We start from the raw sequence: 112,576 nt of genomic DNA on the forward strand, positions 1-112,576 counted from the left end.
AAAGGTTGGACAGCTTTGGTGCAAGTCCTTGTATATTGTCAGTCCATTACTGGTATTATTTGTTTACAGCACAGCAGTGCCAAGAGGCTTTGTCAGGATCAGGGCCCTGTGGCGCTAGGATCTCTTCAGAGAAAGAGCACAGACCGGTCCCTACCCATGAGCGCTCAGTCTGACCAGACAGGTGTATCACGAAGTGGGAATGTTCTGTATTATTTACATGACCCCTAAATGTTGCATTGATTCCAGTGGGAGACAGAGGACTGCTTGCTCTCAGGGCAGGCTAAGAGACATGGGTGTGATGGTGTCCCTAATGAAATTTTATGGGGAGATGCTTATAAATGTATATATGATGTAACTGGAATATGTTTTGTGCTACATGTACCATGTAACATATCTCTGTAAAAGTTATGATCTACTGAATCTATTCCTCCTGTTTGTATGCATATATCATTGTTGTAGTTGAAGTTATGAATATTGGTTTTATATTTGCTGGGTTTATACATAGCCTTGGTAAGAGCATGGGATCATGTCTGGAGAAAAGAATGTGCAAGTTAAGTGCAAGAACTTAACAGACAATAGGAGGTGCAGAGCCCAATCCACATCGGAGCTTGGCCAGGAATGCGAATGGCTGGACTGGTTAGGGTCCATGGAGATGTGACTTGCCCATGTGATCCCAAAACTCCAGGGTAACATGATGCTACACAGGGAATGGGAAGGAGTAACCATCCAGGGGAGAAAGTCTATTTAAATCCTTGGAAGACCCCTCCGTTTTGTCTTCAGTTGGCTAAAGAGAGAGGCTCTCCACCCCCCAAGGACATACCTGAGAGAGACTGAACAAAGGACAAAGACAATAGGGGGTGTGAGCGATTGCTGGACCCAGGCTAGGAGTTCTACAGCCTGTAAAAGAAAGACTGGCACTACTGAGGTTTTTATATCTGTGTTGAGTTTGATTAGACATAGACGTGCGTGTTTTATTTTATTTTGCTTAGTAATTCACTTTGTTCTGTCTGTAACTACTTAGAATCACTTAAATCCTACTTTCGGTACTTATTAAAATCACTTTTTACTTATTAAGTTACCTGGAGTACGTGTTAGTACCTGGGGCGGGGGGGGGGGGGGCGGAAGGGGGGCAAACAGCTGTGCATCTATCTCTATCTCTGACATAGAGGGCGAACTATTTCTGAGTTTACCCTGTATAAGCTTTACACAGGGTAAAACGGATTTATTCAGGGTTTGAACCCCATTGGGAGTTGGGCACCTGGGTGTCGTAGACAAGAGCACTTCCTGAGCTGCTTCCAGGATGCCTATGGCTGTTAGTGGACGTGGCTCAGACCAGGGTCTGAGTTTGCAGCCGATCAGCGGGTCTGACTCAAAGCAGACAGGATTCGGGAGTCCCAGGCTGGAAAAGGCAGGAAAGCAGGGGCAGAAGTAGCCTTGGCACACCAGGTGGCAGCACCAAGGGGGTTTCTGTAATCCCAACCCGTCATAATGGGTGTGACTGCTACCTAGTTGAGATTAAATGGGTCATTGGGAAAAGACTGGCTGAGACAAGCCCCAATGTGAAGACAACGGCAAAACCCATCACCAAGACATTGTTGCCAAGCATCCAAAGACCCAGAGGGAGGTGAGGTGGGGAAATCCATAACAGGGAAAATGAGCAACATCCCCCAGCTCAAGAACAAAGATGGGGGAGGTGTGAGGTGGGGGATCAAAGCTGGTTGCTGGAAGGAGTCGGGCTCTCCCCTGGAGTCTGACCAAGGAGCTCAGACTGAGAGAGAGACAGAACTTGAGCAAGGGGGTTCGCTACAGCTTGGCTGGGCTCTGGGCTGACCAGAATGGACTTGAACTGTGCTTTAACCTTCAGTTCTCTGTGCCAACCTAAGGACGTTCTATGCTGTGTCCAGTTGATTAGTAAACCCGACTGTTTTGACAACACGGTGTGTGTGTCACTGCAAATGCTTGCTGAGGTGCATTAATCCCTGAAGAGCGGACAAGTCTCTACCAGGACTCAGAGACTATCACGGTAGGACTTGCTGAACAGAGCTCCTGCTGTGACCCAGCAGTGCTAAAGGTCCAATCTAAGGAGGCAGTGAAGCAGAGTTGCTTATCCTGAAGGACGAGAGGGACCCCTGGAGGGTCTGGTAGATTGAAGGGGTTCCTCCTAGAGCCTCTTCCAAAGCTGGGGTTGTAGCACCGATCCTCTGGATACATGACAATTGGTGGCAGTGATGGGATGCTGAATGCACCAGTAGTATTTTGCAATAAGTGACTTGCAGCAGTAAAACGAGGGTCGTCAACGGAAACAACAAGAACATGGCATATAACATGGGCCTTGGTTAGGCCACCTCCCTAAGAAGGGCATCACAAACTCTGTGCAGGGAGAGGCTAAGCCCTCTGGAGACAGCTGGAGACAGATGGAAGGACCAAGTAACAGGTTCCAGACTCAGGTTGGTTTTCCAATGAAGCCTGAGAGCAACAGAGGCAACAGCAGGATGTCCCCAAGAGGCAGTTCCCCATCCAGCAGGGTGCCCTCATGATCCGGGTCCTCTTTGATAGATTAGAAGCAGTGGGAGCTGCATCTGAAGGTGAGGGAGCTAGCAGAGCATGAGAAGCAGGAAAATCATTAGGCAGAACAGCGGAAGAACCAGGAGAAGCAGCAAAAGCATGAACTACAGATAGAGAAGTGGGGGGGCAAGAGGACCCACAATGGGGACAGTGGGTGTGACGTTGCACTCCATATGATGTTATGGAAATATGCTAATGAGTGTGAATCTAATGTAACTAGAATATGCTTCATGCAAAAGGTCTCTTGTAAGGTATCGTTACAAAGTTCATAATCCGCTGAGGGTGGTCATACTATTTGTATGAATGTATCATTCTTGTATCTGAAACTAGAAATATGAAATATAACTCTGAGGTCCTATTGTAATTATGCAAAGTGTGGGCTATTAATGGTGGCTTGGAATCTTGATGGCTCCCATTTACCAGGACGATTGTTTGTAAAGGGCTCCGTTTACTTGTACGTCCTCTTGTATACCTGTGTGCTGGCAAGTGGATAATGAAGTCTTGCAGTGACATGTGATCATGTCACCTGAACTGGAATCCATCTTTAACCTGGTGCTGGTCCATTTAGAAGGAGGGATGGGTCCTAAAGCTATATAAGGGGTGGAACAGAACAAAGGGTGCTGCAGTCATGAGAAATCCCCTAGCTACCACCGGGGCTGGAACAAAGACTGTACCAGGGGAAAGGATTGGGCCTAAACTAGAAGGTGTCTAGTCTGTCAAAGAAGCTTATTGGAACATCTCTGAGGGTGAGATTTACTTGCATTTAGCTTCCTACTGTATTAGGCTTAGACTTGCATGTTTTTGTTTTATTTTGCTTGGTAATTTACTTTGTTCTGTCTGTTATTACTTGGAACCACTTAAATCCTATTTTTTATAATTAATAAAATCACTTTTTACTTATTAACCCAGAGTATGTATTAATACCTGGGGGAGCAAACAGCTGTGTATATCTCTCTATGAGTGTTATCAAGGGGGAACAATTTATGAGTTTACCCCGTATAAGCTTTATACAGGGTAAAACGGATTTATTTGGGGTTTGGACCCCATTGGGAGCTGGGCATCTGAGTGCTGGAGACAGGAGCACTTCTTAAGCTCTTTTCAGTTAAGCCTGCAGCTTGTGGGGGACATGGTTCAGACCTGGGTCTGTGTTTGCAGCAGGCTAGCATGTCTAGCTCAAACAAGTCAGGGTACTGAAGTCCCAAGCTGGCAGGGAAAATGGGCTCAGAGGTAGTCCCAGCACATCATGTGGCAGTCCCAAAGGGGTTTCTGTGACTCAACCCATCACAGTGGGGAAAGACCCTGGAATGCCAAGTCTGCAGGGAGACTAGACCCTAAATGGTTGCTCCAGATTGAGATTTCATGGATTGAGATCTGGTTAAAAGACAGGGAACAAAGGGTAGGAATAAATGGTAAATTTTCAGAATGGAGAGGGGTAACTAGTGGTGTTCTCCGAGGGTCAGTCCTAGGATCAATCCTATTCAATTTATTCATAAATGATTTGGAAGAAGGGGTAAGCAGTGAGGTGGCAAAATTTGCAGATGATACTAAGCTGCTCAAGATAGTTAAGACCAAAGCAGATTGTGAAGAACTTCAAAAAGATCTCACAAAACTAAATGATTGGGCAACAAAATGGCAAATGAAATTTAATGTGGTGTGACAGACCCAGACCAGTGGGGTACAGGAGTCTGGTAGAGGGCAAATATACTGGTCACTGGATGAGTAGTTTTCTGTTCCCTGAGTGACCAGAGCAGGGGCTGCACTAGAGTAATCAGGAACCTGCTAGAACCGGTTAAGGCAGGCAGGCTAATTAGGACACCTAGAGCCAATTAAGAAGAAGCTGCTAGAATCAATTAAGGCAGGCTAATCAGGGCACCTGGGTTTTAAAAGGAGCTCACTTCAGTTTGTGGTGCGAGTGTGAGGAGCTGGGAGCAAGAGGCGCAAGCAGCTGAGAGTGAGAGGGTGTGCTGCTGGAGGACTGAGGAGCACAAGCATTATCAGACACCAGGAGGAAGGTCCTGTGGTGAGAATAAGGAAGGTGTTTGGAGGAGGCCATGGGGAAGTAGCCCAGGGAGTTGTAGCTGTCATGCAGCTGTTACAGGAGGCACTATAGACAGCTGCAGTCCACAGGGCCCTGGGCTGGAACCCGAAGTAGAGGGCGGGCCCGGGTTCCCCCCAAACCTCCCAATTGACCTGGACTGTGGGTTCTCCCAGAGGGGAAGGTCTCTGGACTGTTCCTCAATCCACATGGTGAATCTCTGAGGCAAGAAAATCCTCCAATAAGCGCAGGACCCACCAAGATAGAGGAGGAACTTTGTCACAGTCATTTAACCCTAACTGAATTTCCTGGGTTTAGAAGGCTCAGTTTTGAGAATTATTGCAACAGCCCGGCAATGTCGTTTACCCTGAATCACTGATCTGTTCTCCCAGCCTTAGCTCCATTTTATCATCATTTGCTTGGATCAGTACATGGGGGTGTGAGCGTTTCCATTCTCAGGTAACGTATAGGACAAAATACCAACACACTGGACACTAAGGATGGCACGTTCCAGGAGCTAAAACTGTCACCTCAGGGAAATTGATCCCTGGATTTGATTTTAAACTAGCACCAGGTGCCTCCACTTGGAAATACTCTAGGGGAACTTGAAGACTAATGACAGGTTTCAGAGTAACAGCCGTGTTAGTCTGTATCCGCAAAAAGAAGAACAGGAATACTTGTGGCACCTTAGAGACTAACAAATTTATTAGAGCATATGCTTTATCCGAAGAAGTGGGCTGTAGTCCACGAAAGCATATGCTCTAATAAATTTGTTAGTCTCTAAGGTGCCACAAGTATTCCTGTTCTTTTTGAAGACTAATGTAAACTTTGGTAGGCGGGGTATTATTCAAACAAGCTGAAACAGGTATTAGAAAAAAGGTGGAGAGTAAAAAGAAATTGGAATTAGTGTAATGCGGTTGAACCACATATGGTCCTGCCTCTGAACCAGTGTCCCCTTTCCGACACCAATGTCACCCCTTTACTGGGCATTGACAGATTCCAGGGCCTTGCAGGTTGGCTTCCCATTGGAGCAGAAATCAGTGACATAGTCTGGCTATTTTCTTATTGTAACTTGTTTATTTACATTATAAACGACCCCAAGGGAAGCAGGCATGGGAGGGGCTTGGAGCGTCCTTTAAAGGTCAGGGACAAGCTGGGAAGGGGCCAGGCTGAGCACTAAGGACCAGGCCCTAGGAGGGAAAGACAGGGCAGTTTAGGAGATGGGGCAGATAGTCCAGTTGGTTTCGGCTCCCAGGACCAGACACCCAGAGGTGAAGGTGATTGTCGGGGCTTCTGTCCTTCTTCCCCAGTGTAGATTTGATAGTGGAGAAGACTGATGCCGTAAGGGGGAAGTGAGTTACCCCAAGGTCACCCAGTGAGTTTATATCACAAATGCATACTCGGAAGGATCCAATAGAAACATGGATTTTCCAGTCTCTTCTTTCTAGGAGTCCCCAGGGCTAAGGTAAAACCCCTGCGGCCCCTCCCCATTCTGCTCACCTCCAAGATGTGCTGGAGTTTGTCTGTGCTGGGGGGTGCTGTCAGCAGGATCGAGAGCTCGTCATCCATGTTCTCTGGGCAGGCCTTGCTCAGAGCCTGCCAGCGGAGGGTGACCAGGGGTCAGGAGCCTCTATTAGCACCGGTGTGCCGTTGACCAGGAGCTGGATGAGGTAAGCGCCGCCTGGCCGGAGCTCGCACCCAGAAACCCTGCCCCAGGTCGGAACCCCCTCCCACACCCAAATTCCCTCCCAGACCTCACACCCGGCACCCCAACCCTCTGCCCCAGGTCGGAACCCCCTCCTGTACCCTAATCCCTCCCAGACCCCACACCCCCACCCGCACCCCAATCCCCTACCCCAGCCCTGAGCCTCCTCCCGCACCCAAACTCCCTCCCAGAGTCCGCACCCCAACCCTCTGCCCCAGCCTGGATCCCCCTCTGGCACCCTAAACCCCTAATCTCCAGCCCAATCCCAGAGCCCGCATCCCCACCGGAGCCCTCACCCCTCCCTGCACTCCAACCCCCAGCCCAGTGAAAGTGAGTGAGGGTGTGAGAGCGAGCGACTGAGGGAGGTGGGCTGGGCTGGAGTGAGTGGGAGTGGGGCCTTGGGGAAGGGCATGAAAGGGGTTGGGTCAAGGGCATTTGGTTTTGTGCAAGTAGAAAGTTGACAACCCTACCTAAGGACCTTTGAAAAGCAGCCTCCTTAGCACCGCTCCTGATACCAGGGGCCAAGGCGCCCCCGGACATGAGAACCACAATAGGCCAGAGCAAAACGCTGCGTTAGAAATCGGAGCTCAGGCTGCCAAGCGAATGATAGCTGACAGACAGGAGATGCGGGAATTAAGGTTGTGCCTTCAGCCAGCAACTGGTGTTCATCCGTTGGCACCATACACACACCTGTAGGCAGGGCCACTATTTCCTTGTCTGTCTGCCTGTTTAGCGTCTCTCGGTCCTTACTGTGCCCATCACCGTGGTGTCTGAGTGGCAAACCAAGGGTTTGACGTGTGCATATGAAACTGCCTGACTGGAAGGACGTGGTTTGGTGTGGATCAGTGACTGCTGGGGCGATTGGTGGCAGAAGGCTCTGAGGGCCTGGCTCATTCCGACCTGGCTCATTCCAATGGCTTCTACAGCTGAGAGCAGCCCAGTCTCCTGCCTGGGTCCGACGCAAACCAGGAAGTACAGGACCACGGTCAATAAGAGCAGCTCAAAAGATCATTTTCGCTGAGCCCAGCCCTGCACAGATTTCCAGCTTAGGTTTGCATTTTCAGCAAAAGTTCTTGTTGATTATTTTTTCCCAACCCCCTTCTGCCTCCATAATAGCCAGCCACCCCGTCAGTCGCATCCTGGGGCGCTCCAGGGACAGCGTATGTGCGTGTATGTGTACATCTGTATATATCTGTATGTGTACATGTGTGTACGTGTATGTACACATGAGTGTGTGCACATGTGAGTGTGCGTGTGTATGTGTGTACATGTGCCCCAGTCAGATGTATACATCTGGATTTCCTTGGAAAGAATTTTCAAATTGAGCTGATCAAGTGCAATGGCAAAGCACCCAATTCCTCTGCCCCGCAACTGCCTTCGCTGCTTTAACGTACAACCTGCTCCGCTGACACCTCTGACTCCTGAAAGCCCTAACGCTCCAGGGGAGCAGGCCGTGCCCTGCCCTGGCTGCCCCGGGTGTTACCTCGGAGGGAATCGTTCCAGATTCCAATGGGTGGCAGGTCCAGGGAAGAGCCTTATCTGGGGGGAGGCTGTACCAGACCCGCCCGACCCAGGGAGGCTCCCAGGTACTCTCTGCTCGGGGCTGATAAGGCTCCTTAGCAGTTTCTCTCCAAACAAATTCCAGTTCAAGACACCTGAGAGCTCCACAGCAGGGCAGCATCCCCAGAGCGCAGCAGGGCGGGGTTAGGGGGAGCAGTCGGTAGCAGCACCTGCCCCTCGTACGGCAGGAGCGAGAAGTGCCAGCCTCTCTGCACAGAGCAGCAGCGTTCAGTCTGGGCCAGACGTGCTGCGGTAATTGGTAAGAGCGGGCTCGGAGAGCCAGAGGGTCTGTGGGGCAGCGCTGGGCCCTTCTGCTCTGCACTAGGGCTGGGTGGGCGAGTTCAGCTGGGATTGGAACCCACCAGCACTTGTGGGTGCAAATGTGGGGCTGGAACGCAATGTGGGGCGCTCCCACCTCGCCTGCGGGCGACTAGGGGGAAGGGCAGAGAGACACCTGGGCTGAGACCCCAGCTCCAGGGAGACAGTCCCCCCGGCCCAGCCGGGTTAAATTGCCCAGCTGTGTGACAGCCCCCCCATCCCCGAGGGGTTCCCCCCCCCGGTATGGCACAGCAGGGTAATGTGCGTATTGAACGGCAGGGGTTGCCAGGGACTGGCTGGGAGAGGCCTTTGGGGATGGAGGAAGCAGCACTAAGGTACATGCCAACCTCCCTACAGAGGAGGGGCCGTGCCCCGCAGGTGTGGGGCAGGGAGCTGGGACACTGCGCGGTGGGTCATTGTCTGGCCCAGGCCCTTCCCAGCCGGAGGCCGAGGCCTAGACATTTCCTTCAGGTCACCTTCTGCTGCAGCTTGGCCATGGGCCCCCATAGCCACGAGCCCAGCCAGGGATCCCAAGTGGGGATTGTCACGGCTGGCTCCTCCCTGCCGCCAGCAGCTCTTCACTGCCAGGGAATTCCTGAAATCCTGTGTGCCCCTCCCCCACCCACCTCCTGGGGCTGTGAGTGCCCCCCCCCCGGACACCCCCCCACCCCGAGATCGGAGTGCCCCTGGCCAGTCCGTCCCCTCAGTCCCCCCCACTTCCTGGGGCTCTGAGTGCCCTCAGCCAGTCCCCCTCCCACACCCAGGGGCTGAGTGACCTTGGCCAACCCCCGTCCCTTCAGGAGGAACTCCCAGTACCCACCCAGCCCCCACACCTCAGGGTTCCCCTCTCTGCGGCTCTGTGGCCATACCCCCACCAGGCCAATTCAACCAATTCCCCTGAATCGGGCCCCGGGACCAAGCCCCGGTACGGTGTACCGGCAAGAGCCTGTGCGCTGTACCAGAGTGGCCCGGCTTCCCCAGGGGGCAATTTAAAGGACCTAGGGCTCCCAGCAGGGGCCGGAGCCCCAGGCCCTTTAAATTGCCACCAGACCCCCACTGCTGGAGCCCTGGGGTAGGGCTGCGGGGCTCTGGGGGCTATTTAAAAAGTCCGGGGCTCCTGCTGCCTCTACCGCCCCGGCCCTTTAAATAGCCGCTGGAGCCCCGCTGCGTCCCCAGGGCTCCCGCGGCTATTTAAAGGGCCGGGGCGGTAGAAGCAGGGGAGCCCTGGGCCCTTTAAATAGCCCCCAGAGCCCTGGGATAGCGGGGGGCTCGGGGGCTATTTAAAGGGCCGGGGCTCCAGCTGCCTCTGCTGCACCCCGTCCCCGCACCAGCCCCGCACCCCCTGCCCTGCCCGCAGCCAGCCCCGTCTCCAGCCAGCCCTGCACCCCCTGTCCGCAGCCAGCCCCTGCTGTACCCCTGCCCTACCTCCAGCCCCGCCCCCCCGTTCTGCCCGCACCAGCCCCGCCCCCCTGCCCTGCCTGCAGCCAGCCCTGCACCCCCTGCCCACAGCCAGCCTCTGCCGCACCCCCTGCCCTGTCTCCAGGCAACCCCTGCCGCACCCCCCTGTGGCCCTGCCCAAAGCCAGCCAGCCCCACACACCCCTCTCTCCAGCCAGCCCCGCACCCCTTGCCGTGTCTGCAGCCAGACCCTACCTCCAGTGAGCCCCTGCCCTGCCTCCAGCCAGCCCCATGTCCACTGGTGCCCTGCAGTTCCCAGGGCAATAACCCTGCACACCTGCTTCAATGAGGGGGGCAGGGAGCAGCTGGGACCCACACATGTGCACACCACTAGGGTGACCAGACAGCAAGTGTGAAAAATCGGGACAGGGGGTGGGGGATAATAGGATCCTATAAGAAAAAGACCCCAAAATCGGGGCTGTCCCTATAAAATCAGGACATCTGGTCACCCTAGCACACCCCCAGGAAGTGGCGGGGACCCACACACGTGAAACGGAGCTCATTAATAACAGATCAACAGCATATATGATGCAATGTACATAATATATAATTTTATTATTTATATAGTTATGGAAAGTAAATAATACATGGAAGAAATGAAAGGCTTTTTTTACATTATTTTTTTTGTTAGTCATCCCTGCCGGGGCCCCGCCAAAAATGTTCGAATTGGGCCCCGCCCTTCCTAAAGCCGGCCCTGCTGGAGAGAACAGGAGGATTCAGTCAGCAGGGGCTGCCGATCCGTCCCATTCACCAGGGCTGCCATCCTGCGGCTTCAGCATTAGTGGCTGGGGTGACTTGGGGAAAGGTCTCAACCTCCCCACATCCCACTTCACTGCTGCCAGAATCCCTCCTGTCTCCCCCGCTACAGTCCCCTCCCTACCCAACCTGGGTGGGGCTGGAGGAGAGGGGTCTGAGAACTTGAGCTGTGGATTGGAGGTGGAACAGCTGTCAGGGGCACTGAGGGGGAGGTGGCAGGAGCTCCCCGTACAAGGAGGAGGGTTGCCACTGGAGGTCACTAGGAAGGACAACAAGACTCCATCCTGGGGGTCAGGAGTGGGAATCCATCCCTCAGAGGTGGGCAGGGGCTGGGTGGAAATGCTGCTGGTTCCAGGGGTCGTTAATCCCCCCTGATTCCTCAGAGGCGTCTGAGTCTCAGACAGGTTCTCGTTCCCTTGCAGCAGGAGGACGTCACGGCCAATGTGATGCGCCAGCTCCGTATCATGCCGCACTTGCGCCAGGTGCCCGAGGCGCTGCAGGGCCTGTGCCTCTGAGGCCACCAGCAACTCCCGCTCCCTGCTGCAGGTACTGCTCTGGCTCTCTGTAAATGGGGAGCTAGTGGAAGGGGAAATGGAGCCCCCTGGCACTCACAGAAACCCTCTCCCCTCTCTGTGGAGCAGGGTCCTTTCCGCTGCCCCCAAATTCCTTCATCTGGGACAGGAGCTCTTTCCCTCACACCCATTCCCCTCCCCACTTTCCTTGATCTACCCCCATCCCATTCCCCCTGCACCCAGGCAGAGCTCTGCCTGCCCCATATGGTGCAGAAAGGCCGTTGTGTGAGGGCCCCACCCCTAGCCTCACTGAAGCTCGGAAATCTCCACTTTTGAGGAGGTGGGGGTGGGACAGAGGCTCAGGGCTAGCTTCACCTCCTGCCCTTTATTCTCCCCTTGGCCCTTCTATGGGGTCTCTGGGTGTGAATCGGAGCCTCATTCCCAGCTGTCTTCCAGGCCCTGGGATCTGGCACAGCCTCCCAGACGGGCACAGCCTGCAGCTGAGCCACGTCAGGGAGCAGTGGGGACAGGTCACCTCGTCCCATCCAAGCAAGCAATGCTGGGTGTCAGAGAGGCTTAGATGGGAGACCCTGCTCTCTCATGGAGGTAAGAGCCATTTACTCCTTGGGGCGTGTGGGTCTCTTGGGGGAGAAATGGGATCCTCGATGCACAGCCTGGCTGGGAGCTTCCCCTGAGATGAGATGAGGAGGGATGAAGCTTGGAGAAGAATAGAACTTGCCCCCGCGTGGGCCAGGTTCTAAGGAGGAGGGTATATAACTGGAGGCTTGGCCTGTGGGCTATAAAGCCTGGAGCTAGGCCAAATGGATTAGAGTGAGCTCCAGCTGAGGGGAAACCAGGGGAAACCGCAACAAAGGTACAGGAGCAGGCTTAGCTGTTCGGTACAGGGCCTTGGGGCAGAACCTAGAATCCAGGGTAGGACTGGTTCTCCCACGGTCTCTAAGGAAGGGAATGTACCGGGCCATAGAAAGGGCTACCACGGCCAGCAAGGGCAGGCTGAGCCAAAGTCAGGCTGAGGAAAAGCCCCCAAGGGACAGAGGATCTTGTTTCAGTTAAAGACATTTTTTGACTTTTCGTTTGGGATGAGCGCGACCCAGGAAGGAGTGGACTAAAAGATGGTCGCCTGGCCGAAGGGCTGAGTTCCCAGCCCAAAACCTGCTGGCGGGCGTGCTAGTCCAAGAAATCTGTGACCCCAGGCCTTGAAGGAAGGGGCACCTATCGGTGAGTGAACTCTGTTACAAGCCTGCTTCCATTGTGGAAACAGCCTGGTATTGGAGAGTGGTGGGGATGGCCTGTGGGCGAGGATGGCTGGAGGGGTCATACAGGAGGGGCAGCAGCGTCCAGTGAGGAGATCAGGGAACGGGTTGTCTGCAGTCCTGCCACTGAGCGGTAACGTGATCCTGGCCAGGTCACTCTCCCACCTGGTGCCTCACTTTCTCTGTCTTTGAAATGGGGATCATCCCGACCCACATTAAGAAAGGGTTTGATCCTCTGCTCTTGCTTCCCAAATCCCTGCCCTCCTTGCCCCACACAGGCCTCTGCCCTGTTGCTCAAACTCCCATGCACATGTTAGTGCCTGTGTCACCCCCGCAACTGCAAGGTCTCATGTACAGTCTCCTGCCAGCAAACTGAAGCTGCCACTAGATCCAGAATAGGAATCACAGTTCCTGTGCGCTGCCCTGAATGGAGTCTAGACCCTGGGTATGGGGAAGGCCAACGCTCACATCCAGGTAGATCATCAACCTACTCCTCTGTCCCAGGAGCAGGAAGGCCTCTGGTTCGTGCTCCCTTCGGTAGCTGGAGCTGCTGAGTTGGGAGTGTGGTGGGCAGAGATGGGAACAGGCCATAGGATGAATCAAGTGTCAGGGGGAGACTCCCTGTGTGTGGGAGATGATGTTGCCCCTCTGTGGGGAATCCCTTCCTTGCAGATGCTGGGCTTTAGGTGCTGGACTCTGCCAGGAAGCCTAGCTCCCATCCCTAGCAGCTTGGCTGTTCCCTACACTGCTGTGCACTAGGCCCTCTGCAGAAATGTGCTCTGGGCAAGGACTACAGAGCCTGCTGTCATCCTGGCAGGTGTCACCCCAGGTTCCATAATCCTGACCCCTGGTCTCCCTCCGCTGGCAGGCTCTGAGCAAGGCCTGCCCAGAGAACATGGATGACGAGCTCTCGATCCTGCTGACAGCACCCCCCAGCACAGACAAACTCCAGCACATCTTGGAGGTGAGCAGAATGGGGAGGGGCCGCAGGGGGTTTACCTTAGCCCTGGGGACTCCTAGAAAGAAGAGACTGGAAAATCCATGTTTCTATTGGATCCTTCCGAGTATGCATTCGTGATATAAACTCACTGGGTGACCTTGGGGTAACTCACTTCCCCCTTACGGCATCAGTCTTCTCCACTATCAAATCTACACTGGGGAAGAAGGACAGAAGCCCCGACAACCACCTTCACCTCTGGGTGTCTGGTCCTGGGAGCCGAAACCAACTGGACTATCTGCCCCATCTCTTAAACTGCCCTGTCTTTCCCTCCTAGGGCCTTGTCCTTAGTGCTCAGCCTGGCCCCTTCCCAGCTTGTCCCTGACCTTTAAAGGACTCTCCAAGCCCCTCCCATGCCTGCTTCCCTTGGGGTCTCTCTCCTGGCTGAGCACAGGCTGCCCTTCTATCTCTCAGCAGGCCTGGGTCCTAGTCACAGGCTGCGTCTTGTCATGTGACCCCCACACTTATTCCCTTCACCCTATGGAGCTGCATCACCTGGGCCAGGTGCAGTTGAGCTCCAACCCCTTTCCTGGCCATCTCACCCTGGGACAGGTTGAAACTGGTAACCTGTGGGTAACAGTAACTGGTTGCTCCCAAAGGTGCTGAAGACACAATGGAAGAGGAAATCCTTTGGCCTGGATTGAAATTATTCCGACTGAAAGTGAATGAGAGAAAATAGGTCCAGAGTTCTCTTCCTAGCAGCAGAAAATGTAGCGATTGATAGAAGTTCAGGTCAGAAAGGACCATTATGTGCATCTAGTCGCCCCTCCTGTATAACTCAGGGCCTAGAATGTAACCAAGTGGTTCCTTCAGCCAACCATAGCATGGGACTGAGCCAGAGCACGTCTTTCGGAACGACATCCGCATGCAGGAGAGCCAGCTGGCTACCAGAAAATCTCTCTTCTGCAGTGACGTGGGGTTAAGGGACATGGCGGAAAAGACATGGCGGCTGTGACTAAACTTAGAGCAGGGTGGGAAACGGAGACGCAGTTGGGACCTGTCTACACTACAGGTCTGTCGTGCGTTTGTAATCTGCTGACCGCCACATGTTGTTCAGAGCCTATGGACAACACAGCTCCTGAAGTGTGTTTGTTCTGTGCTTATCCCCTATGTACCAGCAGGGCTGGACGGCATTTCTCCCAATGCAAGGTCCTATACGTGGCAACAAGGCACGCCGGCCACACCTCCAGAATGGGGACGTGTATCCAGGAAAGCAGTGACTCTGAAAAGGATTTAGGGGCCAGAGTGGAGAAGCCACTCAACATGAGCTCCCAGTGTGATGCTGTGGTGAACAGGGCTAAAGCGATCATTAGACGAAGGAGAAGAGCCGTGAGTAGGATAGGGAGGTGACACAGCAGCAGTGAGACTGCTATTGGAATACTGCCTCCAGTCTTGGTGTCCTCCTTTGAAAAAGATGGTCCTAGAAATTGGAGCTGGGGCAGCAAAGAGCCACCAAATGTTCTGAGGGCTGGAGAAAAATGCCTTCTAGTGAACTATTGAAAGAGCTCAACCTGTTTAGCTTATCAAAAGAAGATTGAAAGGTGACTTCACTGAAGTGTTGAAATGCCTTAATGGAGAGAAAATATTGGGTATTAAAGGGCTCTTTAATCGAGCAGAGAAAGGCAGAACAAGACCCAATGGCTGGAAGGTGAAAAGAAACAAATTCCTTTGACAAATAAGGCACAAATATTCAACAGCGAGGACGATTGAACCCAGGAAGAAGCTACCATGGAAAGTGGTGGATTCTCCATCTCTTGATGTCATTTAATAAAGACTAGATGCCTTTCCGGAATGTGTTTGCCCCAAAAGTAGCTATTGTGGTAGACAGGAGGCCTGTGATATGCAGGGGGTCAGATTAGATGCTCTAACGGTCTCTGCTGCCCATAAAGTCTACTCATTTCTGAGAAACCGAGTGTAGCATTGGGAGCAGCCTCTGTTTTTTAAACAATCAGTTTGTCAGCACCTGCAGGACAATTTGGTTCTTAGGACTAGTGAGCATGGACTTGTCAAGAACAAATCATTCCAGACCAATCCTAGCTCCTTCTTTGGCAGGGTTAGGGGCCTAGTGGAGGTGGGTAAACAGTAGATGTGATCTATCTTGGTGTTAATAAGGCTTTTGACACAGTCCCATAGGACATTCTCACAAGCAAACAGATGCTGCTTAGCACTGTCAGAGCAGCTTTTGCTGGGGGATTCTCCCAGCACTTTCCAATAGTGGGAAAGTATGAAATCCCCATTTGACTGCTGGGGACAGAGCCTAGAGGGGGCAGCAACTTACCTCAAGTCCCACAGGTCAATAGGAAACCAGCAATGGAACCCAGGAGTCCTGACTCCCAGTTCCCTGCTCCAATCACTCCAGCGGAGCACACTCCCTCTCAAAGCAGGGGGACCGGACACGAGGGCCTGGTTGTAATTGCCAGCTGTGGGAGGGAGTGTGCAGCAGTGGTTAGTGAAGGGGCCTGGAAATAAGGACTGCTGGGTCTATTGGAGAGTGTCACTAGGAGCAGTGCATAAGATGAGGTGTCCTATCATGTTTACTCAGATCAGATTAGGACATAATAGAATGGCTGAAATAGTTTATTTTATTTGTATTGTATTATTTTGCAATTGTTAAGAGCAGCAACTACTTAGCTCAGACTGAAGCATCTTATCTAATTTTTGAGATCTAAGTGTCTCCTCTTTGAGTGCCACGAGACAATTTAACACATTGTGAGAAAGAATTTTCATTGCCACTTGTTATGATTTCAAGAAACAAACTGGTTTAGTTTGAATAGGATTTTCGGTCAGAAACGGTTTCAATGAAATTTCCCCACCATCTCGATTCCTGGGCTCTATCTCTGCCTTTCGGGGTCGGGGGTGGGGGGGGGGTTGCTGTCTGTTAGAACAGGAGTCTGATTTGGATAGGGATAGAGACCTCTTCAATGTTTTTAATGAAGTAAATACTAATGGGAATTGTGTGATCATGGGAGACTTTAACTTCCCAGATATAGACTGGAGGACAAGTGCTAGTAATATAATAGGGCTCAGATTTTCCTAGATGTGATAGCTGATGGATTCCTTCACCAAGTAGTTGCTGAACCAACAAGAGGGGATGCCATTTTAGATTTGGTTTTGGTGAGTAGTGAGGATCTCTTAGAAGAAATGGTTGTAGGGGACAGCCTTGGTTTGAGCGATCATGAGCTAATTCAGTTTAAACTAAATGGAAGGGTAAACAAAAATAGATCTGTGACTAGGGTTTTTTTTTTCAAAAGGGCTAACTTTAAAAAGTTAAGGAAATTAGTTAGGGAAGTGGATTGGACTGAAGGACTTGTGGAACAGATGGATCAGACTGAACAGGTTCCAAACATCTCGGAGGCTCCTACCTTCTAAACAGGGACGTCTGTTTTCTAGTGAAAACAGGAAAAAGAAAGGAGAAAACTCAAAAGAGGTTCCTCCTGGCGCTCACGTACGTGACCCCTAATACTCTCTCAGTCCTCAAAGAGAGACCTCGAGAAGGAGACTTGCTGAAGGAAAGCTACAGGGGACTCAGAGGTTTCCCTGGCCCTGCGCCCCTGTCCTGCCTGGCTGATGTCAGCATCTCTCTGTGAGGTCACCACCTCCCCAGCACCTTTGGCCAATAGGCTGAGGTCCTGCAAAAGGCCTTTGTGATGTCACTGCCACACCCACCCCTCCCCTGCAGTGTTAATGTCCTGCCACAGGCCAGACCCTTTGGAGGTTTGAGCTACTCCCTGTGGATCACCCCGCTCAATGAGTGTTCATTCTAGGAAGCAAGCCGGCTAGACAGTAAAACAGCAGAGGCTGCTCCCAATGCTACACTCGGTTTCTCAGAAATGAGTAGACTTTATGGGCAGAAGAGACAGTTAGAGCATCTAATCTGACCCCCTGCATATCACAGGCCTTTCTGCACCATATGGGGCAGGCAGAGCTCTGCCTGGGCGCAGGGGGAATGGGATGGGGGTAGATCAAGGAAAGGGGGGAGGGGAATGGGTGTGAGGGAAAGAGCTCCTGTCCCAGATGAAGGAATTTGGGGGCAGAGGAAAGGACCCTGCTCCACAGAGAGGGGAGAGAGTTTCTGTGAGTGCCAGGGGGCTCCACTTCCCCTTCCACTAGCTCCCCATTTACAGAGAGCCAGAGCAGTACCTGCAGCAGAGAGCGGGAGTTGCTGGTGGCCTCAGAGGCAAAGGCCCTGCAGCGCCTCGGGCACCTGGCGCAAGTGCCGCATGATACGGAGCTGGCGATCACATTGGCCGTGACGTCCTCCTGCTGCAAGGGAATGAGAACCTGTCTGAGACTCAGACGCCTCCGAGGAATCAGGGGGGATTAACGGCCCCTGGAACCAACAGCATTTCCACCCAGTCCCTGCCCACCTCTGAGGGATGGATTCCCCCTCCTGACCCCCAGGATGGAGTCTTGTTGTCCTTCCTAGTGACCTCCAGTGGCAACCCCCCTCCTTGTACGGGGAGCTCCTGCCACGTCCCCCTCAGTGCCCCTGACAGCTGTTCCACCTCCAATCCACAGCTCAAGTTCTCAGACCCCTCTCCTCCAGCCCCACCCAGGTTGGGTAGGAAGGGGACTGTAGCGGGGGGGCAGGAGGGATTCTGGCAGCAGTGAAGTGGGATGTGGGGAGGTTGAGACCTTTCCCCAAGTCACCCCCATCCCATTTCCCTTTCCCCAGCCACTAATGCGGAAGCCGTAGGATGGCAGCCCTGGTGAATGGGACGGATCAGCAGCCCCTGCTGACTAGGGTTACCATACGTCCATTTTTTCCCGGACATGTCCTGCTTTTCGGCAATCAAACCCCCGTCCGGCGGGAATTGCGGAAAAGCCAAACATGTCCGAGAAAATCCAGGCCGGGCACTTCCCCTCCCGCAGCTGCTCTGCTCCGCTCCTCCCCTCTCAGACTTTAAGAGCCGAGCTGCCCGAGCCAGGGCTACTGGCTTCGGGCAGCCCCCGCTGCCTCCGGACCCTGAGCCAAGGGCCAGGCACTTCTCCTCCCCGGCTCCAGCTGAGCTGCTCCGCTCCTCCCCTCTCAGACTTTAAGGTTCCAGGTGCTCTGGGGAAGCGCCGGCCGGGGGCGCATGGTCTGGGGGCTGCCCGGCAAACCGTGAAGCCGGTAGCGCTGTGGCAGCCCTTTCCCCATGGCTGGGAGTGGTAGGGAGGAGGGGGCGGAATTAGGGCGGGGAAGGAGCGGAGTTGGGGCGGGTCTAAGGGTGGGGAAATGGGCGGGGCCAGGGCCCGTGGAGGGTCCTCTTTTTTTATTTATTAGACATGGTAACCATACTGCTGACTGAATCCTCTTGTTCTGTCCAGAACAGGTCCAGCCTTGCCAGCAGCAGGACAAGCGTCCCCTGCCCATGTGCCTCAGCCCTGCCTGGTCAGACGCCATCACCCGTCAGTCCTTGGCCTCCCAGGCTGCCAGTGATGGGAGCAACTCTGGGTGGTGGCTCGGGTGACACAGACACCAGACCACTAGGAATTGGGTGCGGCCCTGTGGGACAGGAGAGTCTCGCAGAGGGCACTTGGGGGACTCTCCTGCCCTTCCCAAGAGCGATAGCACCCTGTCCTAAGAACATAAGTCTGGGATGAGGCAAAGCTTGTCATTAATTAGCCTGGCTAAAGAGCTGGGTGGAGCTGCTCCGGGGACAAGCTGGCTCGCTCCTGCTCATGTAGGCGAATTCATCTCCCTTCCCAGGAGCACCTGCTCTCCCTTTCATTCCCCACCAGGCTCCTTGTGCCAGGCCCCACAGGATGGGAATGAGGCCTGGGCCCCGCCCCAATCTCCTGAGTCTAATGCAGCTGCTCACCTTGTCCCCCATCAGCTGCTGGGTTTCCCCCAGGAGGGAGTAGGTGACAGGGAGAGAGACACACACACATTTGTCCTTCTGGTTGCAGGGCTTGTGTCCTTCCAATCCCATTGGTGGCTGCACAGTGGCAGAGTCCTCGCTGCGTGCCCGGCCCAACAGAATTGCAGGGCGTGGTGTGGAACACAGAAAGAGATAGAGAGACTCATCCTCCAGCCGGGGTCAGTCTGAGAGAAATTGGCTGGGGTCCCAGTCTCACTCTTCTAGCGGGTGCCATTTCCCAGCTGGGTTCCTTACCCCACTGGTGCAGCAGCAGCTGGTAGAGCCGGTAAACCCCCTCCCTGGCCTGCCGGCTGATGTCCTTGGCTGGGTCACTGACGGACAGAGCCAGCTGTGCCATGTGGTGACCCATCCTGGGGAATTCCGCTGAGTTCTAATGGACGGGAGAGGGAGAGGGGACTCCATCAGCATTTTCCTGTCAGCTCCCAGTCCCCCCCGGGCCAGGACTCTCCTTCCCCTCAGCCCCTCTGCAGGAGATGCTAGAGCCAGACCCTTAATTTCCTTTGCCCCCAAGGAAGCCTTGAGCACAGGGCTGTGGGCAGGGCCCTCCATGAGGACTTGCTTCCCCAGCTGCTCCAGGATGACAGGGAGGCATGAACCTGGAGCACAGTCCCCTTAAAAGCCCAGAGTCACCACTTAACTAGGAGAAGAAGAACTTGACACAAGCCAGGCTCACTCTCTGCTCTGACTCTGCCTCCCCAAGAGGAACACTCCTAACCCACAGCCCCTGCAGCAGCAGATCCTACAGCCCGTCGGAGCCAGATCACCTACCCCTGGAGTCAGGAAGCTGGGGTCAGAGGTCACTTATGTCAAACTCGGGGAGGGTGATGGTGGATCTGAGCAGGGCTGTGCTGCTCTTAACGGCCCTGGCTCTCTCTCGCGGCACCCTGGACACGATCCAGTAGTTAATGTGCTGTGGGGAAAGGAGGCATTGCACTGACTGCCCTGACCAAGGATGCCCACTGGGGGCCCGGCTAGGAGGACTGACTGGAAAATGGATCTAAGAGTGAAGGTAAAATTGCCCCCATCCCTCTCATCGGGCTCACCTCCAAGATGTACTGGAACCTGTCGGTGTCTGGGGACTCTGCCAGCAGGTTCCCCAGCATGGCGTCCAGGAGGTCTGGCAAGACCCTAGGCAGATCCTGAAAGCAAGGGAGAGCCATGGGTCAGAGTTAGGGAAACTGGGGCTAAACTTGCCACAGGATGGGAAGTGGGGTCTCTGGGAAGCACTGGTGAGACCCCCAAATACATATCCTGGCCTCTCTCATTCACATCCCACTGCAGGCAATTAGCAAGGATTCATGGCAGGATGACAGCTGGCTCTTCTATCCATGACTTTAGCATGATCTACCTGCACTTGGGCGGTGTCCTTCTCCATGCCCAGGGTGAAGACGGCGTGCAGGGCAGCTCGGAGGAGGTGGGTCTCCAGCTCTGGCTCCACGGCAGGTGTCATGGTGCTGGCAAGAGAGAGGAGCCGGTATTAGACTGTGCAGTGCGGGGATGGGACTGGCACCAACACGCAGGTGAAACTGCAGGGAAATAGGCACAGGCTGGCAAGAAGGGAAACTGAGGCACCGAGCCAGGGAATGACAAGGCCAAGGTTTCTCAGACAGACAGTGGCAGGGCAGGAATAGCACCTGTTCCCTGGACCCTGCCGCCCCTCCTGTATCTGATCCTGGGAGTGAGCCTCTCCCCAAAGCCAACTCCTTCAGGAGCCCATAGCAAAGAGACCCCCCCACACGCTGTCCTGGACTCCCTGAGAGATGCCTCCCCCAAACTGGAGCACCAAGGACCAAAGTGGCAGCATCTAGTGTCAGTGGGGTTCATGTGGCTCAGGCCAGACCCCTGGGCTGGGGACCCGCTCCCATAGCACTGATCGAGGGCCTGGGCCCAGGGTGTTCACAGCCCCGCCCTCACCTCTCCCTGAGCCCAGCCTGGCTCCTCACCTGGAACAAAGCTGCGGCGTCCATCGGCCTCGCTGCTGCCCGAGTCCCAGGCACTGCTGCTGTCCCATGGGGAGCGGGCCGAGCTGCTGGTGGTGGGACAGGGATCCTCCACCTCCTGCCCTGGGGAGGCTGGAAGGTCCTCAGTGACCGGGCAGGGCAATGCCTCCTGCTGGGAATCAGGGCTGGGCTCCTGGGGCCGCTGCTGCCCACACAACATGCCCCAGAGTCACCCTGCCTGGCTCCCCTCCTGCGCTGGGTCCTGCCTGCCCAGCCGCAGCCTAGTCCAGCTCCATTTCGACCTGGCCTCTCTCACCTCGGCGCCTGCGCTGGGAGCGGGTTTTCTCCGCCAGAAGGCTGGGCACTTCCACCTCCTGGCCTGGCCGGGAGCTCCTTCCCCGCCAGTGGGGACGGAGGAGCCGCTCTGCTCCGGGGGAAGATGGCAGCTGCTTCCCTCAGGCTCTGGGGCCACCTGCAGAGCCTTCTTCCTGAACCTCCTCAGGAGCCTGGCCATCCTGGAACCGAGCGGGGAGCGTGCGTGAGTCTGGGGTCGAGGCAGCCTCTCACTAACCAGCCTGTTTGGTCCCTCCCCATCCCTGCCCCAGCCAGAGCAGCTCCTCCTCCCCCACAGGGGTGCATGTAATGCAATCTACACGCACTGGCAGGAGTTCATTGCATGATCTGCTTCCTGCTGTTTGGTTCTGGGCTGTTGGAGTACGGGCTTGCAACCATCTGTGCACACATATTATACTAATTGCATCTAGACCACATCTCCCTAGTTTGTTTGTGAGAATGTCCTTATTAACACCAAGATGGATCACATCTACTGTTTACCCACTTCCACTAGGCCCGTAACCCTGCAAAAGAAGGAGCTAGGATTGGTTTGGAATGATTTGTTCTTGACAAGTCCATGCTCACTAGTCCTAAGAACCGAATTGTCCTGTAGGTGCTGACAAACTGATTGTTTAATAAGGAGTTCCAGTATCTTTCCAGGTATGTTAATGGATGGGAAGATGTTCTTTTTCAGGGATCTCTGACGAGAACTGGGGCACAGCACTTAGTTTGTTGAGGCCATAAAATGGAGACAGGCACCCCTTCTCTTCTCCCAGCACCCCAGATACCTAAAAGGGTGGGACTCACATCCCTCAATGGGCTTTAAAAAAGACAATGGTTACAATGTGGCCCCGACCATTTCTGGTTTCTGCAGACTAGATGTTTTAGCAAAGTTTAGAATTCCTTGGTGCTCAACACCGTGAAACTCCCCTTTCTCCTTCACAAAGGGCTTTAACGCCCCTTATCTCACCCAGGCTCTCGACTGCCCAAAGTTGGAGAATTGTCCCTGTTCCCACTGCAGAGCACCCCCCACGACACACACACAGAGTCCTCCTGGTGGTGGGAGGGGAACAGAGGAAAGGACAGAAGACGTAAGAGATGAAGAGAAAGGAGGGAGGGATGGAGGAAAAGGTAAAACAAAAAGGACAAACCCTAATGTCCCCAGTGATTCTAAGGGACAAAATCCCAGGTGGGGAATAAAATTCGACCACCTTAAGCTAGTGTTTTCCATGCCTAGAATTCAGCTGGCGCCAGATGCATCAGACTGAACAGGTTCCAAACCTCTCGGAGGCTCTTACCTTCTAAACAGGGACGTCAGTTTTCTAGTGAAATCAGGAAAAAGAAAGGAGAAAACTCAAAAGAGGTTCCTCCTGGTGGTCACATACATGAACCCAAATACTCTCTCAGTCCTCAAAGAGAGACCTCGAGAAGGAGACTTGCTGAAGGAAAGCTACAGGGGTCTCTGAGGTTTCCCTGGCCCTGCGCCCCTGTCGTGCCTGGCTGATGTCAGCATCCCTCTGTGAGGTCACCACCTCCCCAGCACCTTTGGCCAATAGGCTGAGGTCCTGTAAAAGACCTCTGTGATGTCACTGCCACACCCACCCCTCCCCTGCAGTGCTACTGTCCTGCCACAGGGCAGACACTTTGGAGGTTTGAGCTACTCCCTGTGGATCACCCCACTCAATGAGTGTTCATTCTAGGAAGCAAGCCGGCTAGACAGTAAAACATCACAAGCTGCTCCCAATGCTACACTCGGTTTCTCAGAAATGAGTAGACTTTATGGGCAGCAGAGACCGTTAGAGCATCTAATCTGACCCCCTGCATATCACAGGCCTCCTGTCTACCACAATAGCTACTTTTGGGGCAAACACATTCCGGAAAGGCATCTAGTCTTTATTAATGACATCAAGAGATGGAGAATCCACCACTTTCCTTGGTAGCTTCTTCCTGTGTTCAATCATCCTCGCTGTTGAATATTTGTGCCTTATTTGTCATAGGAATTTGTCTCTTTTCCCCTTCCAGCCATTGGGTCTTGTTCTGTCTTTCTCTGCTCGATTAAAGAGCCCTTTAATACCCAATATTTTCTCTCCATTAAGGCATTTCAACACTTCAGTGAAGTCACCTTTCAATCTTCTTTTGATAAGCTAAACAGGTTGAGCTCTTTCAATAGTTCACTAGAAGGCATTTTTCTCCAGCCCTCAGAACATTTGGTGGCTCTTTGCTGCCCCAGCTCCAATTTCTAGGACCATCTTTTTCAAAGGAGGACACCAAGACTGGAGGCAGTATTCCAATAGCAGTCTCACTGCTGCTGTGTCACCTCCCTATCCTACTCACGGCTCTGCTCCTTCGTCTAATGATGGCTTTAGCCCTGTTCACCACAGCATCACACTGGGAGCTCATGTTGAGTGGCTTCTCCACTATGGCCCCTAAATCCTTTTCAGAGTCACTGCTTTCCTGGATACACGTCCCCATTCTGGAGGTGTGGCCGGCATGCCTTGTGGCTACATATAGGACCTTGCATTGGGCTCTGCTCAAACTTGTTTTCTTTGAATGGGTCCAGCTGGCCGAATGAGCCAGATCGCTGTGTATCACTGCCCTCTCGCCATCAGGATTTACCACTCTGCCTGTATTTTGTCACCCCCCAATCTTATCCGCAGTGATTGTATGTTTTCTCCCAACAATTATTTTAAAAAATTAGTCCTTGAGAGCTTCTTCAGACCCTTAGTACCCAGGACCTGCTCCCCACAGCACAGTGAGAAATGCTGTCCAGCCCTGCTGGTACATATGGGATAAGCACAGAACAAACGTACCTTTAGGAGCTGTGTTGTCCATAGGCTCTGAACAACATGTGGGGGTCAGCAGATTACAAACGCACGACAGACCTGTAGTGTAGACAGGTCCCAACTGTGTCTCGGTTTCCCACCCTGTAAAATGGGGAGAACAAACAAAACCTTGATTAGCTCCATTTGATAGCTGGGGAAACCGAGGCACCCAGCGGTGCAGAGACTCGCTCATTGTCCCAAAGCCAGGAATAGAAAACAGCAGATCTGATAGCCAGGCCTGGGACCTAACCCTGATTTTCCTGGCCTTGCTGCTCTAAGTTTAGTCACAGCCTCCATGTCTTTTCCCCCGTGTCCCTTAACCCCACGTCACTGCAGAAGAGAGATTTTCTGGTAGCCAGCTGGCTCTCCTGCATGTGGATGTCGTTCCAAAAGACGTGCTCTGGCTCAGTCCCATGCTATGGTTGGCTGAAGGAACCACTTGGTCACATTCTAGGCCCTGAGTTATACAGGAGGGGCGACTAGATGCACAGAATGGTCCTTTCTGACCTGAACCTCTATCAATCGCTACATTTTCTGCTGCTAGGAAGAGAACTCTGGAACTATTTTCTCTCATTCACTTTCAGTCGGAATAATTTCAATCCAGGCCAAAGGATTTCCTCTTCCATTGTGTCTTCAGCACCTTTGGGAGCAACCAGTTACTGTTACCCACAGGTTTCCAGTTTCAACCTGTCCCAGGGTGAGATGGCCAGGAAAGGGGTTGGAGCTGAACTGCACCTGGCCCAGGTGATGCAGCTCCCAAGGGCGAAGGGAATAAGTGTGGGGGTCACGTGACAAGACGCAGCCTGTGACTAGGACCCAGGCCTGCTGAGAGATAGAAGGGCAGCCTGTGCTCAGCCAGGAGAGAGACCCCAAGGGAAGCAGGCATGGGAGGGGCTTGGAGCGTCCTTTAAAGGTCAGGGACAAGCTGGGAAGGGGCCAGGCTGAGCACTAAGGACAAGGCCCTAGGAGGGAAAGACAGGGCAGTTTAGGAGATGGGGCAGATAGTCCAGTTGGTTTCGGCTCCCAGGACCAGACACCCAGAGGTGAAGGTGGTTGTCGGGGCTTCTGTCCTTCTTCCCCAGTGTAGATTTGATAGTGGAGAAGACTGATGCCGTAAGGGGGAAGTGAGTTACCCCAAGGTCACCCAGTGAGTTTATATCACGAATGCATAGTCGGAAGGATCCAATAGAAACATGGATTTTCCAGTCTCTTCTTTCTAGGAGTCCCCAGGGCTAAGGTAAACCCCCTGCGGCCCCTCCCCATTCTGCTCGCCTCCAAGATGTGCTGGAGTTTGTCTGTGCTGGGGGGTGCTGTCAGCAGGATCGAGAGCTCGTCATCCATGTTCTCTGGGCAGGCCTTGCTCAGACCCTGCCAGCGGAGGGACACCAGGGGTCAGGAGCATGCATTAGCACCGGTGTGCCATTGACCAGGAGCCGGCTGAGGTAAGCGCCGCCTGGCCGGAGCTCGCACCCAGAAACCCTACCCCAGCCCTGAGCCCCCTCCCGCACCCAAACTCCCTCCCAGAGTCCGCACCCCAACCCTCTGCCCCAGCCCGGATCCCCCTCTGGCACCCTAAACCCCTAATCTCCAGCCCAATCCCAGAGCCCGCATCCCCACTGGAGCCCTCACCCCTCCCTGCACTCCAACCCCCAGCTCCAGCCCAGTGAAAGTGAGTGAGGGTGTGAGAGCGAGCGACTGAGGGAGGTGGGCTGGGCTGGAGTGAGTGGGGGTGAGGCCTTGGGGAAGGGCATGAAAGGGGTTGGGTCAAGGGCGTTTGGTTTTGTGCAAGTAGAAAGTTGACAACTCTACTTAAGGACCTTTGAAAAGCAGCCTCCTTAGCACCGCTCCTGATACCAGGGGCCAAGGCGCCCCCGGACATGAGAACCACAATAGGCCAGAGCAAAACGCTGCGTTAGAAATCGGAGCTCAGGCTGCCAAGCGAACGATAGCTGACAGACAGGAGATGCGGGTATTAAGGTTGTGCCTTCAGCCAGCAACTGGTGTTCATCCGTTTGCACCACACACACACCTGTAGCCAGGGCCACTATTTCCTTGTCTGTCTGCCTGTTTAGCGTCTCTCGGTCCTTACTGTGCCCATCACCGTGGTGTCTGAGTGGCAAACCAAGGGTTTGACGTGTGCATATGAAACTGCCTGACTGGAAGGACGTGGTTTGGTGTGGATCAGTGACTGCTGGGGCGATTGGTGGCAGAAGGCTCTGAGGGCCTGGCTCATTCCGACCTGGCTCATTCCAATGGCTTCTACAGCTGAGAGCAGCCCAGTCTCCTGCCTGGGTCCGACGCAAACCAGGAAGTACAGGACCACGGTTAACAAGAGCAGCTCAAAAGATCATTTTCGCTGAGCCCAGCCCTGCACAGATTTCCAGCTTAGGTTTGCATTTTCAGCAAAAGTTCTTCTTGATTATTTTCTCCCAAACCCCTTCTGCCTCCATAATAGCCAGCCACCCCGTCAGTCGCATCCTGGGGCGCTCCAGGGACAGCGTGTGTGCGTGTATGTGTACGTCTGTATACATCTGTATGTGTACATGTGCGTATGTATGTGTGTACGTGTATGTGCACATGTGAGTGTGCGTGTGTATGTGTGTACATGTACCCCAGTCAGATCTATACATCTGGATTTCCTTTGAAAGAATTTTCAAATTGAGCTGATCAAGTGCAATGGCAAAGCACCCAATTCCTCTGCCCCCCAACTGCCTTCGCTGCTTTAACGTACAACCTGCTCCGCTGGCACCTCTGACTCCTGAAAGCCCTAACGCTCCAGGGGAGCAAGCCGTGCCCTGCCCTGCCCTGGCTGCCCCGGGTGTTACCTCGGAGGGAATCGTTCCAGATTCCAATGGGTGGCAGGTCCAGGGAAGAGCCTTATCTGGGGGAGGCTGTACCAGACCCGCCCGACCCAGGCAGGCTCCCAGGTACTCTCTGCTCGGGGCTGATAAGGCTCCTTAGCAGTTTCTCTCCAAACAAATTCCAGTTCAAGACACCTGAGAGCTCCACAGCAGGGCAGCATCCCCAGAGCGCAGCAGGTTGGGGGTTAGGGGGAGCAGTCGGTAGCAGCACCTGCCCCTCCTACGGCAGGAGCGAGAAGTGCCAGCCACGTGCTGCCTCCATCCCCAGAGGCCAGGTGAGAGTGAATTCCCACATCCCCGCACGATTGGTTCCGTCACTCTTCTACACTTACATGGATTTCCAGTGTCAATGTTTCTAACATCAGCTTTGCCAACTCTCCTTACACCTTTGTCTGCTAGAGCAAAAACCTGAAATGCAGCTACCTCCTCCTGCTGGGTGACTAGAGACCTTAATGACAGAGCTCGGAACTGCTTAGTCAAGCTGACTAGCTGCAGCCAGTCGGGTTGCCTGCTTGAAGGTGTGCTGGCCAGGCCACAAGTCATTTCTGTGCCTCTTCCCTGCTCCTTCTCAGCATTTGAACATCATTTTGACTAGTGTGAACAAGAGTCTATACTGGGGAGAGCCCAGGGTGAGAGAGTCACTAGACTCTTGTCAAGGCTGCTTCCCCACTCTGAACTTTAGGGTACAAATGTGGGGGCCTGCATGAAAACTGCTAAGCTTAACTACCAGCTTAGATCTGGTCCACTGCCACCATTCCCAAGTGGATTCCCTTCCCTGGGAAGCCTTGAGAAACTTTTCACCAATTCCCTGGTGAATACAGATCCAACCCCCTTGGATCTAAAAACAAGGAGAAATTAACCATCCCCCTCCTTCCTCTCACCAACTCCTGGTGGATCAAGATCCAAACCCCTTGGATCCTAAAACAAGGAGAAATCAATCAGGTTCTTAAAAAGAAGGCTTTTAATTAAAGAAAAAAGGTAAAAAACATCTCTGTAAAATCAGGATGGAAAATAACTTTACAGGGTAATCAAACTTAAAGAGCAATAGGCCAGAGCAAAACGCTGTGTTAGAAATCGGATTCAAAGTACAGCAAACAGAGGTAAACACTCTAGTAAAAGGTACATTTACATGTTGAGAAAACAAAGTAAAAACTAACACACCTTGCCTGGCTGTTTACTTACAAGTTTGAAATCTGAGAGACTTGTTCAGAAAGATGTGGAGAACCTGGATTGATGTCTGGTCCCTCTCAGTCCCAAGAGCGAATGACTTCCCAAACAAAGAGCACAAACAAAAGCCTTCCCCCCACCAAGATTTGAAAGTATCTTGTCCCCTTATTGGTCCTTTGGGTCAGGTGTCAGCCAGGTTATCCGAGCTTCTTAACCCTTTACAGGTAAAAGGATTTTGGAGTCTCTGGCCAGGAGGGATTTTATAGTACTGTACACAGGACAGCTGTTACCCTTCCCTTTATAGTTATGACAACTCTGGTTATACAGTGCTCTGTATACATCTGTGAAGCAGGAGTGATGAAACCCCAGTCACAGACGGGGTCCAGCCCCAGAGAGCGCCAGCCTGGCCCTGGGGGGTGGGGGTGGGAGGGTGACATGGAGAGCAGTTTGGTCCTATGGAGGGCACTGCTGCCAGGTGGCTCATGGGGAGGGGCGGGGGTGGGCTGTGGCGTATGAAGAGTTCAGGTTGTTTTGGAAGGGGAGGGGTAGCCATGTTCAGGGGGGAGTTGGGGTGTGGGTGGGACCCCAAGTTGGGGGGAATGGTGCAGGGGAACCCTGGGTTTGGCAGGGAGCCCCCAGTCAGCAAAACGGCTGAGCGAGCTGGCTGCCCGGGACAGGCTGAGGATGTCCCCGCTTGCAGCGTCATGCTCCAGCCCGGCGAGGGATGGCTGGCTGGGGAGGGCACCAAGCGCAGCCTGCAATGAGCAGACTGGGGGTGGGGGTGGCTCCCAGCATGGACAGCGGAGATGGGAGGCGGGAAGGGGAGAGGTCAGTGCCCTGGGCAGGGGGATCCCCCGCTCCGCCACTGCAAAACAGCTCACCTCACCACCCCCCTCACCACCCCACCTCACCACCAGCAACCGAGATGGAGGGGACAGCTCAGTGCACGGGGGGGTGAGGGGTCCCTGATACTCCCAACTGCAAAATAGCAACCCCCTCCCACACCTGTCTGCACCCCAGATGCTGAGGAGGGAGGAGGAATCCTTCCAGCTGCACCTCAGCGGCTCCCAGCTTCCCTCCCCCTGAAAACATCCCTCTTTCCAAACCTGCTCCCCAAACTCCCCCCTACGCACGCTCTCCATGCAGGCTCTGTCAGGAAGGCCAATTAGACAGGGCCTTGTGTCCTGGGGATGCACTGAAGGGCCATGGTCAGGAGGGGACTGGAAAGATGCAGTTTTGGGGGGGGGGCAATGCCCCTTCACATTCCCCCCCATCTTCACCCTGCCAGTGGACCAGCCAGGACTACGTCATGGCCCATCTTTGGGCTACAGCCCACGATTTGGAAGCCCTGCCTGAGGGTGAACTTCATCAGGCCCAGCTGACTTGTTCTTTAGCCTGTTCTTTCCCTGTTCGGGGGGGGGGGGGGTGCTCCTGCCCCTGGCTGTTAGCATTTATGGTGTTCAGCATCTGCTCACAATGAACTTTGATTGAAGTGACTGAAGCCAAACAGGCAGGAAATGCTCAGAGATGCTCAGAGGACGTCAGCCTGACAGATAAATACACTGCTAGGAGCTGGATTATACCATGTGATGGGTGGAGTTAAAATCTCATTGACACAGCTGTGAGGATGCACTCTTCATTTAAGACAGCTGGAAGCAACAGGTAAGGGGGCCTCGTGTAGAACAAGCCATGATGGCGTGTGCCCAGAAACTAGCCCCAGGTGGGCAGAGGATGCCACCGAGTATTGTTCTGAGCTGGTGCGTGTGTGACAGAGACAAGCCGGGCAGTGCAGCCAGGACACGGAGGCAGAGCAGGAAAGCCGAGCAGAGCCTGTGAGCATGGTGTGATCTTGGGAGGAGCATAGAGAGCTTTTGGGCCAGGTGCTGGCTAAAGAGGCTTGGAGCTGAGAGCAGGGAGGCTAATCCCTGCTGTTGGTTCCTGCTGTTTTTGGAGAAGCAGGACTCTGTATGTTCCTTGTCAATAAACAAGACATCAAACAATTACCAGACTCCATTGCCAATTTCTGCTCCCCACTGGAACATCCCCAGGGCCCCAAACTTTGACTAGCCCCTTGGGTTGAAGAGGGACACCAATATCTTTATTGTGTGGTTTCGTTGCACGTCTATCTAATCTCAGTGGTTCATCAGCAACTAATTACTGTTGCAATGTTTTCTCATGTAATAACCATATTTATTAAAAACACAGAGGCCAGGTTTTTGAACCTAAACTCACCACTGCTAATACATGCAGAATTCAGATGTAAAGTCCTGGCTTTGAGTCATCCCCCATTGAAACGCTCAATGACAGTTGCTAGAAATCCAGTGTCATGATTCATTGATCACTAATGCCAAGGGGCAGTGGCAGGGCTGGGAGAAGCAGAGGTTAATGTGGGTCTAAAGTCGTAGTGAGTGACATGGCTTCCAGCGAGGCAGAGTGGAAGCGGGGGTCCAGTTATACACACCAATCACGCTTTTCGTGTCATTCGAACGCACCGGCGGGGTCGGCTCTCAGCATTTATTCCAGGGGATTTACCATGCAGAAGCCAACAGGAAGGGAGTGAGCAGAGTAGAGGCATTGCAGGGACTGCACTGATTAGGTGGGGGCTGGCGCGCCGTGTCTGATCTAATATTGTCTCCCCTTCTCAGCGGCGCCGGCTCCCAAGGAGGATGGGCTCCTCCTGCCGGACCCAGCACACGTCTGTTGGCTTAACCAGGATGAGGGAAGACCTGCACTCCCCACTCTTACAGAACCCTGCCCAGTAGATGTAGCCTTTCCCATTGAGCAGGACGTTCTGACACTTGTCGTACCACCAGCCTCCATAGCTACTTGCGCAATTCCCACTGGACTGGTCCTGATCCTTGTCAGTCGTGCTGAACTTCATGTTGTCGTGTATGCCCCCCAGGCCGGAGTGGTAGGTGGTGAGATAGTCCTCACCGTCCCCAGAGTACCTGCCCAGCCTCAGCGGGTACCCACTGGGCTCATCCTCGACACTGAAGATGTCGTACTCTGCGTAGCGGGTGTTGTTGGATTTGTCCTCCACAACAAAGCGGACCTTGTAGATGTTCTGCCGCGTGAGCAGGGACAGGTACTCGTTGCCCAGCCAGTAATCCTGCTGCACGTTCCCAAAGCCGTACTTGTAGGTGCTCCAGGACTCCTTCCAGGTGATCTCTGTGTTGTAAGAATTTCTCTGCACAACGGTCCAGCCTTTGCCTTCGGTGTCCATGTCACACCACACCACTCGAGGGGGAGAGCCTGCCGGCTGGATGACATGGACCCCGCTGGGGCTGTCCCTGGGAATGTTGCTGCAGTCTTTGGGGAACCCTGAAATGCCACGAACATCAGGTTAAGGGGGCGGGAGGGAGGGGGGGAGAGAGCGCGCGCTAGCTAGCTCAATCAAATCAGCCTGGGGTAACTGGAGGCTGGGTTTTTAGAGTCAGGTCCTGTGTATTTCACAATACTACAGCCACAGAATCCGGCTCCAGATCTTACACTTTCATTTTACCAATAAAATAAAATAAGAATAGTTTCTTGCTCTGCTGGTTTTGAAGAAACCTTGAAGAGATGAATCAAGTGTAAACCAAGGCTCTGTATCCTTCCTGAGTCCGTACTGCTGAAGAAATCGTTTGGGGAGGGTGGGGGAGACGCTGCCAGATCCATCTCAGCGAATGTCAATTATGAAACCCATCGGTGACAATTTAAATGGGAGTTTTCAAAGAGCCTAAGGGAGTTTGACACCCGACTGTGATTGGAATTCAGTGGGATTTAGGCACCCAACTCCCTGTGGCGCCTTTGAAAATTCCAGACATCCTATCGAAGGGCTTGTCTTTGGGGCGGAAATTGTTCCGAACTATCCTGGTAGAATGAGAGCACTGTGATTATACTGCCCCTCCCCTCCGCAGGGTCCTCCCTCGAGCCTGAGCCCCCCAGCTCCCCTACCCCCCTGACAATCCCCCTGTGTGCCCCTCCCCCATAGCTGAGCCGAGGGGGAGGAGCTGCTGAGCACTGCGGGGGCAGGGGCTCAGGGCCACCTCTGGAGCTGGCTCGGCCCCTGGCCGGCCTGGGCAAGCCCCTGAGCAGCTCCCAGAGCCGCTGGAGGTGTGGGGAGAAGGGAATGAAAACCCCTGACAAGGAGGAACTGGCTCTCCCTGCTGCCTGGACTCTGGAGGCAAGGCTTCTAGGCATTAGCGAGAGATCCCCAGCTGTTAGCCGGGGCTAGCCCTAGAATAGGAGTTGGTGAGATGGAAGGGTAGAACTCCCAGCCAATTTGGGGGGGGTGCCTGGTTCCCACACGCTGCCCTGCGGTTGGCACCAGCGCTCTTCAGTCACTGCCGGGGGCTTGGCAGCCGTTACCGGAGAAAGGGATAACGAAGCTGTGGAAAGCAAACAGCCAGTCGAGCAGCACCTCCCCCACCCCGGCTGGCCCATTCCCAGGCGCTGGAGGCCTGCGAATGGGAGTAGTGGGCTCACTAGCGCAGGCCGGCCTTGCAATCCCTTCGGAGAACTCAGCGTTTCTTTGGGCCCAGCGCTGGCGGGGGGGCGGGAAGGTGCATTCAGTGGATAAGTGGATCTAGGGGTGACCCCAGCATGGGGGAGAGGAGCAGAATCAGGCCCACGATGCCCTGATCTCGGATATGGCAGATGATAGAAGCTCTCTGACGGGTTCTCTACTCACCCCTCTCTACTCACCCACCTTCTTGTGGGCCAGGGTCACGTTGCCCTGCACGGGGGCTACGCAAAGGAGCGCCATCATGGACAGCGCAGACAGAAGCAGGAGAGAGCTGGACTGGAACCCTGCAGGGGACAGAAACCGCTGGACATGAGACCAGGAGAGAGTTTCACAAGTGCCTAAATCCCACTAGAACTCACTGGGATTTAGGCACTTAAGTGACTTAGCCACTCTTGAAAATGTTACCCTTAGACGCTAAGGCCAGAGTTTTCAGAGGGCTCAACTACTGGGCCAGATTTTCAGAAGAGCTCAGCTCCCAGGTAGGCACCGCAGGACATGGCTGGATGTTCAAAGGGGGTCAGCATGGCGGGGGTTGGCCCAAGTCTCTGGAGACGGGGTGAAGCCCACCATTCACCTCTCCCCCGGCCCGGCCACTGTCTCCGTCTCTGCAGCCGGCCCGATTAGCACACAGCTGGGACCCAGCTGCAGGGTAAAAACCATTCAAAGATTGCGGCTCCGATGTCCTGGCTCCCGGGTCCCGGGCGGGTCAGGGCCGGCTGGAGCGCTCCCTGTGGTGGGGAAGGAGCTGCCTCCTCTCTCCCCGCGCTGCACCGCTGCAAGGGGAGTGCTGCTCGGAGCAACCCCCTCTGTCCCAGCTCCCCCCGTCCACAGTCACTGCCACCAGCCGGAGGGCAGTGCCCGCTCACCCACACAGAGACAGCAGCTGGGCAGCCTCCGGCAGGGCTCTGCCCCCCTCAGATGAGCACCAGGTGAGAGGGGCCCAGGGCACAGAGCTGCTGTGTGCCCCACGCCAGGCATGCTGCCCCCTGCACTGCAGCCCAGCAGCCCAGAGGGGGACACGCTGCTGACACTGCAGCTGTTCTGTGGGCCCAGCTCAGGCCAGGCTTAAAGTGGGCAGAGTCGCCAGGGGCCACAGTCCTGGCCAAAAAGAGTTCAAAATGGAGCCAGGTCGCTGAGGGGTGCACTGTAAGCGCTGCCCTAGCAAGGGCATGGCCATTTATTTCAGCCGGGATTAACATAGACACCCCTCCCCCGCCCCACACATGCTTTTCCCAGGCCACCTTCAGCACTCAGCGCAGGGATTCACAATGACCTTGCCGGGATCAGCAGCCCAGAGCAATCCAGACTCTTGGACAGAAACCGGCTCATTCACCCCCCGCCCCCCCCAGGTATATCTATCCCGGCCCTGGTATTACATCTTGTGTAGCTACAGCCCACAGAACGCAGAGCACGGCATATGCAGCCCCCAGTGGTAAATAGGTTGTGTGTGTGTGTCAAACCAGAACCGGCTAAAGCCGCACTGGAGTCCGGCACCGTGCTTTCTGTCAGCCATCATTGTATTCATGTGGTGTTGCAAAGTTAGAAAGTCCACAACTAACCCCACAAGTGACCGTGATACAAACGTGCAAATGAATTAGAGAGAGAGAGAGAGAACACCGTGTAAACGACACACCGAAACACACTGTCGCAATGGAAACACTTTGCCCAGACATGATCCCCAGACAGATTTCATTGGAAACATCTTCTTTTTGGAGCTGCCTGGACCCCAAATTCTTCAGACAATGTCACAGCCCAAGTAACTGTGACACGCTGCCAGCAATCTCAGGTATCCTTGTGAGAGAGAGGAGAGAGGCATAACCCCATGGCAGGCAAAGGGTTAACGCTTTAAAGGAGAAGGATTTCAGTGAGTCTGACAAGCCAGAACTACAATGTTTGGAACTGAAGTGAAATAACAATCTGGAGTCACTCATCCTTGAAAACATGCCTCCCCTTCTCCTGACGCCCCAGAGGAGAGGGGACGCTGCCAGCTAGCAGCCGTTCACACACTGTAGTAGTCTAAGACACAGAGGGCCTGAGTTCGACCTGTGACCTTGGAAAACTCATTACACTGCACCATACCTCAGTTTCCCCATTTTTAAAACATGGCTTATGCTAGTTCCTTTGTGTTCTAAAGTACTTTGGCCCCAATGCCCAAAGGAACCTGGGGCAGGGAGGGAGGATTCCTGCCTAGGGTCCAGCAGAGCGCTGGGCAGGGGATCTCCACCAGGCTCCTGGTACCCCATGGCCCCGGGGGCACTCTTTACCCACCAGGAGGCACTGCCAGACTCCTAGCTAGCCAGGCTCATGCTGCAGCATGCACTTGCTGGGGGAAATGCTGCTCCGTTTCAAAGGAAAAGCAGCATGTACCTCACTGCGCCCCCATCCCTTGTGCCTTGGCCAGGCGGGGTCGGGAAAGCAGAGGATGCACCAGGGCTCCCCTCCCCCTTGTGCACCTGCCCGGGCTGAGGGGTGGCACTGAGAGGAGTGCAGGCTGCCCCTCTCTATGCGGTAGTTACTGCGTCTGTCTGGGCACGTTCCTTTCTGTGCCCGGGCACTCAGGGCACATGGTGTCCCACAGGGGCCACATAGCATGCCTGCCACTGCACCTCCCCCACGTGCCCACACCGCCTGGGGCTCTGGTGCCCACCACCAGGCTCTGGCCCTACATCTCCAGGCTGTGTGAAATACTGGGCATTTCAATAAAACTCACCCATCCCGACGCTGCAGCTGAGCGGGCGAGTTAGCACCCTGAAGCGTCCCACTTCTACATCAGAAACCAGAGCCGGGGCTCCATGCCTTTATGGGGAAAGCGCCACTCCACACCCAGCTTATCTTGCTTTCTCAACCGCTGGCCTCAAGCCTGGCCTGTGGGCAGGGAGGGAGCCCCCTCCGGAACGTCTGCCCAGCCTTTATTTACCGCAGATACCAGATTTCTTGGGCTCCCTCCCTCCTCCCCGAGAATGCCAACGTTTCTGAAGCCGGGCAGGTGTGAGCCAGGGATTTAATTTCTCAGTGGGACTCTGCGGCATTACCGTATCATCGGCCTTCCAGACGAAGGACGCACTAAATGGAGAGGATCAAGCCAGAGGAGATGGCAGGAACGGGGGTTGTGCAGAACGCGATGGGGGTGTAACACTTGTGCCAGGTGGTATTGGCAGTGACAAGGACGAGAATCAGGATCTCGGGGTTCCTCTTAGCATTGCAAAGCAGAACCAGCTGGAGCGCCCCTCCCAGAAATCTGGGAAACTGACCAGCACGCCCCTAACAGGCAGCTGTTCCCCCGTCGCGAGCACTGAGTCTGAGACTAACACACGAGAACTTTTATTTAGAGGAGAAAGAAACGCAGCATGAACTGGGGAAACCACCACAAGAGTGACTCAGCAGTATGTGAACTGTGAGTGAAACGCCCGCCCTACAATCTATTGGGCAGCAGCCTCTTGCCTCAGTTTCCCAGCTTGGGGTGAGAGAGTCCAATGGACGAATGTCCCTTTGGCACACCCCTCCCATTTTCCCTCTGCTGTCCCCTTACCCAGTTTACGGGCCCAGCTCAGCAGAGTTTGAGAGTTCAGGCGGGATTCGGGGGGGGGGGGGGGGTTCGCCTCCTGCCCCAGGGAGAGAAGGGGTGGGCCAGGGATGCCTCTGCCTCTGCTCTGCACCGCTGCTGCTCCATGCTGCTGTCTCTGCCTGGAGCTGCGATGCCATGCTGTGAGGGGCCTCCAGCCCGGAGTGAGTCCAGCTCTTAGTGACTTCCCTGGCTAGGGGGAACCTCCCTGCTGCTCCCCGCTGTACTGTCTTTCACCACAGCACCGGCTCTATGGTGCCCAGGCAAACCGGCTTCACAGTGTTTTCAGCTCTAGGGATCACTGAGAAGAAACCAGGACTTCCAGCTGAGTCCAGTCAGCTCTGTCTTTAAGCACTGGGCAGACCCAACGTTTTGTAGGCGCCTTTCACCAAACCCACACACCTGGTGGGAACCCCTCTCCCCACCCCTCTCGGACTTTCAGTTCCATTTGGTATCACTAACCCCTGCTTAGCACGTGGGGTTACAGAGACTGAACCCCGGCTCCCGCCATTGTCCCGACAGGTCAGGGCCGGGTGAGGAGATCCCTGAGTGGGATGGGCTGGAGCGAGACTGCGCTGCTGCTGCATCTGTCCCACAGGGAAGAGGATCAAACTGGATTCATTCAGCGACTGTCAAGGCAGCTGCTCTCTGTGTCCCAGCTCTCTGGCTGGGATACAGGGGGCAGGAACTGGTGCATTAGAGGGAACAGCTCCACGTCCGTATAGTTCTGGAAAAGAGCACCCAGGCGGTTCACCCGCATGCACGCTTCTCGACCCTGCAACCTGCCAGCACCTGGCACACGCCATCGAAATGTGCAACAAAGGACACGAGATGGGACCTGTTTATTTTGTTGCATGTGGCACCAGTTTGCTTAGTGTGATGTGCTCCAGTCTGCTCATTTGGGGACCAGGTTTTGGGATGAGGGGGAGTTTGTGCTGTCACACAAACAACGAATGAATCTCCCACATGCAATTCATGCTGCCTCCTCCCCCTGCCCGCACACCCCGAATGCCAGCTGCAGCCGGCCCCATAAGTCTGGCTGCCCCAACAAACTGGTAAAGCAGCTTCCAGTGGATTCTGGCTGATTCTGGCTACGCATCTGTGACGAACTGGGACTGTTCTTACTGTGGTCTTTGAATGCTGACAGGGGAGTGTGGCTGGGATAGTCTGCATTGGGGGATGGGAGACTGACCGGAGAATACCTGAGCATGTAACATGAGAACCCAGGAAGGGGTTAGAGGCCAGGTGACACCTTTGCCCGGGAAACTGAACAAAGGCTGTGGGAGGGGTCGCTGAAGGGAGAGTTTCAGGAGCTGGCTGGTGGAATGGCTGGGAGGCAGACAGGGCTCTGACCTCCCAAGGGGGCTGGGGTGCCCGAGGACCCCAAGATGGACCTAACTGAGGGGGTCCTGTTTTCTGTGCCTGCGGGACCTGTCTTGAACTGTGTTCCTGTCGTCTAAATAAACCTTCTGCTTTACTGGCTGGCTGAGAGTCATGGTGAATCGCAGGAAGCCGGGGGTGCAGGACCCTGAGTCCCCCCACACTCCGTGACAGGATCACCCCCATCAGTTGGGCGTGCTGGGCCGACCCCATGCACAACAGGGGCAGCAGCACGGCCACCCTCACGCTCTGATTGTGACTCGGGATTGTGGGGGCTTCTCACCTGTCCCATGGAAACATGGCCAAAGGCGCCAATTGTCCCTTCATCAAAATGGCGCCATCTCCCACTGCTGCCAGCGGGGCTGAGGCCTGCACGAGGGCCGCCCCGTCCCCACGCTCTGTCTGCATGTGGCAGGCAGGCTGCCCTCCTGACGCTGGCTGCCACCTCCCGCTGGGCTCCAGGAGGCTGAAGCCGAGCCCACAGGCAGACTGGCTGAGGCCATGGTTCAGGGCCTGGACAGCGCATGGGGACTGTGAGGGGATGTGGGGGGAAGGCTGAGCGGGTTGCAGGGGGGTGTGGGGCCAGGGATAGGGGGCAGGCTGAGGGGGACAGAGGGATATGGGCATGAGGGAGACAGAGTGTGCAGGGGGAACGCTGACAGGGGTAGTAGGTGTGGAGGGCAGGAAGAAGGCTGAGGGGGCCAGGGAGTGTGGGGGGCAGGGGGAAGGCTGAGGGGGGCATGGGGATGGGGCAGAGGGGAAACTGAGGGGGTTGGAGGTGATCATGTGGGATATAAGAGCGGCTGAGGGAGGTGCAGGGGCATGTGGGGGCAGGGGGCAGAAGAATGTGGGGGAAGGTTAAGGGGGCCGGGGTGTGGGGAGCCGAGGGAGGCTGAGGGGGGTACAGGGGGATGGGGACAGGAAGGAGGCTAAGGGAGGCAGGAGGGAGGCTCAGGGAGATGTGGGGGGCAGGGGAGAGGCTAGGGTTTGTGCGCAGAGGACAGTCATAGAATCATAGAATCATAGAATCTCAGGGTTGGAAGGGACCTCAGGAGGTATCTAGTCCAACCCCCTGCTCAAAGCAGGACCAATTCCCAACTAAATCATCCCAGCCAGGGCTTTGTCAAGCCGGGACATAAAAACCTCCAAGGAAGGAGACTCCACCACCTCCCTAGGTAATGCATTTCGGTAGGGCTTAGGGGCCACAAACGAGACCAGGGCCCCCTGGTGCTAGGCGCTGTCCAAACACATGATGAGAGATTGGCCCCACCCCAGAGAGCCTACAGTCTACACAGACAAAAAGTGGGTGGGGAAACAGAGGCACGGAGAAATGAAGTGACCAAAGCTAAAGAGCAGGTCAGGAATAGAACCCAGGTGTCCTGACGCACAGGCCTGTGCCCTCAACCAAACCTATACGGCTATCCTGAGGTCAGCACATCCTTCAAACGGGGACCTGTGCTCGGAACCAAATACAGGGCACGTTCCTTTTGGCTTCTTTCTGATGAATAAAGGGTAGTTGTTGTTAAAGCCCTGTGGGGTTTGATTTGCTTTTACATTAGAGATGCAGATCTTGTCCACCCTTCTTTTTTCGTGGCTGGCTCTATGGGTGACAACAGAACTACTGGGCTGACGAGGTCGGTTTATTATTATTTAACGTTTCTCTCGTGGTAGTGCTGAAAGACCATTATCAGCTGGGCCCTACTTTTGCTGGGGCTGTACAGACATACCTCAAGTGTCACTGCCGTGCTATTCTGTTCTGTGCAGGTCATTATACCACGTTCACCACCACAGTATCACAGCACCTTCCAGTGGTGCATTACGCTACATGACTAACACCCATCACATATTTGTTCCCTTGTCCTCTCCCAAGGGTGAGAAGTGTGCCCGATCAAGAGGGCTTTTTAATAATACACACACACACGTTGCTGTGTGTGTATATCAGAGAAGGCGCTGTAAAGAAATGCCTTGCATTGGAGCGGATGGTGGGGCGGTTTGGGATGGTCCTTAGTGGCACCTTAGAGACTAACAGGTATATACACAGCACATGAAAAGATGGGAGTTGTCTTACCAAGTGGGAGGTCAGTCTAATGAAGTCATCTGATGAAGTGGGTTCTAGCCCACGAAAGCTTATGCCCAAATATATTTGTTAATCTCTAAGGTGCCACAAGGACTCCTCGTTGTTTTTGCTGATACAGACTAACATGGCTACCACACTGAAACCTGTCTCTTGTTATAGCGTCCTACTGTGCCAGAGAAGCAAAACTATCACCCACAGTCTGTGCCCCAGAGAACTTACAGTCCAAACAGGGTGACAGAGAAGTATACTAAAACGTGCACAGCACACTCAGTGTGATCACAGATTTGCACAGCTTTCTCACAAGTACCAAGGATATGAAACCTGAGTGATCAAGGGAGGAAGGAAGGGGGTTTTGGTCAGGCTGCTTGAAACAGGTGCATGGGGAGGAGGTCGGTTGTTCTGGTTGGCACCCATTTCACTCAAATGCCGAACACACAGTAGGGAGAAAAGCTCTCTTTGCTAAATATTCAGTGGTCATGCTCCTTTGGTTTGAGGGATTAGAAAACTCCCTCTGGAGCCCACCAGCAGAAACAGGGAAGCTAAGACTGGGTATGTCTAAAGTGAAAAACAAGAAAGAAACAATTAAAAAAAAAAGCCTTTTCATGCTTTCTTTATCCACCATAAAGAAGAAAAAAATAAGAGCTCAAACCCAATTGTTTAGCATGTCACCTTTAATGAGCGGAGGTGAACTTTGTTGAGATCCTAGGAACAGAGTGATGCACTGTATGATTATAGATGTGTCACGGTGTGTTTGTGTGTGAGTGCACCTTTGCTTACTCACCTATATCCACGCACATTTCAGAGGAGAGGGGAGGGGAAGGCAAAGCCGCCTCGGAAAGGTGAGCGGCGTCTGATACGGATTTTATTTGTGTGAACAGTTTGGGTGGCCGGCGCTCTCTTCCTTTCAGGCAGTATTTGCTAAATTAATGAGATGTCTCTGAGATGAATCACCGTGCAGCCTGGTGGCAGTACCTGCATTGCCGGCCAGCTTTGAACATTACTAGCGCACCTTTCACAGGAGTTTTACCTTCTAATACATCAGGGCTCAATAGAGAGAGAAGAACATTACTGTTCTGAGAACTCGGCCGTGGACGGATCAGCTTTGCATGCTTGTCAGGGAGGGGAACGCGCGCACAAACTCATGAGAACATTGGTCCTGCCGAGGAAATCAAGGAGCCTAACGCATCTTTAAATTCATAGGGAACAACTGGGGCTGGCAGATGGGGGGATCATGGCAGCTCTCCCAGCCAGGGAGGTGGGGTGGCCTTCCTCTCCCAGCAGCCGGGGCTGGGCCGTGCTGCAACGTTCCCAACTCTCAGGCAGGGCTGGCTCTAATTTTTTTGCCGTCCCAAGCAAAAAAAAAGAGTGCCGCCCTCCATAGCGCCGCCATAACACACGCCCTCAGCACCACGACGCCACCCCACCTCCGCGGAGCGCCGCGGAGCCGAACACCCCCCCCCCCCGCGGAGCGCTGCCAAATGCCGTGCCGTCGAACCCCCCCCCCACCGAGCGCCACCGAACACCCCCCCCCCCGCGGAGCGCCGCGCCGTGCTGCTGAACCCTCCCACCGCCACACATATCTCCCACCGAGCGCCGCGCCGCCAAACACCCCACCGCCGAGCCATGCTGCCAAAGAGCGCCCCTGCCCCCGCGGAGCGCCCCGCCGTGCCGCCACCCCCCCCCCCCGGAGCACTGCTGCCGAATCCCACCCCCCAGTGCCCCCTACACGCCCAGCCGACGAAACAAAAACAACCCACCCCACCCCCAGCGACCAAACTCCCCCCCCCCCCAAAAAAAATCCCCACCACCCCAAGATTGGCCGCCCCTTACCAGGTGCCGCCCCAAGCACGTGCTTGGTCGGCTGGTGCCTGGAGCCGGCCCTGCTTTCAGGGGCTGAGTGCGGGTCCCGGGCTTTGGGCACCAACAGGAGCAGCTGCCGTGATAGTGGGAGAAGCTCCTCTGACGCCGTGATGTTCAGGGCTGGGCCTGAGGGCAGAGCTCTGTGCGAGAGCCCCGGGGCTGAGGGCACAGACCTGCCCTGCTCTCCCCGCGTGTCTGATCCCATAGCAGAGAGGGTGCCAGGGCAGGGCACGGGGGACCTCAGCAGAGGAGAGGGCAGTGGGAGGTAGAGGAGTGTTGCTGCTGGGTGCAGACAGTACCAGGCAGTGGCTGGCAGTTCCCCTGCCTTACGGGGAGGAGAGGGGAAGTGGAGTCTGCATCGGAGCAGCCAGCAGGAGCCGGGCATTACAGGCTGACTTTTCTACCTGGGACGATCACACCCGTTGGCCGGGGAGTCAAAAGCCGGATGTAAAAACATGCTCTGATTTGTTTTCTTTTTAGAAGAAGGAACCCACCAGCCTCACTGTTCCTTCTCCCCTCTCTGGTGAATACTGGGTCACTGCACGGACAAGCCAGTCTGGTGCCTTGCTTCAGGGCTCAGTTTCTTCTTCAGCTGAGGAGAAAGGAACCATGGAACAGCAACGTAACGTCACAGTCCCGTTCCCCACCTGTCCTGTGGGGTCTTCTGGCCTTTAGAGCTACTGGTCAGGGCCTCCCCCAGTCTGCGGGGGGCCACAGGGCCTGCTGGCCTCCTCGCAGCCTCTGCTGAGGCTACAGGAAAGAGGCCTCTTCAGTTTGCAGAAAGAAAGAAATCTCTGGGGTGAGCACACAGCAGATGTCTGTTTTCCCAGGGCCAGATGCTGCCACCTTGTCACTGGAAGGGCCCGTGTGAGCTCTGACCACAGATGAGGGAGGACGCCCAGCCTGGCTAGACAGATTCCTTCGTGCCATGGCTGGGGACAGAAGCCTGCAGCCAAAGCTCACACTGCAGGAAACAACCTGCAGAGGCCTTTCATCTCCCCAGGGTCAGACGTCACCACTAGGAGAATGTGAGCGCCGGAGCACTGGGGGAGCTGGGCTGAGATGGCATCCCAGGGCACAACCACCTGTGTCAAGTCCATTCTGATTCCACGCTCAGCAGAGATGCAGGGAGCTATGCGGTCAGGAGAGGTGCTGGTCAGAATTTGCCAGTGGAACTGTTTTTCCATCAGAAATTGCCAGCTTGTCGAAATCCAAACCTTTCGTGGGAACACGTCGATTTGGACAAACCTTCCGACAGAAAGCAGGCAGGTTTCGCACGGAAAGCTGCTTGGCTCCCTGCCAGCTCGCCCGCCTGCCCACCTGCTTGACAGGCTGATGGGGGGCCTGGGCTTCCAGGCTGCTGAGAGAAGCCCTGGCTCCCAAGATCCCAGGGTCCCCGAAACCCTCTCCTCGCGGGGGTAATGTTCTGGTTACTGCACAGCTCTAGTAGGAGGGGAGGTATCCGATGCCCCACAAGCCACCAATCCTCCCTGACAAGGTCCCAGTAACTACGACAGCCTGTGAGAACATCCTAACCTTTAGGGCACTTTCCCTGCCAGGGTGCGAAAGGGTGCGAGCTGGACCCATCCCTGCCACCAGAGTCCAGCACTGCCGAGAAAGCCAAGTGTGGACTAAACTAAGCCCCTGGTTAACCCTTTCCCAGAGGAATCCAGAAGCCACTGATAATTGCAGGCTACATGGTGACCTCTCTCTCAGGTCACTCCCCCATCCTGGAATAGGGGTCGGTGAGTCCTAGACGAATGCCGTTCAGCTGGGAACATGCTCCCCCTCCTCGTGCCGAGGACTACATGAGATGGGTGTAGTGGGCACTCCCGATAAAGGGGACAGTGTGACAGCTGCCTTTCAAATAGGCCCCAGGCACGGGGGGGCCACAGCACTCAATTCCTCTGCCCCCCCCCAACTTTCTTCGCTGCTTTAACGTACAACCACAACCTGCTCCGCTGACACCTGAAAGCCTTAACGCTCCAGGGGAGCAGACCGTGCCCTGCCCTGCCCTGGCTGCCCTGGGTGTTACCTCGGAGGGAATCGTTCCAGATTCCAATGGGTGGCAGGTCCAGGGAAGAGCCTTATCTAGGGGGAGGCTGTACCAGACCTGCCCGACCCAGGCAGGCTCCCAGGTACTCTCTGCTCGGGGCTGATAAGGCTCCTTAGCAGTTTCTCTCCAAACAAATTCCAGTTCAAGACACCTGAGAGCTCCACAGCAGGGCAGCATCCCCAGAGCGCAGCAGGGCGGGGTTAGGGGGAGCAGTCGGTAGCAGCACCTGCCCCTCGTACGGCAGGAGCGAGAAGTGCCAGCCTCTCTGCACAGAGCAGCAGCGTTCAGCCTGGGCCAGACGTGCTGTGGTGATGGGTAAGAGCGGGCTCGGAGAGCCAGAGGGTCTGTGGGGCAGCGCTGGGCCCTTCTGCTCTGCACTAAGGCCGGGTGGGCGTGTTCAGCTGGGATTGGAACCCACCAGGACTTGTGGGTGTGAATGTGGGGCTGGAACGCAACGTAGGGAGCTCCCACCTCGCCCGGGGGCGACTGGGGGGAAGGGCAGAGAGACACCTGGGCTGAGACCCCAGCTCCAGGGAGACAGTCACCCCGGCCGAGCCGGGTTAAATTGCCCAGCTGTGTGACAGCCCCCCCATCCCCGAGGGTTCCCCCCCCCCCGGTATGGCACAGCAGGGTAATGTGCGTACTGAACGGCAGGGGTTGCCAGAGACTGGCTGGGAGAGGCCTTTGGAGATGGAGGAAGCAGCACTAAGGTACATGCCAACCTCCCTACAGAGGAGGGGCCGTGCCCCGCAGGTGTGGGGCAGGGAGCTGGGACACTGCGCGGTGGGTCATTGTCTGGCCCAGGCCCTTCCTAGCCGGAGGCCGAGGCCGAGGCATTTCCTTCAGGTCACCTTCCGCTGCAGCTTGGCCACGGGCCCCCATAGCCACTAGCCCAGCCAGGGATCCCAAGTGGGGATTGTCACGGCTGGCTCCTCCCTGCCGCCAGCAGCTCTTCACTGCCAGGGAATTCCTGAAATCCTGTGTGCCCCTCCCCCACCCACCTCCTGGGGCTGTGAGTGCCCCACCGGACAGCACCCCCCCGAGCTCTGAGTGCCCCTGGCCAGTCCCTCCCCTCAGCCTCCCGCACTTCCTGGGGCTCTGAGTGCCCTCAGCCAGTCCCCCTCCCACACCCCGGGGCTGAGTGACCTTGGCCAACCCCCGTCCCTTCAGGAGGAACTCCCAGTACCCACCCAGCCCCCACACCTCAGGGTTCCCCTCCCTGCGGCTCTGTGGCCATCCCCCCACCAGGGCCGGCTTTAGGCCAATTCAACCAATTCCCCTGAATCGGGCCCCGGGCCCAAGCCCGGGTATGGTGTACCGGCAAGAGCCGGTGCGCTGTACCAGGGTGGCCTGGCTTCCCCAGGGGGCAATTTAAAGGACCTAGGGCTCCCAGCAGGGGCCGGAGCCCCAGGCCCTTTAAATTGCTACCAGACCCCCACTGCTGGAGCCCTGGGGTAGGGCTGCGGGGTTCTGGGGGCTATTTAAAAAGTCCGGGGCTCCCGCTGCCTCTACCGCCCCGGCCCTTTAAATAGCCACTGGAGCCCCGCTGCTTTCCCAGGGCTCCCGCGGCTATTTAAAGGGCCGGGGCGGTAGAAGCAGGGGAGCCCTGGGCCCTTTAAATAGCCCCCAGAGCCCTGGGATAGCGGGGGGCTCAGAGGTTATTTAAAGGGCCGGGGCTCCAGCTGCCTCTGCTGCACTCCGTCCCGCACCAGCCCCGCACCCCCTGCCCTGCCCGCAGCCAGCCCCGTCTCCAGCCAGCCCTGCACCCCCTGTCCGCAGCCAGCCCCTGCTGCACCCCTGCCCTACCTCCAGCCCCGCCCCCCCTGTTCTGCCCGCACCAGCCCCGCCCCCCTGCCCTGCCTTCAGCCAGCCCTGCACCCCCTGCCCACAGCCAGCCTCTGCCGCACCCCCTGCCCTGTCTCCAGGCAAACCCTGCCGCACCCCCCTGCGGCCCTGCCCAAAGCCAGCCAGCCCCACACACCCCTGTCTCCAGCCAGCCCCGCACCCCTTGCCCTGCCTGCAGCCAGACCCTACCTCCAGTGAGCCCCTGCCCTGCCTCCAGCCAGTCCCATGTCCACTGGTGCCCTGCAGTTCCCAGGGCAGTAACCCTGCACACCTGCTTCAATGAGGGGGGCAGGGAGCAGCTGGGACCCACACATGTGCACACCACTAGGGTGACCAGACAGCAAGTGTGAAAAATCAGGACAGGGGGTGGGGGATAATAGGATCCTATAAGAAAAAGACCCCAAAATCGGGGCTGTCCCTATAAAATCAGGACATCTGGTCACCCTAGCACACCCCCAGGGAGTGGCGGGGACCCACACACGTGAAACGGAGCTCATTAATAACCGATCAACAGCATATATGATGCAAAGTACATAATATATAATTTTATTATTTATATAGTTATGGAAAGTAAATAATACATGGAAGAAATGAAAGGCTTTTTTTCACATTATTTTTTTTGTTAGTCATCCCTGCCGGGGCCTCGCCAAAAATGTTTGAATTGGGCCCCGCCCTTCCTAAAGCCGGCCCTGCTGGAGAGAACAGGAGAATTCAGTCAGCAGGGGCTGACGATCTGTCCCATTCACCAGGGCTGCCATCCTGCGGCTTCAGCATTAGTGGCTGGGGTGACTTGGGGAAAGGTCTCAACCTCCCCACATCCCACTTCACTGCTGCCAGAATCCCTCCTGCCCCCCCGCTACAGTCCCCTCCCTACCCAACCTGGGTGGGGCTGGAGGAGAGGGGTCTGAGAACTTGAGCTGTGGATTGGAGGTGGAACAGCTGTCAGGGGCACTGAGGGGGACGTGGCAGGAGCTCCCCGTACAAGGAGCGGGGTTGCCACTGGAGGTCACTAGGAAGGACAACAAGACTCCATCCTGGGGGTCAGGAGGGGGAATTCATCCCTCAGAGGTGGGCAGGGGCTGGGTGGAAATGCTGCTGGTTCCAGGGGCCGTTAATCCCCCTGATTCCTCGGAGGCGTCTGAGTCTCAGACAGGTTCTCGTTCCCTTGCAGCAGGAGGACGTCACGGCCAATGTGATGCGCCAGCTCCGTATCATGCGGCACGTGCGCCAGGTGCCCGAGGCGCTGCAGGGCCTGTGCTTCTGAGGCCACCAGCAACTCCCGCTCCCTGCTGCAGGTACTGCTCTGGCTCTCTGTAAATGGGGAGCTAGTGGAAGGGGAAATGGAGCCCCCTGGCACTCACAGAAACCCTCTCCCCTCTCTGTGGAGCAGGGTCCTTTCCTCTGCCCCCAAATTCCTTCATCTGGGACAGGAGCTCTTTCCCTCACACCCATTCCCCTCCCCCCTTTCCTTGATCTACCCCCATCCCATTCCCCCTGCGCCCAGGCAGAGCTCTGCCTGCCCCATATGGTGCAGAAAGGCCGTTGTGTCAGGGCCCCACCCCTAGCCCCACTGAAGCTTGGAAAGCTCCACTTTTGAGGAGGTGGGGGTGGGATAGAGGCTCAGGGCTAGCTTCACCTCCTGCCCTTTATTCTCCCCTTGGCCCTTCTATGGGGTCTCTGGGTGTGAAATGAATCGGAGCCTCATTCCCAGCTGTCTTCCAGGCCCTGGGATCTGGCAAAGCCTCCCAGACGGGCACAGCCTGCCGCTAAGCCCCGTCAGGGAGCAGTGGGGACAGGTCACCTCGTCCCATCCAAGCAAGGAATGCTGGGTGTCAGAGAGCCTTAGATGGGAGACCCTGCTCTCTCATGGAGGTAGGAGCCATTTACTCCTTGGGGCGTGTGGGTCTCTTGGGGGAGAAATGGGATCCTCGATGCACAGCCTGGCTGAGAGCTTCCCCTGTCCCTGGCTCCCAGCTCTGGGACAGAGACGCCTCCATCATCGTGCCACCCTGGTTTTGTTCCTAAGAAGAGGCTCCCCAGAGACGTCCCGAACCTGGACTCCTGAGAGCGTTTCCAGTAGGAGGCTCCGGCCCCTCGGGCATAAAGAGAGCATCAGGTAGTCTCGTTCACATGGCATTTCCGGTCTCCAGCTCCACTTCCCGCAGCAGGGCAAACGAAGCCATCAGCTCCCAGAATCCCAACTCTTTGACCCCCTTCTGCTCAGCAGTGGGGTTTCTCCAGCTCCCTCACCACACCTGTCAGCCTCTGATGATGAAGGGCCTGAATGTCAGAGTCACCAGAACGAGCAAACTCCAGTTCCAGGCAGAGGAGCCTGTGCGTATTCAGCCCCTCTGGACTCCAGGTGTGAAATGGGGAGCAAGGACCCCAGCCCAGTAACAGGAGGAGTGGGCAGACCAGGCCTGTAACAGGGAGCTTTCCCCTGGGCTGCACAGCCTGGGGCTTAGCCAAGCTGATTACAGAATGAGCCCGAACTGAGAGGCACCATATCCGCCCCCGTAAAGAGCCAGACTTCGGTGGTGATACAGCCCAGCTGGGGTAGCAACAGGATTGAGAACGAGGTAGGAAGTTCAGAGCAGCAAGGAAAGCCTGGAGGGGAACTTGAGAAGAGAGGTTGGAAAAGTGCAGCAAAGAGAAAGGTGCAGACCTAGCTGTTGGGTCCAGGGCCCTGAGCTGCTATCAATGTCAGGGTGGGACTGGGTTCCCCTACCGGCCCCAGAGGAGGCGGCGTACACGCACCTGGAGAGGGTTCCCAAGCCCAGCAAGGGGGCTACAGGCTGAGCAAGTGCCCCAGCGATGGCAGAAGGACTTCTGTCTGTGGAAAGACCTCTTTGGACTTTTAGTGTGAGGCAAGCTGGGCCCCAGAAGGGTGGACTAAAGGTGGTGACCTGGCCGGAGTTACCAGGCAGAGAAACTGCCGTGGTGCTGGAGCGACCATGGATGGGGGACGCTAGCCCAGCGAGAGGGCTGTGATGCCATGCCTGGCCGCCGGGGGGGCACCTAACGATGAGTAGATTCATTTATGATTGGCATAGTCGGCAGGATTGAGTTCCCCCTGTGATCCGTGAGGGAAGTCTTGGTTGCTGAAGGAATCATAGAATCTCAGGGTTGGAAGGGACCTCCGGAGGTCATCTAGTCCAACCCCCTGCTCAAAGCAGGACCAATCCCCAGACAGTTTTTTGCCGCGATCTCTAAATGGCCCCCTCAAGGATTGAGCTCACAACCCCGGGTTTAGCAGGCCAATGCTCAAACCACTGAGCTATCCCTCCCCCAAGCAGGTGTATCAAGGGACCAAGCTGGTCGCTGGATTTCCCACTTCAGTTCCAGGGACTGGCTAAGCAGATCTAGGGGTTTCTCCAGCAGCTCCTAGAAAACCAACAGACGCAGAAGGAAGTGCAGGTGGAGCTACAGACGCAGCAGCAGCAATACCTGTGAGAGATCCTGCAAAGGGAAATCAACCCAGGGTCTGCTATGCCCATGGACAAAAAGAGCAGAGAAGGAGAGCATGCCTGGGCTGTGCTGAGAAGGTTAGCCCAGGGAGAAGGGCATGAGAAAGGGTACAAGCGTGGCCTAATGCCAAGATGGGAGCAAGAGTTCTTTGTTTTGGGGGCAGAGAAGCAGGCCATATCAAAAGACACGGCCTGCTTAGGAAATTGCTGAGTGGCTGAACGAGGGGCCAGGGCCCTAAGAAGTTAGAAAGAAAGGAGAAGGTGTCCTCTGACACAATCCCCCATGAGGCAGGCAAGGTGGAGGTGGCTGGGGTGGCCATGGGGTGGCTGTTGGGTGCTGCAGAGAGATGAAGGACGAAATGATTGGCTCAGAGATGAAGCAGAGTGGAGGAGGGACAAACACAAGGGTGGAGCAGTCCATGGTGGGTTCTCAGACCCTGACCGAAAAGGTTTTGGCAGATGCAGCGGCAGTAGCAAAAAGGCAACAGAAGACGCTAAAGGCTTCAGAAGAGGCTCTGCAAGCAGCTGTTCATGAGACTGAGTGGCTGCAGGAAGAGCGTCGGGATACTGCAGAAGAGAAGGTTTGCCCCGAGCGAGCTGGGAGTGGAGCTGCAGACCCTGCGCACAGGCTGTACAAGCGCGCAGCCGGTGACAGCGATGAGATGAGGAGGGATGAAGCTTGGAGAAGAATAGAACTTGCCCCCGCGTGGGCCAGGTTCTAAGGAGGAGGGTATATAACGGGGGGCTTGGCCTGTGGGCTATAAAGCCTGGAGCTAGGCCAAATGGATTACAGAGTGAGCTCCAGCTGAGGGGAAACCAGGGGAAACTGCAACAAAGGTACAGGAGCAGGCCTAGCTGTTCGGTACAGGGCCTTGGGGCAGAACCTAGAATCCAGGGTAGGACTGGTTCTCCCACGGTCTCTAAGGAAGGGGGTGTACAGGGCCATAGAAAGGGCTACCAAGGCCAGCAAGGGCAGGCCGAGCCAAAGTCAGGCTGAGGAAAAGCCCCCAAGGGACAGAGGATCTTGTTTCAGTTAAAGACATTTTTTGACTTTTCGTTTGGGATGAGCACGACCCAGGAAGGAGTGGGACTAAAAGATGGTCGCCTGGCCGAAGGGCTGAGTTCCCAGCCCAAAACCTGCTGGCGGGCGTGCTAGCCCAAGAAATCTGTGACCCCAGGCCTTGAAGGAAGGGGCACCTATCAGTGAGTGAACTCTGTTACAAGCCTGCTTCCATTGTGGAAACAGCCTGGTATTGGAGAGTGGTGGGGATGGCCTGTGGGCGAGGATGGCTGGAGGGGTCATACAGGAGGGGCGGCAGCGTCGAGTGAGGAGATCAGGGAACGGGTTGTTTGCAGTCCTGCCACTGAGCGGTAACGTGATCCTGGCCAGGTCACTCTCCCACCTGGTGCCTCACTTTCTCTGTCTTTGAAATGGGGATCATCCCGACCCACATTAAGAAAGGGTTTGATCCTCTGCTCTTGCTTCCCAAATCCCTGCCCTCCTTGCCCCACACAGGCCTCTGCCCTGTTGCTCAAACTCCCATGCACATGTTAGTGCCTGTGTTACCCCCGCAACTGCAAGGTCTCATGTACAGTCTCCTGCCAGTGAACTGAAGCTGCCACTAGATCCAGAATAGGAATCGCAGTTCCTGTGCGCTGCCCTGAATGGAGTCTAGACCCTGGGCATGGGGAAGGCCAACGCTCACATCCAGGTAGATCATCAACCTACTCCTCTGTCCCAGGAGCAGGAAGGCCTCTGGTTCGTGCTCCCTTCGGTAGCTGGAGCTGCTGAGTTGGGAGTGTGGTGGGCAGAGATGGGAACAGGCCATAGGATGAATCAAGTGTCGGGGGAGACTCCCTGTGTGTGGAAGATGATGTTGCCCCTCTGTGGGGAGTCCCTTCCTTGCAGATGCTGGGCTTTGGGTGCTGGACTCTGCCAGGAAGCCCAGCTCCCATCCCTAGCAGCTTGGCTGTTCCCTACACTGCTGTGCACCAAGGCCTCTGCAGAAATGTGCTCTGGGCAAGGACTACAGAGCCTGCTGTCATCCTGGCAGGTGTCACCCCAGGTTCCATAATCCTGACCCCTGGTCTCCCTCCGCTGGCAGGCTCTGAGCAAGGCCTGCCCAGAGAACATGGATGACGAGCTCTCGATCCTGCTGACAGCACCCCCCAGCACAGACAAACTCCAGCACATCTTGGAGGTGAGCAGAATGGGGAGGGGCAGCAGGGGTTTTACCTTAGCCCTGGGGACTCCTAGAAAGAAGAGACTGGAAAGGCAGAGAGAAAATATTGGGTATTAAAGGGCTCTTTAATCGAGCAGAGAAAGGCAGAACAAGACCCAATGGCTGGAAGGGGAAAAGAGAGAAATTCCTATGACAAATAAGGCACAAATATTCAATGGCGAGGATGATTGATCACAGGAAGAAGCTACCATGGAAAGTGGTGGATTCTCCATCTCTTGATGTCATTTAATAAAGACTAGATGCCTTTCCGGAATGTGTTTGCCCCAAAAGTAGCTATTGTGGTAGACAGGAGGCCTGTGATATGCAGGGGGTCAGATTAGATGCTCTAACGGTCTCTGCTGCCCATAAAGTCTACTCATTTCTGAGAAACCGAGTGTAGCATTGGGAGCAGCCTCTGTTTATTAAACAATCAGTTTGTCAGCACCTGCAGGACAATTTGGTTCTTAGGACTAGTGAGCATGGACTTGTCAAGAACAAATCATTCCAGACCAATCCTAGCTCCTTCTTTGGCAGGGTTAGGGGCCTAGTGGAGGTGGGTAAACAGTAGATGTGATCTATCTTGGTGTTAATAAGGCTTTTGACACAGTCCCATAGGACACTCTCACAAGCAAACAGATGCTGCTTAGAACTGTCAGAGCAGCTTTTGCTGGGGGATTCTCCCAGCACTTTCCAATAGTGGGAAAGTATGAAATCCCCATTTGACTGCTGGGGACAGAGCCTAGAGGGGGCAGCAACTTACCCCAAGTCCCACAGGTCAATAGGAAACCAGCAATGGAACCCAGGAGTCCTGACTCCCAGTTCCCTGCTCCAATCACTCCAACAGAGCACACTCCCTCTCAAAGCAGGGGGACCGGACATGAGGGCCTGGTTGTAATTGCCAGCTGTGGGAGGGAGTGTGCAGCAGTGGTTAGTGAAGGGGCCTGGAAATAAGGACTGCTGGGTCTATTGGAGAGTGTCACTAGGAGCAGTGCATAAGATGAGGTGTCCTATCATGTTTACTCAGATCAGATTAGGACATAATAGAATGGCTGAAATAGTTTATTTTATTTGTATTGTATTATTTTGCAATTGTTAAGAGCAGCAACTACTTAGCTCAGACTGAAGCATCTTATCTAATTTTTGAGATCTAAGTGTCTCCTCTTTGAGTGCCACGAGACAATTTAACACATTGTGACAAAGAATTTTCATTGCCACTTGTTATGATTTCAAGAAACAAACTGGTTTAGTTTGAATAGGATTTTCGGTCAGAAACGGTTTCAATGAAATTTCCCCACCATCTCGATTCCTGGGCTCTATCTCTGCCTTTCGGGGTGGGGGGTGGGGGGGGGTTGCTGTCTGTTAGAACAGGAGTCTGATTTGGATAGGGATAGAGACCTCTTCAATGTTTTTAATGAAGTAAATACTAATGGGAATTGTGTGATCATGGGAGACTTTAACTTCCCAGATATAGACTGGAGGACAAGTGCTAGTAATATAATAGGGCTCAGATTTTCCTAGATGTGATAGCTGATGGATTCCTTCACCAAGTAGTTGCTGAACCAACAAGAGGGGATGCCATTTTAGATTTGGTTTTGGTGAGTAGTGAGGATCTCTTAGAAGAAATGGTTGTGGGGGACAGCCTTGGTTTGAGCGATCATGAGCTAATTCAGTTTAAACTAAATGGAAGGGTAAACAAAAATAGATCTGTGACTAGAGTTTTTTTTTTCAAAAGGGCTAACTTAAAAAAATTAAGGAAATTAGTTAGGGAAGTGGATTGGACTGAAGGACTTGTGGAACAGATGGATCAGACTGAACAGGTTCCAAACCTCTCGGAGGCTCCTACCTTCTAAACAGGGACATCTGTTTTCTAGGGAAATCAGGAAAAAGAAAGGAGAAAACTCAAAAGAGGTTCCTCCTGGCGCTCACGTACGTGACCCCTAATACTCTCTCAGTCCTCAAAGAGAGACCTCGAGAAGGAGACTTGCTGAAGGAAAGCTACAGGGGACTCAGAGGTTTCCCTGGCCCTGCGCCCCTGTCCTGCCTGGCTGATGTCAGCATCTCTCTGTGAGGTTACCACCTCCCCAGCACCTTTGGCCAATAGGCTGAGGTCCTGTAAAAGACCTCTGTGATGTCACTGCCACACCCACCCCTCCCCTGCAGTGCTAATGTCCTGCCGCAGGCCAGACCCTTTGGAGGTTTGAGCTACTCCCTGTGGATCACCCCGCTCAATGAGTGTTCATTCTAGGAAGCAAGCCGGCTAGACAGTAAAACAGCAGAGGCTGCTCCCAATGCTACACTCGGTTTCTCAGAAATGAGTAGACTTTATGGGCAGAAGAGACAGTTAGAGCATCTAATCTGACCCCCTGCATATCACAGGCCTTTCTGCACCATATGGGGCAGGCAGAGCTCTGCCTGGGCGCAGGGCGAATGGGATGGGGGTAGATCAAGGAAAGGGGGGAGGGGAATGGGTGTGAGGGAAAGAGCTCCTGTCCCAGATGAAGGAATTTGGGGGCAGAGGAAAGGACCCTGCTCCACAGAGAGGGGAGAGAGTTTCTGTGAGTGCCAGGGGGCTCCATTTCCCCTTCCACTAGCTCCCCATTTACAGAGAGCCAGAGCAGTACCTGCAGCAGGGAGCGGGAGTTGCTGGTGGCCTCAGAGGCACAGGCCCTGCAGCGCCTCGGGCACCTGGCGCAAGTGCCGCATGATACGGAGCTGGCGCATCACATTGGCTGTGACATCCTCCTGCTGCAAGGAACGAGAACCTGTCTGAGACTCAGACGCCTCCGAGGAATCAGGGGGGATTAACGGCCCCTGGAACCAGCAGCATTTCCACCCAGCCCCTGCCCCCCTCTGAGGGATGGATTCCCCCTCCTGACCCCCAGGATGGAGTCTTGTTGTCCTTCCTAGTGACCTCCAGTGCCAACCCCCCTCCTTGTACGGGGAGCTCCTGCCACTTCCCCCTCAGTGCCCCTGACAGCTGTTCCACCTCCAATCCACAGCTCAAGTCCTCAGACCCCTCTCCTCCAGCCCCACCCAGGTTGGGTAGGGAGGGGACTGTAGCGGGGGGGCAGGAGGGATTCTGGCAGCAGTGAAGTGGGATGTGGGGAGGTTGAGACCTTTCCCCAAGTCACCCCCATCCCATTTCCCTTTCCCCAGCCACTAATGCGGAAGCCGCAGGATGGCAGCCCTGGTGAATGGGACAGATCGGCAGCCCCTGCTGACTAGGGTTACCATACGTCCGTTTTTTCCCGGACATGTCCTGCTTTTCGGCAATCAAACCCCCGTCCGGGGGGAATTGCCGAAAAGCCAAACATGTCCGAGAAAATGCCGGCCGGGCACTTCCCCTCCCGCGGCTGCTCTGCTCCGCTCCTCCCCTCTCAGACTTTAAGAGCCGAGCTGCCCGAGCCAGCGCTACTGGCTTCGGGCAGCCCCCCCTGCCTCCGGACCCTGAGCCACGGGCCAGGCACTTCTCCTCCCCGGCTCCAGCTGAGCTGCTCCGCTCCTCCCCTCTCAGACTTTAAGGTTCCAGGTGCTCTGGGGAAGCGCCGGCCGGGGGTGCAGGGTCTGGGGGCTGCCCGGCAAACCGTGAAGCCGGTAGCGCTGGGGCAGCCCTTTCCCCATGGCTGGGAGTGGTAGGGAGGAGGGGGCGGAATTAGGGCGGGGAAGGAGCGGAGTTGGGGCGGGTCTAAGGGTGGGGAAATGGGCGGGGCCAGGGCCCGTGGAGGGTCCTCTTTTTTTATTTATTAGACATGGTAACCCGACTGCTGACTGAATCCTCCAGTTCTCTCCAGAACGGGTCCAGCCTTGCCAGCAGCAGGACAAGCGTCCCCTGCCCATGTGCCTCAGCCCTGCCTGGTCAGACACCATCACCCGTCAGTCCTTGGCTTCCCAGGCTGCCAGTGATGGGAGCAATTCTGGGTGGTGGCTCGGGTGACACAGACACCAGACCACTAGGAATTGGGTGCGGCCCTGTGGGACAGGAGAGTCTCGCAGAGGGCACTTGGGGGACTCTCCTGCCCTTCCCAAGAGCGATAGCACCCTGTCCTAAGAACATAAGTCTGGGATGAGGCAAAGCTTGTCATTAATTAGTCTGGCTTAAGAGCTGGGTGGAGCTGCTCCGGGGACAAGCTGGCTCGCTCCCGCTCATGTAGGCGAATTCATCTCCCTTCCCAGGAGCACCTGCTCTCCCTTTCATTCCCCACCAGGCTCCTTGTGCCAGGCCCCACAGGATGGGAATGAGGCCTGGGCCCCGCCACAATCTCCTGAGTCTAATGCAGCTGCTCACCTTGTCCCCCATCAGCTGCTGGGTTTCCCCCAGGAGGGAGTAGGTGACAGGGAGAGAGACACACACACATTTGTCCTTCTGGTTGCAGGGCTTGTGTCCTTCCAATCCCATTGGTGGCTGCACATTGGGCAGAGTCCTCGCTGCGTGCCCGGCCCAACAGAATTGCAGGGCGTGGTGTGGAACACAGAAAGAGATAGAGAGACTCATCCTCCAGCCGGGGTCAGTCTGAGAGAAATTGGCTGCGGTCCCAGTCTCACTCTTCTAGCAGGTGCCATTTCCCAGCTGGGTTCCTTACCCCACTGGTGCAGCAGCAGCTGGTAGAGCCGGTAAACCCCCTCCCTGGCCTGCCGGCTGATGTCCTTGGCTGGGTCACTGACGGACAGAGCCAGCTGTGCCATGTGGTGACCCATCCTGGGGAATTCCGCTGAGTTCTAATGGACGGGAGAGGGAGAGGGGACTCCATCAGCATTTTCCTGTCAGCTCCCAGTCCCCCCCGGGCCAGGACTCTCCTTCCTCTCAGCCCCTCTGCAGGAGATGCTAGAGCCAGACCCTTAATTTCCTCTGCCCCCAAGGAAGCCTGGAGCACAGGGTTGTGGGCAGGGCCCTCCATGAGGACTTGCTTCCCCAGCTGCTCCAGGATGACACGGAGGCAGGAACCTGGAGCACAGTCCCCTTAAAAGCCCAGAGTCACCACTTAACTTAGACAAGAAGAACTTGACTCAAGCCAGGCTCACTCTCTGCTCTGACTCTGCCCCCCCGAAGAGGAACACTCCTAACCCACAGCCCCTGCAGCAGCAGATCCTACAGCCCGTCGGAGCCAGCCCACCTACCCCTGGAGTCAGGAAGCTGGGGTCAGAGGTCACTTATGTCAAACTCGGGGAGGGTGATGGTGGATCTGAGCAGGGCCGTGCTGCTCTTAACGGCCCTGGCTCTCTCTCGCAGCACCCTGGACACGATCCAGTAGTTAATGTGCTGTGGGGAAAGGAGGCATTGCACTGACTGCCCTGACCAAGGATGCCCACTGGGGGCCCGGCTAGGAGGACTGACTGGAAAATGGATCTAAGAGTGAAGGTAAAATTGCCCCCACCCCTCTCATCGGGCTCACCTCCAAGATGTACTGGAGCCTGTCGGTGTCTGGGGACTCTGCCAGCAGGTTCCCCAGCATGGCGTCCAGGAGGTCTGGCAAGACCCTCGGCAGATCCTGAAAGCAAGGGAGAGCCATGGGTCAGAGTTAGGGAAACTGGGGCTAAACTTGCCACAGGATGGGAAGTGGGGTCTCTGGGAAGCACTGGTGAGACCCCCAAACACATATCCTGGCCTCTCTCATTCACATCCCACTGCAGGCAATTAGCAAGGATTCATGGCAGGATGACAGCTGGCTCTTCTATCCATGACTTTAGCATGATCTACCTGCACTTGGGCGGTGTCCTTCTCCATGTCCAGGGTGAAGACGGCGTGCAGGGCAGCTCGGAGGAGGTGGGTCTCCAGCTCTGGCTCCACGGCAGGTGTCATGGTGCTGGCAAGAGAGAGGAGCCGGTATTAGACTGTGCAGTGCGGGGATGGGACTGGCACCAACACGCAGGTGAAACTGCAGGGAAATAGGCACAGGCTGGCAAGAAGGGAAACTGAGGCACCGAGCCAGGGAATGACAAGGCCAAGGTTTCTCAGACAGACAGTGGCAGGGCAGGAATAGCACCTGTTCCCTGGACCCTGCTGCCCCTCCTGTATCTGATCCTGGGAGTGAGCCTCTCCCCAAAGCCAACTCCTTCAGGAGCCCATAGCAAAGAGACCCCCCCAGACTGTCCTGGACTCCCTGAGAGGTGCCTCCCCCCAACTGGAGCACTAAGGACCAAAGTGGCAGCATCTAGTGTCAGTGGGGTTCATGTGGCTCAGGCCAAACCCCTGGGCTGGGGACCCGCCCGCATAGCACTGATCGAGGGCCTGGGCCCAGGGTGTTCACAGCCCCGCCTTCACCTCTCCCTGAGCCCAGCCTGACTCCTCACCTGGAACAAAGCTGCGGCGCCCATCGGCCTCGCTGCTGCCCGAGTCCCAGTCACTGCTGCTGTCCCATGGGGAGCGGGCTGAGCTGCTGGTGGTGGGACAGGGATCCTCCACCTCCTGCCCTGGGGAGGCTGGAAGGTCCTCACTGACCGGGCAGGGCGATGCCTCCTGCTGGGAATCAGGGCTGGGCTCCTGGGGCCGCTGCTGCCCACACAACATGCCCCAGAGTCACCCTGCCCGGCTCCCCTCCTGTGCTGGGTCCTGCCTGCCCAGCCGCAGCCTGGCCCAGCTCCATTTCGACCTGGCCTCTCCCACCTCGGCGCCTGCGCTGGGAGCGGGTTTTCTCCGCCAGAAGGCTGGGCACTTCCACCTCCTGGCCTGGCCGGGAGCTCCTTCCCCGCCAGTGGGGACGGAGGAGCCGCTGTGCTCCTGGGGAAGATGGCAGCTGCTTCCCTCAGGCTCTGGGGCCACCTGCAGAGCCTTCTTCCTGAACCTCCTCAGGAGCCTGGCCATCCTGGAACCGAGCGGGGAGCGGCCGTGAGTCTGGGGTCAAGGCAGCCTCTCACTAACCAGCCTGTTTGGTCCCTCCCCATCCCTGCCCCAGCCAGAGCAGCTCCTCCTCCCCCACAGGGGTGCATGTAATGCAATCTACACGCACTGGCAGGAGTTCATTGCATGATCTGCTTCCTGCTGTTTGGTTCTGGGCTGTTGGAGTACGGGCTTGCAACCATCTGTGCACACATATTATACTAATTGCATCTAGACCACATCTCCCTAGTTTGTTTGTGAGAATGTCCTTATTAACACCAAGATGGATCACATCTACTGTTTACCCACTTCCACTAGGCCCGTAACCCTGCCAAAGAAGGAGCTAGGATTGGTTTGGAATGATTTGTTCTTGACAAGTCCATGCTCACTAGTCCTAAGAACCGAATTGTCCTGTAGGTGCTGACAAACTGATTGTTTAATAAGGAGTTCCAGTATCTTTCCAGGTATGTTAATGGATGGGAAGACGTTCTTTTTCAGGGATCTCTGACGAGAACTGGGGCACAGCACTTAGTTTGTTGAGGCCATAAAATGGAGACAGGCACCTCTTCTCTTCTCCCAGCACCCCAGATACCTAAAAGGGTGGGACTCACATCCCTCAATGGGCTTTAAAAAAGACAATGGTTACAATGTGGCCCCAACCATTTCTGGTTTCTGCAGACTAGATGTTTTAGCAAAGTTTAGAATTCCTTGGTGCTCAACACCGTGAAACTCCCCTTTCTCCTTCACAAAGGGCTTTAACGCCCCTTATCTCACCCAGGCTCTCGACTGCCCAAAGTTGGAGAATTGTCCCTGTTCCCACTGCAGAGCACCCCCCACGACACACACACAGAGTCCTCCTGGTGGTGGGAGGGGAACAGAGGAAAGGACAGAAGACGTAAGAGATGAAGAGAAAGGAGGGAGGGATGGAGGAAAAGGTAAAACAAAAAGGACAAACCCTAATGTCCCCAGTGATTCTAAGGGACAAAATCCCAGGTGGGGAATAAAATTCGACCACCTTAAGCTAGTGTTTTCCATGCCTAGAATTCAGCTGGCGCCAGATGCATCAGACTGAACAGGTTCCAAACCTCTCGGAGGCTCTTACCTTCTAAACAGGGATGTCTGTTTTCTAGTAAAATCAGGAAAAAGAAAAGAGAAAACTCAAAAGAGGTTCCTCCTGGCGCTTCTGTACGTGAACCTAAATACTCTCTCAGTCCTCAAAGAGAGACCTCGAGAAGGAGACTTGCTGAAGCAAAGCCACAGGGGTCTCTGAGGTTTCCCTGGCCCTGCGCCCCTGTCCTGCCTGGCTGATGTCAGCGTCTCTCTGTGAGGTCACCACCTCCCCAGCACCTTTGACCAATAGGCTGAAGTCCTGCAAAAGGCCTTTGTGATGTCACTGCCACACCCACTCCTCCCCTGCAGTGTTAATGTCCTGCCACAGGGCAGACACTTTGGAGGTTTGAGCTACACAAAGAGGAGACACTTAGATCTCAAAAATTAGATAAGATGTTTCAGTCTGAGCTAAGTAGTTGCTGCTCTTAACAATTGCAACATAATAAAATACAAATAAAATAGACTATTTCAGCCATTCTATTATGTCATAATCTGATCTGAGTAAACACAATAGGACACCTCATCTTATGCACTGCTCCTAGTGACACTCTCCAATAGATCCCCATCCTCCACCCGCCGGGAGGTAGGTAGGGGCGGATTGTTATCCCTACTTGAAAGAGGGAGAAGCTAAGGCTGAGAAAGGAGAATTGACTTGTCTTAGGTCACACAGCCAGTCCGTGGCAGAGTTGGGAATAGGACCCAAGAGCCCTGATTTTCAAACTAACCATCGGATCTTGAATTTCAGATATTGAATGATCTGAATAAAGTGCTCTCAAGTGAGTTCCAGACCAGCAAGAGTTCATAGTAATTATTCAGCAAGTATTTTAGGAGAACTGGAATGGTAGAGAAAATAATGAACTGCAGAGAAGCAGCAAAATTTGTCAAACATATGACTGGTTATGACTATTTACTTGGTCTTAAAAGAAAACAACAGGGACCTGAGTCTCCTCCCTGTCAATAACCCCCTGCTCAGCCAATCAGGGTAGAGACCGAGGGGCGGGAGGATAAGGGTTCTCACCAGAGAGCCCAAAGGATGGCCCAGGTCACCGCTGGGGATCACAGTCTGAGCACTATTTCAGCCCCACATTTTTCAGTGGACCTCCCACAATGGGAGTTGTAGAGCACCCCCCACGACACACACACCCATCCTGGTGGTGGGAGGGGAACAGGGAAAGGACAAAAGAAGTAAGAGATGAAGAGAAAGGAGGGAGGGATGGAGGAAAAGGTAAAAGAAAAAGGACAAACCTTAATGTCCCCAGAGATTCTAAGGGACAAAATCCCAGGTGGGGAATAAAATGTGACCACCTTAAGCTAGTGTTTTCCATGCCTAAAATTCAGCTGGCGCCAGATGCAGCAGACTGAACAGGTTCCAAACCTCTCGGAGGCTCTTACCTTCTAAACAGGGACGTCAGTTTTCTAGTGAAATCAGGAAAAAGAAAGGAGAAAACTCAAAAGAGGTTCCTCCTGGTGCTCACATACATGAACCCAAATACTCTCTCAGACCTCAAAGAGAGACCTCGAGAAGGAGACTTGCTGAAGCAAAGCCACAGGGGTCTCTGAGGTTTCCCTGGCCCTGCGCCCCTGTCCTGCCTGGCTGATGTCAGCATCCCTCTGTGAGGTCACCACCTCCCCAGCACCTTTGGCCAATAGGCTGAGGTCCTGTAAAAGACCTCTGTGATGTCACTGCCACACCCACCCCTCCCCTGCACTGCTAATGTCCTGCCGCAGGCCAGACCCTTTGGAGGTTTGAGCTACTCCCTGTGGATCACCCCGCTCAATGAGTGTTCATTCTAGGAAGCAAGCCGGCTAGACAGTAAAATATCACAAGCTGCTCCCAATACTACACTCGGTTTCTCAGAAATGAGTAGACTTTATGGCCAGAAGAGACCGTTAGAGCATCTAATCTGACCCCCTGCATATCACAGGCCTCCTGTCTACCACAATAGCTACTTTTGGGGCAAACACATTCCGGAAAGGCATCTAGTCTTTATTAATGACATCAAGAGATGGAGAATCCACCACTTTCCTTGGTAGCTTCTTCCTGTGTTTAATCATCCTCGCTGTTGAATATTTGTGCCTTATTTGTCATAGGAATTTGTCTCTTTTCACCTTCCAGCCATTGGGTCTTGTTCTGCCTTTCTCTGCTAGACTACAGAGCCCTTTAATACCCAGTATTTTCTCTCCATTAAGGCACTTCAATGAAGTCCCCTTCAATCTTCTTTTGATAAGCTAAACAGGTTGAGCTCTTTCAATAGCTCACTAGAAGGCATTTTTCTCCAGCCCTCAGAACATTTGGTGGCTCTTTGCTGCCCCAGCTCCAATTTCTAGGACCATCTTTTTCAAAGGAGGACACCAAGACTGGAGGCAGTATTCCAATAGCAGTCTCACTGCTGCTGTGTCACCTCCCTATCCTACTCACGGCTCTGCTCCTACGTCTAATGATGGCTTTAGCCCTGTTCACCACAGCATCACACTGGGAGCTCATGTTGAGTGGCTTCTCCACTCTGGCCCCTAAATCCTTTTCAGAGTGACTGCTTTCCTGGATACACGTCCCCATTCTGGAGGTGTGGCCGGCGTTCCTTGTGGCTACATATAGGACCTTGCATTGGGCTCTGCTCAAACTTGTTTTCTTTGAATGGGTCCAGCTGGCCGAATGAGCCAGATCGCTGTGTATCACTGCCCTCTCGCCATCAGGATTTACCACTCTGCCTGTATTTTGTCACCCCCCAATCTTATCCGCAGTGATTGTATGTTTTCTCCCAACAATTATTTTAAAAAATTAGTCCTTGAGAGCTTCTTCAGACCCTTAGTACCCAGGACCTGCTCCCCACAGCACAGTGAGAAATGCTGTCCAGCCCTGCTTGTACATAGGGGATAAGCACAGAACAAACGTACCTTTAGGAGCTGTGTTGTCCATAGGCTCTGAACAACATGTTGGGGGTCAGCAGATTACAAACGCACGACAGACCTGTAGTGTAGACAGGTCCCAACTGTGTCTCGGTTTCCCACCCTGGAAAATGGGGAGAACAAACAAAACCTTGATTAGCTCCATTTGATAGCTGGGGAAAACGAGGCACCCAGCGGTGCAGAGACTCGCTCATGGTCCCAAAGCCAGGAATAGAAAACAGCAGATCTGATAGCCAGGCCTGGGTCCTAGCCCCAGTTATCCTGGCCTTGCTGCTCTAAGTTTAGTCACAGCCTCCATGTCTTTTCCCCCGTGTCCCTTAACCCCACGTCACTGCAGAAGAGAGATTTTCTGGTAGCCAGCTGGCTCTCCTGCATGTGGATGTCGTTCCAAAAGACGTGCTCTGGCTCAGTCCCATGCTATGGTTGGCTGAAGGAACCACTTGGTCACATTCTAGGCCCTGAGTTATACAGGAGGGGCGACTAGATGCACAGAATGGTCCTTTCTGACCTGAACCTCTATCAATCGCTACATTTTCTGCTGCCAGGAAGAGAACTCTGGACCTATTTTCTCTCATTCACTTTCAGTCGGAATAATTTCAATCCAGGCCAAAGGATTTCCTCTTCCATTGTGTCTTCAGCACCTTTGGGAGCAACCAGTTACTGTTACCCACAGGTTTCCAGTTTCAACCTGTCCCAGGGTGAGATGGCCAGGAAAGGGGTTGGAGCTGAACTGCACCTGGCCCAGGTGATGCAGCTCCCAAGGGCGAAGGGAATAAGTGTGGGGGTCACGTGACAAGACGCAGCCTGTGACTAGGACCCAGGCCTGATGAGAGATAGAAGGGCAGCCTGTGCTCAGCCAGGAGAGAGACCCCAAGGGAAGCAGGCATGGGAGGGGCTTGGAGCGTCCTTTAAAGGTCAGGGACAAGCTGGGAAGGGGCCAGGCTGAGCTCTAAGGACAAGGCCCTAGGAGGGAAAGACAGGGCAGTATAGGAGATGGGGCAGATAGTCCAGTTGGTTTCGGCTCCCAGGACCAGACACCCAGAGGTGAAGGTGATTGTCGGGGCTTCTGTCCTTCTTCCCCAGTGTAGATTTGATAGTGGAGAAGACTGATGCCGTAAGGGGGAAGTGAGTTACCCCAAGGTCACCCAGTGAGTTTATATCACGAATGCATAGTCGGAAGGATCCAATAGAAACATGGATTTTCCAGTCTCTTCTTTCTAGGAGTCCCCAGGGCTAAGGTAAAACCCCTGCGGCCCCTCCCCATTCTGCTCACCTCCAAGATGTGCTGGAGTTTGTCTGTGCTGGGGGGTGCTGTCAGCAGGATCGAGAGCTCGTCATCCATGTTCTCTGGGCAGGCCTTGCTCAGAGCCTGCCAGCGGAGGGAGACCAGGGTTCAGGAGCCTGCATTAGCACCGGTGTGCCATTGACCAGGAGCTGGCTGAGGTAAGCACCGCCTGGCCGGAGCTCGCACCCAGAAACCCTGCCCCAGGTCGGAACCCCCTCCCACACCCAAATTCCCTCCCAGACCTCACACCCGGCACCCCAACCCCCTGCCCCAGGTCGGAACCCCCTCCTGTACCCTAATCCCTCCCAGACCCCACACCCCCACCCGCACCCCAATCCCCTACCCCAGCCCTGAGCCCCCTCCCGCACCCAAACTCCCTCCCAGAGTCCGCACCCCAACCCTCTGCCCCAGCCCGGATCCCCCTCTGGCACCCCAAACCCCTAATCTCCAGCCCAATCCCAGAGCCCGCATCCCCACCGGACCCCTCACCCCTCCCTGCACTCCAACCCCCCAGCCCCAGCCCAGTGAAAGTGAGTGAGGGTGTGAGAGCGAGCGACTGAGGGAGGTGGGCTGGGCTGGAGTGAGTGGGGGTGGGGCCTTGGGGAAGGGCATGAAAGGGGTTGGGTCAAGGGCGTTTGGTTTTGTGCAAGTAGAAAGTTGACAACCCTACTTAAGGACCTATGAAAAGCAGCCTCCTTAGCACCGCTCCTGATACCAGGGGCCAAGGCGCCCCAGGACATGAGAACCACAATAGGCCAGAGCAAAACGCTGCGTTAGAAATCGGAGCTCAGACTGCCAAGCGAACGATAGCTGACAGACAGGAGATGCAGGTATTAAGGTTGTGCTTTCAGCCAGCAACTGGTGTTCATCCGTTTGCACCACACACACACCTGTAGCCAGGGCCACTATTTCCTTGTCTGTCTGCCTGTTTAGCGTCTCTCGGTCCTTACTGTGCCCATCACCGTGGTGTCTGAGTGGCAAACCAAGGGTTTGATGTATGCATATGAAACTGCCTGACTGGAAGGACGTGGTTTGGGGTGGATCAGTGACTGCTGGGGCGATTGGTGGCAGAAGGCTCTGAGGGCCTGGCTCATTCCGACCTGGCTCATTCCAATGGCTTCTACAGCTGAGAGCAGCCCAGTCTCCTGCCTGGGTCCGACGCAAACCAGGAAGTACAGGACCACGGTTAATAAGAGCAGCTCAAAAGATCATTTTCGCTGAGCCCAGCCCTGCACAGATTTCCAGCTTAGGTTTGCATTTTCAGCAAAAGTTCTTCTTGATTATTTTCTCCCAACCCACTTCTGCCTCCATAATAGCCAGCCACCCCGTCAGTCGCATCCTGGGGCGCTATAGGGACACGCGTGTGTGCGTGTATGTGCACGTCTGTATATATATGTATGTGTACATGTGTGTACGTGTATGTGCACATGAGTGTGTGCACATGTGAGTGTGCGTGTGTATGTGTGTACATGTACCCCAGTCAGATGTATACATCTGGATTTCCTTTGAAAGAATTTTCAAATTGAGCTGATCAAGTGCAATGGCAAAGCACCCAATTCCTCTGCCCCCCAACTGCCTTCGCTGCTTTAACGTACAACCTGCTCCGCTGACACCTCTGACTCCTGAAAGCCCTAATGCTCCCGGGGAGCAGGCCGTGCCCTGCCCTGCCCTGGCTGCCCCGGGTGTTACCTCGGAGGGAATCGTTCCAGATTCCAATGGGTGGCAAGTCCAGGGAAGAGCCTTATCTGGGGGGAGGCTGTACCAGACCCGCCCGACCCAGGCAGGCTCCCAGGTACTCTCTGCTCGGGGCTGATAAGGCTCCTTAGCAGTTTCTCTCCAAACAAATTCCAGTTCAAGACACCTGAGAGCTCCACAGCAGGGCAGCATCCCCAGAGCGCAGCAGGGCGGGGTTAGGGGGAGCAGTCGGTAGCAGCACCTGCCCCTCGTTCGGCAGGAGCGAGAAGTGCCAGCCACGTGCTGCCTCCATCCCCAGAGGCCAGGTGAGAGTGAATTCCCACGTCCCCGCACGATTGGTTCCATCACTCTTCTACACTTACATGGATTTCCAGTGTCAATGTTTCTAACATCAGCTTTGCCAGCTCTCCTTACACCTTTGTCTGCTAGAGCAAAAACCTGAAATGCAGCTACCTCCTCCTGCTGGGTGACTATAGACCTTAATGACAGACCTCGGAACTGCTTAGTCAAGCTGACTAGCTGCAGCCCCTCGGGTTGCCTGCTCGAAGGTGTGCTGGCCAGGCCACAAGTCATTTCTGTGCCTCTTCCCTGCTCCTTCTCAGCATTTGAACATCATTGGACTAGTGTGAACAAGAGTCTATACTGGGGAGAGCCCAGGGTCAGAGAGTCACTAGACTCTTGTGAAGGCTGCTTCCCCACTCTGAACTTTAGGGTACAAATGTGGGGGCCTGCATGAAAACTGCTAAGCTTAACTACCAGCTTAGATCTGGTCCACTGCCACCATTCCCAAGTGGATTCCCTTCCCTGGGAAGCCTTGAGAAACCTTTCACCAATTCCCTGGTGAATACACATCCAACCCCCTTGGATCTAAAAACAAGGAGAAATTAACCATCCCCCTCCTTCCTCCCACCAACTCCTGGTGGATCAAGTTCCAAACCTCTTGGATCTTAAAACAAGGGGAAATCAATCAGGTTCTTAAAAAGAAGGCTTTTAATTAAAGAAAAAAGGTAAAAAACATCTCTGTAAAATCAGGATGGAAAATAACTTCACAGGGTAATCAAACTTAAAGAGCAATAGGCCAGAGCAAAACGCTGCGTTAGAAATCGGATTCAAAGTACAGCAAACAGAGGTAAACACTCTAGTAAAAGGTACATTTACATGTTGAGAAAACAAAGTAAAAACTAACACGCCTTGCCTGGCTGTTTACTTACAAGTTTGAAATCTGAGAGACTTGTTCAGAAAGATGTGGAGAACCTGGATTGATGTCTGGTCCCTCTCAGTCCCAAGAGCGAATGACTTCCCAAACAAAGAGCACAAACAAAAGCCTTCCCCCCCACCAAGATTTGAAAGTATCTTGTCCCCTTATTGGTCCTTTGGGTCAGGTGTCAGCCAGGTTATCCGAGCTTCTTAACCCTTTACAGGTAAAAGGATTTTGGAGTCTCTGGCCAGGAGGGATTTTATAGTACTGTACACAGGAGAGCTGTGCCCAGAAACTAGCCCCAGGTGGGCAGAGGATGCCACCGAGTATCGTTCTGAGCTGGTGCGTGTGTGAAAGAGACAAGCCAGGCAGTGCAGCCAGGACACGGAGGCAGAGCAGGAAAGCCGAGCAGAGCCTGTGAGCATGGTGTGATCGTGGGAGGAGCATAGAGAGCTTTTTGGCCAGGTGCTGGCTAAAGAGGCTTGGAGCTGAGAGCAGGGAGGCTAATCCCTGCTGTTGGTTCCTGCTGTGTTTGGAGAAGCAGGACTCTGTATGTTCCTTGTCAATAAACAAGACATCAAAAAATTACCAGACTCCACTGCCAATTTCTGCTCCCCACTGGAACATCCCCAGGGCCCCAAACTTTGACTAGCCCCTTGGGTTGAAGAGGGACACCAATATCTTTATTGTGTGGTTTCGTTGCACGTCTATCTAATCTCAGTGGTTCATCAGCAACTAATTACTGTTGCAATGTTTTCTCATGTAATAACCATATTTATTAAAAACACAGAGGGCAGGTTTTTCAACCCAAACTCACCACTGCTAATACATGCAGGATTCAGATGTAAAGTCCTGGCTTTGAGTCATCCCCCATTTAAATGCTCAATGACAGTTGCTAGAAATCCAGTGTCATGATTCATTGATCACTAATGCCGAGGGGCAGTGGCAGGGCTGGGAGAAGCAGAGGTTAATGTGGGTCTAAAGTCGTAGTGAGTGACATGGCTTCCAGCGAGGCAGAGTGGAAGCGGGGGTCCAGTTATACACACCAATCACACTCTTCGTGTCATTCGAACGCACCGGCGGGGTCAGCTCTCAGCGTTTATTCCAGGGGATTTACTGTGCAGAAGCCAACAGGAAGGGAGTGAGCAGAGTGGAGGCATTGCAGGGACTGCACTGATTAGGTGGGGGATGGCGCGCCGTGTCTGATCTAATATTGTCTCCCCTTCTCAGCGGCGCTGGCTCCCAAGGAGGATGGGCTCCTCCTGCCGGACCCAGCACACGTCTGTTGGCTTAACCAGGATGAGGGAAGACTTGCACTCCCCACTCTTACAGAACCCTGCCCAGTAGATGTAGCCTTTCCCATTGAGCAGGACGTTCTGACACTTGTCATACCACCAGCCTCCATAGCTACTTGCGCAATTCCCACTGGCCTGGTCCTGATCCTTGTCACTTGTGCTGAACTTCATGTTGTCGTGTATGCCCCCCAGGCCGGAGTGGTAGGTGGTGAGATAGTCCTCGCCGTCCCCAGAGTACCTGCCCAGCCTCAGCGGGTACCCGCTGGGCTCATCCTCGACACTGAAGATGTCGTACTCTGCGTAGCGGGTGTTGTTGGATTTGTCCTCCACCACAAAGCGGACCTTGTAGATGGTCTGCCGCGTGAGCAGGGACAGGTACTCGTTGCCCAGCCAGTAATAATGCTGCACGTTCCCAAAGCCGTACTTGTAGGTGCTCCAGGACTCCTTCCAGGTGATCTCTGTGTTGTAAGAATTTCTCTGGACAACGGTCCAGCCTTTGCCTTCGGTGTCCATGTCACACCACACCACTCGAGGGGGAGAGCCTGCTGGCTGGATGACATGGAGCCCGCTGGGGCTGTCCCTGGGGATGTTGCTGCAGTCTTTGGGGAACCCTGAAATGCCACGAACATCAGGTTAAGGGGGCGGGGGGGAGGGGAGGGAGAGAGAGAGAGTGCGCGCTAGCTAGCTCAATCAAATCAGCCTGGGGTAACTAGAGGCTGGGTTTTTAGAGGCAGGTCCTGTGTATTTCACAATACTACAGCCACAGAATCCGCCCCGGCCATTCCTGGCCACAGAATCTGGCTCCAGATCTTACACTTTCATTTTACCAATAAAATAAAATAAGAATAGTTTCTTGCTCTGCTGGTTTTGAAGAAACCTTGAAGAGATGAATCAAGTGTAAACCAAGGCTCTGTATCCTTCCTGAGTCCGTACTGCTGAAGAAATCGTTTGGGGAGGGTGGGGGAGACGCTGCCAGATCCATCTCAGCGAATGTCAATTATGAAACCCATCAGTGACAATTTAAATGGGAGTTTTCAAAGAGCCTAAGGGAGTTTGACACCCGACTGTGATTGGAATTCAGTGGGATTGAGGCACCCAACTCCCTGTGGCGCCTTTGAAAATTCCAGACATCCTATCGAGGGGCTTGTCTTTGGGGCGGAAATTGTTCCGAACTATCCTGGTAGAATGAGAGCACTGTGGTTATACTGCCCCTCCCCTCCCCAGGGTCCTCCCTCGAGCCTGAGCCCCCACAGCTCCCCTACCCCCCAGACAATCCCCCTGTGTGCCCCACCCCCATAGCTGAGCCGAGCGGGAGGAGCTGCTGAGCTCTGCGGGGCCGGGGGCTCAGGGCCACCTCTGGAGCTGGTTCGGCCCCTGGCCTGCCTGGGCAAGCCCCTGAGCAGCTCCCAGAGCCGCTGGAGGTGTGGGGAGAAGGGAATGAAAACCCCTGACAAGGAGGAACTGGCTCTCCCTGCTGCCTGGACTCTGGGGGCAAGGCTTCTAGGCATGAGCGAGAGATCCCCAGCTGTTAGCCGGGGCTAGCCCTATATAGGAGTTGGTGAGATGGAAGGGTAGAACTCCCAGCCAATTTGGGGGGGTGCCTGGTTCCCACACGCTGCCCTGCGGTTGGCACCAGCGCTCTTCAGTCACTGCCGGGGCCTTGGCAGCCGTTACTGGAGAAAGGGATAACGAAGCTGTGTAAAGCAAACAGCCAGTCGAGCAGCACCTCCCCCACCCCGGCTGGCTCATTCCCAGGCGCTGGAGGCCTCCGAATGGGAGTAGTGGGCTCACTAGCGCAGGCCGGCCTTGCGATCCCTTCGGAGAACTCAGCGTTTCTTTGGGCCCAGCGCTGGCGGGGGGGCTGGAAGGTGCATTCAGTGGATAAGTGGATCTAGGGGTGACCCCGGCATGGGGGAGAGGAGCAGAATCAGGCCCACGATGCCCTGATCTCGGATATGGCAGATGATAGAAGCTCTCTGACGGGTTCTCTACTCACCCCTCTCGACCTTCTTGTGGGCCAGGCCCCGTTGCCCTGCACGGGGGCTACGCAAAGGAGCGCCATCATGGACAGCGCAGACAGAAGCAGGAGAGAGCTGGACTGGAACCCTGCAGGGGACAGAAACCACTGGACATGAGACCAGGAGAGAGTTTCACAAGTGCCTAAATCCCACTAGAAGTCACTGGGATTTAGGCACTTAAGTGACTTAGCCACTCTTGAAAATGTTACCCTTAGACGCTAAGGCCAGAGTTTTCAGAGGGCTCAACTACTGGGCCAGATTTTCAGAAGAGCTCAGCTCCCAGGTAGGCACCGCAGGACATGGCTGGCTGTTCAAAGGGGCTCAGCATGGGGGGGGGGGGGCAAGTCTCTGGAGACGGGGTGAAGCCCACCATTCACCTCTCCCCTGGCCCGGCCACTGTCTCCGTCTCTGCAGCCGGCCCGATTAGCACACAGCTGGGACCCAGCTGCAGGGTAAAAACCATTCAAAGATTGCGGCTCCGATGGCCTGGCTCCCGGGTCCCGGGCGGGTCAGGGCCAGCTGGAGCGCTCCCTGTGGTGGGGAAGGAGCTGCCGCCTCTCTCCCCCGCTGCACCGCTGCAAGGGGAGTGCTGCTCGGAGCAACCCCCTCTGTCCCAGCTCCCCCGTCCACAGTCACTATCACCAGCCGGAGGGCAGTGCCCGCTCACCCACACAGAGACAGCAGCTGGGCAGCCTCCGGCAGGGCTCTACCCCCCTCAGATGAGCGCCCGGTGAGAGGGGCCCAGGGCACAGAGCTGCTGTGTGCCCCACGCCAGGCATGCTGCCCCCTGCACTGCAGCCCAGCAGCCCAGAGGGGGACACGCTGCTGACACTGCAGCTGTTCTGTGGGCCCAGCTCAGGCCAGGCTTAAAGTGGGCAGAGTCGCCAGGGGCCACAGTCCTGGGCAAAAAGAGTTCAAAATGGAGCCGGGTCCCTGAGGGGTGCGCTGTAAGCGCTGCCCTAGCAAGGGCATGGCCATTTATTTCAGCTGGGATTAACATAGACACCCCTCCCCCGCCCCACACATGCTTTTCCCAGGCCACCTTCAGCACTCAGCGCAGGGATTCACAATGACCTTGACGGGATCAGCAGCCCAGAGCAATCCAGACTCTTGGCCAGAAACCGGCTCATTCACCCCCCGCCCCCCCGCCCAGGTATATCTATCACGACCCTGGTATTACATCTTGTGTAGCTACAGCCCACAGAACGCAGAGCACGGCATATGCAGCCCCCAGTGGTAAATAGGTTGAGAACCCTACAGCAGAGGCTCACGTGTGAAGCTCCAGAGGTCCCAAGTTTGATTATAGCTGCTGCCGGCCCATGACAGTTGCAAAATGGCAGCTTTTTGTGGGGTGAGGCGGGGCGGGGCGGGCGGGGTGTGTGTGTATGTGTCAAACCAGAACAGGCTAAAGCCGCACTGTCCTCCCTTTTGGACTACATGGGACCCCAGCTACCTTTCAGCGCCTCATGGATAAGCTACTACACCCCCATAATCATTATGCTGCTGCCTACCTGGACGATGTGGTCATTCATACCCCAGACTGGGAAACCCACCTCGAAGGTGGAGGCAGTGCTCAATACCTTCAGGCGAGCTGGCCTTACAGCTAACCCTGCTAAGTGTGCTGTAGGGTTTACAGAGGCCAAATATCTTGGCTACATTGTGGGAAAAGGTTTGGTAAAACCCCAGCTGAACAAGTTAGAGGCCATCCAAAATTGGCCCCGACCACATCGCAAGAAACAAGTCCGGGCATTCCTAGGTGTGGTGGGGTATTACCGATGATTTAGCCCCCACTTTGCCACAAGGGCAAGCCCCCTGACAGACCTACTGAAATCCCACGGACCTGATCTGGTGAGATGGTCTGACGGAGCAGAGAGAGCGTTCACAGACCTACAGACTGCCCTCTGCAGTAACCCCGTACTGATAGCCCCAGATTTTACCAAGGAATTTATCCTGCAGACGGATGCATCGGAAGTAGGGTTAGGGGCCGTTCTATCACAGATGGTTGGGGAAGAGGAACATCCAGTTCTCTACCTCAGTAGGAAACTCCTTCCGAGGGAACAAAAATATGCGGTGGTGGAGAGAGAGTACCTCGCTGTAAAATGGGCCATGGAAACGTTGCGCTACTACCTGCTCGGGCGCAGATTTGTCCTCGTGACCGACCATGCCCCTCTTCAATGGATGCAACGGAACAAGGAGAACACTAGGGTGACCAGGTGGTTCTTATCCCTCCAACCTTTCCAGTTCCGTGTGCAACACAGAGCAGGGAGCCATCACGGCAATGCCGATGGCTTGTCACGTGTGCACTGTCTGGCGTCCCAAGCTGCCCAACCCCTTGGTGTTAAGCAGTGGGGAGGGATATGTGACAGACCCAGACCAGTGGGGTACAGAAGCCTTGTAGAAGGCAAATATACTGGCCATTGGATGAATAGTTTTCTGTTCTCTGAGTGACCAGAGCAGGGGCTGCACTAGAACAAGCAGGAACTTTCTTGAACCAATTTAAGGCAGGCAGGCTAATTAGGACACCTGGAGTCAATTAAGAAGAACCTGCTAGACTCAATTAAGGCAGGCTAATCAGGGCACCTGGGTTTAAAAAGGAGCTCACTTCAGTTTGTGGTGGTGTGTGTGAGGATCTGGGAGCAAGAGGCACTAGGAGCTGAGAGTGAGAAGGCGTACTGCTGGGAGATCCTTTTTTAAGAACATTATTGGATTTCTGTGTTTTAAGAGGTCTGTGCATGTTTTTCAGTTAGCTGGTGGCAGCAGCTGATTTCTGTTCCTTTTTTCAGCTCTTCCCCAGACAGGGGGGAAAGAGCTTGGGGGTACCCCACAGGAAGGAATTCCCAAGCGCGCCTTCCTGGGCTCTCAAAGGGGTGGCAGCATTTACCAATCCACGGCCAGGAGGATCTGTAACCTTGGGAGTTTAATACAAGCCTGGAGTGGCCAGTATTAATTTTTAGAGTCCTTGTGGACCCTCCCCCCTTCTGCACTCGAAGTGCCAGCGTGGGGAATCAGCCTTGACAGCATCCCAGCTGGGGAAGTTTCCCATTAGCCTGGCTCCCCAGACCCGGAGAGACCGGCCCAGGGCAGTATGCAAAGCCCAGTGATACTAACGCCCACAGTGACTGTCCTGCAGCACGGGGCAAACGTCTCAGGCCCCAGAGCCTTGGTACCTCCTCTGCCCCCAGGAGGAGACTAACGAAAAATAGTTCCCCCAAATGAGGTAAACAGCCCCATGACTTGCAAAAGCAAAGAAAATACAGGAGTTGGGGCACCGTCCCCTTGTGCTTAGATCAGGGGGCTGGAGCCAGGACTCCTGGGTTCTAGCCCTATATTTGCTGCTTCCAGGGCAAATCACTGGGGGCAGTGAGGCTGTAGGAGTGCCAGGGGTTGTTGTATAGGGTTACCATATTTCAACAAGCAAAAAAGAGGACGGGAGGAGCCCCGCCCCTGCCCCTCCCACCCCCCCAGAACCCCCAACCCTCCCCCTGTTCCTTGTCCCCTGACTGCCCCCTCCTGGGACCCCTGCCCCTAACTGCCCCCCGGGACTCCACTCCCTATCTAAGCCTCCTTGCCTCTTGTCCCCTGACTGCCCCAACCCTTATCCACACCCCCACCCCCAGACAGACCCCTGGGACTCCCATGCCCCATCCAACCACTCCCCACCCCCTGACAGCCCCCCCCAGAACTCCCAACCCATCTAAACCCCTCTGCTCCCTGTCCCCTGACTGCTCCGATCCCTCTCCCCACTCCTGCCCCCTGACAGCTCCCCCCCAGAACTCCCAGCCCCCTACCCCCCGCTCCTTGTCCCCTGACTGCCCCCTCCTGGGACCCCTGCTCCTAACTGCCCTCCAGAACCCCACCCCCTACCTAAGACTCCCTGTTCCTTGTCCCCTAACTGCCCCCTCCTACGACCCCCCCCAACTGCCCCCCAGGACCCTACCCCCTACCTGTACCCTGACTGCCCAAAACTTTCTCCACTCCCCTCCAAAAGCCCCCCCCTGTTTCTTGACTGCCCCCTCCAGAACCTCCCTGTCCCTTCTCCTGCCCCCCCTTACCCTGCTGCTCAGAACAGGGTGTTGGGCTCTGTGCCAGCCGGACACATGGCTGAGCTCCCCTGCACAACACAAAACCCGGTCCCTGGCCCTGCACAGGGCTGCCGGAGCGGGCTGCTGGAGGAGGAGCTGCCGGCCGGCTCAGAATGCAGGGAGGGGGGGGGTGGGAGGAGGAAGCTGCTCCGGAGTCCAGCCCTCCCAGCCGCTCGCTCTGCTGGGGGAGGGGGAAATCCCAGACATTGTGAGTGCTTTACAAATTCCCCCCGGGACGCTATTTTTAGCACACAAAAGGAGGACATGTCCGGGTAAACCCGGACGAATGGTAACCCTATTGTTGTGGGGTCACTCCCCGCAAAGGGAGAGGGGCGGGAAGGGGTTAATTCATGAAATCCAGAAAGTGATTAAAGTTCCCAGCCGGACAGACAAGTCCCTGAGCTCCAGGAAGGGGTCTCGGGCCTGGGGGCTGCAGGTCCGACTAGAGCTAAGGGCGCTGCTGGGACACTGTGTGTAGTGGGGGGCTGAGAGCCCCTGACCCGAACTGTGACCCCTTCACCTAGTGCCACCCGCCCCCAGCCCGGGGGTGCGGCCCCTCGAGTTCCAGCCTCGGAACACAGGGACCAGCTGACCCCAGAGAGGCGGGGCCAGAGACCGGCCGAGCTAATGGCGGCTCCGCCCATTACAGCCCCGGGGCCCAGGTCTCATCCCGCCCCGCCCCCCGGCTCAGACATTCGGTTCCCCTTCGCCAGCCTGCCCAGCGACCGGTGACGGAGGCGGGGCTGCGCGCCGCTATTGGCGGGATGGTCCCCTCTCAGCCAATCCCTGCAGACTGGAGGCTCACACGGCCAGTAGCTGGGAGCTGGAGTCCGGTCTCAGCGCCCCGCGGGGTTCTCGGGTTGTGGGGCCGAGACCGGGCATGGCCCTGGCGCTGCGCCTGCTGCTGCTGGGGGCTGTAGCCCTGCCGGGGGGCCACTGCCGTGAGTATCGGGGGGAGACCCCGGGGAGGGAGGAGCTGGGTGTGGGAGGCAGCCGGGCTGGGGGGTGCAGGGAGGGGGGAGTTGTTGGGTGTGGGGGGCAGCCGGGCTGGGGGGTGCAGGGAGGGGGGAGTTGGGTGTGGGGGGGCAGTCGGGCTGGGGGGTGCAGGGAGGAGGGAGCTGGGTGTGGGGGGGGCAGTCGAGCTGGGGGGTGCAGGGAGGGGGGAGCTGGGTGTGTGGGGGGGGCAGTCGGGCTGGGGGGTGCAGGGAGGGGAGAGCTGGGTGTGTGGGGGGGCAGTCGGGCTGGGGAGAGCTGGGTGTGTGGGGGGGCAGTCGGGCTGGGGAGTGCAGGGAGGGGAGAGCTGGGTGTTGGGGGGTGCAGGGAGGGGGGAGCTGGGTGTGGGGGGCAGTCGGGCTGGGGGATGCAGGGAGGGGGGAGCTGGGTGTGGGGGGCAGTCGGGCTGGGGGGGCGCAGGGAGGAGGGGGCTGGGTGTGGGGGGGCAGCCGGGCTGGGGGGCGCAGGGAGAGGGGAGCTGGGTGTGGGGGGGCAGTTCTGGGCTCTGCGTTCAGAGGTGTCAGGATAACCACACCGCTTCCCCCACCCCCCAGCACTGAGCGGTCACTGACATGGAACGGTGACGTTGCTATAGTGACTAGGGGGGTCCTGGCCCCCTTGTGCCAGGTGCTGCCAGGGTCGCTGCTGGGACACTGTGTGTAGTGGGGTGCTGAGAGCCACTGAACTTCTTCATCTAATGCCAACCTCACCCAGCCAGGGGGTGAGGCTTCGTTGGGGCCGGAGCACCCATGGGTGCTGCACACGCTGACAAGCCCGTCGCAGCCCCGTGAGGTGCTCAGACTGGGAAATCCCCGAGTCCAGGCGCTGCCCAGGCTGTTTCATTCCCCGTGTCTCAGGGCAGGGCGGAGCTTTCAGACATGATTCTTCCTGTTTGCAGAGCTCAGGTTGAGGGAGAGGGAGTAAATTAGCGCCCCCCCACACACCCATAGACCAGGGTTAAATGAAGGGAAAAGGCTTCTTGGATCTCTGACCTTTCATGGCTCCCAGAAGATTCTTCACGCTGGGTTTCACCCCAGTGCCTGGAACTCCTGAGTGTGGTTTGTCCTTGGCTACGTACGGCTAAGTTGTGTCAGCACCAGTCCAGTTGTACTCCCAGTCAGCAATGGCAATGGGTCGTATCTGTAGTGGAAGCAGGTCATTAGAGGTGTCATCCTAGAGAGGAGATGTTAACTCCCCTCTGTCTCTGGTGGTGTTTTAGCACCCCAGGGCGAGGGGAGAGTCTAGAACCCTGGATCTGTGATTAATCAGGTCTTAGTTTGGGTGCGAGCTCCCGTTGCAGAGCACAGAACAGCTGCTGCGTTTGTACTGTTAGGATCTCCCGTAGCTGCCGGATAAAGAGCTTCCGGATCCCAGTAGGATGGGGTGAGGAGAGGGGAAGGCACATCCTGCTTTTCCTGGCATGGACTTGAATTTCCCTTGTTCTCCATGAGGCAGCAGCTCAGACGCTGGGCAGCTCAGCAGCCCGTATTGATCCGGGAGAGGCTGCGGGGTGGGTTTGGGGGTTGTTTAAAATGGCTTAAGGCACATTGGTGCCCTTGTGACACCTCAGTAACAGGTGTGGTTTGACCTAAACAGGGTTAGGCCCCAGTGCAGCCTGGCCCTACTGGGTCATAGAAGATAAGGGTTGGAAGAGGGGAAAAGGACACTGCCCAACTTACTTGGGGTTTGCAAGAAGGCTGGCTAACCTAGTGAGAAGGGCTTTAAACTAGGTTTGTTGGCCGGGGGGGGGGGGGGTAAGGAGACCAAAGCCCTGAGGGAAGTGGGATACCAGGAGGAAGCAGGAGAGCACAAGAGAGGAGGACTCCTGCCTCACACTGAGAAAGCAGGACAATCAGCGAGTTATCTTAAGTGCCTATACACAAATGCAAGAAGCCTGGGAGACAGGCAGGGAGAACTGGAAGTCCTGGCACAATCAAGGAATTATGATGTGATTGGAATAACAGAGACTTGGTGGGATAACTCACATGATTGGAGCACTGTCATGGATGGATATAAACTGTTCAGGAAGGACAGGCAGGGCAGAAAAGGTGGGGGAGTTGCATTGTATGTAAGAGAGGAGTATGACTGCTCAGAGCTCCAGTATGAAACTGCAGATAAACCTGAGAGTCTCTGGATTCAGTTTAGAAGTGTGAGCAACAAGGGTGATGTCATGGTGAGAGTCTGCTATAGACCACCAGACCAGGGGGATGAGGTGGATGAGGCTTTCTTCAGGCAACTACCAGAAGGTACTAGATCACAGGCCCTGGTTCTCATGTGGGACTTCAGTCACCCCGATATCTGCTGGGAGAGCAATACAGCAGTGCACAGACAATCCAGGAAGTTTTGGAAAGTGTAGGGGACAATTTCCTGGTGCAAGTGCTGGAGGAACCGATTAGGGGCAGAGCTCTTCTTGACCTGCTGCTCACAAACAGGGAAGAATTAGTAGGAGAAGCAAAAGTAGCTGGGAACCTGGGAGCAGTGACTATGAGATGGTCGAGTTCAGGATCCTGACACAAGGAAGAAAGGAGAGCAGGAGAATACAGACCCTGAACTTCAGAAAAGCAGACTTTGACTCCTTCAGGGAAGTAATGGGCAAGGTCCCCTGGGAGACTAACATGAAGGGGAAAGGAATCCAGGAGAGCTGGCTATATTTTAAAGAATCCTTATTGAGGTTGCAGGAGCAAACCATCCCGATGTGCAGAAAGAATAGCAAAAATGGCAGGCGACCAACTTGGCTTAACAGTGAAATCCTTGCTGATCTTAAACACAAAAAAGAAGCTTACAAGAAGTGGAAGATTGGACAAATGACCAGGGAGGAGTATAAAAATATTGCTCAGGCATGCAGGAGTGAAATCAGGAAGGCCAAATCACACTTGGAGTTGCAGATAGCAAGGGATGTTAAGAGTAACAAGAAGGGTTTTTTACAGCTATGTTAGCAACAAGAAAAAGGTCAAGGCAAGTGTGGGCCCCTTACTGAATGGGGAGGCAACCTAGTGACAGAGGATGTGGAAAAAGCTAATGTACTCAATGCTTTTTTTGCCTCTGTTTTCACGAACAAGGTCAGCTCCCAGACTACTGCACCAGGCAGCACGGTATGGGGAGGAGGTGATCAGCCCTCTGTGGAGAAAGAAGTGGTTCAGGACTATTTATAAAAGCTGGACAAGCACAAGTCCATGGGGCCGGATGCACCGCATCCGAGGATGTTAAATGAGTTGGCTGATGTGATTGCAGAGCCATTGGCCATGATCTTTGAAAAATCATGGCAATCGGGGAGGTCCTGGATGATTGGAAAAAAGCTAATGTAGTGCCCATCTTTAAAAAAGGGAAGAAGGAAGATCCGGGGAACTACACGCCAATCAGCCTCACCTCAGTCCCTGGAAAAATCATGGAGCAGGTCCCTCAAGGAGTCAATTCTGAAGCACTTGGAGGAGAGGAAAGTGATCAGGAACAGTAGCATGGATTCACCAAGGGCAAGTCATGCCTGACTAACCTAATTGCCTTCTATGATGAGTTAACTGGCTCTGTGGATGAGGGGAAAGCAATGGACATGTTATTCTTTGACTTTAGCAAAGCTTTTCATACAGTCTCCCACAGTATTCTTGTCAGCAAGTTAAAGAAGTATGGGCTGGATGAATGGACTGTAAGGTGAATAGAAAGCTGGCTAGATCATCGGGCTCAACAGTGATCAATGGCTCCATGTCTAGTTAGCGGCCAGTATCAAGTGGAGTGCCCCAAGGGTCGGTCCTGGGGCTGGTTTTGTTCAACATCTTCATTAATGATCTGGAGGATGGCATGGATTGCACCCTCAGCAAGTTTGCAGATGACACTAAACTGGGAGGAGTGGTAGATACGCTGGAGGTAGGAATAGGATACAGAGGGACCTTGACAAATTAGAGGATTGGGCCAAAGGAAATCTGATGAGGTTCAGCAAAGACAAGTGCAGAGTCCTGCACTTAGGACGGAAGAATCCCATGCACTGCTACAGACTAGGGACCGATTTCCTACGCAGCAGTTCTGGGAAAAGGACCTAGGGGTTACAGCGGATGAGAAACTGGATATGAGTCAACAGTGTGCCCTTGTTAGCTTTTTTTGGCAACATCCTTTTGGGTTGTATAAGTAGGAGCATTGCCAGCAGATCGTGGGACATGATCATTCCCCTCTATTCAGCATTGGTGAGGCCTCATCTGGAGTACTGTGTCCATTTTGGGGCCCCACATTACAAGAAGAATGTGGAAAAATTGGAGAGAGTCCAACGGAGGCCAACAAAAATGATAAGGGGGCTGGAGTACATGACTTATGAGGAGAGGCTAAGGGAACTGGGCTTATTTAGTCTGCAGAAGAGAAGAATGGGGGGGGGATTTGATAGCTGCTTTCAACTACCTGAAAGGGGGTTCCAAAGAGGATGGATCTAGACTGTTCTCAGTGGTAGCAGATGACCAAACAAGGAGTAATGGTCCCAAGTTGCAGTGGGGGTGGTCTCGTTTGGATATTAGGAAAAACTTTTTCACTAGTAGGGTGGTAAAGCACTGGAATGGGTTACCTGGGGAGCTGGTGGAATCTCCATCATTAGAAGGTTTTTAAGGCCCTTCTTGACAAATCCCTGGCTGGGATGATTTAGTTGGTGTTGGTCCTTCTTTGAGCAGGGCATTGGACTAGATGACCTCCCAGGTCTCCTCAAACCCTAATCTTCTATGATTCTATGATCTTACAAAACTGGGTGACTGGGCAATAAAATGGTAGGTGAAATTCCGTGTCGATAAATGCGAAGTAATGCACAGTTGAAAACATAATCCCAGTTTATACATATAAAGTGGTGGGATCTAAATTAGCTGTTACCACTCGAGAGATCTTGGAGTCATTGTGGATAGTTCTCTGAAAACATGCATTCAATGTGGAGTTTCAGAGGGATAGCCATGTTAGTTTGTTTCTGCAAAAACAAAGGGGAGTCCCATGGCACCTTAAAGACTAACAAATTTATTTGGGCATAAGTTTTTGTGGGCTGGAACCCACTTTGTCAGATGCATACACGAAAGCTTAGTCTTTAAGGTACCACAGGACTCCTCGTTTTTTTCAGTGCGCAGTGGCAATCAAACAAGCTAACAGAATGTTGAGAATCATTAGGAAAGTGACTGATAGTAAGACAGAAAATATCATATTGCCTCTATATAAATCCATGGTATGCCCACATCTTGACTATTGCATGCAGATATAGTCATTCCATCAGAAAAAAGAAATATTGGAAAAAGTACAGAAAAGGGGAACAAAAATGATTAGGGGTATGGAATGGCTGCTACATGAGGAGAGATTAATAAGACTGGAACTTTTCACCTTGGAAAAGAGATGACGGGGGGGGATATAATGAAAGTCTATTTTTCCACAGAGGTTGCGGAAGTCATGGGATCTGAGACTTCCAGCAAACTCCATGACTTCAGAACACGGCGGCCGGAAGCTGTGCGGTCCCCCTGCCACCTGTAGCAGCCGGGAGCGGTGGGGCGGCCTCCGTGGGTTGTTGGGGAACCAACCGCTCCCAGTTGCTGTGGGTGGCAGGGGGACCCGGAGCTCTGAGTGGGCTGCAGTTGCCTAGCCCGTGGGTGGTGTGTGGGTCACGCAGCTGAGCTCCCCATTTTGCCATGGATATTTTTAGTAAAAGTCACGGATGGGTCACGGGCTTCCGTGAGCTTTTCTTCGTTGCCCAGGACCTGTCCAGGTCTTATACTGCAAATATCCATGACAAAATCATAGTCTTAATCAAGACTGGTATGGAGAAAGTGAATACCGAAGTGTTATTTACCCCTTCACATAACACAAGAACTAGGGGTCACCCAAATAAATTAATAGGCAGCAGGTCTAAAACAAACAAAAGGAAGTATTTCTTCACACAACACAGTCAACCAGTGGAACTCCTTTCCAGAGGACGTTGTGAAGGTCAAGACTATAACACGATTCAAAAAAGATCTAGCTAAGTTTATGGAGGATAGGTCCACCAATGGCTATTGGTCAGGATGGGCAGGGATGCTGTCCCTAGCCTCTGTTTGCCAGAATCTGGGAACGGGCGACAGGGGATGGATCACTTGATGATTCCCTATTCTGTTCATTCCCTCTGGGGCACCAGGCATTGGCCACTGTCAGAAGACAGGAGACTGGGCTAGATGCGCCTTTGGTCTGACCCAGTCTGGCTGATCTTATGTTCTGAATAAATTACGGTAAATTCTGTGCACAGCCGGTGTCCTGGCTCCCACCTGTAGCTTGGACACATTCCCCTGCCCACCTTGCCTTCCCCAGCTTCAGCTCCTGCATCTCCCCTCCCCCAGTCCTCCTGCCCCACCCTCTCCCATAACACCCCCTTCCTTTTCCCCACACCGCACTCCAGCCCTGCCCCTCCTCCTGGGCCACCTCTCCTGCCTCACACTCCCCTGTACCCCCAGTACACTGTCCCCATATGCTCCCGTACTCCTCACATGCTCCAGCCCCCCTGTACCTCCCTACCCCTTCCTCTCCTCACTCCCCCTCCAGCCCTGCCTCCCTTTCTCCTTCTACCCCACCGTCTCTTTCTCCCCGGTCAGGCCATTCTGTGAGCCCTTCCCCAGATCTCCCTCCCACAGGAGCCCTCCTGAGGGATGGCGCTGCCTCTCGCATATTGCCAGGGGCTCCTGGCAGGGTCTGGTTCGGTCTGACTCTCCCCTCCCCCAATCTCCCCCCTCAGGCCTGCACTCCAGGCGCATTTTGGACACTGTGGTGTCAGAGCCTGCCCCGGGGCTGCCCTGGTACAGCCGTGTTGTGTATGTGGACGATCAGCTCACCTATGTCTACACCAGTGGGACGAAGAGGGCGGAGCCCTACACACTGTGGATGGCGCAGAACGAGGGTTCGGAGTTCTGGGACGAGGTGACCTGGTGGGGACAGCGCTTCCAGAAATGGTACAATGCGAGTCTGAACACCCTGAGTCAGCTCTACAACCGGACCGAGGGTGAGTGAAGGACACAACATGACCTAGGGATGCAGGGAAATGGGGTGGGGGTTGGGAGTGTGGTTGTAAACAGGGTGAAGGGACACCGGGATGTGTGTTGGGGATGGGGGGAGGGGACAGAGTCCGAAGGCGCATTTTCTCGCTGGAGTCAGTGTGAATGTGGGGGACAAAGGGATATGGGATGGGGGGAGGGGCTGCAGGATGGAGGGTCCATGCGAAAGAGATTTTTTGACACCCTCCAAAGTGGGACTCTCAGATTGTCCCCTCCCCAAACAGCCCAGACTTCTGCTACCAGTCCCACTTGCAGCTGCCTCTGCTGCCCTTCGGGGGGGCCCCCTCCCACCCCCGCCATTTTCCAGACATATATTTCCCAGACAGAGTGGCAGAGGTGCAAAAGCCAGAAGTTCCCAGCAGACCCGGCTAGTCCGACCTCCTGGTGACACAGGCCAGAGAATCGCACCCAGCGATTTCTGGACAGGGGGGTTTGTTCCTCCTGGCTACAACAGTGACTCTGTCAGACCCTAAAGCTAGAACAGGGTTCTGAGACGTCTTGTCTCAATTCCCAGATATCGAGTGATGGGGAGCCCCAATATCGACAGCCCCAAGTGTTCAGACATCACGAGTCAGACCCCCAAAATCCTGAGTTTGGCTTAAGCGTTGTAAGTATTTTGGGAATAATACTGGAGCTTATTTTTATTTGCCCTCTGGTTTGAGCCCTTAGGGGACACATTTCTGGGGTTTTCCCTGCTGCTAGAAGGACTAGAAGTTACTGCTGTAAGAAAAGAGAGCTGAGACTTTCCCCTAATCCCATGAGTCCAGGAACTGGGGATTTATTAAAACCACCCACTATCATGAAACGCACAGTAAAGTCACAAGAGCAGGCAGTGGTGCATTCACCCCAGCCCTGGGGAGAAGCTGCTCACCAGTGAGCCTCCTTCATTGTTCACTTTGTCTTATTTCCAGAGTGAGTTTATCTCAGGTCAGACTCCGCAGAGTGTCATCAACTTGGGCTGGAGAGTTAGTGAGAGAATCAGCCCCTGCAACGTGCAGATTTCAGAGTAGCAGCCGTGTTAGTCTGTATCCGCAAAAAGAACAGGAGTACTTGTGGCACCTTAGAGACTAACAAATTTATTAGAGCATAAACTTTCGTGGACTACAGCTAAATATGTTAGTCTCTAAGGTGCCACAAGTACTCCTGTTCTTTTTGCAACGTGCAGAGACTCCCGGGCTGCCTTACTCCTGGCAGCACAAACCCAGCACGGAGCCCCCGGGGTCAGGCAGGTTCCCCTGCGCACTATCAATAGACGTGTGCAGAGCCGTTCTTCCTGCTCAGTCCCTGATGTGGGGGGCTGTAGTCACCTGGCCAGGCCCCCGATTGTGCTGTCTCACTTAGCACGGGAATGATCCATAAGCGTTCAGTGCCTGGCGCTGCTGAACTGTCCCTGGCAGGTGAGGGTCTCTCTGACGTAATTGCTCCTCCCTTCCTGACAGGGGACTCGCGAGTGACAATCCCTGTTTTCCCCGTGTCAGTGGTACTGGCCTGTCACATTGGTGCTCACCCAGGAGTGTCCCCAGCCCCTTGTTGTAGCACCTCCAATCCCTCCTGGCTCCCAGCACTGACAGCAGCAATGAGAACTAATTCCTGTCCTGCCCTGGACACCTGGGTTTCTGGTGGCCCTGCCCCAGGACTAAGCGACAGCGTGGAGGGTTGCCAAGTGTCTGCCCCCCAGCCCGCCCCCTCTGTAGCTAGTTTAACCCTCTCCTGACTAATCTCACCCATTGGTCCCCTGCTGCTGAGCCTGTCCAGCCTGACCTGTTCACACGGACACCAGCCTCCCCAGTGCTGAGAGAGGGGCTCCGCTTGCCTGCGCTGGGGAGCTGCTGTTCTGTTCCCACTGCCCCCTCCCCAAACCACTGTCCCTCCTGCCCTCCTCCCCCCATTTACCCCTCTTCCTCCCCCCCATCCTGGGGCTGCCAGATCGCCAGAGACTGTCCTGAGTCCTGCATCTTGACCACCAAGTGTTCTCTCTAGCTGTGTCTGCCCCCAACACGCACATGGGGGAATTCGGGGTCTGGTCCCTCTGAGACCTCATCGGTGCCCTGTCACGGAGTGTGGGGGAACTCAGGGCCCTGCACCCCCGGCTTCCTGCGATTCATCATGACTCTTAGTCAGCCAGTAAAGCAGAAGGTTTATTTAGATGACAGGGACACAGTCCAAGACAGGTCTTGCAGGCACAGACCACAGGATACCCCTCAGTTAGGTCCATCTTGGGGTCCTCGGGCACCCCAGCCCCCTTGGGAGGTCAGAGCCCTCTCTGCTTCCCAGCCACCTCACCAGCCAGCTTCCGAGACTCTCCTTCAGCGACCCCTCCCACAGCCTTTGTTCAGTTTCCCAGGCAAAGGTCTCACCTGGCCTCTAACCCCTTCCTGGGTTCTCATGTTACATGCTCAGGTATTCTCCGTTGGTCAGTGTCCCATCCCCCCATTGCAGACTATCCTAGCCACACTCCCCTGTCAGCATTCACAGACCACATTAAGAACAGTCCCAGTTAGTCACATGCCCCACCCTGCTTATCCCTGTGGAGTGCAGCATGGAGGAGAAGAGGGGTGGGTGGGGAGGGCTGACCCACCCCACTCCTCTCGGGCACCTGGCTTGGGATCTCTGCGTGTCTGTGACCAGCCGCCCTGCATCTCTTCAGATTCTCAAAAGTTTCAGAGTAGCAGCCGTGTTAGTCTGTATCCGCAAAAAGAAGAACAGGAGGACTTGTGGCACCTTAGAGACTAACAAATTTATTAGAGCATAAGCTTTCGTGGACTACAGCCCACTTCTTCGGATGCATATAGAATGGAACATATATTGAGGAGATATATATACACACACAGACAGAGAGCATAAACAGGTGGGAGTTGTCTTACCACCTCTGAGAGGCCAATTAATTAAGAGAAAACAAACTTTTGAAGTGATAATCAAGCTAGCTCAGTACAGACAGTTAGATAACAAGTGTGAGAATACTTACAAGGCGAGATAGATTCAATGTTTGTAATGGCTCAGCCATTCCCAGTCTTTATTCAAACCGGAGTTGATTGTGTCTAGTTTGCATATCAATTCTAGCTCAGCAGTTTCTCGTTGGAGTCTGTTTTTGAAGTTTTTCTGTTGTAATATAGCCACCCGCAGGTCTGTCACTGAATGACCAGACAGGTTAAAGTGTTCTCCCACTGGTTTTTGAGTATTTTGATTCCTGATGTCAGATTTGTGTCCATTAATTCTTTTGCGTAGAGACTGTCCGGTTTGGCCAATGTACATGGCAGAGGGGCATTGCTGGCACATGATGGCATATATCACATTGGTAGATGTGCAGGTGAACGAGCCCCTGATGGTATGGCTGATGTGATTAGGTCCTATGATGATGTCACTGGAATAGATATGTGGACAGAGTTGGCATCGGGGTTTGTTACAAGGATAGGTTCCTGGGTTAGTGGTTTTGTTCAGTGATGTGTGGTTGCTGGTGAGTATTTGCTTTAGGTTCGGGGGTTGTCTGTAAGCGGGGGTTGTCCCAAGATCTTGGGAGACAGACCTGTCCTCGCTTACAGACAACCCCCGAACCTAAAGCAAATACTCATCAGCAACCACACATCACTGAACAAAACCACTAACCCAGGAACCTATCCTTGTAACAAACCCCGATGCCAACTCTGTCCACATATCTATTCCAGTGACATCATCATAGGACCTAATCACATCAGCCATACCATCAGGGGCTCGTTCACCTGCACATCTACCAATGTGATATATGCCATCATGTGCCAGCAATGCCCCTCTGCCATGTACATTGGCCAAACCGGACAGTCTCTACGCAAAAGAATTAATGGACACAAATCTGACATCAGGAATCAAAATACTCAAAAACCAGTGGGAGAACACTTTAACCTGTCTGGTCATTCAGTGACAGACCTGCGGGTGGCTATATTACAACAGAAAAACTTCAAAAACAGACTCCAACGAGAAACTGCTGAGCTAGAATTGATATGCAAACTAGACACAATCAACTCCGGTTTGAATAAAGACTGGGAATGGCTGAGCCATTACAAACATTGAATCTATCTCGCCTTGTAAGTATTCTCACACTTGTTATCTGTCTGTACTGAGCTAGCTTGATTATCACTTCAAAAGTTTGTTTTCTCTTAATTAATTGGCCTCTCAGAGGTGGTAAGACAACTCCCACCTGTTTATGCTCTCTGTCTGTGTGTGTATATATATCTCCTCAATATATGTTCCATTCTATATGCATCCGAAGAAGTGGGCTGTAGTCCACGAAAGCTTATGCTCTAATAAATTTGTTAGTCTCTAAGGTGCCACAAGTCCTCCTGTTCTTCTTTTTTCAGATTCTCAGTGGTTCTCTCGTTACTCCATCCCTCTTCACCTCAGTTGTTTTCTCACTTTTTGACTTTAGTTGATTGGTATAAATCAGCAGTGTCCAATAGAAATTCGATGCTAGCCACACTTGTGGTTTTGAATTTTTCTTATTAGCCACATTACAAAAAAGCCACATGCATTAGCCACAATTCAATAGCCTATTAGCCACCTGTGGCTAGTGGCGAACATATTGGACACCACTGATATAAATAGTTAGTTGGACTCTTCTAGCAGAGTTTCTTCTGCTCCTGAAACTGGGCATGTCTCGGTCTCCGGGCTTCAGACCCGGTGCCTCCTGTGGCAAGCCCATGCCTTTGAGCGACCTGCACTCCAGCTGTCTAAAGTGCTTGGATGAGACTCCTATTGCGGATCGCTGTCAGCTCTTCCACCAGTTCAGTCCACATCTGAAAAAGGACAGGGAGGCCAGGCTGAAGTTGTGACGGGTTTGGTCACAGAGACTCCCCTTGAGACTGTCACTGCATGTCCTGGGATACCACTGAGAAAAACCCTCCTACCCGAACAGGTTTCCCTCCACTCCCGTCTTGCTGAGTTAGACACACCAGTCACCTCCAGCACAGACACAGAGGTTGGGCCACAGAAACAGATTCACTCAGCCCAGGGGCTTCTCAGTTAACAGGGACTTTCCCAGCACCCAGTATTCAACCTTTTTGGGAGCCCAAACCCCAAATAAATCCCTTTTACTCTGTATAAAGCTTATACAGGATAAATTCATAAATTGTCCACCCTCTATAACACTGATCGAGAGATATGCACAACTGTTTGCTCCCCCAGGTATTAATCACTTACTCTGGGTTTATTAATAAACAAAAGTGATTTTATTAAGTATAGAAAATAGGATTTAAGTGATTTCAAGTAATAGACAGAACAAAGTAAGTAACAGAGCAAATTGAAACAAAACACTCAAGTCTAAGCCTAATACATTAAGAAACTGATTACAGGAAATATATCATCCTCAAAGATGTTCCAATAAGTTTACTTCACAGACTGGACTCTTTCCTAGTCTGGGCCCAATCCTTTCCCCGGTACAGTCTTTGTTAGATCCAGCAGACATCTCATTTGATAAGCAGGGGTTTTCTCATGACTGGCACCCCCTTTTATAACCTTGGCACAAGGTGGGAATCTTTTCTCTTTCTGGGTCCCTGCCCCTCTTGCTAAATGGAAAAGTACCAGATTTAAGATGGATTTCACTAGCAGGTGACATGGTCAAGTCTCCATTCCTCCTTGGTTGGCCCCTATGTACACAGGAAGGCTTTCAGGTAAATAAATCATTCACCATCAATTGCCCTAATCAATGGGAGCCATCAAGTTCCCAATGCCCCATTGACGGCCCTCACCTGGTGTGACTACAACAGTGATACAAGTTTCATATTTCCCCAATTCCAGACATAGAAATAATACATGAAAACAAATAGGATGAACACACTCAGTAGATTACAAGCTTTCTAATGACATCATACAAGAGACGTTTTGCATAAAGCATATTCCAGTTACATCATATTCACATTCATAATCATATTTCCATAAAGTATGTGGAGTGCAACGTCACAATCCTTAATCCTGAGTGCCAAAGTGGGTCTCTGACCCATTCTAGACCTGCAACATCTCAAAGACTGAAGTTGTGCATTGTCTCCATCATTCCTTCCCTGGATGTAGGGGACTGGGACGCCACCCTCGATTTGAAAGATGCCTATTTCCACACCTCTACTTTCCGAGGCCCCAGAAGGTTTCTTGGGATCGTTGTGAACCAGACTCATTGCCAGTTTACCATCCTCCCGTTCAGCCTGTCAGCAGCCTAATGGGTCTTTATGAAATGCTGGTAATAGTGGCAGCCTTCCTGAGAAGGTGAGGGGTGCATGTGTATCTGTACCTCAGTGACTGGCTGGTCAATGACCAGTTCAATCCCAGATGAAAGCCAGCATCCACCTCGTCCAAACAACCTTTCGAGCACTGGGCCTGCTGATAAACGAGCAGAAGCCAACACTCCTCCCGGCTCAGAGGATAGTGTTTATCGGAGCGTTGCTCAATTCTACCCAGGCCAGGGCCTTCCTCCCAGGAGCCCACTTCCAGTTAGTGTCGTCACAGGTCAAGGCCCACTCAGGCTGTTGGGTCGCATGGTCGCGTGCCTATACGAGGTGTGGTATGCGAGGTTGCACCTCAGACCCCTACAGGCTTGGCTGGCCTCAGTGTACCGGCCAAACAGCCATCATTTGGACTCGGTGCTCACAGTGCCTGCCCATCTTTGGCACCTCACGACACAAGGTCAGTGGTCCCGGCAGCAACTCTTGCTATGGATAAACGTCAGAGAGCTCAGAGCGGTTGGCCTAGCATGTCAGGTGTTGTTACCCACCATTGCAAGCAAGGTGGTGCAAGTTCTTACAGACAATATGGCAGCCATGTTTTACATCAACAGGCAGAGAGCAGCCCGCTCTTCTCCCCACTGTGTCAGGAGGCCATTTGCTTGTGGGAGTTCTTCATAAAGCACTCAATCCACCTCAAAGCTTCTCCCCTTTTGGGAGCCCAGAACAAGCTGGCAACTCAGATCTTCTCACCATGAATGGTCCCTATGCCCCAACATAGCAAGGACCATTTTCCAGTGGTGGGTACTCCCCTCGTAGACCTGTTCATGACCAGACAGAACAGGAAATGTCAGCCGTTCTGCTGTCTGTGTGACTGCAACCCGGGCTCACTCACAGATGTCGTCTTACTCCCTTGGAGAAATCACCTGTTCTGCGCCTTTCCCCTCTCCCCCCAATTCCTTTTGTGCACAAGATCTTGCTGAAGATCAAGAGCGAAGATTATTCTCATAGCCTCAACCTGGCCACATCAGCACTAGTTTGGCTTATTTCTAGACCTGTCAGTAGCAACTCCAATGCCGCTCCCTCCCCTTCTGGACCTGGTCTCGCAAGATCGCGGCCAAATGCTCCATCTGCCTGACGGGTCCATGTTTAAACCTGCAGAACTGGCCTGTTCGGAGCAGGTCTGCTAGGTTTTGCTAGGCAGTAGGAATCCAATTACCAGAGCTACTTACCTTGCCAAGTGGAAGCGTTTCTCCATTTGGTCTACCCTGCAAGGCCTCTCACCGGGGTGCCAGAATCGCCCTATGAGTGTGGGGGGCTACCGGTGCTGAAACTGTGACTCCACCTCTTCCCCTCCCCCCCGCTTCACTTCTTCTCAGGCTCTGCCCACTCCTCCCCTTCCCCTCCCCCCGCTCTCACCTGCTGCTAAAGTGGCAGGGCCATGGCCCCTTGGTCCCCCTGTTCCGGTCCCCTGCCTCCTCACCCACTGAGTCATCTTTCAGATGAAGCAGATACTCCAGAACCGTCTGGGAACAGCCAGGTCTAGCGATTTCATCCGTTAAGGTACACCTAGGAGTGATCTCTGCATTCTACCCCTGCTGGGTGGTCAGTCAGGTTTTTCACATGAAATGTCCATTCCCTTCCTCGAGGGCTTTGAAAGGCTGTACCCACAAATCTGGGAACCCCTCTGTGATAAATGAGTGGGGGTAGCACCCCAACCATTCAGTAGCTATTGAATCCTCCTTAGCAGCGGTACCCTAACTGCCTTCCCTGTAAAGAGTTAAGAAGTAAGCTTAAAATGAGTTGGCACCTGACCAGGGGAACCAGTAAGGAAGCTGTACCCTCTCAAATTGGGAAAAAGTGCTGGGTGTGTGGGTCTTTTGTTCTCTTTGCTGCAGAGGGAGAGGGCAGTACTTATGCCGTAAAAAGCTCTGGGCCAGGTATGAAAAATCATCAGGATCATACCTAGAAACTACTCATTTGGAACCACCGATATGGAAGTTGTCAGGGTTCCCTCCCCACTCTAAACTCTAGGGTAAAGACGTGGGGACCCGCATGAAGAGCTCCTAAGCTTTTTCTACCAGCTTAGGTTAAAACCCCCAAGGTACAAAATTCCCTGCACCCTGATAAATGCTTCTCTCACTGCCACCATCAAGTGTTTTAAACAGGAATCCTGGAAAGGAACCACTTGAAGTTCCCCTTCCCCCCCAAAATACCCTCTCAAGCCCGTACACCCCCTTTCCTGGGAAGCTTGAGAATAATCTCCTAACCAATTGGTTACACAGTGATCTAAAAACCCACTCCCGGGGTTTTAAAACCATAGAAAACAGTCAGGTTCTTAAAAGAAGGATTTTATTAAAACAAAGAAGGTAAAATCATCTCTGTAAAATCAGGATGGTAACTATTTTACAGGGTACTCAATTTCCAAACTCAGAGGGATTCCCCCTCTGGACAAAATCTTACAGTTACAGAAAAAACAGGAATAAACCCCCCCCCCCCCCTCTAACACAGGGAAAGCTCACCAAGCAAAACAAACAGAAACCTACTCGCAATGCTGACTAAACTTACTTTAGAAAAGTGAGGTTTGGTGAGAAGATGACTGGTTGAGGAGATTGATTTTCTGCAGGTACTTCTTGTCTCCCAAGATCACTCTGACTCAGACAAAGAGCCACACACAAAGTCTTCCCCCATCCCAAGATTTGAAAGTATCTTGTCCCCTTATTGGTCCGATGCCAGCCAGGTCAGGTGTCAGTCTGGTTACCTGAATTTCTTAACCCTTTACTGGTAAGAGGATTTTATAGCACTGCATCAGACCCTCTCCCCCGTCCCTTTATATTTATGACAGAAGTAGAACAAGAAATATTCAGGTAGACACGATTAGGCCGATCTCTTTTTATGGCTTGTGGATTCCTGTGTGCTAACCCCACGTGCTTTTGTTTTGTTGTAACCTTTAAACTGGATCCCAAGAAAGCTACTCTTGGTGATTAATCCTTGCAGTTGCTCTTTTAAGATCTAGCAATAACCTAAGTTTTCCAAGGGTGTTTTTTCTTTTTTTTTTAAATAAAATTTCCTTTTTGTAAGAACATGACTGGATTTCTGTGTCTTATGAGGTAAAGAGGTTGTGCATATATTAATCAGCTAATACAACCGCTGGGTTCTCCTTTTCTTTTGTTTCCTTTCTTGGCTTTCCCGAAGAAGGGGTGGAAAAGCCGAGGAGCCCCAGAAAAACTTCCCAAGAGAATTCTTCTGGATTGGCAAAAGGCAGATTTTCACTTGGGTGGTGGCAGCATTACCAGGCTGGAGTGGCCAGTATTAATTTTTCGAGTCCTTGCAGGCTCCCACCTTCTGCACTCGAAATGCCAGAGTGGGGAATCAGCCTTGACAACATCCCCCTGAGAGACTTAAACCTGGTCATGTCAGAGCTCACGGGGCTTCCCTTTGAGCCTCTAGCATTGTGCCCTCTGTTGGACCTTTCCTAGAAGGTCGCCTTTCTGGTAGCAATTACCTCAGTCAGGAGGGGCTCGGAGATTAGAGCTCTTATGTCAAAACCTCCATATACAGTGTTCTTTAACGACAAGGCAGTGGCATAGCCAGGTTAAGAGCACGGGGAGCGGAGCTAAAAAAAGGCACCGGGAGCAAAAAGTGTCGGGAGAAAAAAAGGCGCTGGGAGCAAAAAAAATGCTCCACTCCGGCAGCAGCGCAGGAGCAAAAGGCGTCGGAGCACAAAAAAGGCACAGCTTCTGCTCAGTGGGGGAGCGGCCGCTCCCCCTGCTCCCCCCCCCCCGGCTACGCTACTGCGACAAGGTACAACGTTGCCCCCACCCCGTGTTCCTCCCAAAGGTAATCTTGGAGTTTCATAGTAATCAGGGTATTTTCCTGCCCATTCCCTTCCTCAAGCCGCACAAGAATAGGGAGGAATGACATCTCCACCCTCTGGATGTTAGGCAGGTGTCCTAAGCTGATCCATAAATCCACACCGCTCTGATAGGATGAAAACCCTACCCCTTTTGGCTCAGAGAATTTCATTGTGGATTACATTGTGCATTCACATGTGCTACGAGCAGGCAGGTGTCCCACCACCTGCCTTCCTTGTGGCCCATTCTGTGAGAGCACAAGCTTCCTCAGTGGCGTTCATGGCCCAGGCCTGATCCAGGACATTTGCAGAGCAGCGACCTGGGCGTCAGTACATACTTTTTCTTCCAACTACGCCATTACCCACTCAGTGAGAGATGCCACTGGGTTTGGCTGGGCAGTATTGTAATCCATGTGTCCATGAACTCCGAGCCCACCTCTTACGGTATTGTTTGGGAGTCCCCGAACGTGGAAGGGACTTGTGCAAACAGTTGAAGAAGAAAAAATGGTTACTAACCTTTCTGTAGCTGTTGTTACTTTTAATGTTTTCCACAAGTGATTAGTGATTTTTGGGTGTCTGATGTTCAGAGGCCGGGTGCTCCCACTTTCTGATCAGGCCCCTTTAAAGGGTCTCAGTTAGGCACCCAAAATCACTAGTCATTGCTGAAAATCTTGGCATTTACCTCGATGTATCTAAGGCAGGGTGAGGGAGGGGTGAAAATATTTGGGACCCTGTGTGAGTTATTTTTGTGCCCCAACATTCTACCCAGTTTGCCAAGCTAGGGGTCTGATCCTTTCCCCACATTTCAGTCTTCCTCGTGATCCCCACACTGTTCTCTGTTCACCACAGCCTCTCTCCCACTCCCCTAAATTCTCCTTCCTGTCCCCATCCCCCTTCCCTCCCCCCCAGTCTCCCTCCCTGCCTCCTATCAGCCCAGGGGTGGCTCCATTAACTGAGTCTGCTCTTGGTTGTGTGCGAGATGGGGGCCGTTGTTGTGAAGATTAGCCTGGCTGTAGGAAAATGGTGGCTAGCTGAACTAAGGGCCGTCAGTGGCCTGATCTTCACAGGGAATCACCTTGAGACAGTGGCCATGTGAAAAAGAGGCCAAGCATATGAAGTTGGTTCTTTGCCATTCCTAGACTGAGTTGGGGGCACAGAGAAGATGGGGCAGGGAAACAGAGTGACCCTGGGCATTCTGTGAGGTCATTAAACCAGAGCAGAGGTTAGTGTGGGGGACAGACCTGTACCTCCTCCTCACAGGGGAATGGGGGTACTGTCAATGACGGAGGTGGGGGACCAAGTGATCCTGAGGACCCTGCAAAATTAACAACCAGAGCAGAAGAGAGTTGGGTACAGACACCCTGAACTCCCTCTCTTCTCCAGATTGACCCTGACTACGAGAACTGGGGGGATCCTCAGAGAGCAGAAGAGAGCTGGAGGGGATAGATCCCTGCAATATCCGGAGTACTCCCTTTGGGATTGTGCCACCCTGCTCCTCCTGCAGGGAACATACAAGAACAAGCAGCAGTGAGGTATTCCTTGAAGGTTGTGAGCTCTCTGCAGTGGGGGCTCTTTAGTGTACAAGACCCAACAGATGGAGAGGGTGCCCCCTGTGGGTTTGGGTTCCCCCCTGAAAGGAGCTGGGAGGGTGTAGGACCCAACAGCATAAGTGGGAACCCCATTTCTCAGGGGAGGGAGGGCCCAGTAGCAAGAAGAAGAACCACTGGGCTACCTGCAGTGGGCTCTTGGTGAGATTTTCAGAGAGAGACTGCTTCTGACCCTCAGCTGTGTTTCAGGGTTTCACATCATCCAGACGATATACGGCTGTGATCTCCGGGAAGACAACAGCATTCAGGGGTTTTACCAGGATTCATATGACGGACGAGACTTTCTTACCTTCGATAAGGAGACCATGACTTGGGTAGCAGCAGATATTGGGGCTCAGATCACCAAGAGGAGATGGGAGGCTGAAGTAAATGACAACCAGCAGTGGAAACGCTACGTGGAGGGGAATTGTATTTCCTGGCTAAGGAGTGCTCTAGAGTACGGGAAGGAGACTCTACAGAGGAAAGGTAAGGTGAGGGACAAGCCCCACCTAGGGGGACACTACTGGCTACATCTCCATTCCCCAGCCCCAGTTCCAAACTGGAGCAGGTGGGTAGGGGGATATTCAGCGAACCTTGCACCAGGGATAGGTGGGGAAACAACCCCTTCCCCATCAGTTCTGCTGGAAAAAAAGATAAGAAATTGAAAATGTTAAAAGCAGTTCACTGTAGAGAAGCTGCATCTCCAGAGCCACTTGACCAAATGAGCGCAACTTCACATCACAAATTCTACCTCTTCCTCTGATGTGACACAGCCGTTATCAAGGCAATCTGTACTTGTGCATGTTAGAGCACTCTGCTTAATTATGGAAGTGCCACTTCTATGGACACCAGCTTCATTCACCATGTAATTCTTCCCCATTCACTGTCTGTACCATCATATTTCTTGTGTTGCCCCCAGCCCGTGTTCCATCAATGATGGTAGCTTTGTCCTTGTTGCCAAACTTCTCCTACAGTCATTTATGTGCTTCCTTCCATGCCATTCCCTACATGTGGAATTGCCCTCCCCATACTAACCTGGAAGAAGGGTCCCCTTGTCCTTAAAGTTTTCCCCCTCAAGACCTACCTTTGCTGCAACACTTTCATACTTACTTTTCGATTCTTTTATCAATAAGACACCAGATAATCACACTCAAATTTATTACCAAAGCTTTTTAGTTAAAGATTAATCACAAACATAGAAGGGAAGAGGTTAAATGCTTTAACACTCCAACTCAGGAGGACAGTCTGCTTCAAAATGTTAACTCACTATTACCCGTTTATGTACCTTGTCTGTTACCATATACACACATTTCCCAGATTAGTTAGCATCATTACACACCCTGATCTTTCCCTTCCCAAACAGTTTGCACTTGCTGTTCAAGGTTACTTGAAATTTCTACCCAGTTTTTTGCAACAATTATCCTAATTGCTTATTTCTCTCACAAACCTCAGCAGAACATTATCTTGTCCTTTGCCATCTTTACAAATGCCAACAAGAAAAATCCATACACAGCATTGTAATGTGTATTTCAGTGCCAGGGGGCTGGGAAACTGATTTTTCAACATTATCATAATTCCTTTTGAAATCCATAGTACTGGGGTAAATAGATTTGGTAACAACCTACAAGAAATGAGCCAATTCATATTAGCTCGTTTGAGGGGCAATTTAGCACTGTGTGTCACTTTTTGTTTAATGGGCCCTTTCCATCTCTAATTGGTCAGTTTATTCAGTCCAGTTTTTGCTCCCTGGCCAGGGCAAGATTCTCCTCTCTTTCAAATCCAGGGACTGAGAGGAGATGGGTACAAACCTAGTGTGTGATTGACACCTGTATCTGGAGTTTAGTGAAGCCTGTCAAAGTATTTGTGTCTCTGTGGTTTGGAGCAGAGGCCAGGTCAGGGACCTGGATTCAGGATTCACCGTTGCTGATACTGTGAATTCGGCACAGAAATCCTCTAACATGATGGTTCTCTCTCATCAGAGGGATTCTGTCTCATGGATTCTCATCCTCTCCCACTGCTCGGGTCTCAGAATTTCATGCTGCAAAGCTCTAGAAAATGCTGCCTGGATTAGAGCTTGAAAACACCTCACTTGAGTTTCTTCTTTTTCCCAGTGTGCCCAACAGCTAGAGTGAGCGACAGGTCATCTCGTGACGGCCTCACCACCCTCTCCTGTAAGGTCAGTGGATTCTACCCCCGGGACATCACCGTGACCTGTCTGAAAAATGGGGAGAGCAGACAGCAGGAGACCTACTCTGAAGGCATCCTACCCAATGGGGGTGGGACCTACCAGACCTGGGTGACAATGGAGATTGATCCCAAGATCAAAGCCCATTATTCATGTCAAGTGGAGCATGAAAGCCTGTTAGAGCCACTCTCTGTCTCCTGGGGTAAGGAGTTTGTGTGTTTGCCTGTTTTCCTAGTGGGAGAGGGGGAATCCATTAAACTCAACCCCTGAAAAATTCTCATTTGGATTTATAGGCTGAAGCTGGACTTTCTCAGGGTCTGTGAGGCCCTGTCCTCTTTGGCTCTGTCCCCCTGCAGTCAAGTTCTTGTGCTAGAGTTGGGACCCACAGTGCCTGGGGCTCATGTCTTGCTCTCCAGTTTGCTGCCTCTGGGGCTGTTGGATACATCTCAGCAATACAGTGTCTCTGAAGGGAGAAGATTAACAACGAGACATTAAGGCCTGAAGGGACCATTCTAATCATCTGATCTGAGCTCCTGCCTAGTCCAGGGCAGGGGGGAATCACAGTCTGGTCATCTGTGGGCAAACTAGCGCTGATCCTTCAGAAAGAGATTTCCATTCCAGATGTAGTCTCCAAGGGATGGAGAATTTATCACATCCCAGGAGAAGCTCAAATCTGCCCCTTATTTCCAGACAGAGTTGGTCTTGCTTCAGCTTCCAGCCCGTTCTCAACTTCATGCACTCGTGGTCCTGCCATGAGTGCAGGGGACGGGACTAGATAAGCTCTCGAGGTCCCTTCTAGTCCTAGGATACAGCAGGTTCTCAGAAACACGACTCTATGGGCCCATGTGGCCAGAGGTAGAGATTTAATGTTGGGAGCAGCTTGTTTCTGTGCGCAGTGATGCTGGAAGAGAGGGTCTGGCCTTGGAATGGAGCGAGGAGGCAGATTAGAACCCTGCATCGGGGGAGAGTCTCCTATGCCCCTAGCACAAGGAAGTCGAGAGAGAATTTATTACCCATCTTTTTGCTTGGTTAATTGGGAAGTGGAAAAATGCAGCATTTGGAAGTGCAAACAATTTCTAAAAGGGCAGCCTGCACTGGAAATCTAGTCAACAGATGGTTTCACATCATAATCCTGCTACTACGTCCCTGCCAATTTTTGTGTCATAAACCACATTTCCTTATTCTCTTAGAAATATTTTTCTTTTTGCTGTATTATTATGTGGATCTTTCAGACAACAGGAGAAGCTGATTAATGAAACTTAAAGTGCATACAGAACTTGGGGTTTAACAGGTTCATATAAACCAAGAACAGTATTAAAATATCTCTATCGTCCCCTCTTCACTTCCTGCCCCCTCAAAAAACACGCATTGTGTCTAACTATATTCATGGCAGGGAAATCCAGAGCTTTGAGGTCAGTTTCCAGTTTGTCACCAGAATCACACAATGGGACTGTGTTCCATTAGTCATGAAAGTCAGGGTGGTCAAGGGGGAGTTAGGGGCTGGGAGCCAGGACTCCTGGAAGGGGAGTGGGGGCAGGTGGGTTAGGGGAGGAGGGGCTGGAAGTCAGGATTCCTGGGGTCTATTCCTGGCTCTTTCACTGACTCTGTGTGATCTTCAGCAAGTCTCCCCCTTTCCTGTTTAGGGACGATACTGACATTCATTCTCTCCCATAATTAGGTTTATGAAGATTGATTAATGTTATAAAAATCTTCTATTTTAAGTGCTAAATATTTATTATGAATTGAAGTGGTAGAGGCTGGGTCTAGTGTCCAGGACTTTCTGTGGTGGGGTATAATGCCTGGTAGGTACATGGTGGCTGCATTGGAAGGGGTGGATGGTTGCAGGATTCAGCCCTTATCTGGGGAGCTGACTGACTGATCCCTGCACTGGGATGAAAGGGGGGTTTTAGTGGGGGATTTTTCCCCATTGCTCATTCTCTCCATTCCATTTCAGAACCAAATAATAGTTTGATTCCCATTGTGGCTGGAGTTATCACTGCAGCTGTCCTGATTGGTGTTATAATCGGAGTATTCTTCTGGAAAAAGCAATGCCCAGGTAAAGTGGCTGGGTTGGGGGCATTTCCTGGACTTGCCGGGCCCTGCACACCTACCTAAGGCCAACAGCAATACAGGAGCCAGTGTCAGTACTGTGTGACTGTCCCACTGCGGGACTGAGCTAATGACCCCGATGGGAGCTGCTGGAGGGCCAGACCCAGAACCTTGGTGCGGGTTACAGTTTATATGAGGCTTGGTTTTCCAGCGAGCCCAGCAGCCAGTGGACTGAGATCTTTGGAAACTGTGTCGTGTCTTTCTCTCCTGCCGATCGTGAGCGCCTGGGACCTTGAGTCCATTACTGGCGCCAGGGGTCCTGTTTCTGAGCTGTGGGCACAGATCGGAGTCGGTTCCTATCTCGGGAGCTGCATTCACTGAAATTTGCCTTCTCTCTGCAGGGAGGACGGGAGACGGCTACGCTGTAGCTCAGGGTAAGTGACAAGAGACCCATCGCCTCTTTTCAAGTGACCATCTCTGAACAGCCATCAGTATTTGCTTGTGGATTTTAGCCTGGAGCCACTGACAGGAGATCCTCGCTCCCACTCATAGACCTTGTCTACAATGAGGCTTTTCGGGAAATCTCCAACTATTGCTCTAGTACCATAGAATCCTAGAACTGGAAGGGACCTCGAGAGGACATCTAGTCCAGTCCCCTGCACTCAAGGCAGGACTAGATATTATCTAGACCAGGGATCTCAAACTCAAATGGCCACGAGGGCCACATGAGGACTAATGCATTGGCTCGAGGGCCACATCACTGACACCCCTCCCCTGTTGCCCCCAGCCCTGCCCCAACTCTGCCCCTTCTATTAGGCCCCGCCCCTTCCCTGCCTTTCCCACCCCTTCCCTGCCCCCATTCCAACCCCTTTCCTTGAATTCCCCACCCTAACTCCACCCCTCCCTGCTCCCAGGGGGTGCAGGAGGGGTGCGGGGTGTGGCCAGGGCTCAGGGCAGGGAGTTGGGGTGCAGGATGGGTGCAGGGTGCGGCAGGGGGCTCAGGGAAGGGAGTTGGGGTGCAGGAGGGTTGGGGTGTGGGCTCCGGCCCAGCGCCGCTTACCTAGAGCAGCTCCGGGGCCAGGACAGGCTCCCTGCCTGCCTGCCCTGGCCCAGCGCCACTCCGGGAAGCAGCCGGAACCACATGCCTGCGGCCCCTGGGGAAGGGGCCACAGGGCTCCGTGCACTGGCCTTGCTGCTCCTCCAGATACCTGCCCCGAAGCTCCCATTGGCCACGGTTCCCCGTTCCCGGCCAATGGGCGCTGCGGAGGGGCGGTGCCTGGAAGGGAGGGCAACGCACAGAGCCCTCTGCCCCCACCCCCACGCCCCGCCGCCACAGGGACGTGGTGCCGGCCGCTTCAGGGAGCGGCGCAGGGCTTGCGGCGCCACGGGGGCTATAGTTTGCCCACCCCCAGCCTGGAGGGGGTGGGGAGTGGGCCACGGGGAGCTTTGCAGGCTGCAGGAACTAGCCCCACAGGCCGCATGTTTTAAGACATCTGATATAGACCATCCCTGACTAACCTGTTCTTAAAACCTCCAATGAGAGAGATTCCACAACCTCTCTAGGCAATTTATTCCAGTGCTTAACCACCCTGACAAGATTTTTTTCCCTAATGTCCAACCTAAACCTCCCTTGTTGCAATTTAAGCCCATTGCTTCTTGTCCTGTCCTCAGAAGTTGATGAATACAATTTTTCCCCTCCTCCTTGTAACAACCTTTTATGTACTTGCAAACTGTTATCATGTCCCCTCTCTGTCTTCTCTTCTGTGACTAAACAAACCCAATTCTTTCGATCTTTCCTCATAGGTCATGTTTTCTAGATCTTTAATCATTCGTATTGCTCTCCCGTGGACTTTCTCCAATGTGTCCACATCCTTCCTGGGCACAATGCTCCAGTTCAGGCCTAATCAGCACAGAGTAGAGAGGAAGAATTACTCCTTGTGTCTTGCTTACAACACTCGGGCTAATCATCCCAGAATGATGTTGCCTTTTTTTGCAACCGTGTTACACGGTTGACTCATATTTAGCTTGTGATCCACTATGACCCCAGATTCCTTTCTGTGGTACTTCTTCCTAGGCGTCATTTCCCAATTTTGATGTGTGCAATTGATGGTTTCTTCCTAAGTGGGGTAGTTTACATTTGTCCATATTGAATTTCATCCTATTTACTTCAGACTGTTTATCCAGTTTGTTCAGATCATTTTGAATTTTAATCCTGTCCTCCAAAGCATTTGCAACCCCTTCCTGCTTAGTATCGCCACAATCTTAATAAGTGTACTCTCTATGCCATTATCTAAACCCTTGATGAAGCCATTGAACAGAACCAGACCCAGAACTGATCCCTGAGGGTATGTCTACACTACGAGAGTAGTTCGATTTTACTTAAAGCGAATTTGTGGAACCGATATTACAAAGTCAAAGCCACACTAAGGACAGTAATTCGACTTTGTGAGTCCACACTAACGGGGCAAGCGTCGACATTGGAAGCGGTGCACTGTGGGCAGCTATCCCACAGTTCCTGTAGTCCCCGCTGCCCATTGGAATTCTGGGTCGAGCCCCCAATGCCTGCTGGGGCAAAAAATGTGTCAAGGGTGGTTTTGAGTAACTGTCGTCATTCAACCCTCACTCCCGCCCTCCCTCCCTGAAAGCGCCGGCGGGCGATCAGTTCGCGCACTTTTCTGGTGATTGATAGCGCGGACGCCACAGTACTGCGAGCATGAAGCCTGCTGCGATCATCGCTACAGTTATGGCCGTTGTCAACACCTCGCACCTTATCATCCACCTTTTTCAAAGGCAGATGCTGAGAAATCGGGCGAGGAGGCTACGGCAGCGCAGTGAGGACATTAAGTCTGAGAGGGGCACAGACCTCTCGCAAAGCATGGGACCCCGCGCCGTGGACATCATGGTGGCAATGGGTCATGTTGATGGTGTGGAACGGCGATTCTGGGCCCGGGAAACAAGCACAGACTGGTGGGACCGCATAGTGCTGCAGGTCTGGGATGAATCACAGTGGCTGCGAAACTTTCGGATGAGTAAGGGAACTTTCCTGGAACTTTGTGAGTTGCTGTCCCCTGCCCTGAAGCGCAAAGACACACGGATGCGAGCAGCCCTGACTGTCCAGAAGTGAGTGGCCATAGCCCTCTGGAAGCTTGCAACGCCAGACAGCTACCGGTCAGTCGCGAATCAATTTGGAGTGGGTAAATCTACCGTGGGGGTTGCTGTGATGCAAGTAGCCAACGCAATCGTTGAGCTACTGCTTTCAAAGGTAGTGACCCTGGGAAACGTTCAGGTCATCATTGATGGCTTCGCTGCGATGGGATTCCCAAACTGCGGTGGGGCTATAGATGGAACTCACATCCCTATCCTGGGACCGGCCCACCAGGCCAGCCAGTACATTAACCGAAAGGGCTACTTTTCAATGGTGCTGCAAGCACTGGTGGACCATAGGGGACGTTTTACCAACATCAATGTCGGATGGCCGGGCAAGGTTCATGATGCTCGCGTTTTCAAGAACTCTGGTCTGTTTAGATGGCTGCAGGAAGGTATTTACTTCCCTGACCACAAAATAACTGTTGGGGATGTGGAGATGCCTATAGTGACCCTCGGGGACCCAGCCTACCCGCTAATGCCCTGGCTCATGAAGCCCTATACAGGTGCCCTGGACAGTGAAAGCGAACTCTTCAACTACCGGCTGAGCAAGTGCAGAATGGTGGTGGAGTGTGCTTTTGGACGTCTCAAGGGGAGATGGAGAAGTGTACTGACTCGCTCTGATCTCAGCGAAACCAATATCTCCATTGTTATTGCAGCTTGCTGTGTGCTCCACAATCTCTGTGAGAGCAAGGGGGAGACGTTTATGGCGGGGTGGGAGGTTGAGGCAAATCGCCTGGCTGCTGATTATGCCCAGCCAGACAGCCGGGCGATTAGAAGAGCCCAGCGGGACGCGCTGTGCATCCGGGAAGCTTTGAAAGCTAGGTTCCACAGTGAGCAGGGTAACCTGTGACTATTAAGTTTGTTTAAACAGAAGCTGCACCTGCCCCCATTTCTTTACCCACTTAATGTTGACTATCCTCTCCAGTTACATACCTTGTTCACCCCGTCTCGCCCCTTCCAACACACCTTTAAAAATAAAATAAATTAAACTTTGTTCATTAACACTGTTTTCTTTATTAAGGATTTCGTGGTAAAGTGTTGAAACTGGGACGCAGACTGGTGGGGAGTGGGTGTAGTGATGGAAAGGACGCTTCTAAACTCGAGGAATGACAGGCTCCTGCTCCTAGAGCGGTCCGCAGTGGTGGACTGGTTGTTTCAACGGAGCCTGCCACCCCTCCTTTTCGGGACTCTGTGTGTGGGGGCTATGTGACTTTGTGGCGGGGGGGGAGGGGGAGTTACAGATCCCCTGCTGCGTGGCTCTGTCATCCAGGCTAAGGACCGCTGCATAAGATCTGTAACCACCCTCCCCCGCCACACACTCACATAGCCCCCCCACACAGAACATGAAAACCACCTCCCAGCCTGACCAGGGTGCCTAGTGACTGCAATGTGTGTGTGACCTTCCGCTGAACCTGCCCCCGTGTCTGTACCCTGGTAAAGGTGACTGTCCTCTCCAATTACCAACTCCCTTCCCTCCCTTCAAACACACTCTCCTCTAAAAATCAACAGAGGGTCCTGTGGCACCTTTAAGACTAACAGAAGTATTGGGAGCATAAGCTTTCGTGGGTAAGAACCTCACTTCTTCAGATGCAAGTAATGGAAATCTCCAGAGGCAGGTATAAATCAGTATGGAGATAACGAGGTTAGTTCCATCAGGGAGGGTGAGGTGCTCTGCTAGCAGTTGAGGTGTGAACACCAAGGGAGGAGAAACTGCTTCTGTAGTTGGATAGCCATTCACAGTCTTTGTTTCATCCTGATCTGATGGTGTCAAATTTGCAAATGAACTGGAGCTCAGCAGTTTCTCTTTGGAGTCTGGTCCTGAAGACTCCAAGTCTTATCTTGGAGTTATCTCCATACTGACTTAAAGGTGCCACAGGACCCTCTGTTGCTTTTTACAGATTCAGACTAACACGGCTACCCCTCTGATACTCTCCTCTAAAAGAACATGATGGAAACAGTAATTAACAGAAACGTATTTTTTATTAAGAACTACACAGTTAGGGGATGAAACTGGGACGGGGCTTGGGTGAGGTGCTTGGAGCGAAGGAAAGGACTTATAAAATCTTTGGGAATGAGAGCCTTCTGTTACTTGAGCAGTCTGCAGGGGTGGAGTGACTGTTTTCACGGCCCCTGCCGCCCCTCCTTCTTGGGACTTTGGGTGAGGGGGGGATGGGACTTTGTGGCGGGGGAGGGCGGTTAGAGAGAGAATGCAGCGGGGCTCTGTCCTCCTGTCCTGCAGAACATCTACAAGGTGCCGGAGCGTTTGCTCCCTCATTAGTCCAAGCAGCGTTTGAGTTGCCTGCTGGTCTTCCTGCCGCCACCTGTCCTCCCATTCGCTGTGTGATCGCTGGTATTGCAACATGTTCTCCCTCCATTGGGTCTGCTGTGCCGCCTCGGCTTGGGAGCAGCCCATAAGTTCTGAGAACATCTCGTCCCGTGTCCTTCTCTTTCGTCGCCTGATCTGCGCCAGCCTCTGGGAGGGGGATGCTGGGGTAGGTCGGGAGACACTCGCAGCTGTGGGATGGGAAAAAGGGAGTGAATTCATCAGAAAGATACAATTTTGCGAACAATGAATATAGTCTTTCTCTGTGAACAAGACCATGCACAGCACCTATCACATGCGCACTCAGTACAAGGTCGAATTTTCGGCCTTCCCATTGAGTGCCTGGGGTCTTGCTGTACAGATCACACAAGCGGGGCCGGACAACGGAATTCGGCTAGCAGGCGGACATGGTAAGCCGTAGACTTTTGGCTGCTTAAAGCTTAATTTATAGCAGTGCCCTCCTTTCACGTTCCAAGCAATGCTCCTAGCATTGGCCAGTTCCTGCTGCCGGCAACTCGGCCAGCGTGAACTCTGCCCCTGTCCCAACCCCCTCGCGGCTGTCCCTGGGAAAGATCCCTCCATGCTGCCCCTGTCACGCCTCCACCGCATGGCTGTAAACCGCCGGTTACAGTTATGTAAAGGAACAGACAATCAGTCCCAATACTAACATTCCCCTAATTCAAAGCAGGTCACCATGAGTGATATCACTCTGATGACGATTTCGGAGACAGAGAAAGACCGCATGCTGCGTGAATGCCAGCAAGCACCAGGGCCGTATGCCACCATGCTTTGCGAGGCAATGATCCCGGAGTACTTGCTGCTAGCCTGGCGCGGAAAAGTTTCCTACCATGGAGGACGCAATAAGGCCGCTCTCCCCAGGAACCTGATGCAAAGGCTTTCACAATACCTCCAGGAGACCTTCGTGAAGATGCCCCAGGAGGATTTCTGCTCTATCCCCGGACATATTGACAGAATTTTCCAGTAGCTGCACTGGCAAGGACTAGAAACTAAAGCGCCTAGGGCAAACTAATCATGAAAAACCCATTGTTAAGATACCATTCCTATTCTGTTCAAAATAAATGTTTAAAACACTTACCTACTGATGTTTCCCCTGATTCACGGTCTGGGTTACCACCTTGGGAGGGTTGGTAGGGGATCTCCGTGAGGGTGATTTCCCCTGGCTGTTGGGGAAATCAGCATTGAAAGCGCTGTCGACTGCCTCGTCCTCCATATCTCCTTCCTCATCTTCCCCGTCCGCGAACATCTCCGAGGAAGCGGCCGTCGACAATACCCCATCGTCAGAGTCCACGGACAGTGGTGTGGTAGTGGTGGCGGCCACACCTAGAATGGAATGCAGTGCCTCGTAGAAACGGCATGTGTGGGGCTGGGATCCAGAGTGTCCATTTGACTCTTTGGTCTTCTGGTACCCTTGTCTCAGCTCCTTAATTTTCACGCGGCACTGTGTTGCATCCCGGCTATATCCTCTCTCCGTCATGGCTTTGGAGATCTTCTTGTAGATCTTGGCATTCCGTTTTTTTGATCGCAGCTCCGAAAGCATGGACTCATCGCCCCACACAGCGATCAGATCCAAGACTTCCCGATCAGTCCATGCTGGGGCCTTCTTTCTATTCTGCGATTGCATGGTCACCTCTGCTGGAGAGCTCTGCATCGTTGCCAGTGCTGTTGAGCTCGCCACGATGTCCAAACAGGAAATGAGATTCAAACTGGCCAGACAGGAAAAGGAATTCAGATTTTCCTGGGGCTTTTCCTGTGTGGCTGGTCAGAGCATCCGAGCTCGGACTGCTGTCCAGAGCGTCAACAGAGTGGTGCACTGTGGGATAGCTCCCAGAGCTATTAGCGTCGAATTACATACACACCTACCCTAATTGGACATGGCCATGTCGAATTTAGCGCTACTCCCCTCGTCGGAGAGGAGTACAGAAATCGATTTAAAGAGACCTCTGTGTCGAAATAAATAGCTTTGTTGTGTGGACGGGTGCAGGGTTAATTCGAGTTAACGCTGCTAAATACAACATAACCTCCTAGTGTAGACCAGGCCTGAGGGACCCCACTTGTCATGCCCTTCCAACATGACTGTGAACTATTGATAACTATTCTCTGGGAACAGTTTTCCAACCAGTTCTGCACCCACTTTATAGTAGCACCATCTAGGCTATATTTCCCTAGTTTGTTAATGAGAAGGTCCTATGAGACATTATCAAAAGCCTTACTAAAATCAAGTTATACCACATCTACCATTTCCTCCCATACACAAGGCTTGTTACCCTATCAAAGAAAGCTATCAGGTTGGTTTTACACAATTTGTTCTTGACAAATCCAGGCTGACTGTTACTGTCACCTTATTATCTTCTAGGTGTTTGCAAATTGATTGCTTCATTATTTGCCCCATTATCTTTTTGGGTACTGAAGTTAAACTGACTGGTCTGTAATTCTTCAGGTTGTGCCTAATCCCCTTTTTATAGATTGGCACTATGTTTCCCCTCTTCCAGTCCTCTCTGCCATCTTCCATGACTTTTCAAAGATATTGGTTCAGATATCTGCTCTGTCAGTTCCTTGAGTATTCTAGGATGCCTTTCATCAGGCCTTGGTGACTTGAAGATATCTAACTTGTCTAAATCATTTTAAACTTGTTCTTTCCCTACATTAGCCTCAGATTCTACCTCAATTTCACTGGTGTTCACTATGCTCAACGTCCAATCGCTATAAAACCTTATGGTGAAAATTGAAACAAAAAAGTCATTTAGCTCTTTCCCCATTTTCACATAGAGTCATAGAATCTCAGGGTTGGAAGGGACCTCAGGAGGTCATCTAGTCCAACCCCCTGCTCAAAGCAGGACCAACCCCAACTAAATCATCCCAGCCAGGGCTTTGTGAAGCCTGACCTTAAAAACCTCTAAGGAAGGAGATTCCACCACCTCCCTAGGTAACCCATTCCAGTTCTTCACCACCCTCCTAGTGAAAAAGTTGTTCCTAATATCCAACCTAAACCTCCCCCTCTGCAACTTGAGACCATTACTCCTTGTTCTGTCATCTTCTACCACTGAGAACCGTGTAGATCCATCCTCTTTGGAACCCCCTTTCAGGTAGTTGAAAGCAGCTATCAAATCCCCCCTCATTCTTCTCTTCTGCAGGCTAAACAATCCCAGTTCCCTCAGCCTCTCCTCATAAGTCATGTGCTCCAGCCCCCTAATCATTTTTGTTGCCCTCCGCTGGACTCTTTCCAATTTATCTACATCCTTCTTGTAGTGTGGGGCCCAAAACTGGACACAGTACTCTAAATGTGGCCTCACCAGTGCCGAATAGAAGGGAATGATCACGTCCCTCGGTCTGCGGGAAATGCCCCTACTGATACAACCCAAGATGCCATTAGCCTTCTTGGAAACAAGGGCACACTGTTGACTCATATTGCACACTGTTGACTCATATTCGGCTTTTCGTCCACTGTAACCCCTAGGTCCTTTTCTGCAGAACTGCTGCCCAGCCATTCGGTCCCTAGTCTGTAGCAGTGCATGGGATTCTTCCTTCCTAAGTGCAGGACTCTGCACTTGTCCTTGTTGAACCTCATCATATTTCTTTTGGCCCAATCCTCTAATTTGTCTAGGTCCCTCTGTATCCTATCCCTACCCTCCAGCGTATCAACCTCTCCTCCCATGTTCTGTTATTGTCTTTCTTTCCTCATTGACTAATGGGCCTACCCTATCCTTGGTCTTCCTCTTGCTGCTAATGTATTTGTAGAATGTTTTGTTGTTACCCTTTATGTCTCTAGCTAGTTTGATCTCGTTTTGTACCTTGACCTTTCTGATTTTGCCCCTACATACTTGCATTATTTGTTTACAGTTATCCTTTGTAATTTGACCTAGTTTCCACTTTGTGTAGGACTCTCTTTTGATTTTTAGATCATTGAAGATCTCCTGGTTTAAGCCAGTGTGGTCTCTTGCCATCCTTCATTGCTTTCCTGTGCAGTGGGATAGTTTGCACCTGTGTGCTTGATAATGTCTCTTTGAGAACTTTCCAACTCTTCTGAACTGTTTTTCCCCTTAGACTTGCTTCCCATGGGATCTTACCTAGCAACTCCCTGAGTTTGCTAAAGTCTGTCTTCTTGAAATCCATTATTTTATTGTGTTGTTTTCCCTCCTACCATTCTTTAGAATCATGAATTCTGTCATTTCATGATCACTTTCACCCAAGCTGCCTTCCACTTTCAAATTCTCAACCAGTTCCTCCCTATTTGTCAAAGTTAAATCTAGAACAGCCTCTCCCCTAGTAGCTTTCTCCACCTTCTGAAAGAAAAAATGTCTCCAATACATTCCAAGAACTTGTTGGATAATCTGCCCTGCTTTGTTATTTTCCCAGCAGAGGTCGTCTTCAGTAGTGTAGAGTGGCTGTAGACACATGTTCTGTAACCTTGCTCAGAGGAAGTCTAGATGATGCAGTGGTTAAAAACACCTGAACCCCATCTCCTCAGTTGCTTCAACTTTGCTATCACTGGTGGAATTGCATTGCTTGCGGGGATGGGTCCCAATTTTTCTAGTGCAGAGAAGGCGATGGTGTGACAATGCGGTTCTGGCGGAACCCAACTGAGAGTGCCAACTCAGGACAAATTGCTCAAATAGGGCAGTTACAGCCCAAGGCTGGGGTTTTTTCCACCTCTAAGGCAAACCAAACCAGCCAGACTAAGAGGACTTCAGTCTCACCCCACTGGCTAACTGCAAGTCTCACAAGCAATCTCCTTAGACACTCCAGTTTCCCAGTATTACCACCAGTACCACTCGTTATGGGGACAAATGGTTATGAAAACCAATACCCCAGTAAAAGAAAAAGGTTCTCCTGATCCCAAAGGACCAAGCCCCAGACCTAGGTCAATATACAAATCAGATCTTACCCACAAATCACGCTGTTGCCAATCCTTTAGAATCTAAAATCTAAAGGTTTATTCATAAAAGGAAAAAGATAGAGATGAGAGTTAGAATTGGTTAAATGGAATCAATTACATACAGTAATGGCAAAGTTCTTGGTTCAGGCTTGCAGCAGCGATGGAATAAACTGCAGGTTCAAATCAAGTCTCTGGAATACATCCCCCGCTGGGATGGGTCCTCAGTCCTTTGTTCAAAGCTTCAGCTTGTAGCAAAGTTCCTCCAGAGGTATGAAGCAGGATTGAAGACCAGATGGAGATGAGGCATCAGCCTTATATAGTCTTTTCCAGGTGTAAGAACACCTCTTTGTTCTTACTGTGGAAAATTACAACAAAATGGAGTCTGGAGTCACATGGGCCAGTCCCTGCATACTTTGCTGAGTTACAAGGCGTATCTGCCTTCTCTCAATGGGTCCATTGTATAGCTGATGGTCCTTAATGGGCCATCAAGCAGGCTAGGCAGAGCTAACACCAGTTTGTCTGGGATGTCACCCAGCAGCATAGCATAAGTTTGAAATACAGACAGTATAGAGCCAATATTCATAACTTCAACTCCAAAAGTGATACACACATATAGACAGCATAATCATAACCAGTAAACCAGAACCTTGTCTTAGACACCCCATTTGATCCCCTTTATACAAGATTTGCGTGCCACTACAGGACCTTGGTTGCAACAATGACCTATATGGTCCCAGATTATATCAATAACGTCACACCCCCAACGCAAAATTGATGCAGGAAGGGATGACACAAACATCACTGACTGCATCCCAAGAGCTCCCCATCCTTGGGTTTATCTCACTATGGCTAGTATCGGGGTTAGGCACTATGGCTTAGCTGGCTAAAGAACAACAGAAATGGTTTATCAAAATTGTGTTCAACAACATGATTGAACCTCTTTACAAACAAGGTAAAACTTGGTTAGAACAATAGTGGATTGGATCTGCTCTTGCAGCATGGTTCCTGTATGTCTCATGTGACCTTGCTAAGAGCTAAAGAAAACAGCTACTTTATCCATACAAGCTCGGGCAAATGTTTGGAACCCAATTAACATCAAATAAATGCAGATATTAATGATGTTCATAGTACAGGAATCTTGGCATTTAGCCATGAAGGCAATATGGTAGTGTGCCTTAGTTTCCCTTCTCATACAGTACATTAGGTCTGGAATGTCTTTTCTCCTGTGAAAAGTTCCAATACTGTTTACAGGCATCAACTGTGAAACATTAGTATAGCAAGGCCTTTTAACATAAAGTGTGTTCTCATGTATTCCTTTTAACATGTTCAAGGGATTTTCCAACAGATTAGGAACATTGTACATTCTTACAGTTCTTGGTAATAGCAACACATCAGTTACAAAATTACCATTAGCATTAACAACAAATCCATTGCAAGTGTCCATCTACAATCATGGTTGTCATGCCACACCTTTGGCTCAATACCATTGGAGTTTGGGCATTTTAGGGTTAACCTGTGGCTTTCCTTTGCAAAATTCAGTTTTCTCTTTCCTCCTTGTCCTGCAGGATCACACCCTGATTTTTCTTGCTTAACAGAATTTACTGGCTGATGGGGTGGGCTCTCTGTGCTAACAGCTATTAGCAAGTCCTTCCCCTCCCAGCCAGACAAGTAATTTGCATTACCACAGACAGAAGCCAGTCCACCAGTTTTCATATCCTTAACTGTTATCATTTCCAAGGCTGGACTCTGTCTTAAAGAGATACCACACAAATCCAAAGAGTCTGAGGGTGAGAGTTTGCTTGCTCTCCCCTGCATCCTCAAGCATTTAGCCATAAAACTGTTCTGCTTTGAAACACCAGTAACCAAATCTGTCCTCAGACCCTGAAGCACAGACTGCTCACTTAAAGAATTAGAATGGAGACATTCCTGTTCCAACACCATTGTCTTCCCAACAAGCTGGCCACACACAGCCACTCGGTTATAGGGCTGCTCAATTTTCTTAACAGCTCTTACTCCATCTGAGACCTTCTCAAAGCTACCCACACTGGATCTTTGGAAAGGAAAGTCAGTGGATCCATTCACAACAGAAAATTTCTGGCTGTTAGGAACTGAAACTTCCTTGATTAAATTACTCTCACACCCTTCATTTGCAGGGAACTGCTTGCACAAATTACCATGAGGATTCCTTTCCCCAGGAGCTTTTTTAAGCAGCAAATCACCCCTCACAGAAATTCTGCCCTTACCCTCTTCACCTAGGGCTTGCTCTAAAGGAACACTTTCCTGAGCAACAACAGATTTTTTCTGGGTCTTACTTACATCCAGGATCTCCTTTGGCCCATCAGGCAGATTTCTACACAATCCCCTTTCAGGCAAACCCATAGACTTCCTAGATGAAAGGTTAGAAACATTTCCCTTTCCTTTGCCACACACAAGTTTAGGAATCCTTTCCTTCTTGCTACAAGTTTCCACACCATCAGTAGGTAACACAACCAAATCACCTGCATGCTCTCCGTGTGCCCCGGCTAGGGTATTACCCTGATTAGACCGTGTTGCTACACCCTTTACCAACCACACACTAGCAATAGGCAAAATACAAGCACCAGAATTGTCTGGTCTCTGGGATTTTGCTAAGACACTAACTGTATGCAACTTAGTTACAGTGCCATTCTCCCCAGCAGACACAGACTTAGGACCATTCCCTTCCTGGGCTTTAGTTGAATTCAGAACCAACTTTGAGACAACTGCACTAACCTCAACCATCACAGGCCGAAAGGCACCTTCTGTCTGCTCCACAGACAAAGAAGAGCTGGAGACACCTTTTTTACCAGACACATAGCTCGGGATTTCATTTCCCTTGTCCCAGCACACAGGGCTGTTCACAGACAACTGCTTGGAGACTGAGGTAGCTTCCTCCATAGGCAAGTCAATACCCCTGACAGACACAGGCACATTTCCTTCACTGTCACTATTCTCCACACAGGAAACAGGTAAGGTATAGGGACATTCATCTTCCACTCTCCCTGCCTTCCCAAACTGCTGACTAGACAAAGCCATCAGCTCACAAGGCTGCCCAGGCTCCTCCAAACTTTTCCTGCCTTCCTCTCCTTTGTCCCAGCACACAGGGCTGACTACAGACAAAGACTGGGAGAGTGGGGCAGCTTCCTTACCAGGCACCTTGCCACTCCCAGCAGATAAACTGCTCTTTTTACTACACTGAGCCACTGCCAGCAAATCACAGTTACCCTTTTCAGATTCACTTTTACAAGCTGTACTAGCCACCAAAGCATCACCCATCAAAAATCCACCCTCTCCTTCCTCAGTTAGGGCTTCCACCTGACCATCCTCTTTAGTCTGCTCCAGAGAAACATTTTCCTGCCCAATAAGATTTTGCTGCTCTTGATTCAACTCCAGATTCACTTCTGAGACACTAGACCGACATTCAGAAACTTCATTTACCGACAAATAGCTCTTCTCAGACAAACCTTTGGAGCAACCCTCCCCAGGCAAATCATTGCCCACAATAGACACAGGTTTAAGATCATTCCTGTCCTGTGACTGACCACCTGGACTGAACAAAGCTTTAACATTTTCCCCAATCAAAAGATCCTTAGGCAATAACTTCCTTACCCCAGCTATAATTTCATGCTTAGCACCATTCCATTCAAGGTGGATTCTGGCTAAAGGCACACGGACAGTGAACTCATAGAGGACTACAACATTCACACTCTGATTTGGTAAATAATCTTCCTCTTTGACAAGATCTGCTTTAACAAGAGTGATGTTAGAAGCCATAATTTGCCCTACACAGCTTTTACCATTGACTTTTACATTCTCTGTGAATCTTTCATTACCACTCCCATACAGAGCATTGGCACCAGTTATGGAGTCACCCGTTACTGAACACACAGTAAAAGCATTTACATAAAAGGTGGCAGAATTGGGGTACATTTGGTTACACCCAGACAACTGCTCAGAGTTATACAACATACCAACATTGTTATAAACTGGACTTTCAAGAGGATACAATTTCTGCTTTTCTTCCCTTGCTTTTCTGACTTGGAGCTGAAATCTTTGCACTTTTGCCTCAGCTTCTAGTTCCTGCAATCGAATTTCTGCCAGTCTTTGTTCATGTTCAAGTTGAAGTTTACTTGCTGCCTTTTGCTTTTCAATTGCTTCTGCCTTCTGATCACTGGCCATTAACAGCTCTCTCAGTTCTTGATTTGTAGCTTTCTTTCTAAAGCTTATCCCCTTTTCTGAACACAAATCTTTCAGGGCTTTTTTGTCAAGGCCCTCATATGCTCTTTGCTCACCCATTGCAACTGCTCTTTAACCAACCAAACTCTCAATCCCAAAATTCAAATTTGGATAACGTGGGGTTCTGATCCAAAGCTTAATTGACCTGGTTCTGTGGATCCAAGCACGACTACGCCACTGTGACAATGCGGTTCTGGCGGAACCCAACTGAGAGTGCCAACTCAGGACAAATTGCTCAAATAGGGCAGTTACAGCCCAAGGCTGGGGTTTTTTCCACCTCTAAGGCAAACCAAACCAGCCAGACTAAGAGGACTTCAGTCTCACCCCACTGGCTAACTGCAAGTCTCACAAGCAATCTCCTTAGACACTCCAGTTTCCCAGTATTACCACCAGTACCACTCGTTATGGGGACAAATGGTTATGAAAACCAATATCCCAGTAAAAGAAAAAGGTTCTCCTGATCCCAAAGGACCAAGCCCCAGACCTAGGTCAATATACAAATCAGATCTTACCCACAAATCACGCTGTTGCCAATCCTTTAGAATCTA

General features: G+C 53.1%; 3 protein-coding genes across 13 annotated transcripts; 1 reads left to right on the forward strand and 2 right to left on the reverse strand.

Moving 5' to 3' along the window:
* Nucleotides 1–28,607: 28,607 nt before the first annotated feature.
* On the reverse strand, nucleotides 28,608–35,713 carry LOC135978236 (fibrinogen-like protein 1-like protein). Its single transcript, XM_065579241.1, has 4 exons — nucleotides 35,706–35,713; nucleotides 35,384–35,437; nucleotides 32,857–32,957; nucleotides 28,608–31,487 (listed from the first exon to the last, which is right to left on the reverse strand). Exons 1-4 carry the CDS (start codon nucleotides 35,711–35,713, stop codon nucleotides 30,808–30,810), a joined length of 843 nt encoding a protein of 280 aa, XP_065435313.1. The 3' UTR covers nucleotides 28,608–30,807.
* Nucleotides 35,714–65,925: 30,212 nt separating this feature from the next.
* On the reverse strand, nucleotides 65,926–90,458 carry LOC135978235 (fibrinogen-like protein 1-like protein). 2 transcript variants are annotated; one of them, XM_065579240.1, is made up of 4 exons: nucleotides 90,306–90,458; nucleotides 75,532–75,679; nucleotides 69,443–69,552; nucleotides 65,926–68,057 (listed from the first exon to the last, which is right to left on the reverse strand). In XM_065579240.1, the coding sequence occupies exon 4, from the start codon at nucleotides 67,957–67,959 to the stop codon at nucleotides 67,378–67,380; it is 582 nt and encodes a 193-aa protein (XP_065435312.1). In that variant the 5' UTR covers nucleotides 67,960–68,057; nucleotides 69,443–69,552; nucleotides 75,532–75,679; nucleotides 90,306–90,458; the 3' UTR covers nucleotides 65,926–67,377. The 2 variants fall into 2 exon arrangements, with proteins under 2 accessions (XP_065435312.1, XP_065435311.1); XM_065579239.1 differs by lacking the exon at nucleotides 90,306–90,458 and having other exon boundaries at nucleotides 75,532–76,241.
* On the forward strand, nucleotides 72,071–103,975 carry LOC135978234 (class I histocompatibility antigen, F10 alpha chain-like). 10 transcript variants are annotated; one of them, XM_065579233.1, is made up of 7 exons: nucleotides 74,317–74,487; nucleotides 81,243–81,506; nucleotides 93,387–93,662; nucleotides 95,288–95,563; nucleotides 97,316–97,417; nucleotides 97,812–97,844; nucleotides 100,201–103,975. In XM_065579233.1, exons 1-7 carry the CDS (start codon nucleotides 74,427–74,429, stop codon nucleotides 100,209–100,211), a joined length of 1,023 nt encoding a protein of 340 aa, XP_065435305.1. In that variant the 5' UTR covers nucleotides 74,317–74,426; the 3' UTR covers nucleotides 100,212–103,975. The 10 variants fall into 10 exon arrangements, 8 of the variants coding, with proteins under 8 accessions (XP_065435308.1, XP_065435305.1, XP_065435304.1 ...); XM_065579232.1 differs by having other exon boundaries at nucleotides 103,569–103,975; XR_010595674.1 differs by having other exon boundaries at nucleotides 97,316–97,844.
* The last annotated feature ends 8,601 nt before the right edge of the window (nucleotides 103,976–112,576 follow it).

Source organism: Chrysemys picta, unplaced genomic scaffold (genome assembly GCF_011386835.1).
Source record: "Chrysemys picta bellii isolate R12L10 unplaced genomic scaffold, ASM1138683v2 scaf177, whole genome shotgun sequence".
Taxonomy (NCBI): Eukaryota; Metazoa; Chordata; order Testudines; family Emydidae; genus Chrysemys; species Chrysemys picta.

What these genes read in the sequence shown, in the direction of transcription:
- LOC135978234 (XM_065579231.1), top strand. Translation starts at nt 74,427, where the DNA reads ATGGCCCTGGCGCTGCGCCTGCTGCTGCTGGGGGCTGTAGCCCTGCCG. An exon ending in GCTCTACAACCGGACCGAGG is followed by an intron (nt 81,507 to 93,386) that starts GTGAGTGAAGGA and finishes GCTGTGTTTCAG; the next exon opens with GGTTTCACATCATCCAGACG. An exon ending in GCCACTCTCTGTCTCCTGGG is followed by an intron (nt 95,564 to 97,315) that starts GTAAGGAGTTTG and finishes ATTCCATTTCAG; the next exon opens with AACCAAATAATAGTTTGATT.
- LOC135978235 (XM_065579240.1), bottom strand. Translation starts at nt 67,959, where the DNA reads ATGGACACCGAAGGCAAAGGCTGGACCGTTGTCCAGAGAAATTCTTAC.
- LOC135978236 (XM_065579241.1), bottom strand. An exon ending in CAGCTGCAGCGTCGGGATGG is followed by an intron (nt 32,958 to 35,383) that starts GTGAGTTTTATT and finishes TGTCCCCTGCAG; the next exon opens with GGTTCCAGTCCAGCTCTCTC. An exon ending in TGACCCTGGCCCACAAGAAG is followed by an intron (nt 31,488 to 32,856) that starts GTGGGTGAGTAG and finishes GTGGCATTTCAG; the next exon opens with GGTTCCCCAAAGACTGCAGC.